The sequence below is a fragment of the Psammomys obesus genome, unplaced genomic scaffold (genome assembly GCF_907164565.1).
Source record: "Psammomys obesus unplaced genomic scaffold, mPsaObe1.curated_primary_1811, whole genome shotgun sequence".
NCBI classification, from domain to species: Eukaryota; Metazoa; Chordata; class Mammalia; order Rodentia; family Muridae; genus Psammomys; species Psammomys obesus.
Window position 1 is genome coordinate 3,690,107 of NW_026590699.1, and position 143,020 is coordinate 3,833,126.

The 143,020-nt window shown below is 45.7% G+C and overlaps 1 protein-coding gene across 1 annotated transcript; it reads right to left on the minus strand.

The window, feature by feature from the left end:
* Positions 1 to 57,370: 57,370 nt before the first annotated feature.
* On the minus strand, positions 57,371 to 121,572 carry Myom2 (myomesin 2). The gene is made up of 37 exons (XM_055608465.1): positions 121,525 to 121,572; positions 115,291 to 115,408; positions 113,687 to 113,842; positions 110,411 to 110,549; positions 110,122 to 110,279; positions 109,163 to 109,255; positions 102,229 to 102,317; positions 102,089 to 102,139; positions 99,642 to 99,806; positions 99,220 to 99,381; positions 97,144 to 97,285; positions 95,430 to 95,629; positions 94,595 to 94,648; positions 89,374 to 89,501; positions 88,377 to 88,560; positions 86,700 to 86,874; positions 85,272 to 85,393; positions 83,477 to 83,664; positions 81,896 to 82,022; positions 79,823 to 80,001; positions 78,036 to 78,150; positions 77,010 to 77,166; positions 76,817 to 76,923; positions 75,367 to 75,411; positions 75,087 to 75,223; positions 71,455 to 71,599; positions 71,286 to 71,345; positions 69,957 to 70,024; positions 68,651 to 68,764; positions 68,394 to 68,481; positions 67,681 to 67,719; positions 65,701 to 65,806; positions 61,911 to 62,074; positions 61,618 to 61,654; positions 60,216 to 60,238; positions 59,654 to 59,709; positions 57,371 to 58,101 (listed from the first exon to the last, which is right to left on the minus strand). The coding sequence occupies exons 2-37, from the start codon at positions 115,395 to 115,397 to the stop codon at positions 57,790 to 57,792; spliced, it is 4,392 nt and encodes a 1,463-aa protein (XP_055464440.1). The 5' UTR covers positions 115,398 to 115,408; positions 121,525 to 121,572; the 3' UTR covers positions 57,371 to 57,789.
* Between the last annotated feature and the right edge of the window lie 21,448 nt (positions 121,573 to 143,020).

Here is a 143,020-nt window from a genome sequence, read left to right on the forward strand (position 1 = left end):
CTGATTTACAGGTGCACACCAGCACCCGCCTTGGGAGGCAATTGCTTCCACTCGCTGTGTGCAGGGACCCTGGACACATAGGAAATTAGCAAGGTGTCTGATTTTGAATAGCATCGTCTAAGATGCAGCCTTTCCAGGTGGGCCCATGGGGGCAGATGGAGTGAATGAGCTGTAGTATAATGGGGACTACACAGAAAACCTTCGTTCTCTAGCAACTTCTGTCTCTGGCCTCAGCTGCGTACATGCCAACCATCCTGGCTGCAGAAGGATGGCCTGACCTGAGGCCTGAATCACACATAGCCTGCTCCTGGCAAAGCTCTCTGGATTTCTCTTCTGCCTAACCACAACACATGAGCAGCCACTGTGAATATTAATATGACTTATGCTCCTTTTATCTCCTGATGCTTCAGACAGACCAAACCACAGATAGCTGGAGCTGTGACCAGCCTGCCTGATCTGTCACCTAGGGTTTGGAAGCCACTATACCCTGTCACCTCACAGCCTACCCTTGTCCGTGGTTCTAGACACTGCACCCGACCCAAGGAAAAGCCTTCCTCACAGACCTGTGTTCATCTTCCTCCCGCTCTGTTTGACCTAGAATTTGCCTAGCACAAACACATCTGAGAAGAGAGCTGAGAGTTCAGAGCTCACTGCTCGACAGCTGGGCCCCTTGACAACAGCTTGACATCAGTTTGGGGATCAGGAAAGACTGGTATCCATGTCCTGAATGTCTCTTCATGGTTATCTTTAGCCCACTTACCTGAATGTTCAAGTCTGGGAGAGTAAAGATCAAGCTCACTGCTCTGTCCTTGGTGACACTGACTACATGCTTACTAAAAGAAGACAGGGCTGCCCTTCAAAGAATTATTTTCAAAAGGATCCTAAACATTCTGGTGGGCATGCAAGCAAGTGCAGCCACTACGGAAATTAATAGTGTTCCCTGGGGGGAAAATAGAACTTTCATTCGACATAGCTATATATCACTTCTTTGTATATACATACCCAGAAGATTCTAACTCAGAATACACCACAAAGACACTTGTGTGTTCGTGGTTATCATTGTATTATTGTCAATAGTCAAGAAATGGAACTGGGCACAGTGACACATGCCTGTAATCACAGCACTTGGGGAGGAAGAGGCAGGCACATCTCTGTGAGTTCGAGGCCAGCCTGGTCTACAGATCTAATACAGGATGGCCAAGGTTACACAGAAAAACACTGTCAACAAAAGAAAGAGAAAGAGAAGAAGAAATTAAGCCAGTTTAGGTGTTTATCACAAATGAACAGATAAAGATGAATGTGGTAATATATACAGTGGAGTTATATTCAGCAATGAAGTGAACAAAACCTTACCATTTTCAGAATAATGGGTAGAAATAGAAAAGTAGACTCATAAAACAAGTATCACATATTTTCTTTCACATGTGGAATCTAGAGAAAAATGGAAATTAAAAAAGGAGCTATTGGGAAAGAGGAATGAAACGGAGAGAGAACAGTGAGGAGACTTAGAGCCAGGAAGCATTCTGCCACTCACGTCCACTCAGGAGCCTACCCCCAGTTCTCAAGAACTGGCTTTGTTTTTGCCAACATATTTGTGTCAGCCCCTCTACATCCTAGTGGCCTATAGTTGAAATACACTGAGCTCCACTAACAACTGCTTTTCACATGACCTCATGAACCTCTGCTGTGGTTCTATGTTCTGGGTACACGCCAGACTTCAAAAATGGACACTATTATAATAATGAGATCCAGTGACACAGTACAGACTGTGTATACACACCTCATAGGTTATGTGTTGAATATACCACACTATGGTAATAAACACACACTTTCACTTGTAAGAAGCCGGGCTAGAATAGATACAGGAACCTCTTGCTCTCCACCTCCGCTGGGTTCTCATGGAATTCCAGCATCAGCTCATTGCAGTAACACAGCCTTTTTCCTGCTGCTCACAGAGCGACTGTCATCAAATATGCTGCTGCAGTAGAGCAACCTGTTGCAGCTCTTATGTATTAAAATGCATTTCTGTATAGAAACAGCAAAGCCAGGTAATTTTTCTTTTTCTTTTTTTAATAATTTATTTTATTTTATGTGCATTAGTTTGAAGGCATCAGATCCCTTGGAATTGGCATTATAGACTGTTGTGAGCTGCCATGTGGGTGACTGGGAATTGAACCTGGGTCCTTTGGAAGAGCAGACAGTGCTCTTAACCACTGAGCCATCTCTCTAGCCCCAAAGCCAGGTACTTTTTACCCTAATTCATTCTACCTGAAAACGCTTCACTTTGTAAACAGCTAGCAACAATTCTGAGGAGCACGGCTTCCACCTGAGCACACAGAAGCTAGCTGATGACATCTGGGTCTGACGGAGCCTATTGTCACTCTTCACAGGGCAGTATCAAGGATGTCAGCATCCTCCTGGCTCCTCAAGCCACGATTCCCGCAGGACAATGAACCGAGGGCCAGTGTGTACCAGTGCACCTGAGTTTATAGCCACCATCTCAGATACCCAGATATTTCATGGGCACAGTAGGTCCACTTAAGCTGACTTTAGTAAGACATAATCTTGACTGTCCCTGAATTAAACCTACCCTATACAAAAGAAGTAGACCCTAGTATCTGATGAAATCGTTTAGAAAAAAAAAAATCACTACCAAAACATGACCAGCAACAGTGCAGACTTTCAAGAGGCCCACACAGAACCATATCCCAACAATCACTATTCACAATGCAGCTTGAATACCTAGTAATAGTAAATATATATATAAATAAATATATATTTACATTATATATGTATTTAGTATATATAGTATATATATTTATATTATATATATTTACTAAATAAATATATGTATATTTACTATAATAATATAATATAATATATACTAAATATATATAAATAAATACAGTATTATATATATTATATAGTTATAGTTAGTCAGAAATAAAATAAGTATTTTAAAGACTAAACTCATTTACTCAGCACTAAAATTGCGGGATAGAAACTGGCGGGTAACATGTATGGTATGTCAACAGAGCAAAAGAATTAGCCCCAGGTAAACCGTTTGCCAGAGACAACCTGAAAGGAGACAAGTGTCAGCGTGCCTCCAAGGCCCACATTCTAGCCCCTCTCCAAAGGGGGTTGGGAGAGGTGGCTCACTCCGTAAGAGTGCACTCTGCTATTGAAAGGTATGTGAGCTCAGCTACCGCCATGCCAGGAAGTTCAAGTAACAATAACACCAGCTCAGAGGGATACGTCATTTCCAGCCTGTGTGGATGGACGGACACACACACACACGCGCACACACACACCTTAAAACGAAAATGTATTTTAAAGATAACACCCTTGGGCAAATCATCCCTTAAGATACCCATTCTATCCACAGCAAACAGACAAAGTGAAAAGAGTATGACCCAGCACTATAACCCTGCTCTGCTCTGAGAGAACATGAAGGTCTGAGCTCTGATAAAGGAATAATTTTAGAGATATCATTTGAGCGTGTCTCTCTCTGTCTTTAGCCCTTAAGAAATACTCCTAAACTGTTATAATCTGCACCAGGTCTCACTGAAGATATCAGCACAAGGTCTGGCGTCTTCTTTTTTTGAACAAGTCTTTAAAATGAGATTCTCCAAAGCCTGATGCCCGTAAAATCCCAGGCCCTGATGGGTTTGTCCTCACAGCCCTCATCCATCCCTTCATTCAGCTGATGTGTTTTCTTAGACATGGTTTTTGTAGCGTGAGTTGGCCCCCATTGTATCATGCAGCTAAGGATGACCTTAAGCTTTGAGACACCCTCCCTCCACCTGCTGCTGGTACCACAGACATGCACCATCACACCTGGTTTGAGCAATGCTGGGATCAAACCTGGGCCTTCACACATGCTAAGCAAGTGCCCTACCAGGTGGTTGACATCTGAAGCCCCTCTACTACGCTGATGTACATAATAGTCATTTCACTGTGATGTCTGCAGGTATACAACAGACTTTGTTCATCTGCACCCCTTTCATCCTGCCTCTCCTTCCTTAAAGGACCTCCCTCTACTTTTATATCATCTTCAACTACTTTCCACATATGAAAGAATGTGAGACCTAATGGCCCAGAATTAATGGGGGAGGGTAGAGGAGAGTTTCAACCCCTGAGCCCTCATCTGAGGATGGCAGGCACTGGCTCCCCTCCCTCTCCCACCCTGGCACCAGAAAGTTGGCAGCCCCACCATCGACCCTGGTAAAAATGTATTACCTTCATAGTTATCAGGCTTCATTCCTTATAAAGTCATTTGTGTATGCTTCCCCGCCCCCTCCAATTCTACAGCTCCCGAGTATGCAGATGAAGTGTCAACCAAACCCTTGCTCTGACCAATTATACATGGCCACACAAATCTTGCCCCAGAGACCACACCCACCTCCCCAGGGGCATAAATATCCCCCACCCCCAATAAACCGAACCATTTCTCTGAAGCTGTTCCTGGGTGTGTGTGTGTTCTTTGGCTGTGCACTCACTGCCAACATGGCCCTGCATTACACCCACACACCCCAGCTGACTATCCCAAGGGGGAAAAGTGGACACAGAGCGGCAAAACAATGCCTGTACTACTTGTCTTTCTGAGTCTGGCTTGTTTTACATAACATGACAATCAAGTCCCTTTTTTTTCCTGACGACAGGACTTCATTTTTTCTAGAAGGCTGCATAATTATCTATTGAGTGTGTATTTCACAGTTTTCTTACCCCTTCATCACTTCAGTGGACACCTACACAGACCCCATGACTGGGCTCTTGTGAATAGTTCAGCAGCAATGATAGATGAGGCAGAATTTCTAGTATGTCAACTAGGGTCCTTGAGTATGTACCTAAGGGTGGGTAGCTGAGTGATAGGGTTTCTAATGTCTAGAGTTCTGAATGCTGGTCTTCATGACTACGAGCATACTTTCCTACTGACACAAGCATTCTTTCCTGTCTCTATCCTCACCAATACTTGTTATTGTTTTCTTGAAGGTAACCCCCATTTTGACTCAGGTAAATGTCAATATCTTAAATATTAAATGGTTGTCCTTTGTATGTTTTTGATCAATGAAGATACTCAGTGTCTTTCATATAATTGTTGGTTATTTACTCCTCTTTTCAGAAGCATCTGCTGGATTCATTTATGCATTTGCTAGTTAGGTTACTTATTCTTCCGGTGTTATGATGTTTTATTTCTCTATATAGTCTGGATATTAATCACATCAGAAAAATGAATACCAGACAAATTTTTTTCTCCTATCTGCCTCCTCGCTGTGGTAACTATTGTGTTGTTGTTGCATTTTGTTTGCTATGCAAAGATGTTTTGATTTTATGCAATCCTGGTTTTTTTAATTCTTGCATTCATTTCCAAGGATTACTAAAATATACATATATATATATATATATATACATATGCATATACATATACATCACACACACATATATATCTATCAAGGCCACTGGCAAGGTATTAGAGCACTTCCTTGTGATCCCTAGAGTCATTTCAAAGTCTGGGTTGTTACATCAAGCTCTTTGTTCCTCTGACTTATTTAGAATAGGATGATGGCTAGACATCTCATTCAGTCTTTTGCATGTGGCTCTCTAGCTTCCCAGCACCCTTTATTCCGGTGATGCTCATGGCATCTTTTCTAAGAATCCAAGAGTTGCTGCTCCCTGGGTTTTCTTCCTGGGTTCCTGTACTAGTGCCTTTGTGTGATCGCATGCCAATACCACACCCATTTGGGTGTTTGGTTGCTATGACAGATTCCATACTTGCTGCCAGGTAGTGTGCAACCCCTGCCCCTCCCTCAGGCCTATTTTCTCTCCTTCACATCTTTCATGCTTCACTTGAAACTTTAGCTGTTTCTTTCAGTTCTGCAAAGACAGTCACCACAAGTATGAAGAAGGCTTCTTTCAGTAATGTGACCATTTTAACAACATTAATTCTACTTACACAAGAACTTGGGCATTCTTCCCCTTCATTATGTCTTTTCCAATTTCTTCCATTTATTTTCCTCAGTGACTCTATAATTAGCATGTGACAAGGCTACTGGCTTTGTATTCTTGTATTTGCTTACAATGTTTTCAGATATAACAGTCTTCTGGTAGAGTTTGTGGGTCTCCAACATATTCCTTTTACTTCTCTTGCCCTATTGCTTTGGCAAAAACTTCAAGTACTAAACTGAATAACAGTGAGACCCTTGTCTCAGTCCTGATTTTAGGGAAAACACTATGTTTCTCCCCATTTACTATGACACTAGCTGTGGGTTGTTGAAGACTCATGATGATCAAGCCTATCGTTTTCCTGCACCCTATCACTTCCCATGATTTAATGCTCTTGTGAATAGTGCAGCAGAAATCACAGGTGTGGCAGAGTCATCTAATCCCAGTGGTGTCCAGCCCCTGTACTTGCCATTTCTATCTCTATTGTAGAGATAAGGAAACAGAAATTTTGAGAGCTAACAGTTCCCCAAATCCTGACAAGTAGCTAACTTGGCAATCTCATCAGACACAAGAATCACTGTCTCCTCAGTGCCACTTTGCTTTTCATTTTCATATGTCCTGAAAGGACCTAGAAGCCTGAGGTTCAAACCACATATTTAAAAAGGAGTAAAGCATGTGTATGGTGATAGGTCCATCCTAAAGAAGAAAATAAAGAGGCAGCCAAAAGAGGAGAATTTCGTGGAAAGGTCCTGGGCCTTATCCATGTACTCTAATTCATTCATTCATCTGTGCGTACTGAATTGTCTTCTTTATCCCTGGAGTAAAACCAACACAATCATATGCTCTTTGTAATGCATCCCTCAACTCAGTTTACAAACACTTCACAGAGGCTTTCTGCCATCTGTGTTCATCAAAAACACTGAGCTACAGTGTGTGGTAGAATTCAGTATCACTTCGTTATAAAAGAAGAACAGAGCTCAACTTTAAGTACACTGGATCTGAAGTTACAAGTGGTTCTGTGTCACAGGTGCTGGGAACTGAACTCAGGTCCTCTGCAAGAGCAGTGACCACTCTAAACTACTAGTCCATCTCTTGAGCTCCTATTTTTGGCTTCTCTGAGACAAGGTCTCATGTAGCCAGCATAGTCTCCAACTTGCTGTGTAGCTGAATATGACCTTGAAATCCTGACCCTCCTGTTTCCAAATCCCTGCACAAAGTCCCAATTCTTTCTTTAGGCTTGCTTTCCTCCTCCCCATTTGTCACCTCTGGTTCTCTCAGCCACCCTACCACTCTTTTTCTCTCTTGACACACCTACTTCACCAATCATGGAATAAGGAAATACAAATGTAAATAAAATGCAACACTCACCATCAACAAATCTGAGCTTTCAAGACAGAACACATTGTACTTCAACTTCAGACACAATAAACAGAAATGTGAGTGCAATGCTGAAGGAGGCTTCACAACAAAATTAAAAAGGCAAAGATGCAGAGCCTTGAAAACAAGGTCTATTTATATAAGTTTGTAAGAAAAAAAATGATTATATATTAAAATATCCTAGAAACAAAGACAGAAGAAACAAGATTTAAATGAGAGACAATAAAAACATCTCCCCCCAGAAGCTATGTGACTTCAAAATACAGTAGTTGTGGGACACGACTAGTTTTATATAATGTTTGTGTATAATAAGAGACATTTTCTGATAGGAAAAAACTATAGTAAGCACATTTCTCCTCCTTCCATTTTCAACTGACTAGCCTTTTGTGGCAAAACTATCTGAGAGACTTTAATCCCACTTGAGGTGTTTCAGGAGATGGCAGACACAGAGACAAGGACAGAAGCTCCAGCTGGGGACACCCAGCATCTTGCTTCTCCCGTCACCTCCGGTTTGTGGTTTGGAGGGCCACTGACACTGGCTTGTCATCTGGGACAGTCAATGGTGCTGCTTGTTACCGGTCACACTCATCCCTCTGTCATCCGGCCATCTGTAGAGCAATAGGACTCAGAATCCTGTATGCCTCTATTCAGATGCTGAGAAAGAGCTTCCTCACAGGCACTACACTGCTGAATTCCAAGTCGAGGCAGACTGGAAAGCACTAATGAAGGTATTTGTCAACGCATTAGGGGAGAGACTTCATTTTCAGAGAATTGAGAGCAGGCAATTTTCTTGGTCTCAGGGAACACCCCATCAGGGTGCAAAGTGCATTTAGTATCTAAGGAAACATTAAAAGCATAAATTAAGTGTGAGATTAATCCACAGCCTGCTCAATAACATTTGATATGATAAGGATCTAAACATCTTCATCTCACAGGCATCATGTGACTGCATACGATGTGGTAGTTTGGAGAGCTTGGTAAATGAGGTGCTTGGCTTTGTGAATTCAGCCTGTCTGGGAAGCTGTCCTCATAACGTTAAGTTCTAGCACCTTCATATACTGTGGTTTGGGAACCTGCTCCTCTACCTCAGCGACACAGAGCACCCTGGCTATGCGCAGGGCATATTCCCCAGGCGCATGAAGCCTGGGAAGACGTGAGTCCTCCACATGAGGATAATAAAGTTAACCAAGCAGCAGCCTGGAGTGGAGAGGGCGAGACCGTGTGTGTGTGTGTGTGTGTGTGTGTGTGTGTGATATCTAGTTACTAAGGGATTACAAAGTGAACTTTTCCCTGACTCCCAACTGTATCAGTTACTTTTCTGTTGCTATGATAGACTACCCTAACAAAAGACAACTCAGAGGGCAAAGAGTCTCCTTAAGCTTACAGTCCCAGGGTAGACATAGCTCATTGTTGGAGGTAAGGCCCAACAGCAGGAACATGAGGCCAGCCTGAATTAAGGATGCAAAGTGATCACATTTCATTTAAACACAGGAAGCAGAGAGGGATAACAGGAAGCACCCATCCACAGGAACTTTCTCCAGCAAACTCCTCCTCTTAAATATTTCATAGCCTTCCCAAACAGTGCCATCAGTTGGGGAGGAGGTATTCAAATGCATAAAACTATTAGAAACATTTATTATTCAAACCACAAAACCTACACCATGTTAAGCGTTCAGCACCCAAAGGTCATTCTGCCTCAATCTCCCCGGAGGCTGATAGGAGCTGTGTGGTATGCAACACCCCTCACCACCGGGGTTGTGGCTCTGCCCTATGAGAAAGCACTGCAGCTATCCACAGCACACTGCAAGTCATACTAAGCACACTTGAAGTCATACTAAGAGCTTTCACATCTCCATCGGTAACCATGGTAACCACAGTTTGCTTTTGCACATAATAATCACTTAAGAAAAGAGATCTATCCATAGTAGAAGACAGGGTGGTATCTCTCTGTCTCTTATGGCAGCTGGAGAGGCTCAGAAAACCTTGGATATAACCAAGATAAGACAGTCATCAGAAAGAGAAAATTGGGCCTTGCCTTCTGCTATCCATGTCAGAATCACCATAGGACAGTTTTGCCAGTACAACCAAGAGGCTATGGAAATAAGCCTTTGCCACATCGAGCCACAGCCAGGATAATCTCAGCTTGCCTGATAATTCCTGCAGTTACCAACAGGGAGGTCTCAAACCCATAGACCGTTTGGGGCTGGAAACACAGTGTGGATTGAGAATGTTAAATGGAATGCTGACGCCACAGACAGGAACAGCAGCAGCCAACAACTGGAGTTTACCCTGTTGGCTCACTTCTAGATATCACAGCCTGGACTAAAAAAGGATGGAGTCTGGAAAACATCAAGTAGGAAATAGCATCAACTCTTAGCTGAACCCGGTGTCCTCAGAAGCCACCTCTTTGCCCGCCCCAGTGACCCTGGTGGCGGCTCAAGGAGAGTCGCATTGTCCCAACTCTCACTTCTACCAAAGCAAACTGTTTCTAGGAATCCGAGAGCCCATTTGTGACACACTTCATCTTCAAAGCAGGGCACATGAAAGTGCAGATGAAGGGCCTCCCCTGTTGTCTGATACAAATGACAAGAAAGGAGCCGGAAGATGCTCAGCCCAGAAACTTCTATCATTTTCTTGGTGTTTATTCTCCCTGTAAGACTTTTAATCCCTTAAATAAGCCCTAATGAGAAAGGCGCAGTTTTTAACTTCTGGCTTCTTTAATCTCCACTTGAAAGAACTAGCTGAGAAGATGGAGCCCTTTTGGATTATAGGCATATGATTTCACTACAGCTTCATTACAAAGCATAGGAGCCTCAGAACTGAAAATATGCAGATTGCTGCTTATGTTGCTTTTGCTCTTTATCTATAAAACACATTAGAAATGATCTCATTTCTGTAATTGATTAGTCTGTTCATTAACCTCAACTTAAATAGATGCCTTCTGATTGATTTTATTTTAAAGAAAAAAAGAAATCTTAAACAAGAAGCCTAAGCTGAGAAGAAATGTCAGGTTCACACAGCACTGAAACAGCACTTTGTGGTCATAACCTTCTATTCTGGAAGCACAGAAAATGTGTTCATTTCCATAATTGATCAGTTTATTGATTCTTTTCAAATTAAATGAAGGTCTTTAAATAGACTTGTAAAATGTCTTGAAAATATGAACTGCAGAAGTGATTTCAAAGTCGACAAAGTCAGCAAGAGTTTCATAGTGAGAAATGTGACAGAGACCACAGATCACTGTTAGAACAAGTGGACATTGCCGCCTTCTGTTTCACTGCTTTGGCTCATGGAAGCCACCTATCCTTCCCTGACAGGGTACACAGGCCCAGTAACTACCATGCTGGCCAGCCTTGCCATTCCCAAAGCCAGGGCATAGTGCCTCCCGCAAAGGGACTGTATTAGTTATTTTTCTGTTGCTGATAAAATACCAGGACAAAGGCAATTTATAAAATAAAGATTTGATTTTGGTTTGTGGTTGCAGAAGAAAAAGAGTCCATCGTGGTGTGGAGGCCTGGCTGCAAGCAGCAGGCATCGCAGTCAGGGCAGAGTGCAGAGTTCACGTCCTCTACCTTAAGCATGAGGAGAGGGAGCAACCTGGGAAAATGGAGGATTGGGGTTCTGAAAGCCCATCCCAGTGACATACTTCCTACAGCAAGGCCACACCTCCTAAACCTCTCCTAATAGCACCCAACTTGGGACCAAGTACTCAAATACAGGAGCCTACAAGGGACCTCCTCATTCCAACCCCTACAGGCATCACAACTCTTACCATACTGGGAACACTGGGAAGGCCACCTAAGACAGGTCTACAGAAAGGGTAGACCTTGTATACTAGAAGGGTCCAAACTCAAGGAAATGTCATCTCTAAAAGTGAGCTGACAAAAACTACAGTGTCTAAAAATAAGGTGCATGCAGACATGGTACACACGTAATCATGAATACACAGTGGGTATGGATCTATAGAAAATACCGTCATGTAAATTAGTATGCAAAACATAGATCCAAGGAGAGCTAACACCACATCAAAATTTCTAAGTTATTTTAACTGATAAGTGAAAGCACAGAATTATTCATAAGGAAGTATCTGATATTTTGTTGCATGCACGCTTGAAATATTGTATCAGTTGAAGTCTGGGTGCACAGGACTATCTCCTCAAACAGCTATCACTTCTTTATAGCAAACACATTTAAGATCATTTAATTTTTGAAAATACGCGGCACATTACCATTTTAAGGGCTATAAGTTGTGTGAACTAGTCACCAAGGGCAAAGATTAGCTGGATTCCTCTGCTCAGACTGAGATAGAAAAGCCAAAACTGTTGCCTCTCTAAATAGTAACAGACTCAACCCTCAGTGACCAACCTCTGGCAAGGCCTGGTGATTGGCAAAAGGGGAAGCCATGGCCTAGCTTCCTGACCTGGAGCTTTGTCTCTGCCAGGTTCAGTCCTTTTATGTGGCAGGCCTCACTTGGCCAGAACTTTCTCCACCATCTCTGACATCTCAAGGAAAGATGAGCCATTGGCATGGCCAGGGCAACTCGTCCTCCTGGAATAGTGTCCACTTAGTCTTCCCAGAAACTTTCCCTCCATCACAGCTTGAGGGGGGCAGGGAGGTATCAGGACATGCTTCTCTCTTTTCCTTGCTACTCAACACCAAACTTTCTTCCTGGACAAGCAAAAGATATTCTTGATTAGAATCCCTTTATAGTCCATCAGATTCCATTTGTCAGCTTAATCATTTATGTCTCAGGGAAAAACAAATGGAGAGAAATCTGAAAGTTTCTATAGACTATTAAGCCCCCAGCTGTCAAGCACTCTAGATGTAAATCAATTTTAATTTCTGCTTCCTCTGAGTCACTCGGCTACCAAACTGCTGTACTTAGAGTAATAAAGGGAACACGAGGGTATATCGACAGAATAGAGGGTAAATAATTCACAGACGTAACGAAAAGCTACTGACTTTATACACAACAGGCTTGCTCTATGCCCTCCTGACCAATGACTTCCTGTCTATGGACTGCCTAGCTTTCATAGTAAATTCCACATCAGGACCCCTGCATGGGCCTGTGTGTCCATGATCACATAGAATGTATCCTTCTTGTTAACAGTGGGCAAATATGTTGGGAATCTCAGGAATAGCTTTGGCCACCATGTGAGTCCCCTGCTCCGTGGGCATGTTACTGGCCCTCTGTGTCTACAAGGATGTTAAGGGATTTGCATCAGAAGATTCCAGCTGTGTTATGTAGCGAAGTGAAGTTTTCCATGTTGGAGGGAAGCTTGTTAAGATGCAGGATGTCCCCGTAGAGTGGACCTGTGGCAGAAGAGCCAGCTAGACTACACCTCAACTGGCCAGAGGGCTGTGTTGATGTCTGTGACACAAAGCATCACTGAGAGCCATGCAGATGTCTGTGGACTTCGCTGCAGCCAGAAGCCATGTCGACAATATCCTCAAGTTATGCTGCAGCTGGGGCCATGTTGATGTATGTGGCCTGATCTGCCACCTGAGGACACGCTGATGTCTGTGCCCTTGCTGCTACTGAGGGCCATAGCTGGGTCTGTGGTCCTACTGCATTCAGAGTCCATGCTGACATCAGTGGTCTATGCTACCACCAAAAGCCATCTGATTTCTATGGTATGTGCAGCACCCTGAGTCCAAGGTGGTATTCGAGGGCTGTGCTGCAGCCAGGGGCCATATTGATGTGTGTGTCTTGTGGCCATGTTGATGTCCATGGTCTCGGCCTTGTCTGGGTCCAAGGGCCTTGTCTGGTCCACGGTCCTGCTGCAGCAAAGGACCATGTCCATGGTCTGTGCTGTTTTTAGAAACCACGTGGAGGACCCTGATCTGGGCTCCCACTGACTGTGAAGAGCAAGCGCCGCTTCTGCTGTGATAGCAATAACTGCAGATGCAGTTGAGAGGGAAGGACATGGAAGGCCCTGTGACAACCCCTACCCTACCCCACCCCAAAAGTAACAGCCTAGACAGGAAGCCACCAAAGAGAACTCTTAAAGAATGTGATGGGGATGCTGAAGAAAGAGTAGCTCTCTATGACTGATGGCTTCTGGTGAAAGTATGAGAGGAGAAGGACTTGGTTCTATTTAAGGAGAAGGCCACTGAGAGTGGGTATATAGATAACACAAATTGGAGTATTATTATCATTATTATTATTGTTATATTATTATTACGTAAAATTTGGGGGGTCACACAAAGGAGCAGATATGGAAGGACTGGGAAGTGAATGTGATTAGTGTGCATGGGGTGAAACTCCCAGAGAATCAATAAAATGTTATAGTGAAAACAAAACAAAACAACAACAAAATCATACAGGATGTTAGAAATGAAGGAAATAAGGAGGTGAAACAAGGGGAGGTGAAACATTGCATCCTGCAAGAAAGCTCTTAAGCTCAGGAAATAAATAACTCAAAGAAAGGGTATGAAACTGACCAGATACACTGCCCTCCCCCAACCACGAGCATATACAAGTTGTAAGGAATAGTGTCACACAGCAGACCACAGCTGATGAGAATTCTCAAGGCCACTTGAGCAAAGACAACTCTCAAAAGAGAAGAAAATTGAATTTCATTCTTCACAGGGCTGCACCTTAAACTAGGGACTTCCTGAATACATTCAGAAAGCATTGCCCTTGCTTCACCGTGTCAAGATGCACAGCCTTACCACCGCCACTGCCCAGAGGGAAGGCACCCTTGCTAATGCTCTGGAGCCCATTTCCCTCCAGACACTCAGCACTCAGCAGCTCTCAGCAAACACAGGAGAACAGGCCTTGCCTTTACTATCCACGACAATGGGTAGTGTCTATGCGGACTTGGTCGAAAGTGACTTTAAACCAGGCTCAGTAGGGTTTGGTGTTGGTGTAAGGTACAGTGTAGTGACTTCCCTGTTGGAATAATGTTCTTTTGGAGAGTATACAATTTACCCTTGTTTATTCACATGCTGATTTTTCTACCCCACTATCTGGTTTCAATCCGGACATTGCACTGTGATGCTTATTCTAAGTATCACCTGTTTCAAGTTTGTGTAAACATGCCACCATTTGTTTTCTGTATTGCCAATAAAAACAACCAGCCAATGCTGAGCAATGGAGAGAACAGCTTGGGATATCCTGGTCCGGAGGGGAGGAGAAAGAAGTGAGTAGGAGGAAAGTGCTGGGAGGAGAGATCTGAGAGGGGAGGACCTGGAAATACCAGGAGAGATGCTGGATCTAAGATATGACTGAAAAGCAAGTATAATATGGGAAATCTGAATGGGAGGAAGCTATGCACGCTTGGAGGTTTAGGATGGAGTAATTATTGTCCAGCATTACTCTCTAGGTTAATTAAGTAAATCCTAGTTTCTGTATGGTAATTTGGGTATACAGCTGGTTTACGAATAACCACTGTTTAACTAAAACATAAATCAACTAAAAAATATTAATAACCAATAACATGTCCCCTCATAGGCAGGGTTTTTTTGTTTTTGTTTTTTGTTTTTTGTTTTTTGTTTTTGTTTGTTTGTTTTTTATTAGCAAAGTGGGCAGTGTCTTCTGGTAACTTAGTTTTCTTATGACCCTGGTTAATGCCAGCAACTGATATCAACCCAATAACGGTACAAAGTCCTCCTGAGCTATGAATGACCCAAGGGCAAATATCCCACTGCTCTCCCAATGAGGTACTCCTTGGATTTTGTGGGTTGTTCTCCAGTTCAGCATCCCCACATACTTCAGAGCTGAGCTGCCAGGTCCTTCCCCTGTGAGATGGGGGGCCACACAACAGGATATCCCTTTCACAGTGTCCATGCTATATCTGCTACACAGCCCATGTCCAAAAGGGGTAATGTGTTCACCAGGTAACATAGAATACTGTTTCCTTGACTGCAGATAAGCTCACCTTCAAGGTCAGGTGAGGCAAACAAAACTCTATCAGCTCTGAGAATATGTTTCAGTGGAATTAAGTAGCAATAATATCTAAATTATCTGTATGCTTAATGTATGAACTAAATTATCCTCCACTGCTGGGCAATTTTATTGTGATGTTTCCTAAAGTTAATGCTGTAGGCATGATTTCACCCCTCCGCCCCCCCAAAAAAAACAGGCTTTAACACTGGGGAGGATGGCATGGAAGTCAACTATCAAAAATCCATTTCCCATCATCCTGAGCGAGCTGTCCCAGAAGCAGAAAGACACACACGGTACATACTCACTCATATAGACATATAATATAGGAAAACCTACTAAAATCTGTTCATCTAAAGAAACTAATCAAGAGGGAGGACCCTGACTAAAATGCTCAATCCCCATCCCAAAAGGCAAAGAGGATGGACATCAGAAGAACACAGGAAACAAGGTAGGAACCTGCCACAGAGGGCCTCTGAAAGGCTCTGCCCTGCAGATATTCAAAGCAGATGCTAAGATTTCTGGCCAACTGTTGGGCAGTGTGCAATGAAATCTTATGAAAGAATTGGGAAATAGTAAGATCTGGAGAGGACAGAAACTCCACAAGGAGAACAAGAGAACCAGAAAATTTGAACACATGGGTCTTTCCAGAGACTCATACTCCAACCAAGTACCAGGCATGGAGATAACCTAGAATCCCTGCACAGATGTAGCCCATGGCAGTTCAGTGTCCAAATGGGTTCTATAGTAATGTAAAGAGGGACTGTCTCTGACATAAACTGATTGGCCTGCTCTTTGATCACCTCCCCCTGAGGGGAGAGGAGCCTTACCAGGCTACAGAAGATGACAGTGCAGCCATTCCTGATGAGATCTGATAGAGTAAGATCAGAAGGAAGGAGAGGGGGAACTCCCCTATCAGGGGACTTGGGGAGGGACATATGTGAAGAAGGGAGAGGGAAGATGGGATTAGGAGAGGAGGAGGGAGGTGTTTATGGGGGATAGAAAGTAAATAAAGTGTAAATAATAAAAGTTAAAAATAAATAAATAATTAATTTGAAAAATCCATTTCCCTGGGAAGGTTCAGACATCCTTCAATGGCCGAAGTACCTGATAGGGACCACAAAGCTCTTTCACCATATGGACTTGAGCTGAAAATCAGCTTGAGTCCTTCTTCCCTTTGAGAAAACAGGATGCACAAGAAGGGTATCCATGGTAACAAAGGATGCTCAAGAAGTGTGTCCATGGCAACAGAGGATGCTTCAGAAGGGTGTTCTGGGCTCTCTCGCTCTCTTTCTCTTTGTCTGTCTCTCTCTATTTCCCATAATTTGATTCTCACAGCAGATACTTACTTGAGAAATCTATGATCCACCAAGAAGGGAGCCTTCTTAAAGAGGTATTAATCTGACTTTCGGGGCAGGAAAGCCATCTATTTGGCACTTAAATATATCCTTGCATTATAAGATTAATGACAAAAATCTAGTTTGCTTTCTTTAGTCACACTTTCATGTCTTTACCAGACTCACACATTTGCATGACTAACATTTTTATCAAAATGAAAAAAAAATAGGTCAAATAAAGCTCTCTATAAAATACTATAGCAGTGGCTACAGTTATCATCCATTTGTCCAAACCACAGACAGAGGGAGATGGATGTAAGTAACCCATGGGCTTAGGGTGATGACGTGTCAAACTGGGTCCATCTCTTGTGACTCAGGTGGCTTGTGAGAATGGTGAAAACAATGCATTTGTAGCTAAGGACAAACATTGTTGGTAGCTCCCACTCATCCTGCTGTGAACTCAGCATATGAGTCATGTCTTCTAAGTAAGTAAACATGCATGGAAAGTGAGAAGCATGCAGCTCACAAATGGTTGGCAAATGAACGTAGCCAAGATTTCGACTATCTGTCTTCAAAGAGCTCATTGTGTTCCTCTTCCTCCCTGTCCTCTCCTCTGTGTCCAGTTTCCTCTTGGGCTCTGGAGCCAATGTTAGAACTGTGAACTGGGACCAGCAATCAGAACCAAGAAAAAAATAGAAAAGGATTTTTTTCCTAAGATCCTTGAAAATGTTGGAGTTGGGAAGAGAAGTTTGAACTGAGGATTTGATACCTACATGTCCTTCCATGGTAGAGTAGAGTTCTAGGCAGAAACAAAACAAGAACATTTTTTTCCCCAGCAACAGGGGAATTTCAGGACTTCAAGCCAGACTAGATAATAAGGTTGGTATTTATTAATTATAATGCCACAGTATCTAGTGCTAGATGAAAAATTAAAGTCCCTTTATGACTCCAGAGGGACCAAGTCAAAGCAGCCTCATTAGTCTTCAATGAGGAGAGGTGCAGACTTTTCTTGCCTGCACCATTATCAGACGCCTGCCCCAGTGTTGATAAAGTTTTGAAATATTTGCACAGCCAGGTTCAGTGGCTCTCATTGCCACCCTGGTGTTCAACACATATTTGAGTATCAGCTACAGGAGGTCTTAATCTCCTGTCCTAGCCACTGAGTCACAGTTAGATTCTCGGTTCTAACCTTTAGGAGGATTCTGACTATAAAAGTCTTTACAAACAAGCATGTACCCCTCTAGCATGTGTGAGTAGAGGGAAGAAAAATGGGATGTTAAGACGAGCCAAGGGTACTCTGATCTTAGCCAGGGCCCATGAGGCTAAGGCCCTATATGTGTTAGCAAACTGACCGTGATGGCTATTCTTGGTTGTCAACTTGACTACATCTGTAATTAACATCCAAAAATGGAGGGCATGACTATAATGGGCTTTTGTTAAATTTAAAGTAGATAGATACACTTCTAATCCAATCCAGATCCCTAAGGTAGGGAACACATGCCTTTAGTCTAGATCTTAAGGTGGGAAGACACACTCCTTTAATCCAATCTTGAGGCAGAGAGATACACGCCTTTAATCTGGATCTTTAGACAGAAAAACACAACTTAACCTGGACCACTCCTTCTGCTGGAAGCCTATATTATATTTATATAAGAACATGGAGTAAGAAGTTTCTGCTCTCTACCCACTTGCTCTTACTTTGGTATTAAGTCCATTCCTTCACTGGCATTACAGCCTACTTCTTCAGGATTCCAGCATATGCTGAAGACCAGCTGAGATATCCAGCCTTGTGGACTGAATTCTCAGATGTTCCATTCACAGTCAGCCATTGTTGGATTAGCTGGACCACAACCTGCAAGCAGTCATTCTAATAAATCCCAATTTTGTAAACAGAGTCATTCTATACATTCTTTTACTCGAGAGAACCATTACTAAAACACTGATCTCTGTTAGAAGCATGAAGGCTTCTCTCCAGTACCAGCAGTGGGATGACCATTTCCTTTCCCAAGGTCATTCTTACCATTACCTGTTAAGATGATGATCTGAATCCAGGCTCCTTTCAAGAGACAACCTCAGCAGGAATTATGGGTCTCTCCCGAAATTTTTTTGTGCTCTGGTCAAATATAACAATCGTTCTTCCAGATATTCTTCCACATGGACCATAATCTGGATCAAGTTTTATATTTGTGATGTTCTAGAATAGTCATATGTGTTGGGAGCCACTGGTCTGCCAGGTTGCTTTGTTATTTAGAGTTCAGCGGGAGGAAAAGAAATGCTTTTACCTTGGCCTTCACTGGAGTCAGTGATAACCTACCAAGTCTATCTCCTTTTGTTTGAGACAGCAGGTGGGATGTCTTGCCAAAGTCACACCTTTTGCTTGACCTCCCTGTGAATTCATTCACTGTACTAAGGTACTTTTGCTGTGACTTAAAAAGGTCAGTCTGGAATAAAGCAAGAGGACTAGTGTCTACTAGAGCCCTCATGGAAAGGTCCCATGTGTTGTGTGTTGATTTATAAGTTTTCTTTCACTCCTCACTTCCAACTCAAGAACTGTTCAACTCTGTCAGTGGTCTCCAGCACATACTTGTGATCCTTGGGGCTAGGGCCCATTGCTAAAAGATCACACAGGCTGTGATCTTCTCTGAAGGATGTGGTCCAGCAGCAGCCTGACCACAGCCAAATCACTGAGGAATGGGGAAGATCAAGGGACTCTAGGGTCAGTACTGCCACTGCTTAAGGGCCCAAGCTGTCAGCCCACTGTGAATGTGATACCAAGTTGTATTTGGTAGACTGAGATCTCTGAATGTGTGTGTCCTGAATAATGAGCTCTCTTTTCATTAACTGCTAATATTCAGTCAGGACGGATACCTGATCATGCCTGTGCAGGAAGTCTACTTGACAAGGGAAGCCTTTGCAGTCCAGCCCACCATGAAGGGCTTTCTGAAAATTAAATAATCATATGTGGAAAAGACATACAGCTTCCGGTACTGGTGCTGCAACTGCAATCACGGGGAAATCATTTTTAAATTATTCTCTTAGCATACAAAGCATTACTGGGCTCTATGCAGTGCTCCACATCCTAGCATTACTTTCCAAGAAGCCATACAGCCCTCAGTCTGGTGTGGGTGTCCTTTGAAAACAGTAACAAACAAACAAAATGCAGCTCTGGAGCCTGCGGAGATGCCTCAGTCTATAAAGTCTGTGACATACCAGCACAAGGTCATGAGTTTGATCCTCTGGACCCATGTTTTAAAAAGTACGTACTGGCTGAAGCAGTGCACACATGTAATATCAGTGCCAGGAAACGGTTGAAAGATCTGTGGCTCGACGGCCAGTCAGTCTATACAAATCCATGAGTTCCAGGCTAGTAAGAGACAAGGTGACAGGATTTGCGGAACTATAGTCAAGACTGACCTCAGGTCCCAATTCACTTGTGCATTAATACACACACACACACACACACACACAGAGAGAGAGAGAGAGAGAGAGAGAGAGAGAGAGAGAGAGAATTATAAATTAGGGAAACACTTTGGGGAAAGAGACACAGCATTAGGACAAAGCTATCATTCTATGATTATTACCAGTTTAAAATATCCTATTGCTAATTATGAAAAAACTACAAATGTATTAAGCTACCAGTAATAGAGAACGAAGAAATAAAAATAACAATAACTGTAACAATAAAATCAGAAGTTTATAAACTATACAAAATAAAGAAGGTGGAACACTGAGATGGCTCAGCAGGTAAAAGTTCTTGATACACAAACCAGATGCTCTGAACTCAAACCAACAAAAGGTGGAAAGAGAAAACTGACCAACAAAGCTGTCATATGAGCTTTACATGCACACTACAGCACAAGTGCTATCGCACGTGCACTGGGACACACAAGTATCCATAAGACACACACAATAATTACAAACAGATACCATATGAAGAAGCCACCCTGGTTCTTTGAAAACTAGATCTGAATAAGGAAATACTAGATTTTAATTATGAATGCAAACTACACATCTCTGTGTCAGAGACTTGGAGCAAGGGAGGAAAGTGGATGATCTTCTTCCCACTCCAGGCTCTCCTGACTCACGGTCTTACACAGAACAAGTCATGAGTGGAGGACAACACAGCTGCTCTGAAGAATGGGGCCTCAGTACACAGCCTCGGGCAGCAACAGGACCAGGTCCAGTTCCCAAGAGGGAAGCAAGGCTCACTCTGTGGGTGGATTCTGAGTGCTCCCACAGAAGACTTAGCATTTGGCCCTGGTTGCAGGTAAACATAATGGTCAATGTTATAAATAAAAGGAGTGCATCATATTTATACTGATTTTGTTATGGGTACATAGGAACTATAATGATCAATTACATTAAAAGAAAACCAAGGAAATGAAAAATAAAATTAAATAATAGCTTGATAGATTTGCCCTTTTACCTATGCTGGAGGAAGACAAATCACCAGCTGTAAGTTTCTGTCTTAAAAAATGAGGGTGTCAGATACACTGTAAGAAACCACTAGTGTAGGTTTTGAAAACACATGACTTGTTCTGTGATAGTTGAGAGCAAGAAAGAGGAACACATCATTCCATGCTGCGCTGGATTCTTCATGCAGGAAGACCCTGAAAGCCCATAGGAGTCCATTGACCTAGCAGACCCTGACCATACTTCTGTACTCTCTGAGAGGCTTGAAGCAAGGATCCAGAAGGGATCTAGAAAGGGCCACACTAGAGGTTCCTTTGGGCAAATGGTAAGGCAAGTGTGGAAGGAAACTCCCAGAGGTTAGATGGTGAAAAGTAGGTGGCAGTAAACATTGAATCCCCTGCCCTTGGGAAGTCTTTAGGGGGAGATTTGAGGATGAAAGACCAAAGACATCAGTCAGAATGAAACAAGTTGTTAAAAGATTTTCCACTGATCTGGACATCATTTATGTCACTATCATGGTTAGGCCGCATGGATGATGTGTCTCTATCACTTCATTTCTTATGGGACCAGCATCCAGCATCGGTATCACAGTGAGAGTATGGAAGGTGCTTAGGGAAAAAGCAGCAGCAGTGAAGGGATGTGGGAGAGAAGCCTGTTCTGTCACCTACAGTTAGGACCCTCCAGAGATATGTGGTCAACATTGAGAATAGAAGGAGGCTTTTCATGAAAGAAGACTGAAGGTGATTGCCACTGACTATAAGGGTAAAGACAAGTGTTTGCCTTGAAGCCAGCAGACCTTCTGTGAGAGAATTCATACACAGAAGAGAGGGTTCACGTGGCCATAGCCGAGAAGCATAAGCAAAGAATTCTCCAGTTTAGCTTAAACCTCTTCATTGCCCTCAACTGGGAAAATGAATCTCATCTTTGAAAATCCAGTAATGAGGGAATTCATGATTGCTTTAGGCTCTATGCCAAGACTGGATATCTATCTGGAAGGAGAACACTGTGCGTGGAAAGCACATTTCTTATAACACTTACTGCTTCTTCTCCCACACCATAGTATCTCAATCCATATTTGTTTAATTCAGAAGAAAAGTCTTTATTTTCTCCATCGATATAGCTTTCTGTAATACGATTTCAATATTTCATTGCAAAAATAAATATAGCTTCTAACATTGAGAAAAAGCAGTATGGTCAAGGCTGCCTTATACCTTTTGAGACATCATTCTTGGTCATTTCTGTAAGTAACAGACATGGTGTTTATTGCTCACCTTGGGCTGAAATCATGACACACAAGTCACAAGATTTATGGGCTATCTCCTGTCCTGACTGTGAATCACGATTTCCCCTATAGAGTGTCCTCGTGCCCGTGCTCCGAAAGCAAGCATAAATCTCAAAGGAGGAGACATATACAGGGAAGTTTAGAGCAGCTGCATCAAAATTCATGCATATTCATGAGGGAAAGAAACATATGGGTGGCAGATACAGGATGACATAATCTAGCCTGGAATTGCCACACCGGTTGCTTCTCGTGCATACGTGGCTGACAAGAGGATTTTCTATTTAAACTTGATAATTCTCTGGGTTTTGTCACCTTTGTTGCCCTGTTTACACTCTGAAAAACTGTCACACTAAATTTCTGAGGGACGAATTCAGATGGTGAGTCAGAACTAATCCTTATAACACCAAGCTTAGAATATAAACTGAGCACTTTTCTGAAGTATATTCAGGTGTGTGAAATTTATTCCTTTTATTTTGCATAAGAACTATCCATGCTATAATTTTCACATGGGTTTGTTTTTTTTTTTCCTGTTTAACAGAGTATTGCAGACAATTTTATTTTCTCTTCATTTCTGTGTACAACCACATATAGGCAATGTCAGGGCTTCATGTTACTGAACTTTTGTTTTCTTGGATTTTTTCGGTTTGTCTCTTCTCGTCCCATGTTCCCCAGACCCACCAGCAGTCAGTCATCCTGCAGACACCAGGTTCCTTAGTAAACCCAAACTGCAAGCTGGAAGGGCCCCACCACAGATTTTCTCAGTTGCTAATACAATCCACTACCAACAAGCAGATTCCCAAACAGCATGCAAACTCGTCTCTATGTGCTGGCTATTTGTCTCCATTTCTTTCACTCGCCAGCACTGAATTAATTGTCACAGATCAAGCGCTCAGTTCAAGGCTTCACAATCCTGGAAGGTGCCTGGCCCCACAGTGACAAGCTAGCTCTGTCTCTGTGGCTGTTTTCGTCACTGTGAACAAGGCAGTTGTAAGTGCCCTTTTTGTAGACTTTGGGTAATCAACCGTTTATAGATACTACTCAGAAGTAGATTGCTTTGTGGCAGTGCACACATGCAGTTAACTTGTTGAATTACTCTAAAGCACGATGAGATGATTAGCTTTTTCAACTTGACACAAGCAAGAATATTCTAGGAGGAGAGCCTCATTAGCAAATTGTCTAGATTAGGTTCAGCTGTGCATATATCTGCAGGGGATACCTCAATAAGCTTAAGTCGTGTAAGAAGATCCAGTCCACTCTGGGTGGCTCCCTTCCTTAGGCAGAGGGTACTTAGCTGTCTAAGAGTGGAAAGCACAGCATGGGCGAGCTGAGCTGTAAGCATGCATATGTTTAGTTTTCTCTGCTCTTGGCTCTGTTTTAAGCTGGCCACCTTGACTTCCAGATATGATGGACCATAGCCTAGAAGTGTAGCTAAAATCAACCCTTTCCCTGGCTGAGTTACTATTACCAGGGTCTTTTATCACAGCAAGAGAAATTAAACAGGTTCCAGCAATGTTTATTCCTGATAGTAATGTGAGTGCCATTTTGCCAATATCTTACCTGCAAGAATCAAAAATGGTCACTGATGGACATTTCTATCCTCAGGTCAGTAATGAGTGATATCCCACTATTAGTTCAGTGAGGATTGCCCTAGCCATGTGTGGGTTTTCAATGTCCATTTCTGTGTTTGGGGATTATCTGAGCTGTGGTTCTCTGACTTGATAGTCTGCATCTTTTGCTTTCCTAGAATACAATTTGTCTTTATAAAATCAAATCAGCAAGAGCACTTCCCCATATCCATCATTTTTCTTTAACTTGGTTCACAGGATCCTCTGTCATGTTTCTCCAATTTATCTCAGAGGTTTTGGGGTCCCTTCTTGGTAAGGCCTATATCTCAGACCCCAACTAGGGAAGTAGTTCAGCAATTTTTTTTAATCAATGTCTTGCTATCTAATTCTAGCTGGTTGAAAACTTTCTATGTACACCAGGATGACCTTGAACTTACAGAGCGGCCTCTGCCTCTCTGCCACTCTGCCTCTCTGCCTCTGCCTCCTGAGTGCTAAAATTTCCAGTGGAAATTTTATTCTTAAAAATCCTTATAGCCAAAGTTTACCTGACTAAATCATCTTCATGAATGTTTTTATCTTTGATTTGTGACTGCCCACCTCATTTACTAACTCAGGTGTTTAGCTTATTCCATACTTACAGTTCTGATCTTCATAACAGAAACAAGCCCAGCACGTAGACAGCAGGAACAATTCATTCTGTCCTGCCCTCAGGCCCTTCATCCATCAGTCCTCAGAGTGGCAATGTGGCAGCTCAAGAAATGCATGGTAAAGGTAGATAATGGCAGACATAATTGCTTTAGGCTCATTACTCTGTGTGTGCATGTATGTTCACTGCGTGTGCACACACATACATATACACATATTCACTATATAAAATAAGTTACAGTAAACCAATGTGATCATTATTAACTTTTATTATTATGCTATTCTTTACATCAAGAGTTACCTATTGTGTTAGAAAGCCCAAACCACATAATAGCACAGCGATTTCTCAGTAAGTTTTAATCCTTTTTGCCCATTACAACAAGCCAGGCCTTGTGCTGAATCCTCTCCTGGCACCTTTTATTTGATCCTAATTAAATTAATCGAGCCTTTATGCATCTGTCCTTTGTTTGCATTTTTGGTTATACGTCAGTGAGCATATCATGCTCTCAGCACCATGAAAAGGCTTATTGTTCAGCACACATCTGCAGGGCCCTCATTCAGGCCCAGACCCCTGAGGTAACTGCTCTCATTTTAGACGTCACTCACTGTGACTCCCAAGGCACCTGGTAACATTTTAGAAGAGGGGTTTATAAATGATAAATGAGACTTGACAATGTCACCACCCAGACAAGAGGTGCCCAGACAGGGAACACCAGGCAGATCAGACAAGGACCAGCTGTGACACCAGCCTCCTCACCCACACACAGCTTCTATCCAGAGGCTTCTCCAGGATCTCTCCCATAGGAGATACCCACTCACACGCTGCCCACTCAAGCCCTCAGCCTCCACACACTTCCCCCTTGTTCTGTTGGTACTTCCTTTGTGATAGCATCGACTGTTCAACAGTATCTGAGCTCACAGAATTACGATGGTCAGCAATAATACCGCCCTTTTCCGAACAGAATATGGATAGACCCCATCAGGGGTGATGACAGATTCCTGGGTGTCCCCAGGGTAACTCTGAGGGATCCCCAGGGACCATAGAACCAGTTCACACCACCAGAATGTTAAAGACATTTTCCTCTATGCTGAGCAAAAATCAGATCTGTAAGAAAAAAAAAAATGGAAGAACTGGAAAGCACTGTGCAAAGTAAAAGAAGCCAGACTAAGAAAGGTAGATAGTGCATCAGTACAGCAAATATTTCCTCCTGTGGGGAAGCTATACTTAAAATTATACATAGCTGTGGGGGGTAAGCATGTGCACATGCTGGGGGGAGGGTCATGAAACTATAAAGGGGATAATAGACATGGAGGAAGACATGTAAAGGAGGGAGACCAAGAGATGGTAATGGAACCTGCAACATGAATACAAACAGGGAGGCTATCTGGAGAAAGGAGAGGAACCAGACAGAGTGAAAAAGAGACAGAGAGGGGCACTGGAGGAGAGGAATGAATGTGAATGGAGAGTAATAACACATATGTATGAAAATGCCATGATGAAATCCAAAACTCTATGTGCTAGCTCAAACATTAACTTTTAAAGAAAAATGAAGAAGAATCAATGTGTTTGTCAGCAGTTATCAATCCTTGTATTACCACAGAGAAAACTGAAGTGCATGTTCAAAATGCCCACTGCATTATTCTCTAGAAGAACAGAATTGATACAATGAATATATATATATATATATATTCATTGTATCAATATATGCGTGTATATATGTATATATATATGTGTGTGTGTGTGTATATATATAATGACTATATATCAAAAGTCAGTTTATTAGATTGACTTACAAGATATGGTCTGGAGGGTCAAAGAAGCTAGATCTTGATGCCTAAAGAATGACCATAGCTGCTGAGTAGACGGACTCACCAGCAAGACACATGCCAAGTAGATGATCAATGTGAAGGCAAGAGGCAAAAAGCAAAGCTTTTCCCCAAGGACCATCTCTTAGCAGGGATGCATCATACCCAGTGCTGCTCATACCCAGGGCGGGTCTTCCTGCTTCAGACACCCTGAACCACTAAAGCCCTTGCAGGAATTTCCCAGGAGTTTATTTCTTACTTGATTCCAGATGCAGTCAAGTCGACAACAAAGACTGGCTGTCACAGCAATAGACAGCATTTGTGCCAGCAAACCCAGTCTCCTCAGCTCCAGTTCCTCCGGTCCCATGTTATGGGGTCACCCTATTCACCCTATTCACACAGCCTATGTCCGTGTACCTGCAGTGCATTGCAGTTACAGGTTCTAACCCACAGGAGCCATGTAATTCAGGAGCCACATAAGACACTTCCACAACCTTTATCAGTCACAGGTATTGTATGTCCTGTGGAAATACAGTGCAGAGGTCTCTATGTCAGACATATAAAGCTTGTGGAGCAAGCTTTGTGTAAAGTGACCAAGGCAGCTGCTTTTGCTCTTGGAAATTCAAGAAATTTTCCTCTGAAATATAAATGTTTTCCCAAAGACCTCTTATTTGGTGCCATGAGGTACACAGCCACCCTTCAGGAATACATGGCCTTTCTTATCACCATGACCTCTGTGGGGAATGGCTCTGAAGAGAAGCTTCTCTCACAATACTCTTCCTGCCTTTTACTGTGTTTCTAAAAATACCAATATATCAGACTGCAATATACTCATAACTCAAGCTTTAATTGGAGTGAGACTAATTATTCCCACTTATACTGTGACGATAATGTATTGTGCATGCTGCCCTTTCTTAGAGTGAGAGATTTATAGATCATTTTAATAGCATTTTAATCATTTCATTCTGTTTTTTAAATTCAGCATATTAATTTGCAAAGACACACCAGCAGCATTTGAAGTCACTGTGAACTTGAAGAGATGCATAAAGCCAGCCACTGCCATCATTCCCTAGACAGCAGAAGAGAGCTGAGGAGACAGAACTCATTGTATGCAACCTGATATAAAAAGAAAATGCCGTAATTCATAGCAGAGATGATTAAACAAGCAGCTTGATAAAGTAGGAAGGAGGAGACCTATGGAATTGTGTTGCCTAATTCATCGGCATGTGCCTTCTCCAGCTAGCCAGGACAGTTCTATTTGTACGGATTCCACAAAGAAGACTGTCAGCATGGTGAGAAATTCACAAAGCATGGGTTGGGGACAAAGCTTGGAAGGCTCCAGGTGGCATCAACAGGAACACTAAGATGCAGCAGCAACGTCCAGCTGCACGACACTGCACAGGAAGCCTGCCCTGGTGGTCTTCCTGGGAGCAGAGGTGTGAGTGGGGAGAAGTTGCTAAGCGGAGGACTCGCAGAAGCAGCTGCTGCCTCCCGCACGCAGGAAGCGTTGCTTTGTCTGAAAAGGAATGTTCTTCCTCACCATAATTTGACTCCAGGTTGAAGCACCAAAGACAATTTCCCACATAACTGAAAAAGAGGGCTGAGAAGAGGTTAAGGAGGGAAAGAACTAACCCCCATGCCACCTACTTCCTTTTCCCTCCTGCTGTGAAGGAGGACCCCACAGAGGACTTTGGAACTATGAAATAGAGCCTTAGAGGAGATTAAAACCCTCCCTACTCCAAGGACTGTGAGTGCCCGCCTAGATACTGATGGATGGGAGATTATATCTTCTGAAGTTTCTAGAGGAAACAGTAACTTGTATCATGGCATGAAGCTGTCATCAGTTCCCAGCTTCTGAATAGAAAACACCATCCTTAATCCACACAGCGTAAGAAAACAATCCAGACTTGCCCCGTGTCCTGAATCTGATGGGCAGCTATTAGTATCCGGACAGGTAGCCTCTGTGAGCTGTAAGTATAGAATATTCTTATGAAAATGTCCCCATGGCTAAAGGGGGGACATTTAGCTGCTGCTAATGTACTTTAAATTAATGCAGTTTAGATTCTGTAGTTTAAATTCAGAACTAAGTGAGTAACTGAGCACTTATTGATGTAAAATAAAATCCCTTATCAAGGAAACAAATACACACAATTTCTCCTTGAGACCATATAAGACAAAGCAAGTTAGACCCAGGCAAGCCCATCCATTGTACGCTTGGCTTGATAAATGGAATAAAAAAAGGTTAAGTGCTGTGTGATTGAAGGTACTCTGTCTCCCCTGGGAGAAGTTAGCTGCACAGAGCACACTACAATGAACTAATTATTGCAATCATCACAATTCTCTTCTGGTAATGTGTTAGAATCCATAGCCATTTGTCTGTCTTTTACAATAAAATATTTATTCTTTCACAAAAGGAACTCAGCTGCTAGATAAAATCCTTGTGGGCAGCTCCATTTAACAGATGGTACATGCCATGCCTCATCCCCATGGACACACGTCCAGGGCTCTGGTTCATTTTCAGAGGGACTCTTGCTACAGTTGTCACATTTACTTTTGGAGGATGAAATTCTGTTGTCGATAATTCCCATATTAAGAAGATACATGATGCAATCTAAGGAAGCACCACTGTTATCATCTTTGGAGATAAATTATCATTATTATCATAACAATCACCAACATCACTATCATCATCATTTTCAGCCAGGAACTACCATACTCTAACTATCATCATCATTATCAATATTAATATCACTACCATCTTCATTATCATCACCCTTACCATCCTCACAACAGTCATAGCTATATCATTATCTTCACTGGCATCACTATAATCATCAGTGGCACCATCAGCACCCTTACCACTAGTACCGCATCCTACCAATATCACCTTTATCATCATCACCATTATCGCCATCAACAGTGTCATCACTCTCATTACCATCACTGTCATCACTAACACAATCACCACCATGGATATTGCTCTCATCTTCACCACTGGTACTACGATCACCGTAAGCACCATCACCGTCATCATCATCCCTGCCATCACCATTGTTGTGACTCTGATCTCACCAGCACTAGCATCATCACTGTTACCATTACCATCATAAATCACCATCATCACCTTCATCATCAAATCTATGCCAAATGTCCTCAAGAAAAACAGTGCTCATTTTCCTGCTGGTCCTCTTCACAGCCTCATATAATAAAGACACTTGTTACCCCTGGTTTTAAAGATAAGAAAACGTATGGAGTTGCTAAGCAAACACCCCAAGATGCTACAGCTTATAACGGTTACACCAAACGTGCATATGTGCATACATGTTCATATATGTGTATATGCGTGTGCATGCAAGTACAGAGGCCAGAGGTCAATATTCCTTCTCAATAATTCTCGACCCTCTGTTTTGAGACAGAGCTTCTTCCTGAACCTGGAGCTTATGGACTTAGCAATTCTGGCTGGCCAGCCAGACCCAGGGATTCTCCTGTCTCTGCCTCCAAGTCCTAGAGCTACTGGCACATGCCATTATGCCAAAATTTTTACAAGTGCTCTGGGGAACCAATTCTCGTGTTTGCTTGGTGAATACACCAGCTAAGCCATCTCCTCAGCTCTAGAATTTTGAAAGTTTATAAAAACAAAACTTAATATTATGATCAAAATATAGTTTCAGATGTATAAATAATTTGAACCATTGGCATTCAGAAATGAAAGAGTACATATTTACCAAATACCCAGAAGTGCCCTACTACAGAGGAATTTTTGTTTTGTTTATTTTTTGAAACATGATCTTGTTTTATGCCCCAAACTGGTCTAGACTTGTTGGCCTCCTTTCTCCACTTTTTATAGATGTGTACCATCACATCTAATTCAATGGCCATTAAATATAATTTCTACATTCGTTGAGGTGAGAGTTTTCAAAAAAAGAAGCCAGGGGAAAAATCTATGAAGAACTATTGGCTCTCACACATTATTTTCTAAAAAGTCATTCATTCCACTACCTCCAGCACTAGTGCTTCGCTAATAAACTTCTGCTGGTCACTCCATTTAAATAAGTGAAAAACGGTCTGACTGTCTCCACTCCTCTGTTACAAGTAAGCGTTTATGAAAAGCATTTAACTTCACTGAGGCCAGAGCAATAGCTCAATCAGTAAAGTGCCTGCGGTACAAGTATAAGGTCATGAGTTTGATTCCCAGACGCTACATAAAAAGCCAGATGTAGTGGCCGGCATATGCTTGTAATCCCAGCACTGAATAGGCAGAGACAGGTGGATCAGCAGGTCTTACTGGCCAGCCAGCCTCACCTATTGGCAAGGGCTCCAGGTCAGTGAGAGACCCTGTTACAACAAACAGGTAGACAGTGTCCAAAGAATGACACATAAAGTCAATTTCTAGCCACACACACACACACACACACACACACACACACACACACGACCCAAGAAAAAATTGCCAGTGATAAAAGAAAATCAGTATAAATTACAGCACATGGATTAACCCCATTAATTATAGTGTCTGCGTGAATCTCACACCTGTACATAGAAAGGTAGATAAGATGTTCAGTGCTGCGGTGTGAAAACACAGGGCATGTCACAGAACACAGAGATGGTGCCTGAAAATTATGCATTTTAAACTAAGAACTTCACAAAAAAAAAAAAAAAAAAAAAAAAGAGTGGCGCCATCGTGGAAGGCTGAGCAGCAGAGTGCCAGGCAATTCCTTCTTCAAATAGAACTATTGTGTGTAGCTATTTGAAATTTCTTGTGAATTCTGACATGGATATCTGTTCCTGTTATATCAATTTTTATCAATTTGGTAACACCTTTCTAACTCTGACTCAGAACAGGGACCTGCTAGCTTTCAGAATTGAATTAGAGCATCGACTTGTCTTGTTTTAGTGACGTCAAGCAAAGTGTAGATCAGAGGCTAGAACTTACCCCTTTTGTGCAAAACAGATTGGCTCAAAGAAGCCTCATATACACCAAGAATTTCATATTGCAATTTTCTTCAGTGGTGGAATGTAGTTCATGGAGACATATTTTATAACTGATGAGAAGCCCTGACCTTGAGAATCCTGCTTGGCTAACCAGGTCGTTAAGGTCTGCCCAAGTTTATCTACCAAGAACTTTGGAACCAACATATACAGAGAAAGGTTCGGCTTTGGGCTGGGGAAAGGAACAGGCAGGCCATTCAAGAGGAGCAAGCCATGTGGCACAAAAGCTTTGTTCATCGCTAAGACAGGCCTTTCTACCTTTACCTTAGTTGTCCACCTCTGCTAACCTGAAAGTGTGACCTAGACAGCATGTGACTATGTCCACAGGACAAGCCACCAGATGACCTCCCAGACAGCAGTGTAGCTGGTGTAGAAGGAAGACCATCTCATGTGCTAGCTTCCTATTCCCCATCCCTGCCCAATAGTAGATTCTCAATAAAGGATGTTGAGTATGTCCCTCATCACATATCACTTAGAAAGGTACAAACTGATTGAATAGCCTAATTAACTGCGAATGCATTCTGGCCATCTTGTCTGATGTGCCATTCTGATGCCTCGATCTGTTTACATAATCTTATTAAAACTCTGTGTAATCAATCTCACAGCACATACACACATGATTTGAGCCTGAAATGTCCCTAACAGGCACATTTTCTGTCTGACAGTGCTATTTTATGGGGCTGTGGAGCTTTAGGAGGTGGAGTCTGGCTGGTGCAATTAGGAAACCAAGCTGTACCTGCCCTCGTCTGAACCTCATCTCTCTGCTTTCTAACGAACCACATGACATGAAAAGCTCAGCTGCGCTCACACACCATGAGCTGTGCCTGCCACAGTGACTGGAACTGCAGAAACCAAAACAGACCACAGACCCTTAAGTTATCCTGTGCGAAACTCCCTCATGGTGCTAAGACGACTAATACATCCCTCTTGGTCTGTCTCACACTCACAATAAGTCTTGTGTGGTATTGATTTCTCACTAATGTCCATTTCAAAGGCAAACTGTTCCCAAATATTGGTGCAGTAACCTTGCTAGAAATCTTAAGCTTACTGATCTCCCCTATAAAGGTTCCTTTTTTTAGATTAAGAAACTTCACCCAGGTGATCACTAGGATTGGGGACACTCCTGCCCTGGGTAGGCAGGAGATAAGGAATTATTAATCTCACTGGGCACTGTAGCCAATGAACATGGGGTATTATGTGGCCACAGTTTGGTTCTAAGTCACCCACACACCACACCAGGTCCAAGCAGTGAGTCACATCACGCTTCCGTGATTATTACCTTCAGCCATTGCAAAGCCCTCTTTGATTTCTATCTCATCCCACCCACACGAATCCAACAACTGAACTCAAGGACTGGTAGCTTTCCTGGCAGTTGTGGCCACCATGAGCCCCTACCTTATATATCTCTCAGCACCTTCATTCCTAGATGGCCCATCCCTAAATTGAAGTATTTCTGACTCAGTGTTTCCTGGGCTCTCCCTCCATCACCGTGGCTATAATTGATGCTTTACTAAATTTTACCTGGCTGAAGTGACATTACTCTGTCCTCAGCAGCTGGGTCTGCTCACTGCGGTAAATGGATAAACACAAAATGCTCACTCTTTTTAACTTGGACTGATGCTCAAAGGTAATTAATTCCTTTGCATCTGGCAAGGCTGCAAAATACACACAACTGCATTCAAGGAAACCACTCATTCACATGTTTCAGTACTTCCCCTCAAAACATAAGGTTGTGCAAGAGTACAAAGGTGAAATCCACAGGTCAACCCCATCCAGTGTTTCAAAGCAAAAATTAAGCCAACAGACAGGGGGAGAATGATTTAACCCAGCCTTTACAAACCTCCTGGAGAACTGACTGAGCCCTCAAGCTGGCTGAGATGTTGCCAAGAAAGTTGGTCCCAGCTTCATCCATTACCTGCCAAACTGAGGGTGACAGCACCTATACCCACGTATGTCATACTGTCACCGACGAATCCTTACCAACAGGAGCATCTTGGTGTGCACTGACGGAAAGACGTATCCTTCAACAAAGGGATATATGAGAAAAACAGAATTCCCAGAACTGGAATCACAACAGCCAGGGAATGTCAATCCCCTGTATGGGTGCTTTGCAGTTCTGGTTCAGGGCACAGCTAGTGAGAGTAAGAGTTGGGGATGTAATGCTCCTGCTTAGAACTGAGGCTTCTCAGAGATGCTCTAAGACCCAAAGTTATTATCAAGAAAGGAGCTGAGACACTGAAGTCCCCTGCTGGGCCATCCTCCAGGGGTTGACAGTGCCATTCTCCAACACATAGTGGCTCTTTAGAAAGTAGCTTTCCTGAAGACAGTGTAATGAGACTCTTCATGGTTATATGTAGGGTTTAAAGAAACATGAGTGAACAGGTCTGGGGAAATGGCTCAGTTGGTGAGTGTCTGCCATGAGAGCATGAAGGCCTAAGTCTGTATCCCCAGGATCCACGCGAAAAGCCAGATATGGTAGTGCACATCTGTAACTCTTGGACTGGAGAGGACCCTCAGAGCTCACTGGTCACACAGGATAGTCTAGCAGTGACTGGCAGGCCCAATGGCAAACCTGTCTCAAGTAATAGTGAACAGAGCAATGGAAAAGGACACCCAAGGTCAACCTCTGACCTCCAAACAGAGTATAAACAAGTGTGTCTGTACTCACATGCACACGTACATACATACACACACACAATATACAAACACTACACAGAAGAGAGAGAAAGAAGAAGAGGGAGAAGGGAGGAAAGACAGAGAAAGAGGCAGAAGGAAAGAGGGAGAGACACAAAGCCCCCTCCTTGTGGCTGTGCAGGTTCTGAATCAGCAACTGGAATAATTTTGCTTACATTCCATTGCACATCAACAGGAGCGAATAAACATGTTGATCCTGGCTGCTGCTGGGGTCAGGATGCTTTCTTACTGCATACTTAACTCAGGAGAAGTTGTGGGACGTTCTCCAAGATAACATCCCATTCACATGTGACACCTGGTGGTCCTTCTGCAGGGGAGCTGCCATTGAAAACACTCATGTCCTTCAGCTCTTAAAAATATATCTGTATATATAGATGTGTGTGTATATATGTGTGTGTGTATGTGTGTGTGTGTGCGTGTATGTGTGTGTGTGTATACATATACACATATATTTTTATTTTCATTTTCTTTTTCTGGGTGACGTACACCCATTTTCATGCAAGTATATAATGTACCTCCCAGGTATGCCTCTGCACCTGGCTCTCCTCTCCTTTCTCCTAGTCACCTCCCAGTGCTCCCCATTGTTCCCCAGACTAACCTGTTTCCCTTTGCATGCCATGGGTAAATATTTGATTTGTATGCATCAATGCAACACTTAGAACCCACAAATAAAATAAAATGTGTGACACTTGTCTAAGTTTGACCTAATTCTCTGAGTGATTATATCTCCACTTATATCCATTTTCCTGCTTGTGACATAACTTCATTCTTAACTATACCCTAAAGAAACCCACTGTGTAAATAAATCACATTTGCCCTTCCCACTCCTGTTAATGGACACCTGGGTTGGTTCCATAGCCTAGCCACTGTGGCAAGGGCTTCGGTAGACATCCACCGAAGGCTGAAACCAGCACATCACAGACACTTAGAGCGCGCACATTACTATTTACTAAAAACATTACTAAATACTCTCGTCATTTTCTCTGTGCTTTATTTCACAAGGGAAACAAAGCCCTGACATCTCAGTGCACCGGGGACCTGCTCTGCTGTGCTGCCTGGACTCCCGGCCCTCCAGAACTACTGCCAGGTCCCACGATTACTTGCACAAGTATGTGCACGCTGGCACAGAAATCCCTGTCCTCACAGTGGATGATTTTCTGACTTCCCAGGACTAAGGCCAAGTTTCCTGACCCAACCTAATGACACAACACATGAGAAAACAGAAGAAATTAGCAAATATCTCTAAAGAGCTGAAAGAATTGGCAGCACCAGCAATGTGCCCAGTGAGCTATAGAACATGTCACCTCTTATTCTTGTTCCATATTTCATGTTTCATGGGTCTGTACTGACAGGTGTTCAGTACAGGCTTAGGGGCGTTTGTAATGTACCCCAAGTAATCACAGTACAGTAGTTTTGTCACTTTTTTATTTTTCAAAATATGGTCTAAACCTGCAAAGACTAAAGTGACATTCCTTCCCCTCCCTACTTAAAACTCCACAGAACCTCACACAAGTGGGATCTTACACATTTCCTTAAGACTGGCTTAAATCTCTTCACTGTCTTTGAATGTTACAGAGCTTAGAAATAAATGTATTTTTTTCTATTTTTCATAAATCAATATGCTTTCACCATGGCATTCTATTCTGTGTGTTTGTTCTTTCAGTAGTTTTCTGTCCTTGTTTTCTTTAACCAAGTCCCTGTAGGTCATGTGATTGTGCTACCCTCGTTTTATAACGTACTTCTGACTGGTTTTGAAATAAAAGAAAAGCTATGTCAGATGGTGTTCTAGCTAATGATAGAAGGTGAATACATTTGACAGTGATGTATGATAGAAAAATGCTGTGGCGACGTCGATGATAAAGGCTCCCATAGGCTCCTAAGTTTGAATGTCTGGTTCACAGTTGGTGGGACTGTTAGGGAAGAATTGTGAGGTGTGGCTCTGTTCACAGAGGTCTGGCACTGCGGATGGGCTTTTACCAGAGTCTAGTTACCTCTCCTTGTGCCTCATGGTTACTATCTCAACACATAAGCTCTCGGTTACTGCTCCAGCAGGATGCCTGCCTGCTTGCTACCATGCTCCCTGCGGTGATGGTCATAGATTAATCCTCTGAAACTTTGAGCTAGCTCCCAATAAACTCTTTCTTCCGTACATTACCTTCTTTATGGCATCTCTTTCCAGCAATAAAAGTGTAGCTGAGACAAATGGTAAGATGAAAAAAAAAATGAGTGGTGGTAGCTGGGTAGAGGTGGCAAAATCTCTGTGAGTTTGAGACTAGCCTGGTCTACAGAGTGAATTCTAGGACAGCCAAGGCTACCAGAGAAACCCTGTCTCAAAAAAACAAAAACCAAGGTAGTAAAAGGAACATAGAGAGAAATGAAGGTGGAGATCAGACTTAGAGAGAAAGGGGTGTGGGGGGACAGAGAGTCTGCATAGAGAAGAGAAAATGTGGGTGGAGGCATCTCTGTGACAAGCTAGAGACCTAGGACAGGGTTTGAGAAGATGTGGGGGTGACTCTAGCTGAGACTCCTAGTAGCAGCGATAATGAAGACTGAAGAGGACATCCTCTAACTAGACAGGACTTCTAGTGGAGGGAGAGGAACACCAACCCAGTCACAAAAACTTCAACCCAAAATTTATCCTGCCTACAGGATGTGCAGGGATAAAGACAGAGCAGAGATTGAGGGAATGTCCAACCAGTGCCTGGCCCATCCTGAGACCCACCTCACAGGAGAAAGCACTGGCACTATTAACAATACTCTGCTGTGCTCATAGACAGGAGCCTGACATAGCTGTCCTCTGAGAGGCTACTCTCAGCAGCAGATCCAAACAGATGTGGAGACTCACGGCCAAACACTGGGCAAAGTACACAGAGTCTTGTGGAAAAGTGGGGGCGGGGGGGGAGTGAAGAACCTGAATCTGGAGGTAACAGGAGCTCTACAAGACCAAGAGAGCCAACTAACCTGGGCAAAAGGGGCTTGTGGAGACTGAAGCACAAGCCAAAGACCATGCATAGACCAGAGCTAGGCTCCCTACACACATGTAGCAGATGGGCAGCTCAGGCTTCATAGGAGTCTTCTAGTAAGGAGAGTGTGGGCTGTCTCTGACATGGACTCTGTTGCCTGTTTTTTTTTATTATGTCCCCTGGTGGGGCTGCCTTGCCAGGCCACAGAGGATCTTCTTTACTTTTAGAGGAAAAGGAGAGAGGGGAGAATGGAAGAAGGAGGGAGGGTGGGACTGGGAGGAGAGAAAAAGAGGGGGCTATGATCAGAATGTAAAGTGAATAGATGAATGAATTTTTTTAAAAAATTTAAGTAGATCATGATAGGTCACAGAGTTAGACAGCTATATATATGATTAATAAACAGATAGATGATAGATATAGGTAAATAGGAAGGTAGAACAATGGATGCTATAAAAGAAACATAGAAACAGATACAATGGATGAATGCATTAGATGATAGATAGATAGATAGATAGATAGATAGATAGATAGATAGATAGATAGATAGATAGATGATATAAAAATATATAAAATAGAAAAAGAGATGATGGGTAAGGTACATACAGAAATGACAGATAGATATATAGAGAGAGAGACAGATAGATAGATGAACAGATACATGGACAGATAGAAGATAGATAGAATATAAATGTTGTTAGTCCTCTTCACCTAAGTGGAAGGACACAAACCAATGGCTTGATATTCCTAACCCACTCTGACCATTGAAGATGTGACAATAGAGGTAACTGAAGTAAAATTCAGCCGTAAATGGTTTCTTCATTCTAATTACTGGCATTTTCTTAAATAAAAACTTGAATTTCAATAAATATACATATTCATAAATATAAAACATATATTCCACAAAAATACTATGTAAATGAAGTGTTAGAAACACAAGGAATAGAAAATAAATATAAGATTGTGTGCTACATGTATTTACCTTTTATGCATAAAATGCCATGAAACATATTAACATGTGAAAGGACTATTAGTGGACTATTACTTTTAAAACTTACTTGTAATTATGTTTTTCATCAGCTGCTAAATGCTTCCATTGGGAATATTAAGATAAAAGGTCATCTCCAATTCTTGACCTTCGGGTATCATTTTATTAATGGCACCTAACCAACATGCAGAATTTCAACAAGACACATAAACTAAGATTGACTGAAAAACATGATTTCTGATCTCTTACAGAAGAACAAATGATTTTTGTTTGGAATACAGAAACATAACATTATCAGATGGAAACAAAGAAGAAAGAGAACCTTCACTCTATGAAATACACTTTAAAAATACACTCTTTGTGGTAAATTCACGGCTATGTCAAGAACACAGTCATGAACTATTTAGTAAATATAAATTGTGAGAAATTTAAAGCACAGAAGTTTTTTTTAATAAAATATTTGACAAAGCAGAAATATGTTTAATTCAAAGCCGCTTGAATTTGTTTTAAATAATGGAAGATAAGAAATTTTAATTTGTACAACATAAACTACTAACTCTAACAGTGGCATTTAAACACACGCTTCTCGTTTCTGCCTTAAGATTTGTTTATTTTGGTTGGGGGATAGCTCTTGTAGTCTAGGAGAGATCACAGGACCCTGGCAACTGGAATTGCAGGCATTGTGAGCTGCCTGATTTGGGTTCTGGAAACTGAACCAGGGTCCTCTTCAAGAGCAGAAAGTGTTCTGAACTAGAGACCTATCTCTCCAGCGCCCTGCTTTCCCTCTTATCTTCCTAACTTCTCCATTTACACATACTTTGTCACAAGTTTCATTGATAAGATGGTATTCTAAATGCCATTTAAGAAAACTTTTTACACTGAAGGTGCAAACTTTGTTTCTTCTTAAAACCATTAAGTGGTGGTTTGGAAACACACACACAGGAGAAAGAGGCTCTGGTTTTAATAGATGCCCCATCCAAAAGTGCTGAGACAAAAATGTCAGCATCCTGATAGTCTGGAGTGCTGGCTAACTTTGGCTCTTACAAATTACTGCTGGACTGAGAGGTATTTATAGAATCTCCAGTTATATAAGACACACAACTGTAAATGTCATTAGGAGAGTGTGCTGACAGGGCAAGCACCTGCTGTGTATGGAGACCATTTGTTCACGTTGCATAAGATCCTGCTGCTGGCATCAGACCCACCCTTCACCCCTCCTAGCCACTGTTGGCACAAAACATCCCACTCACAGCAATCTTCCCTTACCCCCCTTCACCTTAGGGCCGTTTGTGCTCTAAAAATAACAAAGTCTTCCTGTCCTGAAGTATGGCATGACAACACTAGACCAGAAATAATCTCTGAGATGTGTGACATTTTCAGTAAGATGGAATCTCATTCCTTTTCAAGGGGATCAATGTCTGCTTTTGACACAAACGATTTCAGCAAGTGGAAAATTGAATGAGACTGTCAATCCACTAGTGCTAAGTCATGGCTCCTAGAAGTGTCTGGGACTGAGATCAGTGACAGAAAGAAAAGGAAACAAAAGTCCCCACTCTATGTGCAGCTGGAGTTTGGAAATTCATACCTGGTGAGGTCCACATATGTCAATGCTGGAGTGGGACCATGGGTGGGTTCCAAATTCACACCTGTCACATTTGGGTTCTGCTAATGAGCGAGTTGTTTTCAGTCTCAGCCCGACAAAGAAATGCACTAAGCCAGAAAGAGCTAAGAAATTTTATTTCGAGACCCTCCTACTGATACGCAATGGGTTGCAGCTCGGACTGTTTTCATTATTAAACACAATGCAGTTGACACCAATACGAGGTATGCACTCTCAGACCTTGAATCTGAAACTTTAAGGCAAATCAAGGCAGCAGATGAGAGCGGCAACCTGTGACTTGCTTTTCTTCCCTTCTAATAAGACTTTGACAATGTAGGGACAAGAAAAGTGGGCAGGTGACTCCAGAAGCAGCCTACTCTAACTAACTGGAGAAAGAATCTTAGAAAGTCCTCTCTTTGCAATATCCCCACATAAACATTTTCCTATCATCTCCCCCAAAATAAGAGATGTCAGGGTAACCATAAGAGACATTAAAGAGCTAGGGAAAGCCAGGCGGACCAGACGCCCCAGCACATTTGCTGGATGAAGTACCATGCCAGCTTTGATAATAAATGAAACCAAGTTCATACTCCCACTCTGCTTAGCAAAACCAGCCAGGGGTTGTGTGATGGGGGCATTTTCCTCTCTATAAACTTAATGGGGTTTCCTGAAATCCAGACCAGTGCCTGGACTTCTTTTCTAGCGTTCTTTTCTCTCTCACGCAAGTCCTATCCACCCTTCCCTGACAAAGGCATCACTTGTCCACTCAATTGGTTTTAGAAGATTAGTGATGCTCACCCCTAGGAGTATCTGTGTGAGTCAAGAGGATGAACTACGGTGTGGAGACCTGTCCCACATGTGGACGGCACCACCCTACAGGCTGGGCCTGGGCGGAGCAAACAGGTAGTGAGGAAAAGACAGCTAAGCTTAGGCATACACCAACTCAACTTCTTGGCCATCAAGACATAGCTGATGAGGAGCTAAATCTGATGGGAGCATCTGAGGTAGTTTTCTAAGGTATCTAAGTACAGTGGGGAAAAAAATCTAATACATTCCATTGCAAGCCCTTCTTGACATGTCTATATCTGGCTAGATGGGGAAACAGAGGTCATTTGCTATAAATAACTGATTACGTGCCTCAGAGGGCAACATGGTGCCATGGAGAAGGCTAGATGATACAAAGAATTAATGCCTCAGTGTCATTGGTCTTATCTCCAATAAGGTCAAAGTGACCAGGAGCCTTAATGAGAAAGAGGAAGTGGAGAGGCTGAGGGGTTGGGTGGGTGGACCACCTGCCCTTAGGAGGTCAACTGAACCAAGTGTCCACACACACAGGCCTCTCATTCCCCACGTACCCTAGACCTCAAGGAAGAAGAGGCCAAGGGGCTGGGGAGAAACATGCAAATCCTCAATGCAAGTGAGCCTCCTACTCCTATAGCATCTTCCAATGTGGTATGAAGCAGGACCTTGGGACTTGGAAGGTACAATCACTTGAGACTGGGCAAGACTTGTAGAGGCAACACTTCATGAGGCTTGTTCTAAAACCAGTACTCGCTGTGCATGAGGGAGAAGCTGGCCTCCTGTGATCCATGCACCAAGATGTTCATGGCCCTGAGCCAAGCAACACAGGACTCAAAGCTGCCACATCCAATATAAAATCACATAAGCCCCACTCCATGACCTGTGCACAGGGTCAGAGTATGTTTAACCTGTGTGCTCAGTTTCCTTCTGTGATTTAAAATTTTACTTTTCTCAGCCAGTGAGATTTTTTTTTTCCATTATCAGGAACTTCTTCAGCAAATCAGACTTGCTTGTTGGGTGTCAACAGGTTTAACAGTAAAGGAACAGGAGAAATGTGTTTCTCAGAATGGAGGAGCTAATTATAAGGTATCAATCGTGAACTGATTAGCCTGTGTGCTCCATGCCATAAAGCTTGTGGGATACTTTAATGAAATTATTACTCCTATGGTGTTTTGACCTGCAAAGTATAAAGTAAAAACTGTGAAAGTTCCTAAAAACACAGACAAAAGTAGATTCCATGAATAGTGGTGATTTTGCATGTTCATGGTTGGGGTTGGGCTGATGTGCAGCCACACTCGGTGTTCAGAAGAAGGTATGATACCCCAAGGAAGAAACTGTGTCATGACTACAGATGGCAGAGGCTTTTTGGCCAGGCTGCATTTCTTGGAGGCTGGAGCAGAAATCTGTCTCAGGGCCAAAAAGTACTAATAAGTGGATTTTACTATTATCCAGACTGGCAGCTGGTGCCTGGGTGCCAGACACCCTGTGATTTCAGCAAATGGCACATTTGTTTAACCTCGTGTCCTCAGATAATGTCTAAACATGGATTAGGTTGAAATCTTACATACTTGGCATAATTGGATGGCCAGTTCAACGGAGTTTCAAAGACAATGTCATAAGTGACGGGAAAATGATACCTTGTCACTCCCAGAGCTCATTCGTGAATATTTTTCTTATAGGAAATACCAAATGCATTAAGAACAAGGTAAACAAGCTTGTTAAAGGGCTGGAGAGATGGCACAAATGGTTCAGTATGTAAGAACTTCCATGCTTTTAGAAAACCACCTGAATTGGGTTGGCAGCACCTACAACCTCCTATGACTCCAGCTCAAGGGATTCTGTCACTTTTTTTTCTGGCGTCTATAACCAGGCACATGCATGTGGCATACACGCACGTGGACGCAGACATGCACATAAGTAAAAACAAAGCAAGTGTGTTGATACTTGACTGCTTAGACCTGTGCTGTGCTTAAGATATTTTCCTGCCTCCAAATTAAATTATTATATTTGATATATTCTTTCAGCTTTTTGCTATTTTAAGCAATGTTAAAAAGCCATGTCTTGGATACCTCACTCAGGATGATCTTTTCCAGTTCCCACCATTTACCTGCAAATTTCATGATTTCCTTGTTTTTAATTGCTGAGCAGTATCCCATTGTGTAGATGTACCACAATTTCTGTATCCATTCCTCAGGTGAGGGGTATCTGGGTTGTTTCCAGGTTCTGGCTATTACATATAAAGCTGCTACAAACATGGTTGAGAAAATGTCCTTGTTGTGTACTTGAGCATATTTTGGATATAAGCCTAGGCATGGTATAGCTGGATCTTGAGGAAACATTATTCTTAATTGTCTGAGAAAGCACCAAATTGATTTCCAGAGGGGTTATACAAGTTTACATTCCCACCAGAAAGACACACAGCGTATATACTCACTCATACGTGAATATTAGACATATAATAGAGGATAAACCTACGAAAATATGTACACCTAAAGAAACTAATCAAGGAGGACTCTGGCTAAAGTGTTCAATCCCCATTCAGAAAGGCAAAGAGGATGGACATCAGAAGAAGAAAACAGGGAACAAGTCAGGAGCCTGACACAATTGGCCTCTGAAAGGCTCTGCCCTGCAGGGTATCAAAGTAGATGCTGAGACTTATGGCCAACTGTTGGGCAGAGCACAGGGAATATTATGAAAGAAGTGGGAAATAGTAAGATCTGGAGGGAACAGGAGCTCCACAAGGAGAACATCAGAACCAAAAAATCTGGGCACAGAGGTCTTCTCTCAGACTGATACTCCAACCAAGGTCCATTCATGGAGATAACCTAAGACCTCTGCACAGATGAAGCCCATGACAGTTCAGTGTCCAAGTGGGTTCCATAGTAATGGGAATAGGGACTGTCTCTGACATAAACTGATTGGCCTGAACTTTGATCACCCCACTTGAGGGGGGAGCAGCCTTACCAGGCCACAGATGAGGACAATGCAGCCACTCCTGATGAGACCTGATAGACTAGGATCAGAAGGAAGGAAAGGGAGACCTCCCCTATCAGTGGACTTGGAGAAGGGCATGTGTGGAGAAGAGGGAGGAAGAGAGGGATTGGTAGGGGAGGGTGGAGGGAGCTACAGGGGGACTACAAAGTGAATAAAGTGTAATTAATAAAGAAGAATAATAAATAAAAAAGCTCTTCAGTTAAAAAAAAAAAACATGTCTTTTTCATACTCTGACAATTCTGCCCTTGGTCTGCTACAACATAAATCATTCTAAACTATCCCCTCCAGGGAGCAGTTCTCATTTTACTTATAAAATTCAAATGGTCCCTAGGTTCCTCACTGTGTGGCCACTGGTGTCACTAGTGGAGCAGAGGAGACCCAGGACACAGCTCTCAGAGAAGGTTCTCGCGTCACTGGACTCCAGGCTTCAGGACCCCAGGACATCTAGGCTTTATCTAGCTCTCCAATTAGATGGCACTCATAAATACTGCCAGATAGTAAAGTACTCACCCCTAGAACACAATACTTGGCATACTCATGTTCTGATGGTGAAAATGCTGCACTTTGAAGTAGCCCCCACCTCCTGTTTCTCAATGACTGTCACAAGTGCTCACAACAATTTTATAAAACCACCTCTAATGTTTTGAGCAGCAATTCTGTATCAGCTCTGTCTCTAGGGATAAAGTTACCTCTTTTGGTAAAAGATCAAAACTGTAAGAAATAGGCATTGAGGGCTGTTTGGCTGAAGTCTGTAGACTTAAGCATCACGTAGATATGTTTTTGTTTATACAAGCATATGGCATGAGGCTCGGCATCCATCATCTAGTGTAATTACACCCAGGGTCAAGCAAATTAGCCAACCAGCATGCTGCATAGCTGTCTTCCCTGGGATAATAGCATCTAAAACCTCTTCTCGCAACAGTCTTCCCAAGCGTGATGCAATGGTACCAACTGCAGTTCCTCCTGCTGCACGTGCGACACGAGAATTACCCATTCCACATCTCCAACAAGGTCTTTATTTCGTCTTCATTTTTGAAAGATGAGGCTGCCAGGATGATATTCCTGGTTGGCAAATGCCTTTGTTCCCTCGGTACTTTGAACACATCTCTTCTCAATCGCCTCCCCACCATTGCTGCCCCAATTAAGCCATTAAAGTTTCCACTGAAAGATAGGTCTTGTTACCAGTGGCTGCTGAGACAATGGAGTCCAAAGGAGAAACTACTACAGCTGCTTTCCTGAACCATGTCATCTCTAACTGCCTCCTAAAAACCTATCCTTACATCCACAGGTAACTGTGGCTCTCACGTCTCATCACAGAGGCTTGTCTTTGCAACAGATGCGGAGCATTTCAGAAGCCACAACTGTTCAAAATGTAGAGATCAACAGTGCATGCCCAGTTAACACATGTGCGATACAACCCTTAACCTAATGTCCAGGGAACATCAGGAAGAGGAAGAGCAAAGGCCAGAGCATCTGCTGGGAGATGGTCTCTACTAAAAGATGACACAAAGAGAAAGGGGATGTGGGGGAAGGGAGTGGATCTGGGAGGAGTTGGGATAAGGAATGAGCGTAAATATGGTCAGATAATTTACATAAGATTCTCAAAGAATAAGTTTAAAATGTTAGTTTTTATAGAGATTGCACCAATATACATGCTAACATGGAAAGGGGAAACTCACTGTTCTCCAACCCTAGACAAATAATGACAGGCAACTAAAGAACACTGAGGGTGAGAGAAATAATCTTCTGTAGAGGAGAGACCCCTAATTACCCTATACCGAGTGGGGTGCACTGAAGTCACGTGCTGCATGTAACAATGCATGGTCTCAACAGAAAGAGAGAGAACATGAGAAAGAGGCCATGAATATGAAAAATAGAAAGAAAGATCATGGGACGGGGAGGATGGGGAAAAAAGAAGGGGGAAGTGAGAGAATTATATTTTAATTTCAATAAATAAAATAAAATTTAAGAATATTTCTTTGTAAGTAACAGATCATTTTTCTGGCTGCTGTCAACTTTGTTTGTTTGTTTGTTTTTAGCTTCTGGCAATTACATTATGTGTGTCTGAATGATAATGTCCTTGAATTTATCTTATTGAGCACCATTTCAGCTTCCTGGAGCAGGACTTCTATTCCTTAGTTTGGAAAATATTCATTCATGATGTTTAATAGGCCTCCTGTTTCTTTCTTATTCTAGAATTTTAGTAACTAAAATTTACAGCTTAATGTTGACTTAAATCTTGTTCTCTCTCTCTTCTTCTCTGTCTGTCTGTCTCTGTTTCTGTCTCTGTCTTTCTCTCTCTCTCACACACACACTTGGTTGTCTTTTTTCCCCTCAGAGTTTATTACTCATGACCTGTCTTCAAGTTGTCTGCCCCTTTCTTCTATTCTCTGTTTACTCTTAGAGTTTCTATTGAATCTTTAGTTGTACTGTTGTACTTCTCAGCTCAATGATTGCTTCCTGATATCATTTATATTTTCCATTTATCCATCTATTCTCACTTTGTGTAACCTTTAATATGCTAACCTCAGATACATACTTTATGAGTAGAGGCCTATCACTTATTTCCATTCCATTAGAGTTTCTAAAGACCTGTGCTGTTCTTTTTCTTAGAATGTGTTTTTCCTTTGGTCTTCCTTGACGTTCCATGCTGATGGCTGCACCTCAGAGGAAAGGCTGTCTCTCTCAGTCCCATCCTATTGGCTTTGTGAAACAGACACAGCTCACCAAATCAGCCCTGCACAGACTCTGGGTGACACATGGGCTTCTTCTCAAGTCCAAAAATAAATAAATAAATGATAGATAGATGGATGGATGGATGGATGGATAGATAGATACATAGATAGATATCTCTTTCCTTTTAGCATCCTCTGCAAAATTAGGATAACCCACTTTCTGTTAGTGCCCCAACAGAGGAGCAAAGCTTCAGCATTCATTTTAAAAATTCATTTTAAAATGGTTTTAGTACTTTCTATCCTCACGGGGAAGCCGAGAGTTGGAGCATATCTCCACATCATGGAGAGAATCTGTGGAAACCAACCACACTTTTGTCCATATCCCCACTAAGCCCAAACAGCACAGCCACTACAATTGTTCTCATGTTCAGAACCCACTTCAGTGCTCTGTGGCCTAGGCATCCTGTGCTTCCAGAGCTCTGCTGTCAGGAGACTGTCCTGGGGAACCACCTCAAGCGTCTGAGACTAGGTGTGCGCACAAATCTTTCCTAGAAAGCCTGGGAGGGTGTGAGGAGTTCATTCATTTCTTTTCAGGCTCCTGGTTGTCTGTGGTTTTTCTGCCCTGTAAACATCCTGAGGTCAGCTTGGGAGGCTAAGCCTTCAGGCAGCAGCTGAGAAAGTACCCAGCCTCTTCTGAGGAGAAACCAGAAGCGCGGCCCTTTAACCCAATCACTAGACCCGCTCTGTAGAGTTTCATCGTGTAAAGAAATCACTTGCATATCCAGAGAACTGCTGCTGTGGTTCAGGGAAACTCATAAATGCCAAATCCCTTCTGTCTCTAGACCTGGGGGATTTACAAGCCAAACCCTCCTAGACAAACCGAAAAGGCTGAGCCTGACTCCTCTTCAGGAAGAGCCTCAGCTGAGGTCTCTTACTGATGGTAAGATAAGGTGCCCAGGGAGAGCCTTGTTAATCTGTTAATGGGGTTAGGCCTATGGGAATAGTGACCACCTCTGTCCTTCCCCAGCTCCCAGATGCTAGGTAATGGCAGCAGCCGCCTGGGGGGAGCGGCTTGCTACCAACTAGGTATTTATTGAATTCTGCCCTGGGAGTGCATCTCTGTATTTAATGTCTGCCATAAAAAATATTTGAGGAAAAGATGGTTAAATGTCAAAGTAGTTCTGTGTTCCAAGACGCTTGAGTAAATAATGAGCTCACAAATTAAAGAAAACCTGTAGTGAAGTGTGGGTTGTGCAGGGTAGACAGGCATGCTCAGGGCGCGGCATCCGAGATAGTCTACTAGAGCAGCCACGCTTGAGGGAAACAGAAAACTAATTAATCCTGGGAGGACGGCAACCTCCAGGTCCCTCACTGAGAAGCAGCTTCCCTCAGATTTCACAGGATCAATTACTATATAGCAAAAGCAACATGTGCTGAGTCACAACTCCTACCTGGTGTACCTGGATTACAGCATAGCTTGTGTGGGCGGCCCCAGGATCAAGCTATGCAGGCTCCGTCCGCCATCTTAGCATGTGCCTGCAGCACCTGCCGGAAGGCCCCGCTTGCTTGTCATTTGCTTTTCTTTCCTTTCTTTACGAATTATAACAAGACTTGGCCAAACTTAAGAAATGTCTCAGTTCCAACAAGAGTGCTTGCTGGACCATCGTCACTAAAATACACAAGAGCAAATAACCAAAGAAACTGAAATAGAAGGCAAATAGGGCAGAAGGAAAAAAAAAAAAAAGGCACAGGAAGTTAGTGCCCAGCACATCTGTTTGAAAACAAGAACTTCCTCTCTAGGATCAGGTAGAAGATACTGGCTTTCTAGCATCCAGACATTTTCCTTTGGTTTTATAGTGACATAATTAACAAGTAAAACTTTTGTATATGTTATGTATATGGTACACATGTCAACGTTTTGGTAAAATGAAACCATCACCACAATTGAGCTGGTTAGCAGATTCATCACCACCATAGCTCCTGTATTCATCTCCACTTCCTTTCTTATGATGAATAAACTTTAGCATTTAGATGAGTGCAAGGTTTTAAGAAAATCATTGCTCGGTGGAAGCAATAACTGCAATTATGCCAAAAAATCCTGGGTTTTTTCTTTGTTTGCTTGTTTGTTTGTTTTGGTTTTTCAAGACAGGGATTCTCTGTGTAGCTTTGGCTGTTCTGGACTCACTTTGTAGACCAGGTTCGCCTTGAACTCACAGAGATAGCCTGCCTAGACCTCCCCAAAGTACTGACATTATAGACATGTGCCACCAGGCCCAGCAGAAATTCCATTTTCTTAACCACATATCCTTGAGATTCTATCACCGTGTGGAGGGAAGGGCTTCTAATTAGCAGGGGAAAAGACAAACACTTATGCTTAGCATTGCACAGTAGGACGTAAATGGAAAAAAAAAAAAAAAACTCAGAAAAACTTAAAAACCAGAATAAAGAAACTGCATTATCTGAAAACAACCATGAGTCTTCATGTCACCAGATCCAGCAAAAGAGGGGCACTTTCATGGCTCCGGTGTGTTCCAAAAGGGTACACAACAGACATGAGATGCTCTTCTGCTCACAGAAGCCTGGGGTACATGGTCTCAAGGAATACGTGCTTCCAAAAAAGAGGAACCGAGGCATAGCAAGGATAAGGGTGCTTATCCTGCCATGTGGAAGAGGCAAGAAACTCTCTGGTCCCCCAGAGTCTGCACTGAACTGATGAAGGTACAAAAAAGTCAGCACACTCAATATTCCAATGGCCAAGAATAAACATCCCTTGGAGGGATTAAAAATCCATTAATATAGAAATTTGAAAGTATGGAACCAGAATTGCACAGTCATCTTAAACAGATCCACAAAATATGAGTGGAGGAAGGAGAGATCGTCAAAGTCTCTCTCTCTCTCTCTCTCTCTCTCTCTCTCTCTCTCACACACACACACACACACACACACCTCAGTGTGATGTGAATCAGGCCTAAGGCAAAGCCAGAACCTAGGGGAGCAGCAAGCTCACTTACAGAGGCTGGAAAGGAGGAGGAGAGGGAGGGATAGAGCCCCCCCCACCCCCCACCCAGGGTGAGTGTGTGCAGACAGACTCAACAGAGAAAAGCAGAAGAGGTGGCATTCCAGCAGCCCAGAGGTTTGCAATGAAATAAGTAATGGGCTGTGTTGAACTAAATGCCAGGCTTTAGCAGGATAATTCAACTGAATGGCACTGTGCCCTGAAGAATAAAGGCCCTGCTTTAAGAAGATAAATGGGGCAGCAAATTCTAGAATCAAGGAAGAAAAAAAACCAAAAGGGTGGCTTTTTAAATTCCCACGTGTGTGTGTGTGTGTGTGTGTGTGTGTGTGTGTGTGTGTGTGACATGCATGAGCCCATTCATGTCCAAGCCTTTTGATTTTTGGAAATGCTTTTTTAACTTTTTAATTATAAAACTATAAAATTTAAGTAGACTCATGTGTGATAGACCTAAACTGAAGGGGTGGAGGGGAGGAAGCCAAAGAAAATTTTCTTTTTGTTGCTGTATTGAAAAACTCTGACTAAAAGCAGCTTGGGTAACACAGGACTGATTTTAACTTTCACTTCCACACCACAGTCCATCACTGAAGGAAGTCAGGGCAGGAACTGAAGGCAGGAACCTGGACCGGGGACCGTGGAAGAATGCTGCTTGCTGGCTTGCCCCCTCTGGATTATTCAGCTACCTTTGTGGAGTAGATCTGGCACATCTGTCTAGAGACGTGCCCTCAGGACCTGCAGCGGTGGAAGGTTCTGGTACCCTGGGGTCATGGTCAGTGTGTTGCACACCAGAAACAGACTGAAGGAGTGCACATGTTTCTCCCAAGAATCTCACCCACATTGATCACCCCACCTGGGAGCTCTTTGTTCAGAAACAATGCCAAATAAGACTCACATGAGAACAGAACCAAGTGACCTCTGATTTCACCAGCTGACAGAACAGTTCTTGGTGTAAGAAACAATACCCTCCCCCAACTCTCAGCTTTAATCAAATGTCTGGGGAGCCACTGACCCGGAAACCACTTCTTCGATAGCAAGGACCTTGTCTGCTTGCTGGGCTCTCACACTGTGAATGGTGATACAATGAAGTCATGCCTTCAGCCCTTAGGCAGACGAGGCTCCATTTTTCTCAAAGGACTATGAATCAGATGGCAAAAGTAGAGAGGCAGGGAGGTGTCAAAAAAGCATCTTTTCACCCAAGTAGTTTAGCAAATATTTTTTTTCTTTAGAAGAAAAAATAGGGAAATTTATACCTGAGAGTTAATTTCTCCTTGAGAAAATACTAGGGATATATGTTAGGGTTTCAATTGCTGTGAAGAGGTACCATGGCCATGGCAACTCTTATACAGAAATGCATTTAATTGGGGCTATCTCACAGTTTCAGAGGTTTAGTCCACTATCATCATGACAGGAAGCATGGTGGCATGCAGGCAGACACGGTGCTGGAGAAGGAGCTGAGAGCTCTACATCTTGGCCTTCAGGCTGCAGAAGGAGACTGTGTACCACACTTGGTGTAGCTTGAGCATGAAAGGCCTCAAAGTCCCACCCTACAGTGACAGACTTCCTCCAACAAGGCCACACCTCCTCCTAACAGTGGCATTCCCTGTGGGCCAAGCATTCAAACACATGAGTGTGTGGGGCCCATTGCCATTCAAACCACCAGAGGAAATTTTGAAAACAGAGCAGCAGGAGATGATTTCCTCAGCTGTCTCAAAGGTCTGCATTATGGCCTGCTGGCCAGACAACTAGGCTCCAAAACAAACCTCTGGCAGCACAAAACAACCTCCCTGAGACACAGTCAAGACTCGGTACTTTACCAGCCATGCAGTCCTCCCTGTGTCTCAGTAGGATGGCACACCTCCAGGGATCTTTAAAATCATGGAGCCATAATTGGCAGAAGACAGTCTTGCTTTCCTCCTGGAGTCAGAACTATCTGCACGCTGTAGCCATGGGCCATCCCCTCTGCTCTGATACCCACTCAGGCACTTCCTTGAGATGAATTTCTGCCTTGCTGACTCCTTGGTTATGGCCACGGCCCCTCAGAGTTGACCTCCTGCAGGCTGCCAACCAGCCTAATGTGTCCAAACATGAACTGTTTGTTGTTTGTTTTACCTGTGGAGAGCAGCGGCCAGTTGTTCTTAGCCATCTCTGTGACCTATGTCTCATGATCTAATTAGGACATGGGAAGCAAGCATATATATAAATGCTTGTGTGTCCGGGGAAGCTGGCGAGCCTCTATATCAGAATGGGGGCAGAGGTAAAGGACCACGGCAGGTCATGTGGGGCACTAAGGGACCGGTGGCACTTCCTTGGCATCATAACACTGAGCTGACTTGAGGTTCTGTTTCAGTTGTCAATAGACCACAGAACGTAGTCCTTCACCTTAACACTCTGATGAGCCTTTATTTTTTTTTTTTTTAAACAGGCTGTGTTTAGAAAATATGGCCGTGATTCCGCAGGTGAAATGAGTCTACACAGGAATTTAATCCACTCTCCGCCAGTGAAAAATGAAGCTATCATCTGTGATCTTTCATCCAATTCACTACTTAACTATTGCTCAAAGAATCAATTAAAATTTCTGCAAAAGTTGGCCAGCTGGGTGAGCTGTGCGCCATCATTATGGAGCGGGGGCGGGGCTTCTGATCCCCTGGGCATTGCCCCTCCCACATAAGATCAATAAGCAGAGCATAGGCAGAAAGAAGGCTGAAGGACAGAGAAGGACTACTGGACTCACAGCTAGCTCCCTGGAGACCCGGAAGTCCTGACTCAAATTCCATCACTGTGTGATAGCGTCAATGTATCCAGAGCTAACAGGAAGGGTTCCAATGTTGTAATTTACTGCTTTGAAAAATGAAGGCGCCTGCTGCCTTTGTCGCGCCTCTCTGAAACATGGCATATTTAAAATTCACACCCCAGGCTTAATGTAGAGATAGATCACACACTTTCATGGCTTCGGTGATGCCATGTGAGGCTTGTAATATCTCACAAGGTGTGTTTTATTCCTTCCAATTGAGTCACGTGAAGATTAAGACGCTGTGTTATTGCCTTCAAACGACCTGCTATTTCCTGGAAACAGTCATTTGCCAGACCTGTCCTTGTCGCCAGGCTAAGTCTAACTCCTTGAGCAATCTCCATTTGCTAAGTCATGGGGAAGCCTGCTGGCCAGGTGGCTGAGCTGAGTGTCTCGGCGCCACCTAGTGGCTACTTATGGAATGACCACAGGGAGGCTAGCTGGTGGCCTCCCTTTTCCTAATTAAGAAGCGAGAATCGCTGATAGACTAAAACCTAACATGTCTGAGGGTGCCATTACTTTACAGCTTACCTCCAACAAGGCCCAGCAAAGCCAGCTCCGTGTTAACATGAACTCCAAGACACAGCTGAGAAGCTGATGGCGAGAGAAGTGGGCACACGAGATAACCGAACTCTGGGGGAAAGACGCCTAGGCAGGCTCGCCCCTTCACCCTAATCTCAGTCAATGACTATCCACTTACCCCAGGCCACACTGTGTGCCTGAACTCACTTTGTAGCCCTACCCCGGAATCAAGTCTTATGTGTTTTGTGTGGGTATGTGCCCCAAATGTCAGGCTATGTAAAACCAGGTGTAGTGACCAGTTCCCAGCAGAAACAAAGCTTATCTGTAATTTTACTCAACACCCTGATTAGTTACTTTTCTTGTTGTTTTGATATTTAAAACAGCCAAAAAAAAAAATGAAGGGTTTGTTTTTGACTCTTGGCTTGAGGGCACAGTCCAACAGGACAGGGAAGGCTGAGAGGTAGCCAAGGCTGCTGCTCAGGTGGCATTCACAGTCAGAAAAGCAGACACAGACGAATGGGTGCTCAGCCATCTCTCTTCATTCTACTCGGGTCCTCAGCACACAGAATGCCAAGTACCACATCCAAGCAGGGGAAACTCCCCTCAGTCGGGTCTACCTGACCCAGAACACTGTTTCCTAGATTATTCTAATTTCATCAAGTTGACAGTCAGGGTTCTCAGCACAGAGCCATGGAGATACAAATTTGACTAGTCTTATTGAAACTATATCCATGATAATTACATGATAAGCCCATGTTTTACTGCTAAGGTAGAAATCTATTTTGAACGTCATTTTGTAGATGAAGTATAGAGAGTAGTTGTTGGGTCAGAAAGGAAATTAACTCTCAGAAGCTTTAAGAAAATAGGGAGAGGTCTGGGAGATGGCCCTGCCTTCACAGAGGAAGCTCCAGGAAAACAAACAGTAAAAAAACAGAGCCCCTTGCTGAAAATGCCAGTGCTTACATGCAGAGCAGGAAAGCTGAACCATTAGGTCACATTGTCTAGAAAAGTTACCTGGAAAATGGGTACAGACTTGAAGGTAAAGCCACTGAAGAATACACAGAGAAAATAGCACTACATTGGTCTGGGCCAAGATTTCCCACATAATCTCAAAGTACCTGATGCTGAAAAACACTTCAGGTCACTCAGTCCTGTTTATAGTTGCTTCTCTTGCCTGTGCCTTAGAGAGAAAATATTTGTAAAGCATACATAGTAAAAGTAATATTTAAAATATGTAAGAATCAAATAGCAAGAAAACAAATACCCCAACTAAAAATGGGCAAAGGATCTAAAGAGACCATTCTAAAAAAAAAAAGTATGAACAAGGCTCATGCCAGAGGAAGAGGGACCCTATTCCCCAGTGTATTCCTAGTTAGGGTTTCTAGTGCTGTGATGAAACATCATAATCAAAGCAACTTGGAGAAGAAAGGGTTGATTTGGCTTATGCTCCCATATCACTGTTCATCACTAAAGGGAGTCAGGACAGGAACCTGGAGGCCATGGAGGGGTGCTGCTTACCGGCTTGCTCCTCACGGCTTGCTCAGCCTGCTTTCTTATAGAACTCTGGATCACCTGCCCAGGGATCGTACCACTAACAATGGGCTGAGCCCTCCCTGATGCATCACTAATTAAGAAAATGACCAACAGCTGGATCTCATGGAGGAATTTTATCAATTGAGGTTTCCTCTCAGATGACTCTAGCTTGTGTCAGGTTGACATAAAACCAGCCAAGACACCTGAGGAATAAACTAGGCATGCACAGCTGGCCTGAGAGGGTGGGTCGGTATATCAGGAACTGGCTTGTTTGATGGCAGCAGTGTCTAATAACTGGAACTTTCTGAAGTCAACCTCTTGCTCTCATATGAACCAGGGACAAGGTCATTTCAAAGGGCTGGCCCTGAGTCCTGATTTTAAACCAGGCTCCCTGGGAGGAGGTCTTCTTATGAAAGGTCAGAGGAAGAGCTGGAGTCCACACATGGAAGGATCAGCAGCAGCAGGATGCTGTCCAAATCTCCACCCAGACAAGGGAAAAAGAATATTAACAATGGTTGTTGACCAACAGTCACTAATTCCCATTCACTCAGAATGTCCTTTCCCAACCACTTGGATCAAGAGATGAACTAATGGTGGTCCCTCAGATGCCCTGCCTCCATTCCATTTCTCTTCAGGGACCTTCTTCCACCTACAGTTATCCAGCTGTCAGAGTTTCCATTTACGGGGTGCCCAAGTCCCTGTCACTTGCATACAGCGTGCATACTCTACCTGGCTGGAAATCTGCCCTGGTAGACTCCCCAGAACACAGGAAAGACTCAGCCCTCAGTGTACCAACCCCTTCTCCATGAATGTGGACACAGAGTCACCTTCAAGTCAAGAACACCTCTAATCATTTTAAGCTCCTCTACAACCAACCTGTCCCGGTGATGAACCAACTCTGTCCTCTCTAGTTGCACACATCTGTTTGGTGCCATCATTATGGTTCATGTACACTTCATGAAACTCAATTTCTGAATCCATTTATGGTTTTTAATTTTCTAAGCCATTAACATTCATGTGCAGACTTGACATATTTGCTGTTAGACACCCTCTTGTCGCTAGGGGAGTGAGCAGAGTATGACCCCACAGCAGCTCTACAGAGTAGGCCTTCTTTGCCTAAACTGGACATGATGTCTTGGTGTTGCCTAACATACGCCTTGTGCTTCACTGTCCGTGGACTTCAGAAGCACCCTCGAGGACTCTAGAAAACAGCTGGTATATGGAGAATAGTCATTAAGTTCCCCCAGCTTACCCAAAGGGCACCTCAATATTCAGTATTCGTTTACCATAAACTGGGGGGTTTCACAGCTACCTACAGAGTGCATATTCTACTCTTACTGATGGCAAAACGTCATTCCCCAAACTGAACGTGACTCTTTTTCTAATCTTACACAATTTCATTCTGCTCAAACCAAAGAGAGTGAATGAAAAAAAAAAAAAAAATGAGTGAATTGGGCTGGTAGTGTGAATTCCCTGTAGACTGCCGGCTTAGCACAGTGCTCTCTTAGCACAGAACTCTCACTTCCATCCCCTGTACCCAAAATGGAGATCGAGGGGTGGGGGGGAAATGGAGGGAGGAAAGATTCTCACAAACACACTAAGACACTATTAGGTCCTTAAGAAGACTAAGGACCTTGCCCTTCCTGTTTGAGCTGGACACCCCTTCCTTCTCTTTCAGTGATACAGCCAGCTGGGCTGTAAAAATATGCTTACGTCCGTCAGCCATGTTCTTGTTCATGGTGCAGCTACAGAGCCATAAGCTCTCGGTCCCCACACACAAGCAGATATACATATGCATAATTAAAAGTAAGATTATTATAATAAATTGCAATTCTGTCTTATGAACCTCAACTACTAAATAAAATGAAATGAGTTTCTAAACTAGAAAATCAGTGCATTCTGCCTAATAGGATAGAGGTGCTGAATGAAAAAAAGGAGTCTGCGCCTGCCAAAGGTGTTCTGGAAGTACGTGAAGCATAAGATGAAATAAACTTAGCTAGCCGAGAAATAAGCCATGTGACCGAAAAAGGAAAATGACTAACCAAGTCCTTGTTGCCACTCCCTACGCAGCAGCAGGATATGCTGAAATTTCAGGACTGCCAATATCATCTAAGAAAAATATGAGGAAATGCTAAAACGACTGTCCTTTGTGATCATTAATTACGCAATAGGATCTAGACTCAGTAGGAGACAAACCTCTGAGAGGGAGTGTTGTGTGACAGCTTCCACAGATGGGAACATTCCATCCTGCAAGGAAATTCCTTAAGAAGGAAGGGGAACAATTCAAAATAGCTCCAGAAAGTCCCTGAAACTGACAAGCTTCACTAGGTCCCTCCCTGGCAGGTAAGGCAATAAAAGCTGAGAGTCTGCTTAAAGTGGAAGGAAGCTGAGCTGCACACAAGTCCCTGGGTGGAGAAAAGCTGCAAAGTTGACTCTTGAGACTGGACCAGTTACCTGGAAAATACAGACACCAGCAGAGATGCCTGGAGGTGGTTGGCACTAACTGAGGCACTGGGACACTTTCAACTTGACTGCACGCTGTGTGGTATGCTCCAGGTCCCCAGCTTTATGTGCCGTCACCCACGCTGGGGTGGGTCTTTGAGTCTTTTCTGCTCCTGTAAGTGACCTCTCATCAATCCCAGTAAAACCCACTGGTTCAGGAGTTGGACTTTGGTGAATCTCAACTTTGGTTTGTTGTGGGTTCCCACATGGGGGCAGAGGCATGTGCGTGGCATCTCCCCAGGAAAAGTTTGTCACACAACAGGTGGTTTCTAGATTGAGTTAAGTGTGGTGGAGAGACCTGCCCTGAACACAAGAGGCACCATTGCTCTGTAGGCGGAGGTCCTAGACTGAGTAGAAACAGAATGAGCTGCGCACCAATAGTCATCTCTGCCTCCATGCTGTGAACCCTATGAGAACAGCGGCCTCAGAGTCCTAGCGCCATGCCTTCTTCTTCGTAATAGATGGTACCCTGAAACTGAGAGCCAACAATGATGCTAGTGGGGTATGGCTTTTATAACAGAGAAATTTGGGGTTCTGTTAGGAAGCCTGCATTCACCCAGGGAACTTTTCAACTTCACCCAAGTCTGCACTCAGCTAGGCTTCCATTCCCCACCCCCCACCCCCACTATTACAGCACTCCATTTACCAAAGAATGGGTTGCTTTGCTTTCCCTTGGAATCTCTGGCTGATTAATCCATATGCTAGAACAGAGCAGAGCCACACACACACACATTTTGCTGTGTTCTACAAAAGTCTTGAAATCCATGGTCTGAGAACCTCACAGAATGCATATTTCTCAGGACTATTGATGAAGGGTCCCTCTCTGCATCTATGTCCCTAGATGGAGCTGCAGGAGGGATCTCTCTGGAAGGCTGTCTCCTACCGCTGGTGCTTTGGATATGATCCATGGTCCACACACCACAGAATCATGAAAGCCACAGAAACCTATTAAGCCAAGATAGGGACATGTCAGTAGATAGGACAATGGTACAGAAATTACAGCATGATGCCTTTTATTTATTTTTTTATTAGCCTAAAGCAAGACAAAAAAAATGTAAGCAAGTGACATGCTCCAAAAGGAGTTTCCAGAGATGTGCCCTGAGGGACCTCCATCACCCTCAGGATGGTAGCAACTTTACCCAGACCCCCACACGCTAGGACCATCTGACCATCACTCCATATGCCCATGATCCTGGACACATCAGCTGCTCTCTCTCAGCTCACTCTCCACTGCCATCTACTCATGGGCTCACACAAGTCTTCCAGCCTGTGTTCATAAATGTTAGCTTTTTCCTTCACACATAAAACTTTAAGTACAAAGTGCAAAAATCAAAAGCCTAATGTGCGAGCACCAATCTTGCCACATGTGATAATCACTCAGAACTAGCAGCCACTCAGCACAGCATACAACATCCTAGGACTTCCAAATGTCTCCCTACCCCCATCTTTCCAGCCTGGGGTGGATGGGATCCCCTTATTCAGATGAGGAGGAAGCTGGGATGAGCTTGGGTTTGGCCTGCTGGGGAGGTGAGATGTCTGGGATCTTTTCCCCGTGTTTGTACACGCTGACAGTGACATCAATCTTCTCCCCTCCATATTTGTTCTTCACATTGATGCTGTACTTGCCCGAGTCCTCAGCAGTCACCCCTTGAATGGTCAGGCTGACATACTTGGACTGTTCTACCTTCACGGAGAAGTGCTCGCTTAGCTCAATGTCCTTGTCGTTCTTAAACCAGACCACTTCGGGGTCAGGGTTTCCAAACACTGTGCAGGTGAGGTTCAAGGTCTTTGGAGGGAAGATGCCGGTGGAGAAAGACAGTTAGAAAAGGAGTGGGAAAGAGGAGGCGGGGTGGGTATGGTCAAGCTACACTGCAAACAGGTACAGAATTCCCCAATAATTAATTTTAAAAAGAAAGGAAAGGCCATCTGCTCTCTGTCATGCTCGCTGGCGCCTGTGGATCACTGATTACATCAAAAACCCTTCATCCACACAGACTCCAAAGGGACCTGGAGTACAGGAGTCCTGTGCGATGGGGGAGGGGGAGAATCAAGGAAAACCTGTGCAAATGGTTCTACTTATTCCAAGTTCTATCCGGGAGCTGCGGGTTAAATTTGGGCAATGGATTAGCCCCATTATCGCGCCGCTGGACTTATTTTGAAGCTTTGTTTGTTTGTTATTCTTACCTATGTGTACTCCTGCATGTCTGTGTATGGGGATGTATGTATAAGCATAGCTGTTTGTGGAAGGCAGAATCCTTCTGCCTTCAGATCTGCTGGAGTTGGAGTTAGCAGAAGCTGTGAGGCACCCAGCATGGGTGTTGGGAGCTGAACCACCACCCTAAAAGAAGCTCTTGCTCTTAAGAGAGGGACCATCCTTTAGCCCCTACACTTCCTTTGCATTTAGACTTAATGTCTGTCTTTGCAGTTTTTCTGGAAAATCCAGAGCATATACTTTCTGTAGCTCCTAACTCAGATACAGCAACTACATGCTTGCCTGGGCTCAGCCCACTTGCAGCCTGTGACTCTTAACCCCACAATCACATCTTCTGTGATGTCACAGTTACTCCCTCTCAGGGTCTCTCTACTTTCACCGGCTGTTAAAGAGGTCTATAAATTTTGCATTTGGGCCTAATAAAGTCCTTTCAAGTACCTATGTCCCCGTGACATTGAGCTAGAATCATGCAGCGGAAGTGCCAAGTAGATATCAATAACACTACTGATGAGAGACAAATTAAAACCTCAATTATAGATTCTAAAATGACCTTGAAAATTGGAGCAGTTTTTTTTTTTTTCATTTCTTTAATATTGAAGAAGTTTTGACTGTTCACAGTTTCACAGCAGATGGGAGCCTCATTCAGAGAAGCCCCTGAACCAGGTGACATCGGACCCTGTGGACACTAAGTCCTTGTAACAAGTCCTTGAGAGACACAACATGCCCCATCTTTGAGAATTGGCAATACTAGCTTTTGCTGTTGTTGCTGCTGCTTCTGCTGCTGCTGGTACTATTATTATGTTGTTGTTGCTGCTGTTGTTATTATTGTGTTGTTGTTTTCCTCGGTGCAGAGAGTGAAGCCCAATGCCTCACACATACTAGCCAAACCTTCTAACACTGAGGTGACCCCAACTTTGATTATTAATCTATCCCACCTCTCCGTTTGCAGAAGTTATCAGTGCAGGACAGAGGGTGGCCGCACAAAGGGAGGTAGCTCTGTTACCTGCAGTCAGTGGGGAACCATTTCTACTCTCAGGCTCCCTATGTCCCACCCTAAGATGAAAGCTGAGTTCTACCCTACATCACCACACTCATCCCAGCCCTGCCCCCAGGTGCCTGCTCTCACCTTGCCTTCCATTATTGTCACCACATCCGGCAAGCCGCCAATCACCTTGCCGCGATCTACAATGGAAAAGAGCTGGGTTGAGGAGGCGCTGTCAGGGAGGCCCTACACAAAGCCTGAGGCTGACAATGGGTGATATCAAGGTGGAATGCACCCAGGAGAGGACACAAACAGAGAGTTATGTTCTCGGTGGGAAATGCTACGAGGAGGGCCACAGACAAGGAACAGCTGACTCTGCGCATGTCTGGGAACAAGTGGCACCGAGGAAATGGAAATGAGAATCGGCTGAGCCAAGGGGGTTATATCAAGGACTACAAGCAGAAAGAGCTGCATCTCATACGGGAAACGGTCCTGCCATCTGGGGAACAGGATCTTTCAAGGGTGGGTGCAGGCAAGAAGGAGGAGGAGGGGAAAGAGTAAGACACGGGCTGAAGGAGCAGAGGCCGAAAGATCAGGGCGCAGTCATACTGGGGAAGAAGCATTTGCTGCTACTGATCCACTAAACCAACCATGTGGAGTGTGCTTGTCCCCTGCCCAATCCCATCATCACCCAACAAGTACTCACTCTTCTCTGCAAATGCGGCCGCCCTGGAGGGAGAGGAGAGAGAGAGAGAGAGAGAGAGAGAGAGAGAGAGAGAGAGAGATGCCACTGAGAAAATACACCATGCACATGAGAAGTTTGCTAGCAGTGAGAGCCAATAAAGAAGGAAAGTCTAATGATTCGTAATTACACAGACATTCCCCCCATTGGTTCCAGAGCTGAACCCCAAGGATACCAAAATCTATGGATGTGTAACTCCCTAAGACGAAAAGGTGCTGTATATACAATGTATACTCACCCTCTTGAGTCTAGTAACTCAACTCTAGCAACTTACAATTCCTGATGCAGTTAATACTATGTAAGAGTTCCTAACGTGTTGTTTAGGATGACTGAAAACGTGGCTGTAGGGATGTGCTGCCTTTGAGATGGTTTTTAATCCTGGTTGGATCTGAGGGTGCAGAACTTTTACCCGTTCAGAGGGATTGTGCTCTGATCATTTGGAGCTGGGAAGGATGCTAAAACCAAAAGGAAGGTTAGCGTGCAAACTCTCAGGCTGGGGAGATGTATTGTTTTGTGCCAAATTCACGAGACTGCATGAAAGACTTTCGGGTACTTGTGCGTATGTACTTGTGTGTGCAGGTGTGAATAGACAGGTGCGGATTCGTGTACACGTGGAGGCCAAACATTGATATCAAATGCTTTCCTCAGTTGCTTTCCACTATGTTAACTGTGAGACAGGATCTTTCTCCCTCCCCCTGCTCCCCTTTTTCTGATGATTTGGCTAGACTGGCTGGTCAGAAACCCTGGGGTGCCCCTGTCTTTGCCTACCCAGTGCTTGGGTTATAGGTGTGCCCTGCTGTACCCAGCTCCTTTAAAAAACAAAACAAAACATGGGTTCTAAGGACCCACTTGGCTGACTATGCCATCTCTTAGACCCTGGGCATTTTGTTAAATTGTCAATTTCTGATTTATCATACTAGTCACATAGCCACTCAAAAAAAAAAAAAAAAAAAAAAAAAAGGCATCCTGAATAATTTAGTAAGAGCCAAGGACTGTCCTCGGCTTTCATATTATAAAACTCAGACACTCAACTGGAAATCTGAAGCATTCTTTAACAGTTGTTCTGGATGACATGTCACCTGGAGTATGATGATTTGTGAATCCATCATTTTAATCATTTAAAGTAATCCAGGAGTTCTGATGACCCCAGGAAGCCGATACACAATGCACTTCTAGTGTGGAAAAAAAAACGGTTTTCCTGCTACATATTGAATTTCTTAAATTGCTATTTTCATCCCAGGAACAGAGGCATTCCCGGAATCACTAAGGCATTTATGGATGATCCTGTAAGTGGCCAGTATAAACCTGCCAGCCCCCGCCCCTCCTGTCCCCATCAGACACAGAAATAGCAAGTTGCGGGTCTTACTTGAGCTGCTGGAACTCGGCAAAGGCTTCATCAAAAGCTGCAAGGAAACATTCCATATGTCACTCATGTTCCCTCATGTCTAACCCTCATCCGCTCAGATGTTCTACCAGATCACTGACAGGATGAAAACTGACAAGCAATCGAACTAATAAACTGATTTCTCTCTAGCAGTTTCCTCTGGGTGAAAGTCCTGACATTGACATCGGGTGGACTATTTCATGCACCCTTTTCTTTCCAGTAGCCGTGTGGACTGTTCACAAGAGTGTGAGGGGCTACAAGAGAATTTCCCGTACCTTGTCCAGAGAGGTCCAGTGAGCGTTGGTGGTTGTCTTTGCCATCGAAAATCTCAAAAGTGTATTTCCCCTTGTCCTTCTCTGTGGGCTCACAGATCTGCAGCCATGCCATCTCCTCACTCCCTCCAATCCGCATGTGCTCGCTGGATGAGATCTTAGCCTCTCTAGGAAGCAACACGGGCATGCTCAGTTCAGCCTTCGACCTTATGCTCACACCTGGGAGGGTATACTGGCATGTTGGAGTGAGAAGGGGCCACTTGCTTACATCTGGTTGGGAAGAGTCTACTCAGTTGCTCATGCCAATGACACAGTAGGCTTTGGGGGAGGGTTTCTGGCTATTAAGTATATAAATAACCTGGGCCTGAAACCTTCTAAAGCCAAATGATTACAACTCAAAGGACTTCAGAATATTTGACTTAGTGTGGCAGATCCTAAGAATGTTAAGTGTGAAACTTATGGCCTGATTCAGCAATTCTGTCTTTAGTTGCATGTTCAGAAGCTGAAAGTGGAGATGTGGACTCTTGGATGCTCACATTTCTAGCTACAGCATTCACAACGGAAAATGTGGACAGCCACGTAGGCCCTGACAAGTGAGTGGATAATTAAGGTGCAGTTTATCTATATGGTGGAATACTCCTGTTACTTTAAGAAGAGGGGAACTGTGTTGTCTTCTTCTGTGACCTGGTAATGCTGCTTCTCCCTTAGGGGGAGGTAATTAAAGAGCAGTCCAATCAGTTCATGTCAGAGACAGTCCCTGTTCCTATTACAATGGAACCCACTTGGATACTGAACTGCCATGAGCTATGCAGCCACTCCTGATGAGACCTAATTGGCTAGGATCAGAAGGAAGGAAAAGAAGTCCTCCCCTAGCAGTGGACTTGGGGAGGGGCATGCATGCAGAGGGTGGAGGAAGGGAGGGATTGGGACGGGAGGAGGAAGAGAACCACGGGGGGATACAAAGTGAATAAAGTGTAATTAATAAAGAAAAAAAAAGGAGAGGGGAACTGACACATGCTACAACATGAATGAGTTCTGAGGATCTTAGGCTATGTTTAAAAAGCCAGTCACACGAGGACGAGCATGTTTCTACAAGCTGAGGTCACCAATGCTGCCACACTCAGGAGCAGAGAGTAGAATGAAGAAGTGTACAGTGAAGGCCACATTTCATTTACAAGACAGGTGCTGGAGAGATGGCTCAGAGGTTAAGAGCACTGTCTGCTCTTCCAGAGGTCCCTAGTTCAATTCCCAGCAACCACAGGGTGGCTCACAACCATCTATAATGAGATCTGGTGCCCTCTTCTGGCGTTCAGGTGTACATGCAGGCAGAACAATGTATACATAATAAATAAATCTTAAAAGAGAGAGAGAGAGAGAGAAAAAAAACCATTTGACAAGACAGAGGCTCTGCAGATGGGTAGCAGAGGTGGTGAGCTGTAGCATGCTGCACTGCACCCTTACGATAAATGAAATAATACAGGTTATGTTATATGCGTGCTACACCACCTTCTAAGATGTAAGGAGGACTAAGGCCCGATACTGTCCTCCGAGTCAGCAGAGTGACCACACTCACCCACTGTCAAGTCGCCCTGCTTGGTGTGGACACACGTCCACATTATGTACGTAGTCCGTGTGTATATATCATTTTCCAGTTACTGTAATTTAGAGGGCTGCTTGTGGGGGGAGTGCAGAGAACTGAGCTATAGTAATAACTCTATTACCCGTGCTGGCCACCGTAGTTCAGGGAGAAGAAGGAATTCCCAGGACCTCTTCACTGTGAAATAGCTCTGAGAGGTAACACCCAATGTGGGGACACAGAGCATGTCAATCCAGGATAGAGTGCTGACTAGTATAGTGAGAGCAGAGCATCAGGGACGTAGGCAGGTGGGGAGTGAGGAGACCAAGAAGGCCTCATAGAAGATCCAGCCAGGCAGGGAGACAAGTATATAACCTTAAGGCCCTGTGCATGCCTCGCAGACCACAGACCACCCCGGCAGGAGGACACATAGAGACTTGGTGCCCTTTGGAAGGCAGAATCCAGAGGTCAGAGCTATAGGGAAGGCTCACAGCTTTTTACCCAGAATGCTTTGTTCACATCCTTGTGGGTTTGTCCTAGTTGACTGGCTCTTTACAAATACTAGACCTCCAGTGAGCTCAGAGGAAAATCTCTGCTACTAAAGCAATGGAAGGGTCACCTCAACACTCACAACTCACCCATTCTCACCCAAAAGGAATAACAAGTCCTTATATAAACTTTCTGGTTCTACAGAAAAGAAAATTCATTCACCAAAAATATTCTGTGCAGTCTTCCTGCCACCCTCCATGAACTGACTATCCAAGTCAGGATTGAGCAGTGCCTCAAAGCTTACATAGACTATATAACCACACAGTGGAAAGTTAGAAAAGGGCTGCTGATGCTTCCAAAGCCAGAAGAACTTGAGGCAGAGGGTTCAGTGTGAACAGACACATTGATAACCCCCCTCCTTTGTTGTCCCCAAATACCTCAGCCAGCCATTGTAGTGACTGTGTGTTGTTTGAGGCTTGTGACTTACTCCCTAGTTGTCAGAGGGAGACAGCATCCACCACAACTGGGGATCTGCAATCTGCTTCATGTGCTGTCCTCCACATCAGCAGAGTGACCACATCTGGCCACCATCTCTAAATATGCAATAACTCCTTTACCCTGTTCAATCTTGATCTACCACATGTTACCCATGCCAGCCTTAAATCTGGAGATGTCATTTTCCCTGTCTCTATAACTCAAAGACACTGTCAGCATAGGGTGCTCTGTCACAGGTCACAGCTGCTGGCAGCCCTCCCCAGAGCGGGAGAGAATCCACCCATCACCTCCCCTCCTCATTGGAGGCCTTCATCTCAACACCTTTCCCACCCTGTCTAAAGACACTAAAGGTGAGATGCAGAAGACAGAAGGCATCTCGTTCTTGCAGGTAGTTGGAGCCCACTGAGATTTAGGGGAGCTATTAGACCAATGTGACCAGTGCAGGAGAGGTCTCCCAAGCTGAGGGAACACATATACCCTGAGGTCAAAGCATGCTAGCTTTGTTTTTCCTGTAATGACAGCAAGAAATTCCTTCAGTGGTTGGGATTCCTTTAAGTCTGGAGTGGTCAGTCCTCTGATAGTTTAGCTTTGCCACATCTGCACAATACATTAATTTCACCCTCCAGCAAGAAAACTAGGTCCTTTTTCTGAAGAACACTTTTTGCCACATTTCTTATGCTTGCTTCTCATTCATGTGGGATAGATTTCCAGCCTTTTGTTTAAAGTGGCATTTTCTGCATTCCTTGATATATGACTTGGCATTTTTCAAAAAGGCAAATAACAAATGTCTGTGCCTACTTCTACATTCTGCAAAATTCTCATTGGGATCTACGGACTGAATGTCACCCCCTGAAGCAGGCTTCCCTGCACCCTCTGCTGTTAGTTTAACTACTGGGCTTGTGTGGGTCCTTGTCTTCTTACTCATGTCTAGTGCGAAAGCAACTAGTTGGAAGGTTGGAGCTTGGACCCTACACGCTGGCCCCCTTGCTGCTCTTCTCACTACCAGGGAGGATGCATTTTGAGCATTGTCCCCATCAGTAAGCACCAGTCCTAAGGAAGCTGTTGATACCTTCTGACATTTCCTTTCTTTCTCCTTTGCCCAGACCCTCTCCCACTGCCCCATAGCCCACCCAGCCAAAGCTTGGCACATTACTGAGAACAGGGTCGTGGCCTGCAGGTTGCTGAAAGCACCACCAGTGCCAGGCTGCTGCAGACACCTGCTCTCATACTCACTTGTGATACCAGCTGACTTTCATCTCCTCTGTGAAATACTTCATGAAGCACTGAAGTCTGATGCCCTCCGGGGTGCAGAGAATCTTCAGTGGTGAGGCAGAGATGCCTGCGGATGGCAAGATGCTATCTCAGACCTCAGAGAAGTGAAACAGGACCATGGCCTGCTGGGAAGTTCCATCCATTCACACCATCAGCACATCCCTCCTCAGGCTGGTGCTCATTCCTGTGAGCTCATTCACAGAGGCCCCAACCTCGTGCCTATGTCATATGCTTTCATTAAACACACGTTTGCCCTGCCACAGTACTTTGAAAAGCCCTTTGTTTAAGACCAAAGAAACAAAAAAAGGTCTTCAAAAATAATCTGTACCTGGGCCTTAGCAGTTTGCCTTGCACAGAAAAATCAAAATCGTCTTGGTGACAATGGCTGTGAAAACTTCTATATTAATCGACCCAAATCTGAAGAGCTACCAAAAGCCCACAAAGGCTGAAAACCCACAGAGGAGGGAGTGGTGAGAGTGGTCCAGAATCCCTCCATCCTTGAGACATGTGTACCTCACTCTCCTCTACCTGAAATGTCACAGAGACACCGGGGCTCTAATCACACAGAGACTTCTGTGCTTGCTCTCTGTCCCCACCTAAATCTCCGTGAAAGAGTCCCATGTCTCCTTTGTGTGATAGAGTGAGCTGGGGGTTCAGAAGCATCCTTTCAGGGCAGTCTGTTGCATTCATCCAACGTCTACAGGTGACCAGCTGTGATCAGCAGGTGGCCCTCCAGCCCGTTATGAGATAGGTAATGAAAGCATCTCCACAGAGTGTAAGAGCAAAGCTGCTTTTCAAAGGGCTCGGCTCGCCTCACAAGCAGCATGCATACCCACAGGTTAGCACTTGACTCCCTGAAAGCCAAGTAAAACTCATTTTGAAATGTAGCCCAGTCCTTTCACCAAACAAAAGCAAGAGGGCTGCCTCACGAGGCCATTTGCAAAAGCATTACAGAGAAGCATAGGGTGGTTTTCATGGGATTCCCAGGAAAGCACAGGACTCTAATTGGGGTGAAGAGGCTGTGGCTATGTGTTCTGGTGAGTTCCCAGTCATATGCTTTCATCAAACACACTCTTGCCCTGCTGGAGTGCTCTGAAAAGCCCTTTGCTTAAGACCAAAGAAACAAAGTTTTTCAAAAAATAACCCACACCTGGCTGTTAGCAGTCTGGCAATCACTTGCCTAGGTGTGCATGCTTTGATCACGTGATCAGAAAATGTAATTTGGGTGTTACATTTATACAGCTGATGTGTCTAACCCTTTGACCTTATAACACAATGTTGTCATCTATGAAATTCACACTGGATTGCCTCACAGTGGAGTTACAGAAAAGAAAATTCCAAAATGTCTCATGCCTCGCAAGTATATGGTGATGATTTTGTGTTTGGCCCCATGCATAAATATCCTTGACTTTTTGAAGTCACCAGTGGCCAACTGGTCACAGGTTGGGTATACTTGCAAATCTAGAGAGTCTAGAGTAATCAAATTACCAGTTGCTGACATGTAAGCTGTTGTTTGTTAATTTGTAAGCAGTATTTTTGCTTTCCGGTTTCTATAGAAAGGCAAGTGGCTCAGTGCACATCCTATGAGGTCAGGGTATTAAATATCCACAAAGGCTATGGAGTGTTTGAAGAAAGACTAATGGCAACTTTGGACAAAAAAAAAAAAAAAGCCCATGTTGAGCAAAGGCAAATTGGCAGTGGCACCTGGAGGGCAAGGCCAACAGGGGCTTCTGAAGCTCAACCTAGGCTCCAGTACTCACACTGCAAAGCTCTGAAGGTACATCATGGAGTGGGCAGGTAACAGTCATTCTCCAGATACCCACCCAAGTCCAGGCATGGGACACATCCTGGCCTTCAATGCCTGTGAGAGGTGAGTGTCCACCCCAGGAAACAGAGATGCTTCAGCCAAGCAGACTTTAACACTCAGGGGCTTTTACTCACCACACACACGACTCATTGCCAAGATCATGTCCTCGTATACTGGAATGGAGAATGGAAATGTATCATCATGGGGTGTGACTTTAACAAAAAGCAGCATTTTCCATGTCTAATTAAATTGACACAAGAAACTGTGATACTCATTTGAAAACTTAAACATTAAAATGGTAATATCTGCCCATAAAAGGCTTATATGTGCCATAAATCCTTCTAACCTATTTGCTTTTTAAACACGGGACAAGAACATTTTGTTCAACATCAATCCAACTGTACATTGAATTGAATAACTTCCTAAGAATTTCCATCATCATAACTGCATTCGTAAAGGAATCAAACCTGTCTTCTGACGAGAGAGGAAAATGACATTTCATCTAAGCCCAAAGTGATAGTGTGTATTCCCTAATGATCTTATAATGCAGACAAAGTATAATCTGTTTTTCTTACATGATATCACTAGAGAGGCAAAATGCATACAGCTCAGAGTGTGTGAGAGTGTACTTGTACAGCACCTGCCATTCTATGGACAGAATGGAGCTCTGTCAGCTCAGAGTGTGCATGAAAATATGTCCTCCATACCCATTGTCATATGGACAGAATGGGGTCCTGCTCAGCTGATAAGCACCTAGCTAAGGGTACTCATGAGCGCTCCTCCACAGTACCCCTTTTTCCATGGACAAAATGGACTTTACTGTAAGACAAAAAGGGCACCAATTTACCTTTGCCAGCTATTTCCAGGATAGATACATCTTGACCTCTATCATCTTTCAAGGTTGCCTTGTATTCACCATGGTCCTTCTTAGACAACTATGAATAAAACACATTCTATGTTTACGTGGAATCAATATCATGATATGAGATAGTGTAATAGGACATTTTCCTTGCAAAGTATGCGAAATGGGTGTGCAAATATGAAGACATGACTAAGTTTACAAGTGATGAACAGTGCCATCTTGTTTCTCCAGCTGCATTGTACCTTTGGTATAAGCAGCTCACAGACCCCCTTCTCCAGGTCTGGCGGTGTCTCGGTTTCATAAAGAACATCATCCTTGAGCCATTTGAAAACTGTTTCCCTCTTGGTGTTTGCAACCTGCAAAACAGAAATCCAAGTGAATCACCATCGCGTCTCAGGTAGAAAAAAATTCTTCAGGGTGAATCAACCCCAGACCTAAAGAAAACACCAACTTTTACCCTCAACAGACTCAGCACGGGGCTCATGGAAACTGTCACTTCTAATAACAGCAAACAGCTGCCACCGAGAGAACCCATGAAGTCAGTAGGTGTGAAAATCTCTTGTGTAATAGGAGGCATCACTAATAAGGCCTAAGCAAAGCACTTTGATTCATAAATGTTCTTTGGATCTGCGGATCCAAGGATCTACGGGTTACTGAGAGAGTACTCTTTGAAAGTTTGGTCTTCATGTGCCTAGACATGGGGAGGAATGACAAACAGAAGGAGAGCCTCCTTGTGTGGGAATTCCTTGCCGTGAGCCTCTGGCTTTGGAAGCTAAGCTTTGCAGGGTTCTGGAGGAGCGTAGCCACATTCGCAAGCACATTGCTGATAATGCTGCCTCAAGAGAACATGCTGCTTTTTGTGACAAATGTTAGAGGTGGGGTGGGTATTGGATTCCAGGGGGCTGAGGACTCTGTATCCCCATCATAAGTAATGCCAGCAATGGAATGTTACAAATGCTATTGTCATGGGATTGCCCCTATGGACCAGCAATGCCATGTATTTGGAATTTCCACAGCAGCTATATGTGACATTTTCACCAGTGACACCAGGGAATAATCACATATGCGTATTATGAGTATTTTTCCTGCTTTAGTCCCTAGAGTCGAAAGCCACTCACAGTGTGTAAGGGATAGATGGAGGCCATGTCCCAGCCACCCTGGAAACAGGTCCCCCAGCACAGAACATGAGTGAATATGCATCCCAGGGTGGTAACTTCCTGGTCTTTCTGGGTCTCCCTGCAGTGTCAGCCTCTGCCATTCTTTCCTGGGCTCATTCTGCTCATTAAGGCGGAAGCTGCAACTCGTGTGTGTGTGTGTGTGTGTGTGTGTGTGTGTGTGTGTGTGTGTATACGCGCGCGTGCACTTGTGTCTGTAGTCAGCCTTTCCGATGCCCATCAGTCTATTCTCTAAACAGCTTTGATCCACGTGTACGTGGATATAGGGGTCTAATCAATCCTAAACCTAGAACACCCACATCATGGCCCACAGCTGCTCATTAACCAGCCTCCCTGCGGGGGACAAGAAGGAGAGAGGCCTGTGGTCTCTCACCTTACAGACAAGCCGGACTTCACACTCTTCTGTAACATCCCAGTGCAAATACTCAGCAAAGTGGGGGCCTGTGAGGAAGGAGTTGGGGCGTTAAAGTAAGAATTTACATGTATAGATAAATTCAGCTAATCCAGATATGCATTCACATATGGACATGCATTAGAACGTATTTCTATGCTATATTTTGATATATAAACATAGTTGGCTGGGGGGGAACCTACTGTGCCTTGTGAAGCTAAGACTTCTCATAGTCTTGAAGCTGACCTGCCTTAGAGCTGACTGTCCCTGAGCCTCCTGTTCCTAGTGGGAGCACATAGTCCTCACCCTTGCTGGGACTTGGGGTCTATTGCTCTTCAGATATATACAATGCCTAGCTTATCACATTCTCTTTCCTGGGCCATATATCTGACTGAACACTGAGCAAGCAGCATGGTGATAAGATCTTTAAAGTAAGAGATGTAGTAGAGATGAGTTGAAGACAAAGCAACTTTGTAAACCCTTGTCATTTCCGATCAGAGACATATTCTTCAAAAGCATCAATCATTTCTACTTAAATCAACATGGAGTAAGCCATGTCCTAATAACACTATTTTCTCATTCAACACAAAAATATAAAGCAGGTTTGAGATTTATATAGTGATTGTCTCATATTAATCTATTTTATATGGCTAGAATTCAATTGGTGCCTTGTATGAAAGCCTGTGGAGGGGCTTAGTAGGAGGGTATGTGAGAGGTACTGGAGGAAGGAAAGGGAGGCAGAAAATGATGTGGTTCTATTTCAATTCAAAATGTACTTTTTGTTAAAAACCTATGTGAAAAGCAAGATCAAATAGAGAGTGGTCTGGACATTGTGGTGGGGAGGAGGGTCAGTCAAAGGTGTTCATATGACTTGCCAGAGGGCTCCACTGGGAGAAGCAGGCAGAAAATTTGGCTAACCAGGGCTTCTACAGCTTCTCTGTGAGGTTATTAACATGGGACAGGCAGAGAATCATGGGAAGAAAGGTGTTTGGGAAGGATTATCAACCTTCAAGGCACAGGGACTACTGAGCAATTGGTACAGAGACTGGTTAAACAGACCCTCATCAGGGGGTGACAATCCTTAGTAACAGACAATATGAACATCAGGGGATATCCAGGGTCAGCTAAGATTAGAAGCAAGAAAGAATGAAGGCAAGATAACCCTAGAGAACTAAAGACACAGGCATCTCCTAATTTTCACAGCTAAAATGATGTCATGATGTTTGATCATTCTAAGTTTCTAGGGTCGGCTATGAGATTACAAAGTCAAATCTTTACTTTGTCCTGCTGTGTGAGTGAGCCACCACTTACCTTGTTTCCGTAGGAATTCCTTCCTTTGAAATTCAGCCTCTTCTAAGACAGCCTTGAATGCTAGTCAAGAAAACAAAAAGAGAGATTAAATACATCTGCCTCTGTCCAGTCAAAAAATTTTCTTTCAATTATGTTCTGTGGGCACATGAGAATGTTCATTGTAGCATACCATCCCCAATAAGCACCAGTGAAGATTGATTCTTGGCTTTTCCATCTTGAATCTGCACAGTGTAGGTCCCTTCATTTTCAATAGTGAACCGATCCATGACCATCTCAATCATGCCTGTCGATCTGTCACATTTAATTCTGTGTGTCTGGAACCCATAAAAGATCCAAAGAATGACATGATGAAACTGTTTCTCCACATTGTAGTTACACCACATGGTGGTTGGAATGAGAAAGGACCCCAACAGTCACGTATATTTGAATGCTTAGTTACCAGAGATGGAAACTGTTTGGGAAGGATTAGGAGGTGTGGCCTTGTTGAAGGAAGTGTTTCAAAAGCCCACAGCAAATTTGTTCTCTCTCTCTCTTCTTCTTCCTCCTTCCCTCTCTCCCTCTCCTTCTTTCCTCTCTTCTCCTTCTCCCCCTCCCTTCCTATCCCTCTCCCTCTCCCAATCTCTCTCCCTCTCCCAATCCCTTTCCCTCTATTCCCCTACCTTTCCCTTTCCTGCTTTCTGCCTGTTGCCTGTGGTTCAGGATGTAAAGCTCTCCGCTATTGCTCCAGTGCCATGCTTGTCTATTTTCTACCTTGATGATTATGGACTAACACTAAAATTGTAAACAAGCCCCCACCAAACTAAATGCTTTTTTTTTGAGCCAAGTGTAATGGTGTATGCCTATAATCCCAGCACTCAAGGAGGCAGAGGCAGGCAGATCTCTATGAGTTCGAGGCCAGCCTGGTCTACAAAGTAAGTCCAGGACAGCAAAGGCTACATGGAGAAAAACCTGTCTCCAAAAAATAAACAAACAAAGAAACAAACAAAACAAACAAACAAAAAAAATAACCAAAATGCTTTCTTTTATAAGAGTTGCCTTGGTTGTGGTGTCTCTTCACAGCAACAAAAGACTAACTAAGACATACCAGATATTACATCTGACAAAACTCAGAAAGGAAGGTTATCGACTATGCCTCTAGGTGAACCAAGGACCAAAAATAAACCACTGTGCACTGGGAAGGGAAAATGGACAGACAATTTTCCAGTGGGTAACTATGAACTTCAGCCTCTATAACTGTAAACAGCCTCCATGTTGTACTTGGCTAAAAGCTGTCCTACCCTGTCCCGGCTTTGATCCTCAATAAACATATAAAATATTAACTCAGGAAGAGATCCAAATATTCTTTAAAATATGTCAGCCATATGTTCTGTACTTGTATAACATCACTGAGTATTTTCAAAGGGGGTTAGAAGAGGAGACGAGTATATCAATGTGCTCGAGAAAGGCCAAAATGAAGGGGCACAAATCCACAGAGTAGTTTTGAGGTAGAGCCTTCTGGAACAGGTTAATGATATGAAATAAGAGAAAGCACTGTGCCATCATCCTGAAATGAGTCACCACCATCTCAGAGTATAAGAACAAGAACCCAGTGAGTGGCCCCTGCCCTGGTCCTTGCATATCTGTCTAGTTTCAAATGATGACATTTGAACATCAAAAGCAACTTTCAAGTTGCTCAACAAATGGTCAGTGTATGTGATAGCGCCAACAGTTTACTGTCAGTTCCCAGAGCTGTAGGAACCCGCTCTAACTAGTTAAGAGATCTCAGGTATGAGACTCACAAACCAGAAGCTTAAAGGCACAGTAGGCTCCTCAGCTTCCTCTGCTCCTACACTGCAGTGTTTGAAAAAGCTTCAGAAAATAATTAGGCGTCTTGATGCAGCAAGATGAAGTTCTATGATTTTACAAGCCCCATAAATACAGGGTTTTATGTGACTTTCACAAAACAGCATCAGTCTTCAAATGTGAAAGTCACCTGTGGGCTGCTAATTAAAGAAGTGAAATGGCGCACTCCTGCTCCAAAAGATTAGCTCTGGAGCAGAATGTCGCTATCTGTGGCAGGAAAGAAATGTTAATCAAAAGATGTTCAGCAAATAATGTGCAATTACTCCATATTCCACTTCTTTTCCTAGCGTGATCTCTGCTCAGAAAAAATTTCTCCAATTACCTTGATCAGGCAGTGCTGTCCCACACACAGTATGCATCCACTTGGCTTTTTGCACCCCACAAAATCTACCTACACTACGCTTTTTCTAAAAGCATGTCATGGCTCCATTGGGATCCATTCCATAGTGGATCATATGATCTTAAACACCACATGACTCTGACGTTCCAAGATTTCTCTTTGATAATCTTCATTTAGCCCTGTTTTACCAATACCATCAGACATAAAGACCAGGATGAGAGTAAGTAGTAAAGCTCAGAATCAGAGGGTGGACTGCCCATAAACATGGCTGGGCTACCATTCCAGCCCCACCTGGCACATGTGCAGTGAACAAGTGAATGGGAAGTTTAGGACCAGGTGGCTAAGTACCAAGGACTCTACGCTGGGTATTTAGGGAAAAAAAGAAGATACACCAAAAAATGACTCACCTAACCCCACCCCTGAATAAAAGAAAACCCATAAAAAATAGGTTGTCCTATGACTGGGTTACCCAGTATGCTATAATTAGACAAGGGGAAATATATCTAAATATAGATAATGACTTCTCAAATGTTCCACAGCCAAAACTGAGACGGTAGTAATTTTAAGATTCTTTTTATGCAATCAAAAAGATAGAAGGATGAACAGAGTGTGGTGACATGTCTTTAATCCCAGCAGAGGCAGAGGCTGGCTGATTGTGCAAATTCAAGGCCAGCCTGGTCTCCAAAGCTAGTCCAGGACAGCCAAGATTACACAGAGAAACCCTGTCTTGAAAAACTAACAACAAAAACAAGAAAGATAGGAAGAAGGCTCATTCGCATACTAGTTTGCCTCACAAGCATGAAGAGCTGAGTTTGGATCCCAGAACCCATGTAACAAGCTCAGCATGGTAGCACATGGCCAGAGGCAACCAAATTGGGGGCAGAGACGGATGGATCTCTGGAAGCCTGTAGGCCAGCTAGGCTGACCTATCTGATGAAGTTTCAGGTAAATGAGAGACCCTGAAAGAAGCCTGGGGGAAAGTATCCGAGGTTCTCCTCTGATTACACATGTGCCGTGCATGCATATACCACTTACGAAAGCGCATGCGCACATACAAATATACAAATAATAGAGCAAAGGCTGAATATTTCTATCTTAGCATAATGGGCATTTATGAGAACCCCAACCCTGTCCAGATCAAATCCAGTACACAAAGGCAACAGTCTGGGAGGACTAAGATGCTCCCTTTCCTCCTATGGTCAGAGGAAAGAGCATAAGGAATCATTTCCCAGAACAGAGCAAAATGTCAAGCCTTCAGAACCACAATCAGGAAGAAACCAATTTATCAAAACAACCCCTTTTGTCCTGAACCTTTTCCTAAACCCAAACTCCAAGTCTCTTAAATACTGTTACTCACTTGTTTTTCATTTTAACATATTTGGATTTTAAGTCATATCAAACCAAGACCAAATATCTGAACACAACGAGAACCACAATCTTGAGCCATCTGGTCAACCTTCTGCACCTCTGTTTCTGGAACTCAGACAGGGTAAGAATAAATAAAAAAATATTGACTCTGAGAGCTTTCCAAGTAAGGCCAGATTTCTCTAAGCTTTAGCTCACTCCCAGTCCAGCAAATCCAGGCCCCTATGAGCCACAGCTCACGCCCAGGCACTCACCTCACTGTCAGAGACTTCTCTGTCATTAATAACGAACCGGAAGCTAGCATCAGGCGAAAGACTCTCTGCCTGGAGCCAAAAGCGGACCTGGCCCTTTTCAAAAATCTCATAAGCTAATTCTGATTTCAGAGGAATTGCTACATGAGGAAGAGAAATCACAAGTCAGTGGTGAATAGATGTCCCCCAGATGGTCAGCTGCAGATTGTAAGACACCAACCCCCCAGTTTCTAAACATTTATACAAAGTGTAACTATATATATGAAGCGGTGGGATTACTTACTGGGGTTCTTTATCTCATTGCTCAGTGCCATCAGGCGCTCAAGTTCTAAAAGGAAGAAGAAGAAAACATCAGTTTTGACCTGTGCATTTGGAAGCCCGTGAACCACATCAAGGCAAAGCAAGAGCTGAGGTTTCACATTGCCAAGATTTATGCTGAAGACACGACAGTAAAGGTGAGAAGGACAGAGAAGTGGCTTTCACTTTTTCCACAGTAGCAGTCTGCTACTCCAGCCATGGTCCTCACCATGTAACCCACTTGTTAAAAGGACATTGTGGGTGAGGCATGGAGGTGTGATGCTGGGCAAGGGAGGGCTCCGGAAATCTGGAATCACCTGCAGAGTGGATAAAGGGGCAGCCCCGGGGTCACCTCTCTCTAACACAGGAGGTACTTCCTGGTCTGCTCCTAGGAACATGCTGGGGCTAGCAGGTTTCTTTCTCCTTCCAAGATTTTCTTCTTATACAGATCAAGTGAAGTTCCCTGATTCAAGCAAGCTTTCATTGTGCCGAGGGCAAAAGCAGAATGCATGGCTCCTCAGGAAACCCTCAGCAAAGCTGGAAAAGTGGAAGTCCCAAGATGTCTCTCCCTTTCCTCCCCTTCTTCCTCTCTGTCCTTCATAAAATTAGAACTCACTACCGTGATGGACACCTAGGAGCATTCGTTTGTGCTAAAGGACAAAGTCGGACTCTTCTCAATGAAAAGCAAATTCTGTTCCCAGTGACACCTCCCAGGAGGAGTACGTGTAAACCAGGTGAACTACACCAGGAACTGTGAGGTCCTGCCTTGCTCACATAAGGCACGGTGGAAGAGTCATCCTTCGAAACTACATAAAGCTCAGAGCACAACACCCTGTGCAAGCAGCAGAGGAACACAGGACCAACTCTTGTGCATGCAGACACAGTCCTCAAACACAGACTGCAAAGCCCCTTCTGTGTGCAGCTTGAGGAGTGGCAATGCCAACCCTCTGCTGTTCTTGGAGGCTTTTTTGTTCAGCTTCTCTGAGTTTGGGAAAATTAAACCAAAATTAGGCCAGACCTGCAAACTTGTGGCGCCATCAGCGTGTCACTGATTCCCTCCTCCCAGATGTTCACCTGCCCCACCCTTCCCACAGTGTGAGGGATGAAGATGTCTCCCCAAATTCACAGGTTGGAAACTGACTCCTCTGTGAGCTGCACTGAGAGGCAGGAGTGAGCCCACACTGCTTTTCTGGAAATGGTCCCTTATTGAGGCAGGGAGGCCTTGTAGCTATTGAGTTCTGCTTTCCTAGACAGCATGAGGCATGGAATAGGCCCTCAGCCTGGATTTGATAATATCTAAAGTCGTTTTGGGACATGAGTACTCCCCAGGTCCCCAGCCTTGTTTCTGATCAAGTATGTTTCTCTGTGTTAGAGCTGAGCTCTAGAAGTGCGACAATGCTGAGAATCACATCCCTGTGTCAGGTTTGTCAAATTACCTTCCTCGTCCAAAATGAAGCTGGAGGATATACCATCGGTGTCACTTACAGACACAGAGTAGGTCCCTATGTCTACTTTATCCGGATTCTTAAAGTACAGCTTTGAGCTGAAAGGAAAACCGACAGGTGAGCGTTCATAGCTTCTGCCTGTAGAAGCCAAAAGTTCAAAGCCTCTGACTTCACAGGCGCTTACTGGTCCCCCTCGGTGTGAACCTCGAACCGCTCCTCATCTGCAATCTCCTCATAGGCCTTGCACCAGGTGAACTGGGAGGCGTCCGTCATTTCCTGGCAGTCAAACTCGAGGTAGATGTTGCCTTCCTCATCCACGCCGGCGCTGATTTCCTTTGTGCCTGGAAGGGGTAGGAGGGAGGGCAGGGTGCCTCAGGAGCGTGTGGCCCACTAGGTTCCTTTTTCAGAGGTGGGGGGAGGCACAGGCCAAATGGAAGCCTGTTTTGCATTGGTTACATCATACATTTTACTTAGCATCTACTCAAGATTGACGACCAGAGAGGCTAGGAGGAGCAAGTGCTCCTCAGGGAGATGGCTGGAAAGGACAGGCAGGCCAGGGTGATGCCATTTATATCATCAGACTTGTGCTGGCTTCCTCTCCAGCCCTTCAGAAAGCCCTGGACTGCCTCTCAGAGCGGCCCCTCACCCCCAGACCATGTCCTGGACAGTCCTGTTTACAGGACTCCCTATCACTCACACACTCTTCCTCCTCCACATCAGTTATTCTGTGTCTGCTGGGGACTGAAGGCTGCTATTTGTCTGGTATGTGCTGACCAAAGCGAGCACCAGGCCTGACATCAGACACCCAGAATACATCTCCTAGAAGCTGGGGATGGGGGAGGGGTGGGAAGACAGCTCAATCATTAACAGCATTTGCAGGGGAGCTGGGTTTGATTCCCAGCACCCACCTGGCAGCTCACAACCTACTTCTTCTGCCAAACAAGTTCTGCCTAAAACATATATTGGGAACTTATGGAAAAGGGAAAAAAAAGTTCAGTGAGGGGTAAGCAGATAATGGAATAATCAAAATACATTATACACATATATGAAATTATCAAACAATTTTTAATTTAAAATGCAGGGTATCTATTCCTCTATTTAAGCATGCCTCTGCCCATGCACACACATTCATACAGAGCGTGTATGCTCCCCTCAGTGTCCTGCTGTGGGGTTACACTGCTGTGCTGAGCAGCTGAGAGGTGGGGCTCACCTGGCCGGGCCTCCACAAGCACAGGCTCCGACGTGTCTGAAGGCTTCCCTGGTCCGCTGGCGTTCACCGCTCGGACTCTGAATACATAGGTCTTACCTTGCTGGAGGTCACAGACCTTGAAATGACAGAAGAAACATGTGCCAGGGCAGACAGTGCCCAGTCTCGCTGAAGGAATGAGCAGATTTGGGTCTGCCTACACTCATTTGTTCCTCTGAACACTGAGGTGCAGATTCAAAAGCCATTGTCTAGGTTACAACCTGGCAATGATATTAACCACAATTTCCCAGGACTGCATACTATTTTAATTGTGCGTTCAAGCTGTGAAAATCATCCTTTAGACACACCAACACTGAACTGGTCTCTTCTCACGTGGATGTGTATACGGCTGGGTTCTAAGGCAATGCTTTACCCATTTGAGCGAGACTGTTTTGCATTGTGAAACTGCTCTGCGGAGTCCTCGGCCTATGCTTCCATCAGTGTGCTTCAGTGCCGGGCACAAACGTCACCTCCCTTGAGAGAAGGGTGCACGGACGTCTGTCTAACACATCAAGAGAAGACCTCTGGGTCGGGAAAGGTGACACTCTCCAGAGCATGCAGGTCCCGGACTCACAGACACTGTCACAACCGACCCAGTGACTAGAAAAGTGAAAATGAAATGTTTGGAAAATGAGGATGAACTAATTTACATTGTGTGTGTGAGTATGTGCTCGTTATGCATGTGTGAGTACAGGTGAGTTCATGTGGGGTGCATATGTGTATATACGTGTGTGAGAGTACTACTGTACATGTGGGGGGTGATGTGAACGTGTACGTGTGTATGTACGTGGGTACAGGCATGCATCTGTGTGCACAGGTGTACATGAGCGGGTTCAAGTTTGCATGTGTTTATATGTACACGTGTTTGAGGACAGGGGTACAAGTATGTGTGCATGTATGTAATACGGTAGGTGTGGTATGCTCGTGTGCGTACATGGGAGTGCTGGTGTGAAATTCCACACATGTCTGTAAGTGCAAATACGTATGCGTGTACATACGTGTGACAGTGTATGTGTTGCGTGATTTTATGTACTAACTTGTGCACATGTATGCGTCTGTGTGAGAGCACCGTTGTGAAAATGTGCACGTGAGGACTTCGCATGTACAACTGCATGTGCGTGAGCGCAGGCATGCCTGTGTGTGCACGTGTATAGGAGTGTGAAGGTGCCCATGTCTGGATAATAGAATTCGTAGATTCAAGTGACATGTGTACATGTCGATACGGCTGCGTGTGCACATGTGTGAGGGCATAGAATTATGTATCTATGATAGAAGAGTGTGTGCCTCTGCATGCATGTCAGGTGAGTTTGGCTACGTGTACGCACACACGTGTGAACACAGGTGTACGCATGCGTGTGTATGGATGTGTACGTGTGCAAGCATGTGTGTGTTAGTAAACTGTGTAAAGTGAACGCTGGGCTTGAGGTTGAAGCACATAGCAGATGCCATCCTTGCCTGGGGCGGAGAATGGCCTGTGCATACGAGGGGCATGGTACTGTATGTGGTAGTTGGTAGGCTGCAGTGCATGTCTGGGGAGAAACGAGCAAATCCTGCTTAAGTACCAGTTCACGAGGGCACCATCACCTCCTCAAGGTGCTTTGCTACCCTCCGCTGGAGCTTCCGGTACCTGCTCTGCAGACCCAGCAGTAAAGTGTCTTACAGTGGTCTCCATGGCTTTGAACAGGCTCACCCAGCTCTGGGCCAGTTTGCTAAAGAATCAAAACCACACGTGTGAAAAGGGAGACAGTCACCTTTAAATAGCGATTTGGAGTTGTTTCCTCACTGGTGGTCTTCCACTCCCCAGAATCCTCTTCCTTAAAATCCACGAAATACCCAGACACGGGACTGCTGCCTGAGTACACTGGGGCTTTCCACAGCATGACCAGAGAGGTGTCTCGGACCTCACAGAACGTCAGGTCATAGGCAGGACCTGAAAAGTCACCAAATCTGAGCAGTAGCAGCCAGCTCAGCCAAACCTAACGACCATCATCACCACTCCGGTGACCCTGCAGCCTGGGCAGGGGCCTCCCACCCCCTCGACCGCAGTGATCCCCCTGCAGCCTGGGCAGGGGCTCCCCCCCGCCCCATCACATGTGTCCTCCTCATATTTACTTATCAGTCTCTCTAGAAGGTCCCTGACGCTGGGGCTGGAAAGAGAGGCTACCTGCATCCCCTCCACCAGGCCCTTGGGTGATCATGGGTGTGAACCGTGTAACCCACATGTCAGCCAGCACATAGGCAGCATATGTGACAGTACAGCACATGAGCGTCAGAGAGAGAATTCGCAGAAACAGGAGGTGTTGTTACCATCTCTGGGCTACAAACCTCCCAACATGCTAACACATATCACAGTTCTCCCCAAGGTGCCAGCAAGCCACAGGAGTCAGGGGCTGGCTCTGCATTCCCAGAGGAGCTCCTAGCAGCACGGGGAAAGGCAATGTTGCCCGGCTTAGTCTCAGTTAGATCTCACTTATCCTATGTGCGCTCATAAACCAGTTTGTCTGACTCTGGAGCTGGGCATGGCGGCACAGACCTGCAGTCCTGCCCCTTAGGAGGTGGAGGCAGGAGGGTTAAAAGTTCAAGTAGTGAGTTCAAGCCAGGTTGGCAATTTAGTGAAATTCTCTCTCAAAATAAAAGTAAAAGAGTGGTAAAGAACTAGAGTTAGTTAAAAGAATATAAAGCTATTTTTTTCCAGTTCTAATGCTGTCATAGACGTTTGAGTGTTATTTTGGGCGGCAGACAAGTGCATCAAAATATATTCAATAGCCAGAGTGTAAAACCCAGTGTGAAGCTCCACAGCTTCAGAACGCCTATAGACTCTGGGTCTGGTTAATTTCAGTGTGTGATGGTTTCATTGTTACTATTATTTCTGAGTTTTAACATAAGATTCATTTTTAAAATAAAAGAAAAAAAATAAAATCTAAGATGTAGCTTCATGATAGGTGGCTTTTTCAGCTGGTAGGAAGCCCTGGATTCATTCCATGGGGCTAAGAGAAAGAACGGGGAGGTGAGGGGAAGGAAAGAAAAAAAAGAAGAGGAGGAGGACATTCTGAACACTAACTGTATTTCCCCAGTGCCATTTCTAAGGGATCCAAATTAACTTAATTAAAATAAGAAAAGAAAGAGGAAGGGAGGGAGGGAGGAACATGAGAGAGAAAGACTGAAGAAGGAAGGAGAAGGAAGGAGGAAAGAGAGGGAGGGAAGAAAGGAAAGAAGGAAAGAGAGAGGGAAGGAAGAAAAGAAGGAAGGGAGGGAGGGAGGAGGAAGAGAGGGAGGGAGGAAAAGAAGAAAGGGGGCACAGTCAGGACTACAAAGATTGTACTCCTCAGAGCTGGAGGCCCCTGATCTCCAACAGCCTGAAGCACAGAGGATGGCACAGAAATGCGGACCTGGTGATCTGCCCTGCCTTGACCTAGGCTGGACTCCAGACTCTCTTGCTTCCTGGAACCTTCTGCCCTCATCTTCTCTTGGCTCCTTAAGAGCCAGTGGCCACAGCCACATCTAGCTCATAGGTCAGATGCCAGCTGCATATTGTGGACTCTGGGGCGCTGTCTCTCCTCCATGGCATAGGTGAGCTGCTCCTTCCATTCACTGCCTCCCACTTTGTACTCAAAGCCCCTTCCCTGGCTATGCTCAGTGGCACTGGTCCAGTCTCACCACAGGCAGTCCTTGCTACAATCCCTATTATGTGAATGGCCACCTTCTCACTGTGGGAGTGGCTGACAACACAGAGCAGACATCCAAAAGCCAACTATGGGAGCCCCCTCTGGCCAGAGGGAGCCTCCCTCTGTCTAGGGAGGCCTACCAGGGAAAGACCATCTCACCAGGTTCCGGCATTGTCCAGGCCTCACACTTGAAGTGCTCACTGGGATCCGATGGCTGCCCAATCCCAGCCAGATTGATGGCGGCAATTTTGAACTCATACAAGGAGCCTTCTGTCAAGCCCTCCACCTGTATGGATTTTTGTTTCAGTTAATATAAGAACTCAGAGCTGTGTTACAATTCATAGGGGCAAAGGAGAACTCAGGATGAGTTTGCAAAGAGAAGCACAGTGGAATGGACAGTGCTGGGGCAATTAGACTAAGTCACTTCAAGAGGCCATTTCTGTACTTAGTATGCGGCAGTCATGATATCAAGTCTATGATGGCTTCTACAAGACTGACATGTGGTGACCTCTGGGATGGTAAGGAGCTGAGTTGAGAGAAGAGGCCATGCCAACAGTTGTCTCTAAGCCTTGCTCAGATTCTCTCTCTCTCTCCCTCCCTCCCTCCATCCCTCTTACTCTCTCTCTCTCTGCAGACCATTTACATTATAAAGATAAAGTGTGTCACCACTGGGTCTGATGGAATGGAGCAAGGGGCTAGCAAGAACCCTGACTCCAGCCTGGCTAAGCAGGCTGACCTGTCAACTGTCCCTGTCACCTGCAGTCACTGCAACATCTGCTCCACAAGCTCAAATGCTTGCTGAGTTGTCATGGTTTTTTGAATCACTATAGCCTTCGGTCCTTGCTGAGCTTTGGGGTCTCTGACAGTCAGGGGGGAAATCCCTAAAGGAAGACCTTTGACCTAGTAGCTTAGTAGGCTGAAAGCCATTTCTAGGTCAGGATATTGATTTCCAGAGTGAGACCTTGGTGGTTAAACTGTTTTACTCCCCCAGAGGACAGAGCCTTCTCACCAGAGTATGCAGGTAGTCCTGCCAGGGGCACAGGACCAATAAAGAACCACAGGAGGCTGAGGGTGAGCTTGAGTCACACACACCATAACATGTATGTGCTGTAAATGTATTTTAAATGTTGCATAATTATGAAGTATATCATAAAGCAAATTTTTCTATTTGACAGATACTAGACTTCTACAGACTCTTCCCAAATTCTCATTTTTTCCCAATGTGTCTGTTATTGTCAGTCTTGGTGTGTTGGTGAGGAGATGAATTCATTGATCACAGCCCAAATGAAACAGCTGAAATCAAAATCACGGGCTTCCATCTGGCCTTGACTCCAGACCTCCTGCTTCCTCTGTGTATTCACTGGGGCCAGAGATGTGAAACACTGAGATATCTAGGAAAGGGCAGCTATCAACAAAGAGCAGAGTGCCCTCCCTTTGACTCTTCCCCAGGCACCAGGCTCCACCCCTAAGATGGAAAACACCTGTCCCTGCCAGGTAGGGCTGCACCTTCACTGACTATGTAGTCTGCTCAGTTGCTGATACAGCCTTCTTATTGCTTCCTAGTTTCCTAAGACCATGTAGATCCAAAACACCACATCCCCCTAATTCTAGATTTTTAAACTCTGTCTTTTCTAGGATCAAAGCACCCCAAAACCACTGAACTCTGAAACCCTGATGAAGATGCCCACCTGAAATGCAAAGGTCACCTAGGCAAAGGCACAGGCGCAAGCAAAAACCAACCGTTAAGATCCTCTCTTTGACAGGCGAAGAGTTGACTTCATGCCAGTTCTTATGGTGAACTTCGCGCTTGTCCAGGTAGTAACCCAGGATGGCCGAGCCACCGCTAAACTTAGGCACTTTCCAGCCCAGGGTCATGGATTGGCCGTCGCAGTTGAGAAGGGTAATCCCGTAAGGGTGAGAGGGGACAGCTACAAGAACACAGAATCACGACAGTCACCAGAGCTCTGTGGTCCTCATGCCTCCAGGCAGCCTCATTTGGAGTCACAGGGGAAACAGAAGCACAGACAAGGGTCCTGAGGACACACCCTCCCCTTAACTGTCACTGCTTGTTTTCACCCCTGCCTTTAAAAGGGGTGTTTAAAAGTGCCACCTCCTTTCATCTGTATTCTTGTTCTCTCTAAGTGCAGTTTCAAGTATCTCGATGATAGCACAGGGACTTGTTCAGACCTGAACCAGACATGGAGATGGCAGGTGCCCTCCAACCCCTGAAGGTACACAAAAGCAGCTTTTGTTCGAGTCTGCATATTTGAAAACACTCCGCTCTTCTGGCTGTGCGGCCGGCAGGGGGCAGCACGATCCCCTGTGTGTGTGTTTTAGCTCCTCAGAGTAGTGTGCATGTATAGCCCATGCTTCCCCGTTTGGACACCGTGTCTAGAGGGTTGCTACCCTCCCCAACCCCCCCCCCCAAGCTTAGGAGTGTGCCCCTGCTTCTCCTGACTGAAAAATCTGGTTCAGCCTCCATGATTGAGAGTGAAGTCAGAAATTCCCCCTGAGAACAAACGCATGCCTCTGGCTTCTCCCTGAAGGGTGAATGTGGTAAAAGGCAAGTGAGGAAGGTGCCCAAGTCCTTCTGGGAGGGCAGAGAGGTGTGACTCAGAACCAGATGCTCCCTAGTCCTTATGAGGAGTTAGTCCTCAGAAGAGAGGACTGCTCTCCCAGACAGCAGAGCTGGGAGAAGTGGCCCACACCTTTAATCCCAGCATGTGGGAGGCAGACACAGGTGGATCCCTGTGAGTTCAAGGCCAGCCTGATCTATATAGGGAGTTCCAGGTGAGCCAGGGCTTCTGGAAATTGTGGTAAAAGTGTTTGGAATTCAAAAGAAAAACCTGAACAGATCTCTTGAGAATGAGAAGATAATACTGCAATGGGAAAAAAAAAATGCAGCTGTGGCATTTGTGTTTTAAAGCGTTCCTCCTACAAGGTCCAGCCACCACTCAAAAGGCAGAGTGTCAGGGTCCCTGGACCAAGCTGGCTCGCTAAGCTAGACCTATCCACAAGCTTCAGTGGAGAAACCCTGCCTCAAAAATAAAATGGAGTGTGATCTCCGAAGACACCTCAGGACTCCACACTCACTCACGCACCCATAGCTGCATAAGCATGTGTACACAAGTGAGCACACACACCACAGACGAACCTGCGCTGAACTGTTTGAGAAACATAACAGACATTTTAAATATTCATGGGTAGGGCCAGGAAGTGACACGAACGCCACACGTGTTTGGTCCTAGCACATTATTTTCAGAGGCAATCATGGAGGTCAGTGGATATCCTCAGGTGAGTTCGGGTGCAATTGGGATGTCTTCCACACTCAAATGGCATGATGTTGGCCTACTACCATTTCCCCTCACATTGCCATTTCCTGCACGACAAACTGCCCACTGGGAGGTATGAGCTATGTTAAGCTCCATCCACACCACCTTTGTCCCCTGTCCGTAGTCTAGATGGCATGGCAAGCACTTGTTCATGCAGAGAGTATAACCCTGAACAGAGACAGAAGAGCTCGTGAGCTACATACTGAGGGCTGCCTGGACCTTGATGACCTCGGACTCCTGGGAGTTCTCGCTGGTCCCCACGGCATTGACAGCCTTAACCCGGAAGATGTACTGCTCGCCGGTGGTTAAGCCGTGTACCACGAACCTGGGGGACATGATCAAGAGTCACACATCACAAGTCCTGGCTCACCGCTTCCTATGGCTGACATAGAAGTCACTGGGGGTTCTTCATAAAAATTCTCACTTGATCCAAAGCCAAGTTTACCTTTCCTGTAAACCACACACATCCACCCTCATTTTCAGTGTCATGAATAAATTCAATATTTAGAGTAAAAAAGCAAGCCAGCAGTGCCGGTTATACTGCCTCAGGTCTTACAGCCTGAGCCTCTGTGGATTGAAACTCTGCTATAGCATCTCACTCCTGACAGCCAGGAGCTCTGTGCATCTGCATACAGGGCAGGAATCCCCCGGTGGGCAGAGACCAGGACCACGAATTCACACAGAACAGGCTGGAGCACTGGCTTTGACACATTGCCAGAACATATGTTCCTTGTCATGATCTTGACCTCTACAAGGCTCTGTTTCCCCTCCTGGCAGGCAGTGATGCCCAGCCGTCACAGAACTGCCATGAGCAATCACATGGAAAACAGTCCAGAATGAACTGGGCCCACCTGCCTTGCACATAGCAAGTGTTCAAAGACTATAAGCAAGTATTATGACAACGCCCCCAACCCCCTCCCTGAGAATACCCCTGGGGTCTCTTCCTCCTATGGATCTTTCTCTAGTTGCTGGCAGTGGGCAGAGAGAACCTCTAGTTGTTATTCTTTTGTACCCCTGCATTTTTACAATACACCTGTTTAAAAGAATTACTTTAGGGAAAAGTGGTAAAGCTGCCACTGAGACCCTCCACAGCGGCGGCTGTGACACAGCCTATCTGGTACAGGTGCAGAAAACAAAAACCCAGACAATCATGTGTCCTGGGCAGAAAGAGAAACAGAAGTTCCAGAAGTACAGAGTCTGGCTTCCCACTGTAAGAGACCCAGGTCCCCCTGCACTGCCTAGCCAGGGTGACCATCCCTGTCCCCGTTGGGGGCTGAACAGCAAAACTGCCCTTGTGTGAGCAAAGCAGGGTTTACCCTGAGATGTCACTCTGGCCCCCACATAAATCGAATTTAAATGATAGCTGTCGTTACGTCTTGTGTACATATGCTTGACATTCATTTATACAATCAAAGGAAAAGGTTGTTTTTGTCAACAGACAAGTTATCTCTCGTCTGGTGATGTGACGTGCTCACCTCCAGTTGGCGCTTCGGAATGTCACACCCCAACATGTGACTAAACAAAGGGAACTATAGGCAGGCTGTGGTGGTCTCTCTAGCTCTGGGGCACGCCCTGTCCAGTGCCCTGCCTCTGTGACCGTAGGTTGGTTGCTGGGTGATGGGGGAAGGCACCTGTTATAGCCAATGGGTTTGTGGTTGCATGGCTCCCACAGGTTTGTTCCTGCCACACAGCAGTCCACGTAGTAGCCCAGCAGGCTCTCCTCATGCTTGGGCCTGTCCCACTGCACCACAACGGATGTCTTTGTATTCCTGGATGCAAGCACCCGTCCAGGAGCAGATGGGACCACTGAGGGAGAGACAGGAAGATGGGAGATGTAATCAGAGTGTGAGCCATTCTGGAAAGCCACTTTGTCCCCAAGGAGTAAAAGCCAGGCTTAATACTCCACAAGGGAGTGGCTATGTTTGAAATAAGACACACTGATACCCTGTTTGGGGGAATCAATAAGGGCACTCAATTGAATCAAAGTTTGACCATCACATCTCCTCCCCATCTCCATGGGCTGTGGTCAAAGATCTTCCCTTGTATCACCAGCCAAACCAGGGCCAACCACCTCAGATACATGCTGTCTTAGGGATTTTACTGATGTCATGAAACCTCCTGGCCAAAAGAGGAAAGTTGGGGAAGAAAGGGTTTATTTGGCTTATACTTTCAGACACTTCTGTTTGTCATCAAAGGGAGTCAGGACAGAAACTCAAACAGGGCAAGGAAGAACATGGAGGCAGGAGCTGAGGCAGAGATCACGGAGGGAGCCCCTTACTGGCTTGCTCACCCTGGTTTGCTCACCCTGCTTTCACATAGAACCCAGGACCGCCAGTACACGGATGGCACCACCCACAATGGGCTGGGCCTTCCCCACCAGGCACTTATTAAGGAAATGCCTTACAGCTGGATCTCATGGCTGAGTTTTCTCAGTTGAGGTTCCATCCTTTCAGATAACTCTAGTTTGGGTGTCAAGTTGATATAAGACTAGCCAGCACACATGCCCAGTGATTTGTTAATTAATGTCACGTAATTTGTACATGTGACAATAAATGAAGAAAATGCCAGGACCTGTTCTCAGAGACTATAGCTGTGGTAACTATGGTCCTGAGGGGTGACCGTGAAAACAGGTAACAATCCAAAGAGGATCTAAATGCCATCTAGGCCTCTACCCACAAAGTCAGCTCACTATCATCCCCAGCTTTCCAGATGTGCTACAAAGGAGAGAGGGGCTAGAAGTGCCTGGTGCCCAGAATGAGCGTGCCTAACACTAACACCAGGTACATCCTGTCCAAAGGGTCTCAGGGTTCAGCAGGCCTGAGAGGGCTATGCTTTGGCATGGACTGCAAATGCTGAGTCCCTGTGGCCTGCATTTGAAAATTTCTGAGTGGGATCCTCAAGCCTGGTTTGCAAGAAACTGCCCTGCGTTTAGGGTTGGGGTCTTCAAGCGATCACGGCCTGAACACACATTTTAACCCATGTGTTTCCGGCTATGTGGCATAATGCATATAATCCCAGCACCCAGGAGACTCAGGAGGATCTCTGAGTTTAAAGCCAGACAGGGTTACATAGCCTGTCTCAATAAACAAACTAACAAACCACTTTTTGGTTTCGTGAGAAGATAGACCTTTGGAGACGTGATGTGTGCTGACCACAGGGGAAAGCCCTTCAGCACTTGTGAATGGATGTGAGACCATGCAAAAAGTCACGCACATGGTTTGCCAGAATCCCCATCCTCTCACCAAAGTGATACCAGGAGCGCCTTATTTTCAGCCTGTCATGGATTCTGGTTGTGTGCCAAAACTTACCAATCATGTCCTGTGCCTGGATGGGAGGTGTTATCTCCGATGGGTCACTCAGGCCGTGTTTATTGGCTGACAAAACCCGGAACACATAGGACTTTCCCTCAGCCAAGTCAAAGACGGCATATCGAGGGGATCTCACTGCTGTCTGGGCATTGACCCGCTGCCAGCTGCCACTCCCAACTGCAGACTTCAGGAGAAATAGGACGGGAGGACAGAGTCTCAGAAAGATGCATGGGAAGATAACAAGAGTATCTATCACCACTTAATGAGTCATAAGTCAGTTAAAAATTTCACCATTCTGCAGTTACTTTCAGTAGTGGCATGACATGACCTACATGTTCTCAAGAGCACAGGTCACACAGTGACAATTTCTCACATCTAAATGTAGCTACTTAGCCATTGGGGAATTATATCATCTTGTTAAACACAGTGCCCAAGTTCATAAAGACTAAGAGAGAATACATAAGGTATAATGCTATATCTTAACAAAGTCGAATATGGTTGTATATGTTTGTGTGTGTGTGTGTGTGTACTGGGCTATATCATGCAAAGCATTTATCTTTAGGTATATCCAGTCAATGAAGCCTCCAACACATGGTTCCCTCTACAAGATCACCACCCAGTGGCTGCAACGTTTGCATGCAAACCCTGAGCCTGAATAGACCTGAGTTTCTCAGGAAAGCTGCAGTCCTTGGGAGAAGCTGGAAAGGCAGATGCAGATGTGTGATCTCCCTAAATACGGGGACCTAGGAACCAAATAGCTGAGTACCAGCTCGGTTACACAGGTGACAGAGCTCAGTTTCCACATGTTTCTATACCAGAGCAGCTACCTGTGGGGAAACCAGCCCCCAGATCTCACCTCTTCTCTCCACTACTTAACCTCCTATTACACATCAGTGATCAGGCTCTTGGGCACCGATGTGCTCACAGCCCCTAAGTAAAGCACAGAAGTCAAGGTGGTCACATGAGAGTTGCCTTCTTAAGACCCTGATCTGAGTACCTTCTCAATGAAGTACATTAAGGGCTCCTTGCCACGTGGAGAGGGAGGATCCCAGCTGAGGACAACATAGTTTCTGCTGATCTCTGAGGCCTGAACGTTAGTGGGAGGTCCTGGAATCTGAACATCGCCTGTAAGGAAAGTGAACTGGTGAGTGTTGTGTGGGGACACTTAGCCATTCCCCAGCATAGCCCAGGATGCAAAGACTGCCCAGGTGAGCGGGAGGGATGGCTCTGCCAATTAACAACAGCTGTTCTTCCAGAGGAGCTGGGTCTGATTCCTCGAATGCATATGATGGCTCAAACTCCAGTTTCAGAGGATCCAGTGCCCTCCTCTGGCCTCTGAGTGCACCACTTACACACACGGTACATAGATCATACATGCAGTCAAAATACTCATACACATAAAAGAAAATAAATATTTTTTAAAGACTACTCTGGTGTGGCCCATTGCAATTGGCCATTTCCACTCGAGAAGGCAAACAAATCCCAGGATCCTGGGCTCCTTTTTACAGAGTCAAAGCAAAGTACTCCATCAAAGATCATGCCATTTTAATTTCTGATTATAAACAAAACAAAACAAACAATTCCCAGGCGTCTCATCTAAAAATCTTTCAGAGTTTCTGTAGGACAGAGAAAATGATTTCTTCAGAAGTAATCAATCAAACCATGATTGTCTCTTGCTAGGGTCTAGGAAGACAGCAGGCAGAAGGCAGCATTGACAAGGAGCTTGCACAGCCCACACTGCAGTGATGATGTCTCCATACTGAGGACTGAAGTCTTCTATTAGCTCCTAAGGCGTGCTATTCTTTCCTGCCTCTACAGATCCATACACATTTGCAAGCACTGTAATCTGTGCCTGTTTATTTAAACTTCAGCAGAGATGGTGATAAGCCCTTTGCAAATAACTGCCAAAAGATTTTTATGATCAAAGACATCTGGTATACCTATGTCCCCTCTCACCTACCTACGTTATTTAAACTTAGGTGGTAAAGTTTTGTGTTTGAATTTATGGGAAATTTTTACAAGGATAGAGGTTTTGTCAGACCCAAGGTCCCTTTAATTGGTATACAAAATATTAGGAGTTTCAGTTAGATTAGCACATGATTAAAATGGTTTGAACAGTACCCAGGACATCTCTCTGCCCTTCGCAATATCTGAGTCCCTTGGGACTCAGCTCCAGGCAGCAAATTGGGCACCCACATGGAAACAGCACAAAACAATATTGGGTTTCATTCCGAGAGTCCCTTTCCAGAGTACAGCGCGCTCTGGAGGGTTCATCCTGGTCTGGAATCATGCCAGTCCATGGGTTGAATTTCACTGAGGAGTCAGCATGTCTCCAGGAAAATGGGGAGAGAGAGGGTGACTGAGGGAATGGGAAGCACCCAAGGTCCCCACTAGCTGTTCTCAACCCTCTTATGTGTATAGCACCCAAAAGAGTACAAGCAAGGACACCAGAAAAAGGCACAGAAAATTCTGCCAAGCTCCCCAGAATCAAATCACTTCTGATCAAGCAAACCAAGAGGACATAGCATGCATGGTTTCCACCATCCTAGAGCAGCTGCAAACCAAAGCCACACAGCAGAGCTTGAGACCTGTCTGTTTTGGGTGCACAGCCTCTGTGCATAAAGAAAGGGCACTAAGAAACACTTTATTGGATACCAAGGCAAGAAGTAAAAATCCAGCCTTCGAAGGCAGAGAGCTGCTAGTGAGGATGGAATTCTTGAGTCATTAGGTCTTTCTACACTACCTCAGGGGGAAGCAAGCAGCAGATCTGCTCTAGCTACAAACAGAAGAAACCAGACTGAGCATGACCGGGGAGCCAAAACGTATTCGTGAGATTCACAAAAAACCCATATAGGGTGGAGGGAGTGGTCTGTAGAGATAACGGTGAAAGAAAATGACCCAATGCTTCTCCATGTGCCTTGTGCTGTGGCGCTGGGTACAACCGGTTAGCCGCAAACATCCTTGGCCTCTGCTCACCTCCTACCAGTTCTCTTGGACCTTGACCTAGTAGGCCATGGTTACACGGGATGAAGATGGAGACACGCGTACACGTATCACTGTGCTATGTACTCTTTTTGTATACAGAAATATTTCTCAGACTAAAAATATTTTATAACAAAAATATAGCATGAGTAATACATATATAGTATTTTCATCTTTTTGTTATTTAAAATGGTTCAGTATCTGTCATCTTTTCCCTTGAAAGACAACACTGCCCAATTCCAATCTAGTATGCTGAGTAGGAGCCACACCTAATTCCACAGCCATTGAGAGGTTGAGCTGGTTCATGGGGCTTCTGGGTCCAATCCTGGGCTTCGCTCCATGTCAACCCAAGGAAACCCACCCTCACCCCAGAAGAAGTTTCCTTAAGTTGCTGAAACCTGAGGCTGATTTGGAATTTGTAGAGCTCTCAAGAGTCCTGAAGTCAAGAAAATGAGAAACCAGAGCCGAGGGCTACAGTTTCCAGAATAGATGATCAACTGAATACACAAGATCCAAGCTCCCTGTTCCAAGGCAGTTCACAGGATCCTGAATGTGGAGTCAGTAGAGTGAAACCAATCAGTAAGAGGTGGCGGGGCTGCTGAGGAGATGCAAGCGTCTGCTGCACAAGCCTAGTGACCAGAGTTCAGAAACCACCAACCACCGGCTCCACTTTCATTTCTGTTACTGTGACAAAATGCTCTAACCAAAAGCAGCGTAGGAGAGGAATGTGTTTATTCGGCTCACAGTTTACTGTCAGTCACTGAAAGAAGTCGGTGTGAGAACTCCAGCAAGAACTTGAAGGAGAAACTGTGGAGAAGCACTGCTTCCTGGCTCATTATAGCTTATGCTTCGCTACCTAGCTTCCACATATTACCCAGAGTCACCCACACAGGAAATGGTGCTGCCCACAGAAGGCCGGTTCCTTCTGGATCAATTAACAACCAAGATAATCCCCAACAGGCACATCTACAGGCCAAACCTATCTGGGCAATAACCTCAGTGGAGACTATTTTGTCAGGTGGCTCTGGGCTGTGTCAAGTTGACAGTTAAAGGCAATCAGGATACCACATAAAGGGGGAAAGAGAGAACTAATGCCACAAAGTCATCTGGCCTCCCCAATCATACCAGGGCACATACACACACACACAGAGAGAGCACAGAGAGAGAGAGAGAGAAGGGGGAGACACATACTAAAACAATCTTAGTATATCATATAAGAACATATCTTAGCCTTTCCAAGGATGGATGGACCATCCTCTTTTGGTGCAATAATTCAGTAACTATTGGAAAATGTAAATTATATTCAGAAAAAAAGCATCGACATGAATGGAAGCCACTATGCCTGCAGGCAGCACCTCACTGTATCATCTCTGTTACTACTGTGAAAATGCTTCGTTCACTTAGCATTGCTTTTATGCGACATTATTCTTTCTTTGCTCAGCACACTTCCCAAATGCATCTATGTGTATACACTAAAAGGCGGCTCCTCTAGCCAGCTAGAAAGGCAAAGCTGGAAGGTCCCTGCCTTTGGGAGTTTTAGTAGGCTCTGCTGATTCACGGCACTACAGGTTTCATCACAGACACAAGGCATTTATGAAGCAAGCTGCACCTTCTCACCGTGGCTTTGTTATGGGGTGTGAATTCCACTGTCCACACTGGGAGAGCACAACATTTCTCAGCTAATCCTACATCCCATGAGAGTGAAAGAGAATGCCTTTCCCCCTGCACGCCAAACCTCCCATTTACATGGGCCTGCTCACAGCAAGACAATCTTCTCCAGTATATCTCAGAGCCACTTCTCAGTCATTCAGATATCTATGTTTCAGTGGACCCCGTGCTTGGCACATTGCTAGACTGAGGGAGCCAGACAATTATTCAGGGTTGTGTAAGCCACACAACCTGGGACAGTTTCCCCTGACGAGTATTGATCAGGGGGCTCTCATGGCTTTGGAGGTCTTCTGTAGGTATGTTTCACAAAAACCCCTAGTGCCAGTTCAGGGTCACCTCCGTAGAGTCCCCAGGTGCTTTCTGTGGAATTTTTCTTGGTCTGTGGTCAGGGTTGGAGCAGTCATTCAGGGACCCTGTCACCTCCACAAGGTAGAAGGGCTGCCCCTTTGCAGACTGTGTACTGCAAACCTAAAAGTCAGTCCTAGCCAGCAACACCCTGGCAGGAATCTTCTCTAATATGGTGACTTTGAAGAAGAGCCAAGAAGCACCCCTGCTTTGCTGGTGGCTTCAAGCTGATTTGAAGTCTTGCTTTTAAAAAGAAGAAAAAGGCGTGTGTGTGTGTGTGTGTGTGTGTGTGTGTGTGTGTGTGTGTGTGTCTGCGTGTGTGTATATGTCTCTGTGTGTGTCTGTGTGTGTGTACCTGTGTGTGTGTCTGTCTGTGTGTGTGAGGGCTCGGGGGCAATTTTCAGAAATTAGTTTTATTCTTCCATTGTGAGTTCAGAAATCAAAATCACGTCACCAGGCCTGCCCAGGAAGCTCTCTGCCCTCTGGGTCATCTCACACCTGGAATGTTACTTTTTAAAGTTTCTGTTCAATGCACTGTGATCTGGCTCTAAGTTCAATTGAACTCTCAAGATGTCTGATTCCTGGTGTGACATGCATCTCCTTAGCCCCTATTTCTTGTTCCTCAGGATGCACAGTAATGAGACATATTCACAACATGAAGCTTGAAGACAAGAAATGCAGTATTATAAGTCAAATGCCATCTGAGGGGATCCACAACCCTTTCAGTTCAGTGTTAGGGATGAAGTTAAAATGAAGCACAATATTCTCTCCCTAAGAGAGTTAGTAAGGTGGGGAATTACTCAATCAGTACAGTATTTGTTGTTCCCCAGAAACCGTGCAAAAAGCCACATGTACATGTTGTGTAGTTTTAGCACTTGGGAGGCAAAGACAGGTGGATCCCTGGGATTCACTGAGTGCTTGGCCGGCTCTGGGCCACTCAGATACCTTGTCTCAAGAGAAGGGCGGGGGAAGTGGTTACCTGAGAAGTGAGAAGGTTGTCCAGATGCACACTTTTGCACATACATATGCACAAAAACAACAGCTAATAGGAAATAGATAGTAAGAAAGGACCCAGCCTCAGCTAGGAATCAAGCCTCAGCTCTACCAACTAGAAGAGCGGGTCCCAGACATGCTACAGCCGGATCGTTGTCCCTTCTGCCCTCAGCCGCTCTCATCTCCCACTCAAGCCCTCGAGCTCACACAGCTGAAAGCAGAGAGCTCACCTTCAAGGTCGTCCTGGTAGATGACAATTTCTTTCTCTCCTTCCAAATGAATCGCTGCAGAGAAAAGGTGACAGTGACTTTGACATCCAAGGGTTCCCTAAAGGAAGCACACTTTTTCCTAATTTGGGGCAAGCTGTGGGCTGGCTCAGTATTTAGACAGCAAAACAGTTATGGGGTCATAACCTCTGCTATTTCAGAAGTGTTCCTGGACATTCTCAACACCATCAGCTCTTTGTGGAGAGTCAAGGGACTCATATTAAGGTCAAAATAGTGACTTCCATGAACCATGATGAAGGGTCCAGCCCCATGAAAGAATCTATGCCATTGAATTTAAAACTTAGACACAGAGTGGCTTGGTGTTGACACCTAAATCCCACTATGTACTAAAACTGTGTTATGAACAGATGGAGGACATATGACTGCACATTCTAGATTCCAGTACTTGGTGGAAGTAAGAAGCAGTACTGTAAAGCACGGGTGTCTGCCTGGTTGCCTCTACTGGAGGTGTGTCAGTCACCTCTAACTCTAAAGACGATATTGATGGAGATGTCAAGAAAGGGGGAAACACTGTCCTGCCACACTCATCACCAGACACCGTGTAGTGGCCAGGCGCAGTGGCATATGCCTGTAATCCCAGCATTCAGGGAGGCAGAGGCAGGTGGATCTCTGTGAGTTTGAGACCAGCCTGGCCCAGGACAGCCAGGGCTACACAGAGAGACCCTGTCTTGAAAAACCAAGAAAGAAAAAAGTCTTCATGTGGTGGGTAACAGAGAAACTAACCACATGCAGATTGCCCAGAGGCTCCCAGTCATTACTAGGACTTAAATGGGCATACCTTGTAACCTTTTGAGGTCAACAGGGTCAAGGGCAGCCACAGCATCGGAGATCCTGGAAGGCCTGCTGATGCCGGCATTATTGACAGCCCTCACACGGAACACATATGACCTTCCTTCGAAAAGTCCTGTGACAGGATACTTGCAGATCTTGACTGGTGCATCATTGCACTGGACCCAGTTGTTAGTTCCCACCTCACATCTTCAAATGAAAAAGAAATATAGAGGGAAAAAAAGCACATATCAGAGGTATGTTCTCATAGAGCAGTTATCACAAGAGAGAATGCCATTTGGATAAAAATCCACACTATTAAACTATTGACTTCTATTCATAGTAAAACAGTAAACACTGAAATATATTTAGAAATTCAACAGCTCTCCCTATATATATCTGTAGAGGAGGGATGGGTAGCTATACAGATAAATGGATTGAAGAGATAGATATAAGATAAATGACAGATAGATGATGGAGCTGATGGACAATATAGAGATTAGATTAGATTAGATTAGACAGACAAGATAAGATAGAAGGCAGGTAGAAGATGGATTATAGATAAGACAATCGTGATAAGATTGGAAACAGCTGGAAGGTAAGGCAGACAAGTCAGAGAAGTAAATAAATGATATATAAGCCTATAAGATAAGATGATAGGAGATGAGGTAGGATAGAAGCATAAATAGATACTAAGTAAGACAAACAGATACATAGATGATGGATGAACAGATAGAAGATAGATAGATAGATAGATAGATAGATAGATAGATAGATAGATAGATAGATGACAAATGAGAAAAGAGTAGATGGCAGAGAGACAGCCACATACGTGCAGTTACTTGGAAAAGCAGATAAGCTCTATCTTTGTGATTTATAGCTTAAAATAATTCTTGCCATCACACATGTTCCCTCTTCCCAGTTCCTCTCCACCTTCTCCCCTACCCCCCACTGTCCCACCCCACATCTGAATCCCTTCCCTTTCTATCTCTCGTTAGAAAAGAACAGGCTTCTAAGAGATGATAATAAAATATAGCAAAAATAAAATATAAGGCAAAAACTATCACATCAAAGTTGGACGAGACAAGCTACATTGTTGGCAATTCATTTTGTGGCTTGGAAGGCTAAGCCTTGTGAGTTGAGTCTGTGGGGGGAATCCCTGTCTTTGTCTCTTCCTCTCTGTCCTCACGTCTTGCTTGAGCTGAGTAGGACTCTTGCTCTGGCTCCTGAATAGTAAGATATCACTTTCTAGGGCCCTTCCCATGCAGAATTTAGAAGACTTTTGAAAATAGAGTCCTGTCTGGAAATGTAGGCAAGACTATTCTTGCCTCTGTTTGTCATAGCCTGGGGAATTTAAATATAAACCTTATGTTAAATCTGCAGCAGAAAACAGCGAGGTCAGAAAAGGAGTCCTTTGGGCTCTTTGAGTTGAAGAGTTGAACATTCATGTTACAGAGTGCCACCTCACGTCCCCTAATTTATCCTGCAAATGAAGGGTTAGCCTTGTTACTGGCCAACAAAGCCCCAGTGGGTCTTCGAGGGCTCAACCTGCTGGCATCACCTACCAATTACGTTATAGGTGACACTGGAAGACCAAATAGTGTCAGTACTCTCCTGGATGGTTCTGTCAGCCATTATACAGTGGCATTACACATCCAAATGTGCCACCTCAGTGATGCCGCTGGTGTTTCCATCCCTGTGGACGGAATGAAGCACACACTCACTTGTCAATGAAGTAGCCAATGACAGGGCTCTCGGTGGTGGTGTTGGGTGGCTTCCAAGTTACAATAACATAGTCTCTGTTGGCATCGTGGCACTGCAGGTCCATGGGCGCTCCAGGAGCCCCCGTGACCAGTGGGTCAGCATCTGTGGTAGGGAAACATCCTCTCATCACTTACAAGGTAGGGTCACTGGTAAAGCCTGCCCACAGACCTCCAAAGTCACATCCCCTCTGCTCAGTCTGATCTCTAATCACTAAGGTATTTGAATGTGTTTAGTAACCCAGTAGGCTGATATCAACAAATATAAACATCTATGTGCATATTTTTAACACTTTGAACATTTCATCTTCTCATTTGTGAATTTTTAATAATTTGATGCAAAATTAAAATTCACCTTCTCTTAATTTTATCTGGTCCCATCTTACAAGTTGCCAAAATGACACAGTGGGTTGGGCCAGCCTTTGCAATACCTGCAAATTTTTAACTGAGACGCCTTTATATTTTACATTTCTTAGAAAATGTGAGGATGCAACATCAACAAAAAGGCAGTTGGGGGTCAAACGCCTGGGTCAAGTTTCCCCACACTGAAGCCAGCAGAGCTGGGAAGAAATTTAATACACGGAACACTTGATTTTTCTCATCTAACATCCAGATTTGTTCAGGAGCCACGGTTCCCTTATACCCACAAAAGTTTGAGCATTCTGTGGTATCTGGTCCAAACCTCCCTAGTGTACTAAAGGGAGGGATTTATTAACATCGAGCCTAGAGTTTCCTCTCTTTTCATAGCCTCCAGAAAGTAATTAGAAGGGCAGAACTCCCTCAGGTTTGTGTCCTGTTCTTTCTGCTCATAGCGCTGACTAAGCAAGGCAATCAAACCCACGTGAAGTCATTGCATTTTTACAGTGCTAACAGCCTGCCAGAGGCTCACAGGAGAATGGAAGGTATCTTTTAATGCCAACCCTAATAAAACCCACAGAACTATATGGGAGAGCCTGAAACCACAGCCCTGCGTACTTGTGTGATTTTGTGGGAAGTGCAGGAGTGAGATGTATATTTTTGTTCCTGGGGTAACATACTAATAGCAGAGCCATCCATGAAGCTCTGCTCTAACTGCTGCTGAGAGAAAATCTAACATATATTGCTTTCTCAGAGTGCCCACAACTGGAGCTGCAGGAGGGTGAACAGACTGACCAGCTAAAGATGATTGGCTATGCAAGACAGAAAGCATGGTGGCCAGGGGACAGCAGCCATAGCTGGGATCTCCCCAGCAGCCTCAGGAAGGAGCCCATAGAGGGCAGCTTGGGTGGGTTGGTCATGAATGGCAGAAGCAACACACCAAGAAAGGAACACAGCTCAAGCACAGAGCACTGGGCTTTGCACAGGGAACTCTTTCAGTCTGTGGCTCCAACAAAATTTAGCCCTGGCTCCTCCACAAGGAAGATGAGCAAACTCTCTGAGCTTTGGCTTCTCCAGCAGGAATCAGAGCAACTTACAAAGCTGTCATGAGAATTTTAGGTGGTCTGTGGAGAGCATGCAGGAACACACTTATCTATGCACAACTACAAACATGTATCTGACAAGTGTTTACATGCACACCATCATTGCTATTGCCTGATACTATGCCTAGCATACCATGAACTTCTTTCTCAATCACATAGTTAAGAACAGCATCCTGGTGAGCCTGTGTTGAAGGTTAGATGCAGGACAGAGGATTCAGTCAGACCCAGGGCATTCTGTAACTGTTGCCACCATGTTGTGTCATGGTCAGTGGGAATGAACTGAGGTCAGCAAAGACTAGAGCCACACTGTCCTAGACTGGCATCAATCTGTAACAGCAGAGTGTAAAGAGACCCACAGCATCCTCCACAGAGCTGAGTATAGGACACACTCTCTCTGAGGATTCTGCTTACTCACAACTCAGGGTTGTGATGACAGGCTTGTGTCACACTTCAGAGGAGGCTATTTCTTGTCAGGGGAGTCTGCTATGGCCAAATTCTCGCTCTCCAGCATCTCTTTCCTGTCCCCTCCTGCTACTTGGCTTCCTCCCACTGTCCACCTACAGCCCACCAACTGAGGTACCTCTGACGAACAGGAAAGCGCTGTGGTCACTGACTCCTCCCCGGGACACAATCCTCAAGGTGTACAGCCCCTCATCGTCTTTGTTCAGGTGGCTGAAGGACAGTGAGGCCTGGCCTTCTCCAAAGAACATCTTCGTCCACTTTGACTCTTTCAGCAGCACATCTGAAATAGCAGCAGAGGGCAAGGTGAGGTCCGGGTACTTCCCCACCATCTGCTTCCAGAGGCTCCCGGATGAGGTCCAAGGTCAGTGCCAGCTGCCAAGGTCACCCTCCCCGGGTCTGTTTTTCTGCTGGCAGCTATCACACCGGCGGGGGTGAGAGACAAGTGCCTAAGGCCACTCTTCCATAAAGGGCTCACAGGTGCAGCATTGGAGAGCCAACACATCAGCAGGGTCCCCAGGCCCCATTCACCACAGCACTCACCATCCCGGTACCACTCAGCCCGAGGCTGGACTCTCTTCAGATCTGGCGTCACCAAGAGCGTGCACTTGAGTGTGAGTGTCTCGCCCTCTCTTCTGAAGGTGACCCCGAATTTCTCCAAAAACTGGACGTCAAAATGTGTGTATGGAATCACAGATGAGAGTGGCACTGGGGTAGGAGGAGACACCATTAGCACCAGGCATGTGTGCCTGTGTCTCGGCACAGAGAATACACTCAGAGCCACCGCCAGATGCCAGCGGCTTCCTTGCCTGGTTATGAAGGGCATGTCCTCCAGGAGGGGGGGGGTGCCAGGAGTATGCATTTCCCCAAAGTCATAAGCTGAAGCCCTAACCACTACGCTATGAGGGCGGCAGGGCCTGCAGAGGTGATTCGAGTTTGATAACATCATGTGGTTGGCTCCATGATGGGGTCAACACCCTCACAGAGGAGGAAGGGAGCAGCCCATGCAAGCAGGAGGCCAAGGGAGGACTAGCTGCAAGGCAGAAAGCAGCCTCCCCCAGAAGACACCCTGGTAGCCCTGGATATCCGTTGTGCAAAATCCATGGGAAATAATGGCCCCTTGTCAGTCACTGTCCTGGGAGACAACCATTCTGCAGTTAGAAAGTAGCTCATCTGTCTTATGGTCACACACACAGGGGCCTTCTGCTGTGTTTACATCCCACCTCAGCCCAAAGAGTGACTTTGGGGAAGTCAGACCCTCTAGAGTTATGGCATTTCCCTCTTTAAAATAAACCGTGGAGTTGCTGTTATCCATGTCTCATTTCACAGCAATTTTAAACTAACTAGATTTGCAGATGTCAACTAGAACCAGATTAAACCCCAAAAATGTATTCAGGAGAGTGTGTGTGCTTTGGAAGAAAATCAATCAGTTTTGCTTATTCGGTTGTTGTAGCACTGGTGTCAGACTTGGGACCTTTCACACACTAGGCATGCACTGTACCACTGAGCTATGTCCCCAGTTCTTTGTTGAGACAAGCTCTTATTATGGAGCTCAGGCTAGCCTTCAACCTGGACTCTCCTTCCTCTTCAGCCTGAGTAATAGGATTACCAGTGTGCACCACCACACTTGAAAGGTAAAATTTTAAAACCAAAAACATCTGTGACTTAGAAACACTTGCATGTAGGGAAAGTTCAGAAATTATAACAAAACGAAGATGGTAGTTTTGACTTGGGAGGATGAGTGGGGTGCCCAGAAGCTCCAGCCAGCTCCACGATCGCTCTAGCCCTTTAAAAATGGCTAGAGCATGGCTGAACTGTGTGCTTTAGAGGGATTAACTCCATGTCATATGAACTTGACACTAAGTTCAAAAGTGCAAAAATGAATTTAAAAGTTTACATTTGCTGAAATGTGTGAATACAAGAGCATCTACTGTCAATTGTGATCTAAAGGTATTTTGCAGCTCTTATAGATATTTCAAGTCTCTGTTTGGAAAGACAAAATTTTAATGGAAGAAACCCTGGAGTAGGGCAAATAACCTCAAAGATCCAAGAACTCAAGGTGTATGAACTCCAAATCCACAGACATCCCTTCATCAACCTAGGCCTGCCCTGTGTTCCTGGGGTGGTTTAATACCAGACAAGTCTTGGCTGTAGGCCCATCCAATAAAATCCGTGCATAAACACCATGTTTATGCACCCAAAGGGTCCACCCTCAGAAAATTCTTCATGATTACAGCTCATGTGTAAATCATGACCAGGCCAAGGCTCACATGGAAGGCACAACTCCTCTGTAGGAGCATAGGTCAGATTTAAACCATATGTGAGCTATTTCTGAAGCAGGTTCTCATCTCTGATGGCCTCAGCCTGGTGGCCTTTCTCACCTGGTCCAGGTCAGCACAGCTCTTGGGCTCTTGGGAAATGTCTGTCACATGACAGAGCCAGTGTAGGTCACTGTGGCCAAGGAACCCTTTTCCCATGGGTAGTTTCTCCCCATTCTCATGCATGGGGTTTAATGGCAAATGGAGGGGTGCTGACACTGACTATAGATCAAGGGGCTGAATGCTTCAGGGCACCACTCATGAGGAAAAGGTTTGCTGGACACTGGAGCAGTGTGTATCATTCTCAGCATACCCTGGCTGGCTGTCCCATCTAGACCTCAGGTAGCTGCTTCATTTAAATGTCCTAGGAACCTTCAAGAGCGTGGAGTCTTCTCACACACAAAATATGGCACAATCACAGATCCACCTAGGAATTTCATTTCTTTTTCCAATTCAGATGTATTAAGTCTCTAGAAGTGATGCCTTCACCTATGTCTAAAACCACCAGCTTGTCAGCAGAGAAAATTGTCACATTTTAACCCTGGCTGGGGAAATCTGAAAAGGTATGAGAAACATAAGTTTAACAAAGATTTTACCCTGGGAAAATCATTTCTCACCTCTCTGCTATGTCACTAAACATCTTTCTAGACAAAGACATTCAGGGGTACTTACATCCAATTGGGAGTCCCACAGAGTGGAATGGCTCCTCATCTCCTCGGTACCCTGTGGAGGAAATCGGGTCACTATGGCACAGAAAGAGACAGGCAAGGGCGAAGGCTTTCCCCTTCCCAGGACAGACGGCAGGGACATACTTTTCACCACCACTGCAGCGTTGGTAGACACTTGTCCGTAGGGATTGGTTGCTACTGCTGAATAGGTGGCCGTGTCCTCAAAGTCGGCCCTTGGGGAGAGAAAGCAAGCCTGTGAGATGTTCTGACACAGTCAACATCCTGAACTTGAACGAAGCATTCCTCGAAAGCAACCCTGCTGCCTGGATCTCTTGTGAGTTTTTGGAGAACGACGAAGGGCAGAGCATAGTATTAATTATAGATACACATGGATGCCTGATCCCAAACTACGCCTGGCCTAGACTCTCAGAAAGGAAGGCTAGGACCGTGTCCAGGAATTGTTTATTTCACTCTCAAGGAGAAATCACTGGTCTCTCTGACCCTATTTTTCAGCCTAGTGGAGTCTGTTTTTTTTTTTTTTTTTTTGTTTTTTTTTTTTTTTTTTTTTTTTTTTTTCATGTAGTCACTGTGAAAGCTTCTGGGATCTTAGTCCACAGGAGAATGTTTCCTGCTGGGACAATAAAGAAGCATGTTTGGGAAGGTCCTGTGCCTGTTCTTCAGAAAGAAGTTTCTTTCCTGCCTAAGAGCTCATCTCCAGCTGGCTGAAAGTGGCCCAAGAGCTGGCAATTTGTCCCAATGTCCATGTTGTCTTGATACTTCCCAAAGTGGGATTGTGCCTGCCATATTTTTGTTCTAAATGGCTCTGAGATCACAGCATGACCGGGCTGCTGAGAACTCACCAGAGCCCCTGGCAGGAGCCAGAGCTTGTGTCTAAGATCTGAACAGAAACTCATGAGCCTTCCTATGTGTAGAGCACCCTACTGGTCAAATAAAGCAGACACACAGCCCCATCTCACTCCTCAGAACTCCCAAGCCAACAGCTGCTGCTGAAAATCACAAATGATACAATACCCAGATTGGAATGGCCCACACAGGTGTCATTAAAACACCCAGGCTGGACTCTACCTAAGACACTGGTGTGTGCCCATCCCAGGAAGACCATGACCTTAAAATGGCAAAGGCCCAAACTCTCAGGATGCAGAGTGTCCATCTTCTCCCTTCCAGCCTTCAGAAGTGAGGTCACATCTCTGCTTGTGAGCTGACACTGCTCCAACTTCCCCAGAAAAATCATTCTGATTAATTCCAGATGCTCTGTTAGGTCCTTTTGGGGAGCTTCATTCTTACTTTCTCTCCTGTGTGTGTATATATGTGCTCATATGTATGTACATGTAGATACATGTGTGTGCATGCATATGAAAGCCAAAGGTCTTCCTATGAAATCATTCTTGGTACCAATGGATGGGTAGGTGGATGGGTGGATGGGTGGATGGGTAGATGGATGGATAGATAGATAGATAGATAGATAGATAGATAGATAGCCCCAAGTATCCACATGTCTTTGCCTCACCAGCACTGAGATTACAAGCATATGCTACTATGCCCAGATGGATTCTGGAAATCCATCTCCAGTCTTCACATTTGTATATCAATCATTTTATTGACTGAGCCACATTCCCAGTGGCACAACCTTCAGCCACTATCATGCGAAACATTGTCACAGATCCTGGAAATCACCACGGGAGAATTTGGAACTCAAAAAAATGGGAAACAAGGTCTACATGGCTCCAAATTTGCATTCCTGATGCTGTATCCCTCCAAAACAGGGGTGATGGGTGAGGCCTTAATCTTGGGAAAGAAATAACACAAGTTCCCTTTTGAGAAGTGAAAACTTTGCCCACAGCCGGTGTTCCCAGAGGCAAAGAAAGCTCTTTCCTGAAATTTCTTGGTCACGTAACACTCTTCTCTGTAGTGTTCAGAGCTGAAAATATTTTCTTTGACCAAAAATTTAATGTTGCTAGGAAAGGGGAGAGAATTTTCAGACATCTATGCTGTCTGCCAACTCCTTTCTTTTCCCTCTTTTGCTGTGTCAGGCATGACGTCTGACCCCCTTTAAATGCCACTGCTCACAGAGGTCAAGCCAGCCCTGTCCATCTGGACACACACACTGGAACATGGTGTTATATTCACCTGGGAGGAATGCATGCCAGCTGCCACCCGTCATCAGCACAGTGCCACGCTGGCCTGATCCGATTAGGATCCGACGGCTATGCAGTTTGAAATTCTGCGCAGTCCTGCTCCTGAGCAAAAGAGCAGGGCACAGTGCAAAGTTCTGCAGTATGGACACTTTCTCCACCAACACTCACCTAACTCTGCTATCAACAGCACTGCCAATGAGAAAAAATGGCAGCATGATGACCACAGGCATGGCTGGAAGTCCTTGAAAGCTGACAGAAAGAGGCAAAGTGTTCTGCCCAACCAACATGGAGTCCAACAGGGACTGCACAGTGGCTCAGACAACACTTGGAAGTCAGAGCAGGACAGCCACACCAACCACCCAGCAGGAAGCAGGGGAAGCCTGGGCAGGACTTCCAGAAGGAGCCCAGAGGACAAAGGCTGTCCTTGTCCTTGTCCCAGCAGATCACCTCATCCTCAGGGCTGAGAAGAGGATTAACACCTATTACCATGCAGAGTCCCAAAGGAGTGTGGACACCGATGGAACCCGAGTGTCCATCAACTGCAGAGATCACACCATATCCAATTCCACCAACAGCCCTTCGTATTAGTATAATAGTTTCCAAACTAAGTTTTCTTTGTGGCAATGCAATTTTTTTCAATTTATAAATCCATGGTAAATGCCTATGCCTAGATATATCATTTCCTGTTTGCACAGCTAAGGGCATTGTGAGAACTCTCTAGTGTGTAATTTACGTAGTATTTAATTGACTGTGCCTAGGCCTCAGTCCAGCTTCTGCCATCTCTGTTTAATTGAGTGATGTCCTTTGAGTTCAAGAAAAAAACTTGTTTCTGTTTAGAACCACTCATCTTGGCAAATCATGGTCATCCTCAATGGTGGCCAATCAGAATAACAGCAGAAAACATGGTTGCCGAGGCAATAACACCACAGCCATGGTACCATGGTGCCTTGGTTCCATGCATTGCCTTGGATCCATGCATTGCCTTGGATCAACTCTCAGTCCTTATCTATTAATGTTAGCCCTCCTCCCAAAATCCATAACTTAAATTCCTAAAGTGCTTTACAGGGGTGACTTTGATGGTTAGTAGAAAGCAATGTATTTGAAAAAGTGTTGCAGTTTTATAAATGATACCAAACTTATCCTCATCAGTTAAAACTCATTAGCTCAATTCCTGAACTAAAAGTTGGAGGAGAGTTCCCTACTCTTTCCTGTACAAAGCTTCCTTTCTTCCTCCAAACATCAGGGGCTCCCAAACCCTCTGAGGCGTTCTTGAGTGAGGAAGAGCTGAAATGGCAAGAGAAAGCAAAGCTTGTCACAGAATGGACCACAGGAGACCAGAAAGAAATGCTCAAGTGGTCAGGCCCGCCCAGCAGCCTCTCCTCAAGCCCCAGCCTGCCCTAGGCTGACTGAGGCGTGAAGATGGGACAGCGCCACCTAACGCATTAACACTGATTAGCTCCTCCGTTCACCCATTAGCACTTCTAGTTTGAGCTAGAGCACAATGGAGCACCTCTTCCTCTGTAGCCAGGTCACAGCGCACTCCTGTGCCTAAGAAAGCCAGTGAAGAGGCAGGGTCCACAGCTTCCCTTCCATCAGTAAGGAAACCCATGTATTTCCAAAATAGGATATCCCTTTGATTCATGACAATGGTTTCCCAGAACTGCGCGCATCCGGACGGCTGCCGGGTGGGCAGAGTGCAGCCTACAACTTCTAGCCTCTTCCTTTATTCTGTTCATTGTACTCCTTGGTGTTTTGTACAGTGCAGAACGCTGAAACAGCGGTACACATATAAACAATAAGTGAGCAGCCGTCCTAACACTCCACCAAGACTCGGCTAACCCACTACTGGTAGGGTTGGTTGTAGGGAAAGGCCTAGGGCAGGGGCAGAAGGGGAAGCAGAGAGGAAGCCCGGTGGTTCTGGGAACTCCACCAGACCCTGACTTCATCGAAGGCTCACTTGGAGCCAGTGAACTATGACCCCATCTGCACCATGTCCCAGGGGAACCTTCCCTCCCTTCTGCTTCTCAGGGCTTCACAGAGAGTGTTCAGCAAACGCAGAGTCTAATTCTAGCCTTTGCTTCATGCTGAGAGAACTTGCGAGGGTTTTGCTTTCTACTTGGATGGGTTCCCAGAATGGGAGGGTGTTTGGTTTTGTGTTTTTTTTTTTTTTTTTTTTTGTTTGTTTTTTTCTGGTCTCAGTTTTTACTTCCATGGGGGCACCTTCGCCTCTCAGAGTCGTAGTGTAAAAGTGTCTCAACACAACTTTCTGTGAGAACTAGTGCAATTTTATCTCTTCAAAAGATGGACAGATAACATCATAAGTGAATTCCTTATTGGTGGGCAACACCTAAGTCCTTAAATGGTGAGTGATATAAAAAATGGACTTAGAGCTCAACTCTTTCAAACTTAAATACCAAAGTCAGAAAGTAAAACATAATAAAAGTTTGGTCTTGAAAACATTCTGCAGAGTGGATCATGGTCACTAACAAGATGATGTCACTAATGGAAAATGAGACAAGCTGTTCCATGTGCCCCTCAGAATAAGAGAGCAACACGGGAAAATTATTTCAAAATAAAAGAGAAGAAAAATGTATGAGTGTGTATACTCCCAGTGCAGATTGCAAGTTAAAGTTCAAATTGCACCAAGGAGCCACTTTGTGCTTCAATGTCTTAAATTCAGCTGCAGGAGCCAGAGAGTGTTCATAGGAATAAATGTCATCCCAGAATGCAAGGAAAAGCTCATCCCACTGCCAGCTAGAGAGGAGGACAAGGCATTCCACACCCTGGAGACGCCCCGGATCAGATGATCCGTAGCTCAGCACTTTGGAATGAACAGCTGAACTGAGCTATAATTTGTGGGGTTTCCTGCTGCTCTTTTTGAAGAAGAAGAAGAAGAAGAAGAAGAAGAAGAAGAAGAAGAAGAAGAAGAAGAAGAAGAAGAAGAAGAAGAAGGAGAAGAAGAGATGTGCTAGCCTTAGATGTATAAGTCAAAAGACCTGGGTTTGTGGATCATTCCCTCATGGCCTTCCAGGGCTAGTTAACTTAGTTCATTCTGGGTGTTTCTTCACTGTGTAAAGCCAATGTTACTCTAAACAGAAAATTTGACTACTGCCAACATTGGGTTGGGTGTGACTGTTTTCATGATCGATAAAGAGAAAACACATCTTGGCAAAAAACTAACTGCTCATTCACACCCGTCCACCCAGGCCTGCTGGTCGGAGGGCCTGCTGGTTGGAGTGCACCCAGCCCAGGGGTCAGGTACTGTGACATCAGTGTCCTTGATGAGAAAACTGGTTTTAGCTTACTGCCCGCTGATCCGGAAGTCAAGGGAAGAGCTACTGTCCACAGAGTGCCTCTGCTCTGGAGACCCACCTGGCCAACTGGCTTCCCCAGGGACCAATGATTCCACCTGCACCTTCTTCTGGATCCCTCTCATCAGCCTTCTCCTGGCTCCACAGGTACCTTACTCTTGATTTCAGCAAGAGCTACATTGGTCACCTACGGCCCCTCCCACCCCACGTCAGCAGGGCTCCTGTCTGCTTGCCTTAACTTCTAAGACCCCTTTTGGCTTCAGCAGAGCCAGCAGCATGCCTGTGTTACAGGATCCCTGATCTACAGGCCTAGCTCCAGCCTCTACTTCTCCTTCTCCCTCCAGCCCCAGCACCTGTGTACTTCAAGAGACTTTTGGAGATTCTTCACTCAAACACCCACTTCCCACTACTCCCTCTCACCTTCGAAACTCACAATGCATCTTCCCAGGAAAGTTGGCCCTGGCCCTCATTTTGCAATGACCAGTTGCTACCCTAGACCCAGTTCTCACCTCATCTTACCTGTTTATTTACCTATGCTCAATATGGGACACCTTCTGGATACCAGATGGCAAGTCCAGTTTTGGTGGCCAACCACATACCACCTAGAACAGCACCTGATATTTAGTTGGCTCTCAATGGATGACAGAAAAAAACCCACCAGCTGTGAGGCCAGGGGGCTGAGCTTAAGGGGGTGGGGCTTCCAACTCAGTAGAGACTGGACAGCTGTTGGGGAGAGACACTCGTGCAGTGATGGCCTTGAGGGGCCCACAATTCTGCAGGGCTCAGGGACAGCAGTACATTTTCAAGCCACCAACGTGAGCCCAGAGAAGGGCTGTCTCCCTAGCAGAGAAGCAAGAGTCACAATGAAGCAATAGAAAGAGGAAGAAAAGCTGGGAAGCAGAAAGAAGAAACGCCACCTCAGCTGCAGGACCAGCGCCTACAAACGGCTGTCAGTCAACCCAGGCTCACGTTGAAACAGAGCCTTGAGAACACAGCCCACTCACTCTGATCCCTTCCTCCATTCTAGTGAAGCCCCTTACCCATCTCCACCAGGGAATGGCTGCTCACCCCAACCTAAACTCCTCAAGAATCCTGCTTCCAGCCTTTCTAGGACCCCTACCCTGGAAGCTTCCTGTCTGACTTTCTCCATGCAGGCCCCACCCTCTCCTTGGCTCTGGTGTCTGCTCCAATCTGCTAGGGGCTGAACATACTTCTCCACTGTAGCTGTCACTGAATGTATCTATCTTGTCATCAGGAACCAATACCAGAATCATTGCTTCTTCAACAAAACCCAATACATAAAATATTTTTAGTAAAAGGAAGATGTTTTCATTCTAGGCAAACATGCAGGAAGAATAAGTTTCCCTGTGCTCTTCTGTGTGTCTGAGTACAGCATGTGGGTATCACCATGTGACTCACCCAGTCACCCCTGAAATTACAGATGCACTCAGGTCTCAGTCCATCAGGCTGGCTCAGACATCCTGATTTCCCTGCCTCAGCCTCCTATAGGGGTGAGGGTTTTATCACCTCTCCCAGATGCTTCCACTTTCTCTTGAGTTTGCACATGGTTAGAGGATGCGACCCTGGCACACAGTGGCTTCGGATCCTCACCTGTTGATCTCCAGGGTGTGCACTCCATACCTGCTCTCAATCCGGTACTTGCCTGGCTCACCTGCCTGGCAGATCAAGCTGCCATCTTTGTACCTGGTGGAGGGAAGCATTCATTTCGTGATACAGGCAGATTTACTTCTGCATTTTGTCCCAGCCTTCTTTGTACTCCAAGAAACATCTGTTCCCCTTTCTCCTGCCCACGACTGCAAGCTGCTCTGGATCTGCCTTTCTAGAAGAGCTTTCTAGAAGAGGCAGGAGTTGTATCATTCAAGCAGACAGAGGCCCACACATCTGCTTGAACCCACATATCTTATGAATTCGGAAGTTAACGTTCCATTTGAAAAGAAATGTAGGTGGTGCTAGCCAGGTGCCAGGCTGGCACATCAGGCAACCTTACAGTTGGAGCACATGAGGAGAATACCACAGAAAGCATAAATCCCCTAGTTCTGGGATCTCCAGCCCTCAGCCTGTGTGCTGGAACTCAGTACCCCCCCTCCCACAGGCTCTGTTATGTTTGGGCAGGCTTTACAATCCTCCCTGCCTCTAACACCATGGAAGGGCTGAGCTACAAGGTTGCAAGAGTCCTATGAGAGATCCAGGATATTTATAGCTTCCCTACATGAGCCCTCCTATAATTAAAACACATATATGGGTTCTGTGTACAGGGTCATCAATGAAGCCAGTACATAAAATAGAGCTAAAACAACAAACGCACAAGTCTATTCAGGGAGCTAACTAGTTAACAAGATATCCTGAAATCGCCATCAAGTCAGTGTCCCTAAAATTTGAATAGCAGAGCATCAATGAGAAGGGCATTTTTAATTTTGTGCACACATTTCCTCCTGGATTGCCCTAGGTCTACAGGACAGGTCTAAGGCATGCACTTCCTCCATGCACACAGTTCCTGAAGGGAAGCAGTGCTGAATGCTGGGAAATCAGCCCGGAATGCTGCTTCTCACCATTGCACCACCGGTGTAGGGAATCCTTGCACAGTGAAACAAAGCCTCACGGACATCCGCTCCCAGATGGTGTGGGAGCGTAACCTCACCAGGATCTCAGGGGCCCTGCTCATCTGGTCTTCAAATGAGTGCCTCTCCCAAGCCACCTTGTCTTCCACCTGCCAGAAAGAAGCAAGAGCGCTCAGGGTGCGTGTGCCACGAGTAGCCCGCTGGCAGGGAAGCAGCAGACCACCTGCATGCAGACAAACTCGGCTTCGATGTGCCCCTGGGGGCTTGGAGGTCCTCCTACCATCTGCTCCAGGAAGTACTTGTCCAGCTTGTCACGAGCCTGTGACCGTGCCAGGTGTACATTCTCCTCCAGCTGGGCCAGCTCACTGAGGAAACGCTGCCGCTTAGCTTCTCCGTAAGAAGCCGAGAGAGACCGGTACCTATGACAGCCAAGACGCTCTGTTAGTCATAGGATGTGTGACAAGACTCTGCGGCACCGACAGACCAGACAGGTCATCTCTGGGTAGCCATCCCTCAGTGTGAAAGGATAAAAGAAGAAGATGGGGAAAACCACTACTTTTTCCTACTTATTTTTGCCTCTTTCTTTTCAGAGTGTATTAGTATACACAAGAAGTTATAAAGAACAGCAGCTTTGTGGTTGATTAATATAGATATATACACAACATACATCTCTTACTTTCTTCGGCATGAGAGACGTGACTAATATACTTGAGAGTCCTTCAGGAGCTGGCACAGGTGGGACACTGGGAAGGATCCCTGCATGTTGGGGTTAGGGATCCCTGCATGTGGAGGCTCAGGTGTCACAAAGAGTGAAGTCCCAGCCTCAGACCTGGGGAGACAAAGCCATCCCTACCTGTCAAAGCCAAAGACCAATAGAAACAAGGTCGGACTAATGTTTGCAAGGAATGGTCATAGCTTGTGATAACAATTACGGCTAGGGAGAGTGATATCATATAATGAAGGACCTGGCCTCCCCTCAGTGGTCATCAGGGTCCCGTTCATCTTCCCCAGATGCTCTGCAATGCAAAGTCATCTCTCTGAACCCTGGAATCACTCACAGGAACACTAGCCACTCAGCTTACTTTCAAGTGAGCTCAAGATCTGACAAGGAGAAGAGGCCCACATGAGTGATGAGAGTAAAATACTGTGATGCCACAGGGGACAGTAGGGTCAGTTTGTGGCTGGCAGCCTCACACCTGCCACCCTACACCTGCCAAGAGGACTGACTTCTATAGTGGGCTAAGAGCTGTACAAAATGGGATCAGCCATCATGACTCAAATGCAGACACAAGAGTCAGAGAACCCAGTGCAGACATTGTGTGTCATAAAGAAGTCATTTTTTAACACCAGAGGCCCTCACTTTGCAATAAAATTAATTTACACAATTTGCATGGTAAATATACCTAAGGCACTTATAAGCTAAGTTGTTTTTTTTAATTTTTATTCATTTATTACAATTTATTCAATTTGTACCTCAGCTGTGGCCCCCTACCTCTTCTCTTCCCAGTCCCATCCTCCCTCCCTCTTCTCCCCCTATGCTGTTCCCCTAAGTCCACTGATAGAGGAGGTCCTCCTCCCCTATTATCTTACCCTAGTCTACCAGGTCTCATCAGGACTGGCTGCATCATCTTTCTCTGTGGCCTGGCAAGGCCCATCCCCCCACCCCCCTCGAGGAAGGTGATCAAAGAGCCAACCACCGAGTCCATGTCAGAGACAGCCCCTGCTCCCCTTACTAGGGAACCCACTTGAAGATCAAGCTGGGGGTCTAGATCCTCTCCATGAATGGTCCTTGGTTGGAGCATCAGTCTCTGCAGGCCTCCTGGGCCTAGATTTTTTTGGCTCTGTTGGTCTCTTTGTATAGCTCCTGTCCCCTCCAGGTCTTTCTATCTCTCCCTTCTTTCATAAGATTCCCTGTACTCTGCCCAAAGTTTGGCTATGAGTCTCAGCATCTGCTTCGATACCCTGCTGGGTAGAGTCTTTCAGAGACCCCCTGTGGTAAGCTCCTGTCCTGTCCCCTGTCTTCTCCCACTTCCGATGTCCATCCTGTTTGCCCTTCTGAATGAGGATTAAGCCTCTTCCTAAGGGTCCTTCTTGGTTTTTAGCTTCTAAAGAAGCTAAGCTGTTTGTGTTGTTATTTTTTTTAAGAAAGGATGAATAAAATTCAGACTTAGAAGTCCATATATGTAGTAGACTTCGTGCCTGCCCTTTGAATGAACTTTTAAGGTGTAACACATTTCAAAGTAAGTCCTAAATGGGTAGTGTCCACTGTGATTACACGAGGAGCTGTTACCTTACTGTAAGACATGGATTTTAAATTAGGCTTTCACTGTTTGAATATTCCTGTAGGATGTTGTTCTTTGTACTACTAAACTTGACACATTTTATTCTTTCAACACACATTTTAACTGACCAAACAATAGTGTGATGATTACTAGAAGTATGTTTAAAACAAGCATAACTTGGGCATTACTGAGAATTCCTGAGAATACAAATTTACTATCTCTGAATTGAAAAAAAAAACATCAAGAATCTGAAAACAGTAGGAATCTTCCTTTCATCTCAGCATATGTTACAATTCTAAAATACATTGTTGTTGCTGAATAACTGTGCTTTTCAAACAACTGAAAAGGCCGTCCTTTGAGTCCAGATACTCCACAGTTGCCCAACTTTCAAATGATGCGTGCTTACCCAACTCTCATGTGCCCTTCCAATGTAAAGAGAACTTTATTCCTTGAGAACTGTTAGGGAGCAATTGGAGAAATACATAGCAGATATGAAATATTTGACTGCTCATGTTATTCTCCATGAGTGCAGATGCATAAGGAGCCCAGAGCATAGGATCCCCTGGAACTGGAGTTCCAGGTGGTGGTGAGGCACCTGGCAATCAAACTCTGGTCCCCTGTAAGAGCAGCAAGTGTCTTAACCATTGAGCCATCTCTCCAGCCCTACTCATGTTATTCTGGAAAGACCAAAGTGAAGCCCAGCAGCTGTTTCTCCATCACCTGGATTTTGTAACCTAAGGACTGACATTCTGGCTGGTCTTTCTCTTTCCTATGACAGTGCTCCCTCATGAGCCAAAACTGCTGAAATCCAAGATACGATGATTTATAGAACCCTTCATAGCCATTGGTGTTGTGTTTAAACACTGGCTGCCTCCTCAGGAGATGACCTTGCTTCAAGGGACCAAAGACACAGAGGCCGTGATGGAAACTATGGGGTCTGAGACTCCTGATGCCTTGGGCTTAGAGAAAGACGAGGATCTAAGTGCAGAGGGTAAGCCAAAAGCCACAGCTCAGCCCTGGGCAGTATAATGATGAAGATTCAGACCAAGCTCTTTATGTGCTGGGACCGACATCAGAGGGTAAAGAGTGAGTGGTAGGGGAGGAGAACTCGGCTCTGGTTATACACAAGCCCGACTGCTGCTTGCTGAACCTCCCCAGCTAGCACCCCCTTGCTCTTCTCTACCCAAGGTCACTGGCCTGCAGCTGAATCGGATGCCAGCACTTGGCGTCCAGGTTCTGTGAGCAGCGGCTGACGCCGGACACAAAGCACTTACCTATTTTCATTTTCAACTTCCTCCTCCTCTGATGCACTCACGCGCTTTGCACACAGCCTGCAGGTCACCCCCCGAGTGGAGCTCTGACTGGAGGCTCTCTGCGAAGAGGACCGCTCTGTCAGGGACCTCTGGGACGATGCCTGGGTGGTCGCTTGCCTGAACAGTGAAAACGGTTAGATGTGCAGGAAAATTACTAACACTTATGCTAACATGCAATGCTTCCTTTCTGTACACCCCAACCCTCCCTGCAATACACACATGTGCAGCCAGAGCATAGGCACACAACTACACACGTGTGTACGTGTAAGCCCGTACAGATACCTGCATACATACATACGCACACATAGCACATACAGAAGCACACACATACACCAATATATATATCACATAAACACAAGCAAAAACCTGTATACCCATGGACACACACACACCCATACAGACATCTAGACTTGTCCAGGTACACAAGCACACATATGCATGAGTACACCTAAACCCAAGCCTGCGTTTTCGCATATGGCACCTTCTATTGGGCTGTGAACACTCTCTGAAAAACACTTTCCCAGAGCGTCCTATGACTGGTGTTCTCCCTTCCCTGCCAGCTACTTCTGAACCGCACTTCCTGATTTGCAGGCAAGATTGTGTGTGTGTGTGTGTGTGTGTGTGTGTGTGTGTGTGTGTCTGTCTGTCTGTATGTATGTGTGCCTGTATCTGTATATGTGTGTATGTATGTGTATATATGTATGTGCGTGCCTATGTATTTGTCAGTGTGTATGTATATGTGTGTGTGTATGTGTGTATGTGTTCATGTGTGTGTTTGTGTGTGTGCTGAGATGGACAGCAAATGTTTGGCTTTGTTTATAACAAGGGATGGCAACTAAATGAATGCCACAGGCTTTTCTAAATATAGGGTGCTGGTGACATGTAGCAGGCACCTACGGCAGGAGAAGGCTGGGCTCAGAGGTCTCTCCCGGCTCACAGCAGCCCTCTAATTGCCCATTGGAGCTTCAGATACGCTGCCCCTCAAGCAGCACCAGGGAGGCACGAGCTGCAGGCTGGAGGAGACCTCGTCCTTCAGGAGCTTGGCCAGGAAGCAAGGAGATGAAGGTGAGGCTGGATGCCAGCTGCCCTTGACAGGCAGGACCCTCAAGTGTCCCATCTGTACTATTAGGTTGGGAAGCTGTGATTAACACATTTCCATTTGCTCTGCCACCTATGAACCCTGCCAGCATTGTTCCCATTGCTTCCCTCCTCGTTGTCCCGTATTACGGGTGACTGTAAATCCCACTGCTGGAAGATACCAGAGGAAGAGTATAAAATAACCAGTGGGTTTGTACCGAGAGTCCCTGGGCATCTCCACCATGGGGCTCAGAGCCAGGCCCCAGGCCCCACGGGATACATGACAATTCCACCCAGATGGGCCAGGCAACCTAGCCAACCTCTTGTCTCCCAAAGGGACATTTACATCAGGATGCTCTCTTCCCTGCTTTCAGACTTCCTACAAACCATTTCCTTTCCAGATCTCAGGGAATAGCAGCTTCTGGCCAGAAAACATCAAAACCACACGCTCAGAATCCAGGGCGTCTAGCCAGAACCTGTCAACTTACTTTTTTGATGCATACTGGTCCAGGAGGTACCTGGTTTGGATGTTTCGATATGACTGGTCAAAGTGTTTGTGTCTCTTCTGGTAGAAAGGTACTACAACCAGGGACATCTTGGATGCTCCTGAGAGAAAAAGAGAGTATAAGGAGGCAGGTCCCATAGTCTCTGCCCTTCACATTCTGCACCATTCCAAGGGGGAAAGATGGAGCTGAGACAATGGTGCTGTGGAAAAGGTGATTGCTATACAAACGTCAAGACCAAAATTAGAGTCCCTAGCACCCATAGAAAAGACTCAGTGCTATGTTTCTGTACTTCAGGGCTGAAAGTGGCAGGCTGAAGAAAGGAGGAGCCTAGCAGCTCACTGGCCTGGTAGGCCAGCCAGATTGGTAAACTCTGGGTTCAGTGAGAAAACTTATCTCATGGCAGTAAGGTAAAGGAGGTTCAGAACAGTTGAGAAAGACACCTAGCATCGACCTTTGACCTCCATATGCACTCACACATACACAGAAACAGAGAGACAGAGACAGACAGACACAGGCAGGCAGACACACAGAGAGACACAAACTCATACACATAGATAGACATAAACACAGACAGACACACACATGTTACTCTGATCCCAAAAGGGGGAAATGGAAAAAAAAATTGCATAGATAGAAATCTTCCTCAGTGATAATCATGAAAACCACAGACTTCCCTGAAACCCAGTTTTACTTTTTGTTAGTGTCCATGAGAATCAGAAAATGTGGCTATATGTTTCATTAAATTTCTAGCTTAACAGTATTTATAGAATGCCTAATGTGTTCGAGGACAATCCAAAAAGCAGTGTGAGTAAAGAGGATAAAAATAATTTACAGATTAGAGGAGTAAACAAATACTTGAAATGACAAGAGCCAGAGGCCACACTGAGATAGAGCGCCCTGCAAAGGAGAGGAGAGGGCAGCCAGAGAGGCCCCCCGGAAGGGACACGTGGGAAGGGCCCTGAGAGGTGATCATGCCAAAGTCAGAGGTCAGGTGGCAAGAATGGTTCAGTGTGAAGCTGGAGCAGTGTGCAGTGGGGACTAACTCTGGGAGGCTAAAGTCACACCAGAAACTTCCGGTGGCTGACCCAGGGGTCTTGGAAAATTGCTAGCCCCCCAGCGCCTTCAAGGGTCATCTGAAGTCATGAACCTTGGGCTTCCAGTGGGAAGCTTGGAACAGAGGCAGAAGAGTACAAACCAAGACAGAGATGAAGCCCCAGGCTGTGAGATAGTGAGCAAGTCTGGGTGCAGTCCTCCCAAGAGATTGAGAGATCTAGTGAGAGACTTGGAACATTGCAGCAGCCTGGTGTTCAGCTGGTGCATGCATTCCCCCAAGTAAATACACCCCAGGCCTGGCTCGCTTGGTCATCTCTACACTCAGAGGCAGCTTCGCTCCGTCCCTGTGACCCTCAATTTCTCAGATAAGGCAGAAAGAACTGCCCAAGCCTGAGCTCTTGAGTGTCCTGTCTTTAGAGAAGCCAACAGCACAGCCCTGGGGCTGCCACTCAAATGCTATGACGGGGTAGGAGCTCAGGATGTGAACTTGAGGGACGCCCAGAGCGGAGACTGTCCTCATTCCAATCCTCATCATCAGACGGCCACCTTGATGTGAGAAAACTCACCATGCTGCAAAATTTACCCCGTGACCGAGTCCAGTTAGGACAGTGGGATCACAGAATTACAGAGCTGAGGGAGATCCTCAGCCCACTGTCGCCTCCCCAAGGTCAGTAAACTTCTATCTTGGGGCCTTTTATGTTTTGATACACGAGCATATTTCAGTATTTCTTCTTAAAAAACGGATTTGTTCACCGCCATCGTCTATGCAGAGGCCGAGCGTGGATGCCACAGTGTGCCACCATACACTGTGCCCTAAAAGCCACACAGAACCAACCCCAGCCTTGAAGGAGAACTCAGAGGTCAAGTGCCAGGCTCCTGTGCTGGTGCCAACCTTGATTCCAGCTCTGCAGTGTAGTCTCTGGGGCTTAGTCCTAATCTCTCCAGCCCTGATATTCCACACTGAATCTGTGTAACAGCTGGCGCTGTGCTGGGTGCAGAGTCACAAGCAGCAGAACTCGTGGTTGCCTCTGTCACAGGGTCACTGTGACCACTGAACTCTGTAGAAGGGAAGATGAAAGGTCCTATCACTTTAACATATGTCAGCAAGGGCATTCCCTCCAAAAAGGTCTGATGCCCATGGCTTCACGCACTCTCTGGAGCTGTACGTATGTGGGGACAAAAAATAAATAAAAACGATAGTGTAACAAAGAAGGACACCATAGTCTCCTCTCTAGGATTTCTTCCTTGATTCAGCCGTCCCAATGACTACTAATTCTTCAACAGAAACCATAGACCATCATGCCATTCCATTTGATTACCTCCACAAATGTTTGTGCTACATTGACCTTCAAAACTTGTTTGCAACTCTTTGCAAAAAGAACTCCCAACAAATGGTGGAAATGTCCTCCAGAAAGGGCCATACACACTTTACTAGACCCGTGCTTCTGTGTATAATGTAAGATGACATGGGGCCAGGGGCAGTGGCACACGCCTGTAATGCCTACATTCATGGAGGCAGAGGTAGGCAGATCCCCATGAGTTCGAGACCAGCCTGGTCTACAAAGCGAATCCAGCACAGCCAAGGCTACACAGAGAAACCCCTGTCTTAAAAAAACAAAAACAAAAAAAAAAAAAAAAAAAAACAGAATGTAAAAAGGTCTTTATATCTCAATGACTGTCTTCACTTTAATTAGTCTGATTGTCCCCCTCAATGCTACAGGCACACACAGCGCACAGTATGGCATATCTCTGACGCGACCTCACACGCTGCCGGGTGGGCCTGGAAGTCTTCAAACACTTCATGTGTGAGCAACACACACTTAGTAGTGATTAGCAAGGAACCGCTGGCTTCAAGTGCTCACATTTCCTGGGTCCCTCCCTCTGAACACCGACCCATTGTAGATATGTCCCTCAGGTGCCTTTGGCAAGGACAACAGCACTTTATTGCACTTGGTTCCTTTGATACCATCAGAGTCAGGGGCTGCTGAGTGCTCTCCAGGACCAGGCCCCTTCCACTCTATCCACCTTTCAAACCACAGCCTTCAGAAGCAACTGACGTGTGTCCACCAATGCTGAACCCAGGACCGCTGGATTTAAAGGAGGAAACATCTCAGAGTTCGTGGCTCAGGGACAACGCCAGCTGGATCTGTGCATCTGAAACCTTTGACTGGGACCCTTGGCCCTGCCTGTCTCTTCTGACTGTTATCAGTCTCATGCCCAAGGAGACATGGGGACTATTATCAGTCTCATGCCCAAGGAGACATAAAAAGAGGCCACAGGGGACCCCATCCTGTGCTCTGTGGTCATCACTGACTCCTTGGAATCTTACATTTCAGAACTTCCCTGAGTCAGGCTGGGCTCCTAATCCAAGATGTATCAACAGGACCTCCCAGAAGCATATTCGTGTGGCCCAGTAAATGCTCTGGGGCTGCAGTCAGGGAGTAGCCAGTGCATAGAAGTGAGGGGGACCTCAGAGAGCTCACCCAAGCTAATACTGCTACTGTCCTCTTTAAGAAATATCTTAAGGAGCTGGAGAGATGGCTCAGAACACTCAGTGGTCTTCCAGAGGTCCTGGGTTCAATTCCCAGCAACCACATGGTGGCTCATAACCATCTATAGTAAGATCTGGTGGACAGGAAGAATGTTGTATAAATAATAAACAAATCTTAAAAAATATATATATATATATATTTTAAGAACCCTCACACATACCCAAAAATACGAAGAGCACCTTCTCTCCAAAGAGCAGGTTCTGATGATTCCCCTGGAGTTCAGCACAGACAGGCTTTGTTTCTGGAGACCCCAAGTCCTGAACCCTCACAGTGCCAGGCTGCTGTGTGGTTCACTGTAAAACCAGGGAACTGAACTAATGCCAGAAATATTCCTCTAAATAAATAGCCCTCGCCTCCAGCAGCGTGTGCCCATGGCTGGACGTAGCTAACATCACAGGCCATGCTGACCAGTAATGTAGAGCCCTCCCTCTCAGCCGAACCCGCCCTGCTGAAGGACTGCCGCATTCCCACGGAGCCAAGACACCAGCTGCTCTCCTGACCACTCCCAGACACTTTCCGCCACACCCAAGAGGCTCCTGACATGTTTGGGAATTATGACACCATCATGAAACTTTAGCCTGTGCCCCCAGCACTAAGGCTGTGTGTCTTTGATGTACCTTCCTCTAAGCCCTCCCTGCAAGGAGCAGTGGGAACAACTTCTTTTGTGCTACTAAACACAGTTTTAGTTTGTGAAGATATGTCAGGTTGAAAGCATTTACTTCTTTGCAATTAAAGAAATTACTATTGCAGCTAAAAAGAAATGCCAACGTTCATAGACATGTGAAATAAAAACAATAATAATAATTCCAGGAGGAGGAGAGAGAATCACATGGCACAGAGAAGACCCCCAAGGGACAAGCCCTGAGTTCATGAGAGGAACATTTTCCCAGCTCATTCACATTGGAACCTATTTGTCCAAAGGGCTTCCAGAATGACTTATTGCCAAAAAGGACCTCTTAACCACCAAAAACAACTGGGCACAAATCAAGCCTTAAGAGCACCGAGAGTCGATTAAACACTGCTTGGGTTCTTTGAGAGCCTTTGTATAACATATAGAAAAATACAACTTTGTATTTGCTGCCTGCGCACGAGGACTCCCTGGGCCCCATAATGCTTCAATAGTGTTGAATTTGACATGGAAATGAGCCCAGGACGCTCCCACTTGACACAGAGTACCACCCTCTTTCACAAAAGAAAATTAAGTCAACAACAGTTTAAAAACCGCATAATGGTTTACTGGCAACCTCCCATTCTTCCTCATATAACTGTCCCAGGGTGTTAAGGTCCCCGATTCGTGTGCGTTTCATACAAGCTTGCTACAAATGCAATTTAACATCCTCCCTGAGCGTCCTGCAGCTTGCCTCACACTGTTGCTCCCCTCTGTCTTCGCAGAGCTGGAGTTGTCAGCCAGTGAGCTCATGGGCACAGCATCTCCAGAGGGCACATGGAGCTGGCGTGAGCCCCAGAGGCTAAAGCCTTGGCTGCTAGGACAGGTTTTTATCTGGGGACCCCATTTATTCAATATCACCTTTAAGTGTCTTGGTTCCACGTGTTCTTCGTTTCCTGTTTTTGTTACACTCAGTGAGGAAGGAATGTGGGGCTGGTGACAGAGAAAGCTGGATGTTTCCAGCCTGGCCCCTTTCCCTCCTGGCAGGCAGGTCACCTCGGCACAAGGAATGAGTCGGAGACCTGCAGGAGCCAAACTCCAAATGTGCAAGGAAAGAAAACCCTGTAATCCACAAACAACTTTTTCACTGAAAAAGCTTGAACCTCTTACCCAGCTCCACCCAAGCTCTAAGCTAAATGTCTGCTGTTTCTCCATACCCTTTTTCTAGTCACCGCTCTGCTCTCTTCATCTCTGATCCTCTGTAAGAACCTCAGACATCAAATCAATCAGCTGGTTTAGGGACAGAACAAAAGAAAAGGAGAGAAAAAAAAGAAAGGCAGGAAACCAGGGGAAAAGCCTACCCTGAAGGGTGTTAGGTTGTACAATAACTCGGCCCAGAACATAGGGAATTCAAGAAAAACCTTGTGGGTCATTCCTGGAGAATCAGCTCAGTTAGTAGAGTACCTGCCTAACATGCCTGAAGCCCTGGGTTTGATTCCCCAGCATAGCATAAGAACCTGGTGACACACACCTGTAATTCCAGCACTCACTCCAGCATTCAGGAGTTGAAGGCAAGAGGATCAAAAATTCAAGGTTGTCTTTGGCTACATAGCAAGTTCAAGACCAGCCTGGTCTACATGACCACCCCTCCCCCCTTCAAAAATAAGGAGAAGAAGGTGGGAAGGGAAGGGAAAGGAATTGAAGGGAAGGGAAAGGAATAGTAATGGAGGGGAAGGAAAGGGAAAGGAAGGGGAAGGGCAGGGAAAAGAAAGGTAGGGAGGGGAAGAGAAGGGAAGGAGTAGGGAAGGAGAAGGATCCTAGCTGAGTTAAGCACAGAGTCCAGTCAAAGATAGGCACAAAGACAGGAATCATTTGATTTGCCCTATAGTAAGGAGTGTCTGCAGTAACTCTTCACACTGAACTTGGCCCCATGGGAAAGCAAGTGCAGCATGCTCTATGGTCTCCCAAAAATCACGACTGAGAGAAGGTGAAGAAAACACTCACCCAAAGGAGAGGGGCCAGCAGCGGAGAAAGGGACTGTGGAAGAGTTTCCCAGACACTGGCTGAGGACAGCAGAGCTAATTTCTCCCTGCAAAGCTCTGTGCTTCCCTCCCATTTATGGCCAGAGGAGGTGCTATATTTAGGCACAGGACTGCCTCTCCCAAACCCATACCTGTATCATAAATCACTGGCCTGCTTACCAGAGAAGCACAGATGAGAGGGGGACAATCAAATGAGGAAGTCCAACTACCAAGTCCCGGGGTGTGCTACCCTTTCCCCTTCTGGCTGCCGCCCAGAAGGGAGAGCAGACGCTGGTATCACATCTACCCAGACTAAGGATCTGAGAGTCCGACCCAGATCCTCAGGCCTGCTTTCTCATTCCCTGACATAAGCAGCGGCTCTCTATGTGAGCATCCATAAACATCTGGATCAGCTGCTAGCCAGAACACCTACATCCAAGGGTGCTACTGGCAATGGGCAGGGGAGACACCAGCCACATGTATATTCTTTTTTGTGTGGGTGTTTGTGAGTGTGTGTGAGTGTGTGTGTGCGTGTGTGTGTGTTGATTTAAAAACTACTCTAATCTGGATGTTACTTTATCTTGGGAGAATTTCACAGGAGCTGTCTACCTGAGTCGGGGCCTGCTGGACAAACTCAGTCTTATTTATGGTCTGCACCAAATTGTGCTGCATCTGGCCCGTAGGGATAACGGCAGGTGTCCATCTCTTCACACAGCATGTGTCCACATATAAATAACATGCACCTGGCATGATCACACTGCCAAGAGGAGGAGCCTGGAGGGACAGCCGTGGCTTGAGGGCTTGAGCCAGGCAGCTCCACGGAGCTCTGTGTTGCTGTCTCAGGTTGTATCCAATAGCAACCACCTAGACATCTGCTGTGAAACTTATGCATGCCAAGTCCCTACAGGCCTTTAAAGAAATCCACCTTCAGGGGTTGGAGGTATGGCTCAGCAGTTAAGGGCACTGACTGCTCTTCCAGAGGACCCAAGTTCAAATCCAGAACCCACAAGACAGCTCACAACTGTCTGTAACTCCAGGACCTGACACTCTCACATAGACATACATGCAGAAAAAACACCAATGCACACAAAATAAAGGTAAATGAATTTAAAAAAAAAAAAAAAAAAAAAAAAAAAAAAAAAAAAAAAAAAAAAAACATGTTCCCAAATCTGTTTTATCAAAACCACTTGAGGGACAGGAAAACTACGTAACAGAAAGGCCTCGGGCAAAGACCACTGCTGTCCTCATCCAAGCTCTCTTTAGATACTCAGTCAAGGACTTACATACTTATTTTTCCTAGTCCCACAGTGGCCCTGGTTACCTTTATGTCAACTTGACACACGTTAGAATCATTTGGGAAGACTAAGTCTCAACTGAGAAGATGCCTCCATAAGGCTGGCCTATAAGCAAGCTTGTGGGGAGTTTTCTAAGTTAGTGATTGATGTTGGAGGGCCCAGCCCATTGTGGGCAGGGCCACGCTGAGCAGGTGGTTCTGGGTTCTATAGGAAAGCAGGCTGAGCCAGCCAGGTGGGGCAAGCCAGCAAGCAGCACCCCTCCATGGTTTCTGCTTCAGCGCTTGCTTCCAGGTTCCTTCCCTGACTTCCTTTGATGATGGGCTATGATGAGGAACGATAAGCTGAAATAAACACTTTCCTCTCTAAGTTTCCTTTGGTCATGGTATTTTTGTAACAGCCACAGAAACCATAACTAAAACTGAAATTGGTATTAGATCATGGGGTATTGCTGTGACAGAGTTGACTATGTTTGGAGGAGGGTTGTGGAAGGAATTTGAAACTTAGAGCTACAAAAGTCCAGTGTTAAGAGCTTAATTTGGGGACTTAGAAGATAAACTGAAGAGTAGGGCAATCAATAGAGGTTCGGCTTGTGAGGGCTTTGCCAGGGCAATTTGTGTGCTGTGTTGTTGTTGTTGTTGTTGTTGTTGTTGCTGCTGCTGCTGCTGCTGCTGTTAAGAATCTGTGGTGTCTGGTCAGCTGTGGCTGAAGAATCCTGTGATTACCAAGAGACCAGAATCGCTGAAGTGAAACCTTTGCTTTGCTGGGACAATTGCTACTGGTCAGCTGGAGCCTAAAAAAGAAAAAAAATCATCTGTGATGAAGAAGAGACCAGCATCATTGAGGTGATGTCTTCCAGGAAGTGTTTCCTCGGGGTCAGCACAGAGAGGCTGTGGTCCACTGGTTGGGGTGGGAGGACGGCATGCTGGCAGCTGAACTTTGTAATGTTTAAGGGTTTCCAAGTCGGGACTGGTTTTGAAGGCATGGAGAGGTCAAGGAGAGCAGCTGAAGCTTGGTACTGCAACAGGCCCTTGGTCAAGATGCCAGCCTCAGTTGAAGTAAAAACTCCAGAATGGAAGGGATTGTGGAGAGCTAAGGCTTAGCACCACGTGTCAGGGTCAGAGTCCCCGAAGACAGCCCAGGTGAAGCTATTGGTGCAGGTGCAGCAGCCAGTTGCAGCAGGAACCCCAGCATTTTGGAGATGCTAGCACCGTGGGACAATGGCACAGTGGCCCTACAGTGACCTTGGACAGCTTGTCCACAGAGTCCCGACAGACAACACCTAGGGGAACCATCAGGGTATTGTGGAGAGCTCTCGATTGGCCCATCAGGAATGCACTTTGCTCTTTTGTACCAGCTTCAGATAAACCAGGAACATCCCAGCTAGTGTTAAGTTACCTGGGTCCTAACCAGTATATACACCTTCCTTCTGACACTATAGCAAGGGCATCCACTCAGTCTTACTGACAGACCCCTCTACCCCGTCCCCCAAACAAGGCTTTACTCAGTGAGTCCAGAAAATGCCACACCTCTCTAGGCTCTGTGTGGGTCCTTCCTTGATTTCAGGCACTGTGTGCTTGTTCTTACACAGTAGAATGCTTAAAATCCCACTCACTAAGTACATGGACTGTGATTTCCTAATCCAACCAGCCTGCCACACTGGACAACCCAGCCTGCAGGCTTACTCGCTGAGGACTTTATTTCCCACGGTTCTGGAGGCTGTAAGTAGGCTGGGAACAGCTTTCTAGTTCACAGAGGGCGCCTTCCGCCTGTGTCCTCCTTGGTGGCAGGGACGGGGAGCTCACAGGTTGTCCTTTAAAGTTCCTACAAATCTCTTCTACCAGGGACCCACCCTGGAGACATCATTGTTTCCCATAATCTCCACATCCTTGGGGTGCAGATTTCCCTGAGCATTGGGGAACATGACTGTTCAGGCCACAGAGGAAGTCCCAAGGTCCTGTTAATATTTCTGCACGTGAGGGATGGACTCTGCCCTCCCCCTGTATATTCGGGAAAGGTGCGCTGCACTTCACTTGTATGTAAAGCTGCTAGAGAAAGCACAGAGGACCATTATAATGGCCCCACATGCCTGGGTTCCCACTGCCAACTCCCCTGTCTTATCTCAGGAGGGACCACGAGCTAAGGACCTCAAAGGACTGCAGCCCCACCCTCATTTCCGTACTTTGTGTGTGTGTAACACAGGTGTGTGGCACACCCTGTGATACAGAAAGCCTGTTTTTACACTTTGCTCTCTAGAACACTGCACCTGAGTAGTCCTTAACTTCCTGGATGTTTCCAATTGAGGGGAGAACCCTGCACTGGGACAGATGGGAGGCAGCCATGTCTTCTGCTGGGGATAGATATCCTTCTGCTCTATGTATGAGGAAGTTGCCTAAGCTCAGCCTTGTATTCCCTCCCTGAGACTCTGCTGTTGGACCCATACAGAGTGGACTTGCCGTAGACTGAAACTTGAAAAGCCAAATGGTGAGAGACAAGATGTAGAACGCAAGACTTATCATGGGGTATTGGCTTCTCCACCAGATTCCCAAGAGTAAGACCATCAAATTCCTTCATTGCTGAAGCTTAGGGCTGGGATTTCACAACTTATTAAAAACAGTCTATAAGAAATGTTTCTTTACATAAAACAGGGGACCAAAATCCAAGGAGTGGGATCACAAATATTTTCATCTTACAAAACCCTGAGGTCTCTACTCTGGGTACCAAAATAAGTCCTGAAGATTTGGTAAGTTTCCACATCATCCCTTCCTCCCCTTTCTCATAGATCCATTCCTCCTCTGTTCCCCAAACATGGCATAACAAGTTACAGTAAAACCAGGCACAAACCCTCATATCAAAGCTGGACAAGGCAGAAAAGGGTCTCAAGAGCAGGCAAAAGTCATAGACAGCCCCATTCCCACTGTTAGGAATCCCACAAGAACATCAAGCTATATAACCATAACATATATGCAGAGGACCAAAACTGTGATCATGGTCAGGATGCAATGTTTGAGAGAAGAATTTTTAAAAGACAAAATAAACATACAAGCAAACAAAAACCAAGTTTGACTTAGGAACTCAACTTGAAAAGAACCTGAGAGAAATGTGTATACCATGTCTTAGAAAATAGAAGCTGGTCAAATGTGCTTTAGAAAACATCCATCCAACTGGCTAAGCCCTCACAGTCAGAAAAGCTCATGGGGGTCAGGGCAGCTCAGGAGGGAGGCAGCTTAGCATGGAGTAAAAGCAGTACTGCGTCAGGTAAGTGTCAAAGAGCTGGGGAAGCTCTCTGCCATCTTCCCTATGGGAGTGTGGGAATGTCCCTCAGCCTCTATTTTCTCCTCTCTGAAATGGAAAAAGATGACTGGATCTGCTGAATTTCCTCCACGGCCAGGAGCAGCAGCTGCTATGACCAGGAGGTCCTCACTGCACCCATGGCTTTCTCAGAAAGGGTGTGGTTCCTATGGATTCCCCTCTAACCATGTCCACTGGAGCAGCTAGGAGCTTGTGGCACCATCATGTCTATTGGTGCTACTCCTGTCCACCATCAACACAGAAACTGTATGTGGTGGTTTGAATAGGAAATGCCCCCAAACACTCATGCGTTTGAATGTGTGGCCCATAGGGAGTGGCACGATTAGGAGCTGTGGCCTTGTTGGAGGAAGTGTGTCACTGTGGGGGCGGGCTTTGAGGTCTCCAACGCTCAGGCTATACCCAGTATGGTGCACAGTCTCCTTCTGCTGCCTTCAGATCAAGATGTAGAACTCTCAGCTCCTTCTACAGCACTGTCTGCCTGTGTGCCTCCATGATTCCCACCATGATGATAATGGACTAATCCCCTGAAGCTGCGATCCAGCCCCAATTAAATGTTTTCCTTTATAAGAGTTGCTATGGCCATGGTGTCTCTTCATAGCAAAAAGTCCAAACTATGACAGCAAACATAGAGAAATCATCCCTCTTAGATGTGGTGTTGGGACTGAGGGCAGGCAGTGAGCACTTCCTGGTTACACAGTGCACACTGCCTCCACCTGCAGATTCCAAATCTATACGCTCTTTATATATTGTATTCCCTGCCTCTCCACTATCCATGTGGACTTGGTGAGAGAAAAGGAATCCGTGCCTTTAGTCTCCATGAGATGTCATGTGTGTCCTTGTGGCCACTGGTGAGATATGATCCTGTTCTGGGGAACTCTACTTTTCCTAGATCCTAGTCAATCAAGCACAGTCCACAGAAAATGCTTAATAATGGACGCTTCCTGTCAACTGACCTATCACATATCTGCAGCGTTTCTCCTACTCTTGTTTTAAATCCCCTGTTATCAGGGACTAGTAAGGCAAATGCTTAAGTTCCCTTAGTTTATGCTTTTTTATAGTATTGACCTTACTCTGTACTCCTAGCAAGGTTATCTGGTATGTCTTCTGAGACCAGTGTCAGAGTGGCGTGCAATAGTTCAGATCTCGGGTGAGGGCTTTCCTAACTCTACCTGCTACGTTCAACGCACCCAGAAATGCACCCTACACCCACTGGAGGTGAGATAAGGAGGCCCAGGTTCTTGCACAGTGGAGCGAAGGGCTCTGACCACACACAGCTTCTCTTAGTAGGTCAACTTCATTTGAAGACCGGCTTGGTTTCCACGGCGTGAGATCACTTGCCCTGCCTGTGCGCTTAGTGTCTGGCATTTCCCAGTGTCTCTGTGACGGAGCCCAAAGGTTTTCCATATTTTGTGGATCAAAACATATCCTAGGAAACATGTCAACAGACCTCGCCAGCCTACCTTGAAGGTATCACGTGCGCAGTCCTCTGGCACCGGCTCCATCATGTTCAACCCAAGCTACGTGCCCAGGCCTGGACGGCAGGAAGCCCAGAGCTCAAAGCAGCAGCGGGAGGCTTTCCCTCAGACTGCAAAGGTCTGTCTTCAGCAGGCCAAGGGTGAAAGTGGTCTTAGCAGACAGGAAGCCACAGAGGACATGAGGCCTAGCGCGTGACCGAGAGGAATTCAAGCGGCTTAGTGTGTGTCTAGTTGTCTGGACATCCTCACACATGTGCATCTAGCTAGCACTCAGGGGTGCAGGAATGTTCTGTGTTTTAACATGTGAGAGTAGCCCACCTAGCTGGAATCAAGCACCAGGTGGCCATGATTGCCTGCGGATGACCGGGACATACACCGACATCTCTGCTCTGACAGATCCAGTCAATGTCCGGCACACTGCAGAGAGTCAGAAAGTCAGTAGGTATATCTTTAATGTAAAGGCTTGGCTTTTACCCTGTGGGTTTTAGGAACAGGCATCAGCCTTTAGAAACAGCCCACACTGGGCTCTGCATTTGTTTCTTGCTGCTGGGGTGAATGTACCTGTCCACGTTAGTATATTCATGTGTGCATACATGGGTGTTTGCGTGCATTCGGAAAACAGAGGCTTTTGGTGTCTCCTCCAATCCTCCTCACCATGTGGTTTTTGAGACAGGGTCTCTCACTGTACCTCGAGCTCACAGATTCAGCTACCCTGGCTAACCAGTGAGCTCCAGGGACCTGCCTGTCGCTGTGCCCCAGTGCTGGGGTTATAGCAGTGTGCCACCACATCCGGCCTGTGTGTGGGTGCTAGCATCCAAGCTGAGGGTTTCATGCTTGTGTGACAAGTACGTGGCTGACTGGGCCACATCCAGCACCCCTGGGGGGTTTATTCCTACAGTGAGCCATGCTAAGGCAGGAGGAGGCTAGGTTTAGATGGCGAGCCCTAAGCTGAAATCAAGGCACTGGCTCAGGCTGCTTCTATTTGTTAATCTATTCTTGGAGCTGTATGCCTATTGAGAATCCCTTCAGCTGCCCTGGGCCTTGATTTCCTCATTGGCACAGTGGGAATCAGATTAGACACTCCTAGTTTAAGCCCCAAGAGGCTCTGGGCTCAGTCCTGAATGGTTGAGCTCTCAGCCTAAGCTTGCTGCACAGGACTGTGTGGCCAGCTGCCTGGCCCATGACAGGCTCCAGGAAACAGCCGTGAAGGCTCAGATGAGCCATGCCAACGAGGATTCCATTCTGAAAATGCTCAGTGGCTCAAAGATTAGCAGCAGTGTGCTGAGCCACGTGTTTACAAGAACGGTGAGTAGCTGCAATAAAATAAAAGCGGCATCAGGCACAAGAGTCCATTCTGCTGGCCCTGCCCGTCCTGGCAAAGCAGGGAGCAAACAGTGCTCCCGAAGGGCTGAAAAGAGAGCTGGTAGGGTAAGGACCAACTCAGGCTGAACTATAGCTGTTAGGGAAATGCATACTGCAGAGAGCCATGAGGACAACCCCCTTACCTTAACCTCACCTGAAATAATGGCAACCATGGTCCAGAGAGGTTTGCAAAAAGCCAGGGAATGTTGCTATGCAATGGGAGAATCTAAACTCAAACTTAGCACTGATGATTTCTAGGCATCTATGATGGGGCCTTCTGGGAGAGCCAGGCCCTGGTCAAGGTCTGGCCTGCCATCTAGTCCAGCATGGAACTGGGACAGAACTCCAGCTCAGGAGGCCAAGGTGAGCACGTGTGAGCAGGGCACACATGTGAGCCCAGGGGACCAAGCATCTTCCAGGGGCCGATGGAGCTTGGACAAGACACAGTCAACAAGAGAGACAGGGAGTCAAAAGCATTTTAAATGTTATGAGTAATAAAAAGCCTCATAAACAGCCAGTCGAGCCTGGGGTGGTGGTGCAGGTCTATAATCTTAGCCCTTGCAAGGTGGAGGCAGAAGGATCAAGAGTTCAAGGCCACCCTCAGTTATATACTGAGTTCAAGAGCAGCCCGAGCCCCATGGCCATGCCTCTAAATAACAACTAAATAAACAACTGTACCCACTGCAGCCCTTGCCTCCTCCCCTTGGCTTTCTGGGAAGGCACTGCTGGTCCACATAAAACTTAAGATCAGGTCCTCAGCAACCTCAATGGCCGCACATTCTCTGGATACAACTAAGAACCATGGCTGCCCAGCCAATCGAGAGGCAGGATGAAGGGTGTTTCCTTCTTGGGGTTAAGCCACTCTGAAGATGAATGTATATACCATCCCCCTCGGCTCAGCATCTAACGAGATTGGCTAACACCCAAGGGCTCCTTCCTCTGGGACTAGTCCATTCTCAGGTATGGGTCCACGGAGTCCTGTCCCCATCCCTTAGTATAAAGTAACTGTTGTCTGTCTCCCCCCAGAGAGCCCAAAGCTGCCCTTATGAATACTTTGAGGCCGCTGTGGCTACACCTGGAGCAGACAGGCTAAGGCTGAGTGCAACAGGCAGACTACAATATTGCCAAGTAAACGAGTATCCATTGGGGCGGGGTTGACACCCCAGGATGTATCATGACCAGGTACTCACCTACCAGACCTGTGACCCTGGGTGACACACAGCTGGTGGCTTTCTAACAAAAGAAAGGGTGAGCGTGAAATGGATAGATAGGAGTTCTCTCTGGTCCACCTCTCTCCCACATACCCAGAAATCTGTCATAATGGTTGATCATCCACAACAGAGCCACTTTGAGACTGCAAAGAGGGACCATTGATAACCACTGCATGCCCAGAGGTCCAGACATCTGTCACCCTGACCACAACCAGCCCATCTACACAGAAGAAGCACCTAAGAATGCATTTGTCTAACCTTACACCCCTGGTGATGGCTCACCTTGGTTGTCAACTTGATTGCATCTAGAACCAACTACGAGGTGTGCCTCTGGGTAGGTCTGTGTGGGTCTTTTCATGAAGGTGAGGTGGGTTGGCCCACCCCAAAGAGGGGAGTCCTAGTCCATGGACTGGAGTTCCGGGCTGCACAGAAAGGAGAAAGGGAGCTGTCTACCAGCCTCCGATACAGACGCTTGAGCCGATGATGCATGCTCTCATGCCCAGCCTAGCTTCCCCTGAGGACTCCGTGTCCTCTCAAAATGCGACTGTGCCCTCCCGAGTGGGTCTTCCCTGAGCTGTTTTGTCGGCACTTTGTTTCACCAACAAGTAACTACCACTTACTTACTTTGGCAATCACTGTGCTCAATCAAGCAAATTATCGTTTGTTGTTGTTGCTTTTTTGTTTGTTTGTTTGTTTGATGTATTTAATCACTTTACAGCCTGATCCCAGCCCCCTCCCTCCTCTCCTCCAAGTCCCACCCCCACCCACCCCTTTCCAAATCCCCCCTCTGCTTTTCCTCAGAGAAAGGGAGGCCCCTGAAGTGGTACCAACACACCCTGGCACCGAAGTCACAGCAAGGCTAAGTGCTTCCTCTCCTCTCCCATTGAGACCTGACAAGGCATCCCAGCTAGGGGAAAGGAATCCAGAGGCAGGCCATAGAGATAAAGACAACCCCTGCCCTCCCATTGATAGAGGACCCGCATGCTGACCAAGCTGCACATCTGCTACATATGTGTAGGGGCCTAGGTCCAGCCCATCCTTGGTTGGTGGTTCCATCTCTGTGAATTCCCAAGGGCCTGGCTTAGTTGACTCTGTAGGTCTTCTAGTGTCCTTGACACCTCCGGCTCCCTCTATCCTTCCTCCCACTCTTTCATAAAACCCACCCTGCATAAAACTCAAGTCCAAGTCTACTAAAGACCTCAACATAAAACTGGACACACCAAATCTAATAGAAGAGAAAGTGGGGAATAGCCTTTAAACATTGGCACAGGAGACAACTTTCTGAACAGAACACCAACAGCTCAGGCTCTAAGATCAACAGTTAATAAATGGAACCTCAAGAAACTGAAAAGCTTCTGTAAGGCAAAGGACACCATCAACAGGACAAAATGGCAGCCTCCAAAATGGGAAAAGATCTTCACCAACCCTACATTTGACAGAGGGCTAAAATCCAAAATATATAAAGAGCTAAAGAAATTAAACACCAGCACACAAATAATCCAATTAAAAAATGGAGCTAAACTGAAGAATCTTGAACGGCTGAAAAGCACTTAAAGAAATGTTCATCGTCCTTAGTCATCAAGGAAATGCACATCAACACTACTCTGAGATTCCATCTAAGAATGATTAGAATGGCTAAGATCAAACTCTCAAGTGACAACATATGCTGGCGAGGATGTGGAGAAAGGAGAACACTCCTCCATTGCTGGTTGGAGTGTTAAATTTGTAAAACCACCGTGAAAATCAATCTGGCTTTTTCTCAGAAAATTGGTAATAGTTACACCAATAGTTAAGACCCAGTTATACCACTACTCCTGAGCATATACCCAAAGATACCCTACCATACAACAAGGACATTTGCTCAGCTATGTTCATAGCAGCTTCATTTTTAATAGGCAGAAACTGGAAACAACGGAGATGTCCCTCAACTGGAGAATGGATGAAGAAATTGTGGTACATTTACACAATGGAATACTATTCAGCTCTTGAAAACAAAGATATTATGCAATTTGCAGGCAAATGGATGGAAGGAAAGATCATCTTGAGCGAGGTAAGACACTCATGGTGAGTGCTCACTTACAATTGGATATTAGCCATAAAGTACAGGATGACCATGGATAACCATCTATGGATCCAAAGAAGCTAAGTGACAAGGAGGACCAAGGGAGGATGTGTGAATCTCATTGAGAAGGGGAAATAAAATAGGCATTTCAAGCAGATGGAGGGAGGGGGCTGGGTGGGAGCTGGGGAGGACAGCAAGGGTAGGGATCAGGTATGGGGGATCAGGCAGTGGGGAGGACCAGGAGGGAGAACTGAAATCTGTGGGGGGGGGTCGTCTCTGGCACAGGGAGGCTCCTGGGCGCCTATGGGAGTGACCCTAACTCAAACTCCTGGCAGCAGGGGATACAGAGGAAGAAGTCGCCACCTCCTGTAGCCAGGTGGGATTTCCAGTGGAGGGAGGGACCACCAATCCACCCTTAAAACCTTCAACCTCAAGTTTGCCTTGTCTAAAAGAAGTGTTCCGGTTAAGATGTAGCAGAGATTGAGGGAATGGCAAATCAGTGGCTGGCCTTGAGACCCACCTCATGGGAGAGAGCCAACCCCTGTCACTATGAATGACACTCTCTCTGCTCTGCTTGCACACAGGAGCCTAGCACAGCTGTCTTCCGAGAGGCTTTTTCAAGAAGCTGATGGAAACAGATGCAGAGACCCACAGCAGGCAGAAAATTATTTTCAAAACATAAATAAGAGTTCTGATCCTAGCACCCCAGAGAGCCCTTCTCTCCCTCTCTTCACCCTTAACAATCTCTGCAATCTCACCTGTGCCCACAAGAGGGCACACGAGGCCACCAAATCTCTTCTCTGAAACCTATGATCTCTTTCAACAACATTGAAAAAAGAAAAAAATCTGTAACTTTAGTGGCATTACCCATAATCCTTTTCAATATGAAATAAAATTCCATTATTTCCAATCCATGGCTGGAAAGTCACAGTAATTGTATACAATACACTCTCTGGCATGATGGGCCAGTTTCTGTGATTTTAAAGGGCTATACAAACAAAATCAAGAAGAAGGATGATAGAAACATTTTTTTCTTTCCTGTCCAGATGAGCTGTGTGGTTTTGTATTTGCCTTTCCCAGCTGCAGGCAACTGAGGCATTTTTAATTACATGAGCAGCTTATTTTCTGCAGGCTAAAAGAATGTGTGGCAGTATAGGGAGTTCTGGGTACGTGTTGTGAGGGGACTCCTCCAGAGAATACACGGACTCTTAAAGCCAATAGAAAGTCTTCCTTTCCCAGCGGGTGAAACTGACCCAAACTGTTTAGCCCTGGTTCTCATGGTTCTTTGTCTTTTGTGCACACGCGCACACACACACACACACACACACACACACACAAAATCACATCCTGGTTGGTATAATTTGTTGCAAGAAAACTACAGATGCCAAAAAGCAAGGCTGGTGAATTTAGGGATTTTCCTAGATCCTGGAACTGTGGACTAGAATAGGTCCTTGATGAACTGGGTCTTTGTTCCCATTTTGGCAAGTGTTGGGCCTATGTGCTGGGTTTTAAGGTCAGGATGGGGTCTCTAACATGGTGTCGGATATGCCAAGGTCTCAGGGTCTACTAAAGTTGGGGGGTCTGTTACAGTAAGAGGTGATGTACAAAGAGCCAGGACTGGCTTGTCATTCCCAAATGGGTCCCAAAGTCACTTCCATCTGGGATGTCCCCAGTGCTGTCCTATAAACAGTGTCCCTTGCTATGATCTACTCTGATATGGAAGGGGAGCTTTGTACGCACTATAAAATCCGTTCAGCACCCAGAATCTGACGTGAGTTTGTCCTGAGCCTTAGGACGGCAGGCTGGAAGGCTGTGGGGTGTGGAGTCATGTGCGCTGTGGAGGTTCACCTAACTACATTGAGAGCCCACCACGGGTCAAGTGTGAGGCCAGCAGAGCTCTCACACTGGAACAGCCGAGCTACACATGAACCTGCAGCTGGGACTCATTAACGAATTCTAGAAACACAGGCCTCCAAAGCCTCTGTAGACATGTGAAAGAATACCGTGCCATCCCTGGCAACACACATACACTCCGGGTTCTGGGAATGGGAAACGTCGGGGATATGAATTCCTCTTTGCTGCCTTGAGGACATCAGTGCTCTCGTTGGCCCAAGCCTCTGTGGGGTCATCGTAGGAATGTCATGATGAATGCGGATGAATTCGGGTGAGCTCAAGCCTGCTGTTAAGATTCAACTAGACCTACCTGTGACATCGTGGTGATGTAGGCTGTTTGGGAGGCTTGGCTCCTACTGCTCATTTCTCGTTGACAGTCAGTGAAGTTGGCTGGGTCACTAGATTTCCCCAGAGGCAGAACTCTGTGTTGACATAGTTGCCGCACAGCTGTTAGCAGTACTCAAATACTAATACATCTTAATCTTTCCATTGCTCATGTGGCGTGTTCATAAAATCTACTTATCTCTCTACTGTGGGCCTCGTAGAAACACAGAAAGACAAGGTGCTTCTAAAGATGGAAAGGGACCACCCATTGCTGCTGCTGCTGTGGAAACTAACCCACACAGAGCACCCCACCTGCAGCTCCTGGGACCCAAATCTACCAGGTTTAGCCTCCAGGAAACCCGCAGAGACGTGTCTCTGCCTCATTGGACCAAGGAGTGAGCAAATCCTTAACTTTTCCCACGTCCTGCTGCACCTGGGCTCTGTGCCTATGGCTTAAAGGATGGTTGTCATTTGCAAACACAGCTACCATGAGGAAAGGATGCAGAAATACACCAGTGGCAAGCTCTTGACCTCAGTGATAACCAGAGAGAGAGAAGGACAGAAAGACAGATACATACACACAGACGCACAGACACACACATATGTAACTAAAATAAAACGTACCTAAAATATTCTGAAAGGATGCAGAGATGGCTTATTGAATAAATTGCTTGTTGCCACCTAGTTTGAGGGTCTGAGTTCCAATTCCCTAAACTTGCCTAAGCCGGGCATGGCAACATAGGTTTGCAATTCAAGTGTTCCTGTGGATGGGAGTCAGAAATAAGAGAATCCCTGAAAGCTTTCAGCCAACCAAGCTGTCATATACAGAACGAAAAACAACGGCAAAAAAAGAGGCCCTGTCTCAAACAGGGAGGAAGATAAGAAGCGAAACCTTGAGGGTACCCCATCAACTTCACGTGCACACTGAGGCCCCATGCCCCACACTCACACTCACATGTGCTCACTCTCTCTCTCTCTCTCTCTCTCACGCACACACGAAGCACATACAGATTGAAAATATGGCATTATACTTTTCATTTAATCTCAGTAACTTTGTTGCTACTCAACAAACATACTTACTTTCTCTCTGTTTATACCCTGAACAGTCTTCTCGCGCCCAACAGGTGCAGTGTGCTGCAGTGGCCTGTAGGTGGGGGTGTTGGACTTGGAGCAGCAGCTCACAGGCCTTGCACCAGGATTGCTTAGGGCTGTGGGAAATCTACAGCCCATTGCTAGAGCCTTACAGAGCCATTTGTGAGCGTCTGATGCCACCTGCCAGCTTTACAGTAAGAATAAAACAAATAAATAAATAGATAAATAAATAAACAAACAAACAACCGGCAGAGCCATTCTGACCAGGTCTCAAACTCCTTACACGATGGAAATGAACAAGAGTTCTGGGCAGTACATCTGTGTCCCCAAAGCCAGGGACAGATCACTGGGGTTCACTCAGCTGTGTGGACGCCGGAATATGTGTGCCGTGTTGAATACCCTGAGTCCATCTGAGAGGCTGGGAATGAGTAGAGAGAGCACAGCCCCATACGGCACACGGGGAGAAGCTGTAGAAGAGAGGTTCTTGCCAGGTTAGTGCCAAGCCACGTTTTTCACCCATGGCTCTCGGACCCATGGAGTAGACACTGGCGGAGGCTCCCACTGCTTTGTGGCAGTGTGGAGTGGTATGGGCACTGCCTAGTCGAACATTTAAACGAGACACAACCCTCTGCATGCTCATCAAGGGGCTCATCTCACCATTCCTTCCTGAGATTTTGCACCCATAGCCTGTGTCAGGAGATCCTATGGCTGCTCTTCTCTTCCGCAGCAGCGTGCAGAACAAACCTCGGAATGGCTCCTTCTCTGCCACAGCCGTGGACTTCCACAGTCTTCACCCCTCTGCGATGCAAACGGTGGGTGCTGTGCTACCCACCACATGCCCAGGTGGAGCCATGAGACAAACCACCCAGGCTACAGCGTCACTCCTGAGGGCTGGTGCCTGCCATGGAGCTGCTGTGGTTTGGACATGGAGTGTGGAAGGCTTTGTGTCTAGTGGGTAAGTCAAGTCAGGAGAGGAGATTCCAGGCTGCAGCCTTGGCTTGCTTGGAGCACTGGATTCCTAAAGTAAAGTGTGTAAGCAATAAAGTGTTGTTGGTCGGCTCAGCGTTGGTGCGTTTTCTAACAGCTGTTTCAAATATTAAATTGAGAATGTATAAACTACTAGATGCATATAGAATGGTTGGGAGCTGTGATCGTGTCGCAAAGGCAAACGCCAAGGAGATGCTTAGATATGCCCTGACGGGTTGGGAAGGCAAGCAGGCCATATCCATGGGAGACAGGGTATCCTCAGAGGTAGGACTGTGGCAGTTTCCTGAGGGGGACAAAACCTTGTTAATTGCCTCAGTGAAACAGGCCAAGAGTCTGAGTGGCAGCTCCCACTCCCTAGGAGAGGAGGTGTGGAGTTTAAATCAAAAAGGAAGAGCCATGGCCACTCTTGGTACCCAAGAGTGAAACCCCCTGCTTCTCTTAGCCTGTTCTCCTCCATCTTCAGCTTCCTGGCAGCAGAGGTTAGGGTATTATGGGGTGGGATATCAGTGACGGCAAGGAAGATGAAGGCCAAGGAGCAGTTAGAGACCCTGAGCAGAGGGGCCAGCAGTTAAACACAGTCTGCCAGACACAGCATCAGGACATGGACGTGCCAGCGGTCTGATGGGCAGCAAGCACCGCAGAGGAAGGCTGTGGGATGCTACGCTGTGCTCTACTGCCAGCAAAGGGTGAGAAGGATCCAAACCAGTCAGGGCTGCAGCCCAGGCCTTGAGAAGAGGTAGGAGGCAATGTATCAGGAACCGTGGCTCTGATCTTCAAAGGGGTGGTAGATTTCGGAAGTGGAAGCTATAAAAGATTGGGAGACTATGGGGCCCATGACCCAGGGTTCCTGAGGCCCGGGGCAGTGGGAGGTTAAATTTCCTGGCCTCTTCTCTGTGGCTATTGGAGAGAAGCAAGTCCTCTGCACCTGCAGGACCTCAGGGGGACAGAGACAGCACGTCTAGGAAGAGTCAGATGGTCGGCTTCTGGTCCTTGACCTCCTCACAGCAGCTGCTCAAGCCGCGATTCCTACCTCAGTCACTACCACTCCAGGCACCTTGAACACTATGGTCCAGGCCAGGCATGCCTCCATGAACTTCAGATGACCCCGCTCACCCTTTGCCTCTTCTTATACAGGCAGAGGGAGCAGCTCACGGGAGACTCAGCTGAAGTGCCTGTTGTTGGTGAAGTGCCAGGCTTGTGATTGGTCCTAAAGTGAGTGTTTGTTTGTGCTTGCTTTGCCAGGGTTTCTCTCTGTAACAGCCCTGGCTGTCCTGGAACTCACTTTATAGACCAGGCTGGCCTCAAACTCACAGAGCTCCTGAGTGCTGGGAGTAAAGGTGTGTGCCGCCACCTCCCAGCTCTTACATGATCCTTTTTAGTTTTTATTTCTATTCACTTTACATCCAGATGGTAGCCCCCTCTCTCCTCTCCACCTGGTCCCACCCTCCTTCCCTTCCCCCATACCCTGTCCCCTACTACTCAGAGAAGGAGATGAGGAGCCCCCATCACCAGCACCAACCCATCTCACAATATCAAATCTCATCAGGACTAAGCTGTTGTGGACATGAACATGTTTTGTTTTAATGCCAGGTATGGGGTATGGGACGGATTCAGACCGTCCACTGCAGCAAACTATTTGCCTCGTGTGGGCTCTGAGAGGAGCTCTTCGCCAGCTGCAGATAGTTTGAATTTGAGGACTCTGGAAGAGAATAAATGCCAGAGCCCAGAGAGTGTTGGGGAGCTTTGAGAAAGAACAAGGCTGCTGCTGCTGCTCCCCACTGTGGCTCCTGGTTGCTGCTGATGCAGTGAGACAAGAAGTTGGAGCTCTCCAGAAACAAGGATTAGACTGACTCCAAGGAACCTGGAGACAATGACCCTAAGCAGCAGGAAGCAGCTATGAAAGAGAACTACGCCTCCTCTCCCACTAATCTTTTTTCTCTCCTACCTAGTGTTGGGGTGTTGGAAGGTTTTGTGGTGGAGTAGGGAGAAAGATATATAAGAAATGTAAATAAGGGCTGGAGAGATGACTCAGAGGCTAGGAACACTGGCTGTCTTCCCAAATGTCCTGAGTTCAATTCCCAGCATAAGCATCTGTAGTGTGATCTGGTGCCCTCTTCTGGTGGGAAGGTACACATGCAGGCAGAATGCTGTATAAATACTAAATGAATAAATCTTTTTAAAAATGTAAATAAAAGAGTTTTAAAAAGCATGCCAACACTAAGCACATCCTCTCCCACTGAGGACAGGCAAGGCATCTTGGCCAGAGGGAAGTGATGGAAAAGCAGGCAACAGAGTCCATGTCAGAGACAGTCCCCACTTCCTTTCTTAGGGGAGGTGTAAATAAAAGCCAGGCACATGAAAGTCTGAGGCTGGTGGAATTGCAGCTAAGCAGAATTTTGCTGTCCCCTTTCTTAGATACAGGAGCAGACTATTTCTCACTCTTGATGGGTTAATCTAGGGGGCTTCTCCCATGTATTCCTACGCCCATGTCATAATGTCAGGCTCAGCCCAGGCCTTTTCTGAGTGGTCCGCTGTTACCTGCTTGTCTCTATCACAGGTGGAGTAGGCTGAGCTGGTGACACTAAGGACAGGTGAAGTTCTGGTGCCAGTCCCAGGTACCCAGAAACCACAGCTAGAAGGCAGCTGAGGAGGAGAGAATCCTGAGGTTGTAAGGCCTCGGTTCACCCCTCCCTCAGCTGAAGACTTCCAGAGAGAGCCAAGAGCAGGGACTGTAGAGTCTACAGTAGGAGGTTTGCACACAAAGGAGTGGAAGAACTGCACACAGCCTGTGATGAGAGGAGCTCCAGCGAGCTCCTAAGGGAGGAGGACCAAGCGTCTAACACAGAAGTCTGGGGGCAGGAACGCACGGCTAAGAGCAGAGGGTCCTGGCACCCAAAGCTGGTGAACAGCGTGCCATCATAGAAAACCTGCTAAAGCTTGCCCTGGCCTGAGCACCGAGCACTGACAGCCCCCAGCTTGGAAACCTCGGAGCTGGAACGTAGTGCTGAGCAATTAGTGTCATGAGCCTCTGACGGTTGCCACCCCCTCGCCTGCGAGCTTCTGGCACGTGGGAGCTCCTCCAGCCTACTGCCTCTGAACAGATGGACCCAGCTGTCTCAGGCTGGGTGGGCCTCTATGCGGACACGGTCCGCTAGCCCCGGCTACTCTCCCATCTGCATCCTGGGTCTCCTCCTCTCCCACTGATGTAAATCATGGCTTGCCTTGTTGCTTTTACATGATCCATCCAACACAGAACCCGAACCTCTGACCTGAACCTCTAATTTGAATTAGAAATTATTAGTAACAGAATGAGAAACTAGGAGAGAGAGTTTAAAGAGGGTCAAGGACCACCAGAGAGATACAGAGATAAAGACAGAGCATAGTGGAGCTGTCGAGACACACCTAGTTCTCAAGGAGAGGTCAGGAAAGACCTAAGGATCTGGTTACAGACTGTTAGCCTTGGCCTTCTCCAAAAGCCTCCTAACAGGGTTGCTGGAGACAGTATAGATCACTATCACGAAGACCGCTCCACAAGGGCCTTCTGGAGCAACAAAAGCCACTAAGACTCTCAATCTGCTCCCAATGACATCCGGCAGAGCAGGGGGAAGCAGAGGAAATCCGATTGGCGGGCCGGGCATAGAAAGAGCATTTGTCCAACCAGCAGCCTTCACTGCCCTCCCCACAGCACAGGACAATGGATACTTCTCTGCTGATGTCTGTTCTCAGTTGGACAGAGGGTAAACTGTGACACACAAGACCTACCAAAGAAAGTGGCCTGTGTACAGAGTGAGCCCGGGGCTGGGTGATGTCATGCTAACCCCTGGAAGGCAAGGGAACTAGGAACACGGACAGGCTTGGCAGTGGGAGTTGGGGCGGGGGCGGGATCGGTGGGGCAGGGGTGGGAGTTGGGGGAGGGATTGGGGAAGGGGGAGGGATTGGTGAAGCAGGGGTGGGGGCGGGGCGGGGCGGCCCGGGCAGCAGGAAAAGTACAGAGGATGCAGGTTTCCACAAACTGAACCGTTTTCCTGTCAGAGGTCCTGAACCAGCTGCCACTCCAGGATGTTGAGGCCTGTAGTGACATGCACACACCTGGCTTGCTGCTGCAGCCACCCACGAGGCGGATTCCTGAACAGGGTTCCAGAGCGCTGGTGGGGAGTTGGGTGTAAAACAGGGTCAGCACTAAGGGAAGCTGGCCTGAAAGCCGGGTGTGGTGGTGCATGCCTTTAATCCCAGCAGCTGTGAGGTAGAGGCAGAGGTCAGTGGATACAAAGCAAGTTCCAGGACAGCTTGGGCTACACAGAGAAACCTGTCTCAAGTAGGGTTGCAGGAGCTGACAGGGGATTCTTTCCTGTGAGACTCAAAGGTCAAGCAGCATTTTAAATGTAAATATTCCAGCAGCAGAGAAATGACTGTTTGGCTCTTGACCTCACAGTTCCCAGGGAATCCTTTGAAAGAAACGGTAGTATTTTTTGTTTTAGATTTCTTTTTTAAGTTTACAGACTTACTGCTCCATAGTTTAGAAAACATGAAAGCAGGCTAGAACAACCGGGCAAGGCTGTACAACCAAGGATAGTATGTAATTTACAGGCAAACAGATGTAACTCCACCGTGCAACTTGTTGCCAGGGTGCTGCAGAATAGTTACAAATGCAGCTCACCACACACTGGTCAGCTTACTAAAAAGATGCTCTCCCCCCCCCCCCTTAAGTCTCTATTTATAACATTTGTTACTTTATTATTATTCCTTTTGCCTGTGTGTGGTGATGGCACAGTAGCAGTTCGAGGGCAAAGTTATGGAGTTGGTTCTCTCCTTTATGTGGGTTCCAGAGACTGAATTGGTTCGCCAGGCTTTCCTCACAGAGGGGCAAGTGCTTTAGCCGGAGTCACTTCCCCACCTTATTTTTTGAGGCACCTCGAGAGACCAGATTAGCTGTGCAGGCTGCCAGCAAGCTCTGGGATCCTCCCGCTGCTCCCTCCCCAGCCCTGTGATGGCAGACACACACCACCACAGCTGACTTTTACATGGGTGCTAGGGGTTCAAGTTCACACCTTCATTGCTTGCACGGTGAGTGCTTTATTGGCTGCGCTAACTCTCTAGCCCATAATTAGCTTTTATAACTCGATGGTGCAGTTCTTGAGTGCATACTTTGAGGGTGACAGTCTATCACACTGTCAGAAGGTTGGGCACACCCAAGAGTTCATCTCACTGATCTCAGTTTTCCCTACATGAGCTACTCACTCTGCTACAAGGTTTCCCCAGCTTTGAGGTGTCTACACCCGTCCAGCCTTCATCTGGAGCCAGAGGAGACCCAGAGGTCTTGACAAGAGCAACGAGCTTGAAGGTGAAATAAATGAGAGGGTTAGGGACCTGCTTTGAGCGGTGGCAAAGTCCAAGAATCTCTGCGACAATTCTTTACAGGAATACTTCCCGTAGACTTGGTCAGTCAGCACATAATAGTTATGTGTGTAATTTTGTCCTAGGCTACCATCCCCCTAAGCTGTTTTAGAATGGAGGCTCTGTCCTCCCACTGCCCGGGAGAGGCGCCCTTACTATCTGTGCACAGCTCACGCCGCGGCTGGCGGCTGGGGCGTCTGTGCAGGAGCTGGCACTCCCTGGTCATCATCACTTGTGTGTTGAACTAGGTGTGAGTCTGACCTGGCCACCTGCATCTCCGATGTCATCTCCTCTGCTCGGTCCATGCCCTTGGGTCTGAGCTTCCTTCACTATAGCTTCTTTGGGTCATTTACTGAGACATGGTTGTTACACACGCCTGCTTCTATTAAAAGAGCACGTGGGTGGTGAGATGGCTCAGCTGGTAAGGGCACCCGCCGCCAAGCCTGACCACCTGAGTCTAATCCCTTGGTACTCACGTGGTGGGAGAAGAGAACCAGATCTCCCAAGCTGTCCTCTGACCCCGTGTGCACAGCATGGCACATATCCTCATCTCACACAGGAGATAAAAAGCAATTTAGTTTTTAAAAGAACACATTTAGAAGCTTCTTATACAAAATGCATTATTTACTTTTACAAGAGATCTTACAGTACATGAGGAGTTTATATAGCCCTGCCTCCACCATCCCCAAGTGTCTGACAGATTTTCTCAGGGGGGGGGGCAGGTAATCAATGCCTCTCCTTCAAAGTTCTTTTAACAAATATTACATATTTCATATAAATCAGAAACTCTCAGGGGAGGGCTGAAGAGATTTGATGATGAAGAGAAGAACTAGTGGGGGCTGGAGAGATAGCTCAATGGTTAAGAGCTCTGGTTGCTCTTCCAGGGGGCCTGAACTTGATTCCCAGCACCCACAGGCAGGTTGAAACCATCTGTAATTCTGGTTCAAAAAGACCCTATGACATCTCGGGCCTCCATGGGCACCAGTCATACACAGTGTATATGGTGCAAAACATACATGCAGGCAGAACACTCACATGCACAAAAAAAAAAAAAAAAAAAAAAAAAAAAAAAAAA

Coding starts and splice junctions, on each gene's coding strand:
- Myom2 (XM_055608465.1), bottom strand. CDS start 115,397: ATGTCCCTGGTTGTAGTACCTTTCTACCAGAAGAGACACAAACACTTT. Junction 109,256..110,121: donor CCTACACCGGTGGTGCAATG/GTGAGAAGCAGC, acceptor TCCCTCCACCAG/GTACAAAGATGGCAGCTTGA. Junction 61,655..61,910: donor ACTGGACCTCTCTGGACAAG/GTACGGGAAATT, acceptor GTTTCCTTGCAG/CTTTTGATGAAGCCTTTGCC.